Below are 144,179 nucleotides of genomic sequence, written 5' to 3'. Positions count from 1 at the left end.
AATAAATAAATAAAATAAATAAATTTAGAAATAATAATAAAAATTAAAAACATTAAAAAAAAGAAAAAGAAAGAGTTGAGGAACTGGGGTAACAAGGAGCAGTCAAGTAGGGCTTAGAATACTATTATGAGGTCTTTGGCTTTTGCTCTGCCTGACATGGGTAGCCATTTCAGGAAGATACAGAGGAATGAGATACTTCATAAACTGCCGACGGCTATGCAAATTGCTACAACTATTCTGATCTGATTTAGGTTTTAAAAGGATCATTCTGTTTTTTCTTCCTTCCTCCTCTTCCTGAACAACTCAGTCCAAAAGCCACGAGGTAGCACAAAGCAGGGTAGACAACCATGCCAGCAGAGAAGAGGGATGGGGCCATGGTGACCCAGGATGGGAGTGAGAGCCCATGTGGGGTGAAGAGGTCATCCACATAGAAAGCCTGCTCGGCACAGGGTATCCAAGACCAAGCAGGTTATGGAGGGCTGGTCTGACTGGGGATATTGGAGCCCGAGCAGGATGAGGCGGTGAGGAGGACCACCAGCCACATGGGTGAAGCAATATGAAGAATCAAAGTCTGAGGGTCTGTAGGAGGCACCTCTACAGAGGGGTGGTCCACTGTGAGGAACCAGAGCCCATGCTGGGTGAGTAGAGCATCTGGGTGTGGAAGGCACATAGTACAGCCCGGAAAGTGCTATTACAGCCCAAGTTGGGAGAGGAGGGTGGCCATGCAAGGGAGTGGCTGGTGGTACAGATGGAAAAGTGGTTACAAATAGTGAAATGTATTAGAGATAACTGTAGTCATGTTTCTCATGGTTCCAAAAGGGAGTTATGAAAGGGAGAAAATTAGAATAAACCCTGTGGTGTTGGAAGCCAGTTGGTAAAAACCCTTGGTTTCCAATATACATAGTTATAAAAATAAAGGCACACCTCATTTTACTGTGTCTTGGGATGGTTAGCATTTCTTAGCAATAAAGTATTTTTAATCATTACATACAGTGCTTTTTTTAGACACAATGCTATTGGACATTTAATAGACTGCAGTATAGTGTAAACCTAACTTTTAAATGTACTGGGAAACCAAAAAAATTCATGTGACTCACTTTCTTGCAATATTCACTTTACTGCGGTAGTCTGGAACTAAACCTGCAATATCTCTGAGGTATGCCTATAATCTAAATGTGGATTTGCGTGTGTATACACACACACACACACACACACACACACACACACACACCCTAACTCTGCCAACTGAGAGTGCTGGGAACAGTGACACTCCAATAGCAATGAGCACTCCTAGGCCCCAGATCATGTCTTCTAAATATTATATTTCATTATAAGGAACTAGGGCTCTTTGGATAAATGACTGATTCCAAAGTTGGTACAGGGAATGTATAAGATGAATCTAAAATATCTTCTTCTACTAGAAAGCACAGAAGGATTAAAAGAATGACATGACATGTTAAAAGGACACAGAAGCTACCTTGAAGGGGTTCTCACTAACCGAATATGGGCCATTTGAGCATTACAATGAGTAATAATAGGAACCAATTATAACTCATTCATAAAGTAGAAAATTATAGGTCCATACAGATATAAATATATGAATAAACGGAAAGTTTGATGATAAATGAGATACTGACACAGTTTAAATTACTCCCCCCTGCAAAATTCTTATTAATTACAAACGGAAAAAGAGTGCACACTTCCAGTGGCTGGTATCATGTATCACCTGAGAGCACACAGCACCATTTCTACGACATCCTCGACCAAGATGTATAATCTGAATCTAATCACGAGGAACCATCAGCCACTCCAAATCAGGGGACATTCCAGAAAATCACTGCCCGTAATCTTCAAGCGTGTCAACACTATATGAGTCAAAGAGAAATTTTTTACACTGAAGGAACCTAAAAAAGACCTGACAACTAAACACAACATTTGATTCTGCACAGAATCCTTTTGCTATAAAGAACATTATTAGGATACTTGACAAAACCTGAATGAGGTCTGAGGACTGGATGGTAGTAATATATTAACTCTAGTGGTGGTGTTATGGTTACCTAGGAGTGTCCTTGTTTGTAGGAAATACTTGCTAAGGTACTAGGGGAAATTGGGGCATAAGGACAGCAACATTCTCTCAAATGATTCAGGAAAATAAATGTTCTTTGCACTGCTCTTAAACTTTTCTGAGTTTGTAATTGTTTCAAAATTTAAAAATTAATAAAAATAAGAATTCAAACCAAGGATTCAAACAAATACTTATACACAAATGTTCACACAGCACTACTTACAATAGCCAAAAGCTGGAAACAAACCAAATGCCATCAATAGAAAAATGGGTAAATAAATGTGGTATATACAAACAGTGGGATATTATTCAGCCATAAAAAGGAATGAAGTACTGACAGATGCTACAATGTGGATGAACCTTGTAAACATTAGGATAAGTGAAAGAAACAGTCACTAAAGGTCACATATTATATGATGTCACTTATATGAAATATCCAGAATAAGTAAATCCATAAAAAAAAAAAAAAAACAGAAAGCAGTTGATGGTTTCCAGGGGGTGAAGGGAATGGGGAATAGAGAGTGACTGCTTAATTGGTATGGGGTTTTCTTTTGGGATGGTAAAAATGTTTTGGAACTTAATAGAGGTGGCAGTTACAGAATACTGTGAATGTACTAAATAGTACTGAATTATACACATAAAAATGATTATGTTAATTTCATCCCAATTAAAAATATATATACATCAGTAAGCCTCTCATTCTTGAAAAAAAAAAAGGGGGCAGACAATTCCTGCTGCTATATGGAAAGAATTCGGTAGAGTGGGTATAAGTGTAGAATTCAGTTAGAACTCTACTGCACAAAGCCAGTTCAAGCTCCTGGTTTATTGGACCAGGGTGGTAGCAACGGAGGTGGTAAGAAGTAGTTGGATTCTGAATGTATTTTGATGGCAGAGCCACAGGAATTCGTTAGGGATCGTATGTGAGGTGTGAAAAAGAGAATGGAATCACTAATAACTCCACGAATTTTGGACTTAGCAACTGCAGGAATATTGTTGCCTTCAATAGTACGGAAAGGCTGAAGCACAGGCTGAATAATTCGTTTAGTTTGGGTCAGGTTGAGTTTAAGATGATTATAAGATAACTGAGTAGAGATTTGAATAGACCTTTGGGTATACAAGTCTAGAATTTGAGAAAGAAATTTGGGCGGCAGATCAAAGATTTGAAAGTTGTTAGTGAAGTGAGATACAAAACTGTTATGCAGGATGAGAACATCAGTGAAGTGAATATAGATGCAGAAAAAAAGAGGGACATGGACTGAGCCCTGGGACATGTCCACATTAAGTAGCATGACAGATGTTCCCAAAAAGGTACTGAAGAATATTAACCAGTGAGGAGGAGTATTAACCAGTGGAAAACCATGAGAGTATCTGCCCTGGAAGCTACACGAAGAAAAGATATCCAGGAGGAATGTGTGATAATTTCTGTAAAATCCTGTTGATATCTCACATAAGAAGACAGATTTTTGGAGCTACATTATTAAATGCAAACCCACTTAAGGTTGTTATTTTTTATGAAATTACCACTTTATCGTTTTGAAATGTCCTTTATTTTTGATAAGACTCCTTGTCTTGAAATACACTGTCTGATATTAATACAGCCACAACAGCTCTTTTATAATAAGTGTTTGCACAGCATAACTTTTTAAATCCTTTTACTTTCACTCTATCAGTGTCCTTGTATTTAGAGTGAGTCTCTTATCAACAACACATATTTGGATCTTGTTTTATTACTCAGACTAACAGAATCTGACAAAGGAGTATTTATTCCTTTTGCACTTACTGTAATTACTGATATAGTTTGTTTTAAGTCTACTACCTTGCTATTTGTGCTCTAATTGTTCCTTTGTTCAAGAGTGTCTGCCTTCTTTTAGATTAAACACAAATTTTATTTTTTCATTTTATTTTTTCTTCTTAGCTATATATTTCTGTATTTTGTTCAATGGTTTCTCTTGATATTACATGCATACTTAACTTTTTCAGTTTACCATGAATTATTATTTTGTTACTTCATGTACAAGAACCTTACAAACTATAATTTCACTAACCCCTCCTGCCCTTTGTGCTACTTCTATCATATATTTTACTTTTTGGTATGTTATAAAGTATATAAACAGTCAATAGAAAATATTCAAAATATTATAAAATTACGGCTTATGATATTTTTCATTCATTCCTATAGGTCTATGCTTCAATTTGGGAATATTTCTCTATTAGCTTGAATTTGTTTTTTTCCTGTCTCATTTCTTATAGTATTAGATCATCTGGCAAAAAATTCTCTCAGCTTATGTTCATCTGAAAACATCTTTATGTTAGCTTCATTTTGAAGATTACTTTTGCTGGGTATAGAATTCTAGGTAGTCATATTTTTTACCAAGTAATCTAAAGATGTCATGTCATTGTGTTCTGACTTCTACTGTTTTTGACAAGTCAATCTCATTCTCGTACCTCTGAATATAATGTGTCTTTTCTCCTCTGGCTGATTTTAAGATTTTCTCTTTTTCTTTGCTTTTCAGCAATTTGACTATGATGTGCCAGTGTGTAGCTTTCCTTGTACTTACCCAGACTGGAGTTTGATGAGCTTCTTGAATCTGTGGGTTGACATTTATCATCAATTTTAGAACATTTTCAACCATTCTCTCTCTAAATGGTTATCCTGTGTCATTCTCTCTCTCTTCTCCCTCAAGTATTAGACCATCTTTTATTATCCCTCATGTCTCCAATGCTATTTTTTTTTCCAATCCTTTTTCACCCTCTGTTTCAGTTTAGATCATTTCTATTTATCTACAAGTTTATTGGTCCTTTCTTTTGCTGTGTCCAATCTGCCATTAAGCCCATTCAACGAATTTCTAACTTCAGATATTGTATTTTTCAATCCTAGAATGTCAATTTGCTTCTTTAATAGCATTTTCATTATTCTTTTAAAATTCTCCAGCTTTTCACTGAGTTTCCCAACTTTTCCTGTATATTCCTTAAAATAATTAGAATTGCTGAAGTCTTTAATCTGCTCATTCCAACATCTAGGTCATCTATGGGTCAGTTTCTTTGAACTATCCTTCCTGTTGGTTATTTTCTCATGATTGTTTGCATGTTTCATACTGTGTTTACTGTATGTCAGATACTCTGATTAAAGAACAGTAGACATTGGAGTAAGTAGTATTTTCCCCCAGGGAGAGGACATACCCTTTTCTTCTGGCAACTAGGGTGGGTGACTAATTACTATGATCCAATCAGGAACTGCACCAGGTTGAGGCTGGGCTGCCCCATCAGTTAGTTTTGGTCACTTCTTGATTTCAAAAGGCTTGAAGGCAAGATCTGCTCTGTGTATACTGATCTCTCTGCTTTCCAGCTCCACCTTCAGCTTACCCTATCTCCTTGTACTCAGCAAAATTCTAGGGCGATTATGGAAGGATAAACAGGAATGAATTTGAGGCTGCTCCACATTCCAATCTATCACCAGATGGTTTCAAGTTCTGCTGGTATCTCTTTACCCTAGGAAATCTTTCTTCCTATGGCAGACCTAATAATTGTCCTAACCATGTTCAGACAGGACAATTTGCCCCTGGGATGAAACTGGCTACCAGTCTTTGCTCACTTAGGAAAGGCTTGCCCTTCTCTGGAATGTAGTTCCTTTATATTTCTGTTTTTCCATAGCACTATACTAGCTTTAAAATATATGTAGATTTTATGGTTATTCATTTTATTAGGGCAGGAGTGATGGTCTGTCATGAACTTTTTCATCCCAGCTAGAAGATAAATTTTTGACCCATATCTTTTCTTTTTTCTTTTTAAGATGCTTGTGGGGTTTCTTTTGTTTTTGTTTTTTATTTTTGGCTACATCAGTCTTCGTTGCTGTGCGCAGGCTTTCTTTAGTTGCGGTGAGCAGGGGCTACTCTTTGTTGCAATGCACGGGCTTCTCATTGCGGTGGCTTCTCTTGTGGACCACAGGCTCTAGGCGTGTTGGCTTCTGTAGTTGTGGCTCGCGGGCGCTAGAGCACAGGCTCAGTAGTTGTGGCGCACAGGCTTAGTTGCTCCGCGGCATGTGGGATCTTCCCGGACCAGGGCTTGAACCTGTGTCCCCTGCATTGGCAGGCGGATTCTTAACCACTGCGCCACCAGAGAAGCACCCATATCTTCTTATTTAACTCTTTTCCCTTTCTCTTCCAATTTCCTTCCCCAAACCCAGGAATCAAGGGGGTTTTTATACACCTCCTCCTTTCGAATTACAAATAACTAGCTAAGTATTAATCACAATTATTGGCATTTACTATATATTTTGAGGGTCCTCTATGACCTAAATCCCTGGTTTAGCAATTAATATGTCAAAATGTAGGGAGACTTGTGCCAAAAGAATTTGTTAAATTCCTTTTCAACTAGATAGATAGGCTTACAAGGGAATTATCTTGGCTGTAAAGACCTATTTTGAATGTCAAAAGCTGACATTATTTCTGTACAGGTAAAAACCCTAATTCTTCTCTCTACCGCCACCCACAAGAGGGATGTTCCTAACCAATTAGGGCCAAGTTCATGGACTTGAGAAAGCAATATAGACTAGATTATGTATTTTTTAATTATTAGTTCTGCACTAGAACCTTATCTAGGGTAGTAACAATGAGGATTTTTTTTAAAAGCAGAGCAAATACAAAAGCTTGCTTTTGTGGCAGAATTTTTTAGGAGAGTGAAAACTCACTTTATTTCCTCTTTTTTTAAATTAATTTTTGTTTATAGTTGCACTTAGTTGAATAATGTCCCCCCCCAAAATTCATGTCCATCAGGAAGCTCAGAATGTGACCTTTTTAAGAAAGAGATTCTTTCTAGATGTAACCAAGTTAAGATGAAGTCATACTGGATTAGGGTGAGCTCTAAACCCAGTGACTAGTATAGATTTGAAGATACTCAGAGATGCAGAGGAGAACATAGGGAAGAAAGCTATGTAAAGAAGGCAGAGATTGGAGTGATGCACATACAAGCCAAGGGACGCCAGCTAAGTTCCGGAAGCCCCAGAAGCTAGAAGAGAGACATGGAACGGATTCTCCCTCAGCGGCCCCAGAAGGCACTAACCCTGCCAACACCTTGATTTTGGTCTTCTGGCCTCTAGAACTGTAAGAGAATACATTACTGTTGTTTTAAGCCACCTAGTTTTTCATAATTTGTTAAGGTAGCCCCAGGAAACTAATACAGTATTTAATTCTCTCCTTTAACACAACCCAATGGAAGAAAAGCAAGAAAATTTGTCTCTGTTCTTTTCTTTTTCTCTCTGATATTGATAATGACTTACAGTATGGAGAAAAGATTTTTTGTTTGTGTATTTATCACATGTATCTGTAAAGAATAATTTCTAACTGTGAACACATAAATAATAAAAAGTCAAAGGTGATACCAAAGTGTTTTGGCTGAAAGAATGGTAACAACAAGAAAATGTTCCAGGGACTTTCCTGGTGGCTCAGTGGTTAAGAATCTGCCTGCCAATGCAGGGGACACGGGTTCAAGTCCTGGTCCGAGAAGATCCCACATGCCGTGGAGCAGCTAAGCCCCTGCGCCACAACTACTGAGCCTGCGCTCTAGAGCCCACAAGCCACAACTACTGAAGCCCGTGCACCTAGAGCCCGTGCTCCGCAACAAGAGAAGCCACCACAATGAGAAGCCCGCGCACCACAACAAAGAGTAGCCCCTGCTTGCCGCAACTGGAGAAAGCCCGCACACAGCAACAAAGACCCAACGTAGTCAAAAAAAAAAAAAGAGAGAGAAAAAGAAAAAAGTAAATGTTCCAAAATATTAGGTAAAGGAGATTGGTTTGACAGGGAGATTAGCAGGTTGGTGAATGCATCAAACTTGAGAGAGCAACGTGAAGTGAAGAAACTGTGCGTGTAGTTAGAAGTAATATGAATCTAAATTACTACTAATTACAATGATACCATTTATTAAGAACTGTACAGCACTCTGCTAATTGCTTGACATTATCTAATAAAAACAACCCTATGCAATAGACATTATGATCCCAACATTCAAATGAGAAAAACTGAAGCTCTGAAAGTTTAACACTATGCATGTCACACAGGCAAGTGGCAAAACAAACATTTGAATTCCAAGTCCATAGAATCGAAAAATCTCTGCTCCAAGTTCTAGTCCAAAGCTTCTATGCTCCACTATTTCATTTCAAGGGGAGAATAAAGAAATCTAGAGCATTGGTTTAGATGGAAATTTAGGATTCCTCTAATTTTGTTTGGAGAAAATTATAAATGACTTATATGATTCTTCCCTAATTCTTTCCTGAAGCAATATTTGACTTGATACTTGCTTTTTAACTTCTAGTTCTCTTACAGAAATAGGAAACTTTACTTATTATGAAGCATACCCAGAGCGCTTGGTGGGCACATTCTTACCGATAGAGAAGTGAAGCTTCTTTGGGCAAGTTAAGTGAGTAATGATAAAGTGATAAAATCAAACATTTATACTCATATCTTTTCATCAGAGAAAAATTTTTGTGAGAAAAAACTGCAATACTACAAGGCAAGGAAAGACTAATTAAAACTCTTAGTTGTGAAGCAGCAATTTTTGAAAACACATTATTTTGGAAATCAGATATTCTCACTAGCAGATTTTCTTATTTGGCCTGAAAAGAAGAAAAAAAAAAAGTGGAGCTAGAAGAAGAGCTTATTTGGATTCCTTTAAAAACTCTTGTCTTTTTCAAAGGAGAAATGCCCATTAAAGTTGTACAAATGACAAAGTGCAATTATATTTCCTTCCACTGAGTGTGAGGCCCCCTTAAGTCTGCTGAGGATTTCCCCCAGATGGCTATCATCCCTGATGGTACATCACAAGTATTGCCAGTTCACTGATTCAGAGCCTCAATCGACCAGACATTGAAATCTGCCACCATCCAGCTCTGACAAAGGGAGATAAATAGCCGAGTGTAGTCAGTAAGCTGATGATTCCGTTGCCAACATTTCCTCATTTCTTGAGTGGTATCACAGCACATTTAACAGGAGAGATGGCTGGAAACGGATCCCCAAGGCACTCACTGAGAATGAGCCCTCCAGACCAGCATTTCCACTGCCAAGTGTTATATGATGTCCAATTATCTCTGGCACTTTCTCCAGAGGTGCTATTGCTGTGACGCTTAGGCAATTAAGCAATTGCTAGTGGCACGAAGTCCTACCATTCTTTTTGTGTTTAAATAGGTGACAGAACTGATTGTCTGAGGTCATGGGTAAGGTCAGTACTCACCGATCACTCCACAAACACTCAATGGTGTTTGTGATGAAGTCAAGTAAGGAGCAAACTGAAGAAGTCTCTGTTTGTCTAACGCTTTGCTTACACTTTGAGACAGATTTCTAATGTAACTCTTCTCCCCAGAAGCACAGAATGACAAATATAGCCCCAGACAATGAAAATGGTGGTGAATCTACAGTTAGCTAAAAATAAATAAATAAATAAATAAAATAGATAATATCAAGGCCCCTTTTTTGTTGGTTTTTGGTATTCGCCATTTGGATCATTTGAAGCTGCTAATCAAAACTTTATTTCATTTGTTGAATTCTTATCTGCTCATTTGACTTTTATTGCCACTGAAGTAAAAGAGGTTTCAACAATAGTCCACAGTTGGTCTGCTTTCCAGTTATTTATATTTCTAAGAGTTCACTTCACTGTAAGAGCAGAGAGTGGCCATGTAAAGTGATAAGTCAAAATGTATGGCTTGTCATGAGCGGATTATTACTTCCTATTAAATGAATTTTAATGTGTCCATGAGTTAGTTAACAACTGTAAGTGAAAGGTTTCAGATTAAAAAGTGCACATTTAAAAAGACAATATCTTCCTATGACTATAGCACCACTCATTTTTGTTGGGTTTTATTTAGAATAAAATTTCCTCCATATTGGTCATTCAGGTACTTTCAGCCACATGAGACAAAGCACAACTCAGAATGGCATGAACAATAAGGACATTTATCACAATGATTAAAGTCTAGAGACCTTTCACAGAGTTGGTTAACTCAGCAGCTTGACGATACTGTCAAACACCCAGTCTTTTCTTTGCTAGGGTAACCACCTTGCCCTGATGTGACTGGCACATTCCTGGTTTTGGGATTTCAAGTCCAAAGTCATGGAAACGCCCTTGGTCCGGACAACTGGATGACTGGTCACCTATTAAGCCTTCCATGCTTAGAGTGTTAGCTTCAGCCCTCAGGCTGTGCTCTTGTTGCTAAAAATGACTCCATCAGCTCAGGTTCTCCTCACTCAAACACCTTCAGAGACAGAACTGGTTATTACTCCTTCTGTGCCTCCATATCAGAGCAAATAAACTGTCCTAGAACCTGCCAACAGACTTCCCCAACATCCCATCAGTCAGGACTGTATGACACCCCCTTTCCCCAACCAGTCACTGGTGAAGGAAATGGAATTGGCATGACAGGCTTAACCTAATCTAGATTCAGCCACTTGGGGCTGGGAAGTCGTCCTCCCTAAGCGCAGTCATGAGGAGACCAAGGAAGAAAGGTACCGGGTGCTGATGGATTGGGTAGTGTCTGTGTAGCAGACATTGTTGGAGGCCTGTGGGTTTTATTTTGTAATGTATGCTTGCTTCCCTGCTCCTATAGATTCCTTGGGGAAAAGGGGATCTCTTCCCCATCCACATTTTAGGATGTTGGGGGAGGGAAGCAGTGGGACCTTCCCAGGTGATGGAGATTCCTCCTCTCCTCTCTGCACTGTGATTGAAAGCCACAGCAATACAAGCTAGATTTCCATGACTTCAGACAAGTGGTGCTAGTATTTCCAGAGTTTCTACCCTCCAGGAAACTCCGACTCCAGCTGTGCAGACCTGAGATTCTTTACAAATAAAAACCCGTTTGTTTCCTTACATTGCACCTATCTACCATCAAGGGCTGGAAATGTCACCCTTAACATGGTGTCTGAGGAGGAGGAGCAATGTGGGTGGGGGTGGAATAGGGGTCTTTCACATGATCTAGTGTTCATTTGGGAAGCTACCTTGCTGTTTGTATCACAGAAAGCTAGTCAATAAAAGGCTGACTAGTAGAACCACCAATTTATGTATAAAATATCCCTCAATTGGAAAGAATGTTCTGCCTTCTGTTCCAGAGCCAACAAGACTCATTTCAGATTCATTTTCTATTTTTTTTTCCTCAGAGTGTCAATAGCCAAAACATTGGATTTAAGCTTCAATGCTCTTTAGCTGCAGCATTTCAAAGATAGACTGAAGTAACTTCTAAGTTACAGGTTAAAAAAAAAAAATCTAACCAAAGGTGTCAAACATTAAAGTAAGCCCTTTTTTCTGCCTAAACTGGTAGGTATCTTTGTGAGACTTATAAATGACTGAAGTAACACCTTCAATATTTTCAATGAGCTGAAAAGCAATGACCCTGTTAGGTGCTCTTTCAGAATGTCTGTGCTGAGGATTTTTATATGCACTTACGCTCCTCCACAGAGGTCCTTATAAGCCACATCTGCCAGATCACATCAACCACTGTGGATGTCCTCTGAAAATACAAATATTTGTAAAATATTCTCAGAGTGGGTGGGCACACAGTTCGCTGATAGTTTAGAATAATTAAAGGGGCTCCATGTGCAAATGTCAAAATAGAAAAAATGTAGCAGAAAATGGGGCGAAGTGACAATACAAATGGCCAGACCTCCCTATTATCACTCGCTGTACATCTCACCAGACAGCTGATTCCCCACTCTGTATGGGTTCCAGCATCCAGTGATTTATTGGGTAATTCAGCATTTGCCAGTATGTCTTGTGCTAATTAAATGCATCGCACTCTATTCAGAAATGTCACAATTGATTTGTCTTCTGCAAGCACTGACTTTATTTCAATCTTCTGAAAAAGATTTTATGAGGCCCAGATAACTTATCCTGGCACATTCATTTCCCAGGGTGGCTTCCACATGTGAGGGCAGTAAGAGAGGAAACCCTCAGTGAACATTCGATACAAATGCCTTTGCAGACATCTTATTTATCTGTTACGTGCCATATATCTGAGAAACGGCCTAGGTATAGCAAAATTACAAACCGCCCCATTAGCCTATAAAAGCATTTAAACATGACAGAAGTTAATGTAAAATGATACTGGCAGATCTCATTGGATGATATTAGATCAATCCAAAAACATGTACTTTGAAAGTGTGTTATTTATTACGAGGTGTTTACTTATTCACAAATTGATTTTGACTGAATTCAGCTATTAACTAACTTGCATACAAGAGGAAATCACATAATGTCATTTCAGGGGCAGGGAGAGGAGAGGAGAAAAATGCAGCATAGTGAAGTTTTTAGGAGACAACGCATCTCACACTCCTGTAGAATAACAAAGGTCACAGTGGACTACTAGCCGTTGTTTAATGCCGGGTAGGTTTCCCCCACGGCACTCCCCGCTCTGAACCCACCTACGCACTCCACGTTCAGTGTCTTCATTAAGGGTGAGCCACAGGAAAAATATCCAACTTAGTCCAGGGGAAATAAAAGTGCAGCACCAAATAGCCACTGCTCATGAATTGATCACCTATGCCACAGAGAGAGAAAGAAGACCATATATGTCCTATCGGAAAAGAGCAATCACTGCATCTACATGTCAGGAAAAGATGACTTAAAGAAGAGACACAATGAAATCTTCAACAGGGAAATTTAGAGGGCATTGTTTTCTGGAAATTAGTAACTCACTAGCTTGTATTTTCCATTTTTCTCCTTGTTTATATTAACATTTGGGTCTGGGTCCCTGACTGAATAGTAATAATATCAGTTTTCAGAGTCTACTTGGTCTTCTAGTCAAGACATAATTTTCCTTTCAAACTAAATGTAATGTTAATCATAAGGGCAGAGCTCTTTGTGTGGTTTAAGTTCAAGCTCTTTATGGGGTCCTATTGAAATGGCCACTGCTCTATCTATTTTAGGGAAAGTGAAAGTCTATATGAGACTAATTAATTTATTCAGTGGTCTTTAGAATCAGCTATTTTACCCTGTTTCTAAAGTAGTGCAATCAATGGCTTCCCTGGTGGTGCAGTGGTTAAGAATCCGCCTGCCAATGCAGGGGACACAGGTTCGAGCCCTGGTCCAGGAAGATCCCACATGCCGCGGAGCAACTAAGCCCATGCGCCACAACTACTGAGCCTGCGCTCTAGAGCCTGCAAGCCACAACTACTGAGCCCATGTGCCACAATTACTGAAGCCTCTGTGCCTAGAGCCTGTGCTCCGCAACAAGAGAAGCCACCACAATGAGAAGCCTGCACACCGCAACAAAGAGTAGCCCCCGCTCGCCGCAACTAGAGAAAGCCTGCACACAGCAACAAAGACCCAACGCAGCCAAAAATCAATCAATCAATCAATCAATCAATCAATCAATCAATCTCCATGGGATTCAGTTTGTGAATAGCTGAAGTAAATCGGCAAATGAATACAGAAAGTTCTTCAGCAAAAACACAAAAGGAATGTATAAGGTAACAGCGTACCAACTAATTTCTTATGCCTTTAAACTTTACAATATACTATTATTTTCTCTGAATAGGAAACTGAGATGCAAATTAGCTGTGACCCTACTTAGAAGTATACAAAGAGCTGTAAAATGGCAGAACTGAAACTCAAAAACAGCCTTCTATCTGCAAGTTGAAACTGTGTTGTAGGGCACTATATAAACAAAATCAAAACATTATCAGGAAAGATGGATTAACCCAATTCTAGATCATTTGGTTCCATAGCCTATCTTCTTAAACACAGAAGTATAATAGTTGCCATGGCATGCTGTCCAGATCTCCCCTTCAGAGTGGAGACCCTCATTCCCTGGCTGCCTGAAATCTCAGTGACTGAGTTCTTAGCTCAGCCCCTCTCCAGGAGCCATTAGTCCAAGGTCACATGTCCTTCCAGATGGCAGCCAATACCATCTGACTGGGAGGAGTATAAAATCTTAACCCCTTGCCTCAAGGTAAGATGACTCTGAAGACCATCTCAGTTTTAGAAGTCCCTGTGGGAATCACTCAGGTCTCTGTCATAACTGCATTGTATTGATAATCTGACTTTCCCATTGTTCCAATTTGACTTCTCTCACTCCCTTACAGGTATGGCTCTTAACAAAACTTTTGCAATCTCATCTCCATCTCAGAGTCTGTTTACTAGGGAATGTGACCTCTGACAATAAACATCAGATTGATCCCAAAAGTCATAAAGAATTTCACATTTTGAGCACGTAAGAACTAACTATGGAGATATAGGTTTTCTGAAGATCATTTTTTACCAATTCTTACTCCCTATTTTGGTCACATAGAGTTCACACTTATTTTATTTGTTCTAAAATTAGGTGCAATCATTACCTGAGTTGGAGGTTCACAGGAAATAAAACAACTCATATGGATTGTAAGAGACTGACAGTTTAGACATACGTTTTAGGGCATTACTCATAAAAAAAAAGCATGAAAACTGAAAGTGGTTTTAATCAGCTTATAAATGTTATAAAATGTGAACTGAATAAATATTTTTGTTTGTTTGCTTTTACTCAGGACACCATAATAAGTGTTTTCTTGAAGTTTGGGGGAAATATGCAAATAAACATGAGAAAGTATCAAATTAAATTATCCAAGACAGAAAACAAAAGTAGGTTCTTAAAAAAATTAATGATCTGCAAATAACAAATTTGTAAAAAGTGATTGAGAGGTAATTATCTAAATAAGTTCTAAAAAAGCATTTGTGAAAATTCAGTACCCATTCATGACAACAAAGAAACACTTTAAAAGTAAGAATAGAAGGGACTTCTCTGATCTGATAAAGAATGTCTCCCAAAAATCCATATTTAATTGTGAAATATTCAAAGCTTTCCCCAAATTGAGAAAAAGACAAGGTGGCCTGTTAATAATACTATTGAAAATCATATAGTTTTAGCCAGTGTAATAAGACAAGAAAAAAATAAAGCCTCAGGGCTTCCCTGTTGGTGCAGTGGTTAAGAATCCGCCTGCCAATGCAGGGGACATGGGTTCGAGCCCTGGTCCAGAAAGATCCCACATGCTGCAGAGCAACAAAGCCCGTGCATCACAACTACTGAGCCTGTGCTCTAGAGCCCGCAAGCCACAACTACTGAAGCCCGCGTGCCTAGAGTCCATGCTCCACAACAAGAGAAGCCACCTCAATGAGAAGCCCGTGCACCACAATGAAGAGTAGCACCCACTCGCTGCAACTAGAGAAAGCCCGCACTCAGCAATGAAGACCCAATGCAGCAATAAATAAACAAATAACGAAATTTATAAAAAATAAAAATAAAATAAAGCCTAAGAATTAGAAAGCAAGAAATAATTGTTTGTTATTTGAAGCTGATATCTTCACATACAAAGTGCAAATGAAGATAAAACTATTAGAATTAATAAGTAAGTTTAGCAAGATAATTGGTTCCAAGGTCAGTATATAAAAGTCAATTGTGTTTCTAAAGACCAGCAACAAATAAAATATCGAATTTAAAAAATTATACCACTTACAATACCACTAGCAAACATAAGTTGGAGATGAACCTAAGAAAGGCTATGCGAGATTTCTACTTGCATAGACTACAAGACATCATAGGAAGAAATCTAACAAGATTTAAATAGATGGATACATATGTTATATTTATGAATTATAAAATCAATATTATAAAGATGTCATTAATAAAGATAGACATATATCTGCCCTATGATCCAGCAATCCCACTCTTATTTACTCAAAAGAAATGAAACCAAATATCCACAAAAAGATATTCAATAATGTTCATACCAACTTTATTCATAAGAGTCAAAAACTGGAAATAACGCAAATGCACATTAATGGATATTTAATGGCTATGGATATCCAGACTGGATTAACAAGTTGTGGCATGCTTATATGTTGGAATACTGCTTAGCAATAAAAAGAGAACAGACCACTGACAGACACAACAATGTGAATGCATTTCAAAAACATTATGATAACTGGAGAAACAGACACAAGAGAGTACATATTGCATATTGCTATTTATATAAAACTCTAGAACACGCAAAACAAATTTGTAGTGGTAGAAAGCAGATGAGTTTTTGCCTGAGGCTGGGGTAAAGAAGAGACAGACTAGAAAGAGACGCTGAGAACTTTTTGGTGTGATTGAAATATTCTTTAACTTGATTGTTAGGGTGATTACACAGTTATATATATACATTTCAAAACTCAAATTGTACACTTAAAATGGGTGCAATAAATTTCAAAAGTCAAGATTTAAAAAAGAAAATCACTAGCTACGAGGATAAACAGAATGAAAACTCATTCTAAATAAACTCAGTGTATTCATAAGATATATAGCAATGTGCTATCTCCAGGAACAAAGAGATCCTGGAAATTTTAGATGGATATTTTAAACTCCCTATCAGGATTACAGCAAAAAAAGGGATGACACACTCAAATTAGATAATTTAAGAAAAGCTTAATTTAAATTTTATTTTTTATTAAATAAAATAATTTATTGAAAAGACATGGGCAGAGTATAGGAAAACTACAAGAGAAAGTGCAGTAACCCAGAAGGTTATCACCTTAAGAACTAAAGGGACAAGGAACGGAGTGGTTATCAGTATATAAGAGACAATCCTAGGCAGAGTTAGGCTTTGATAGGACCTTCAGGAAGGAGGTCTCCAGCTAGAAACAACCTGCAGGGAAGGGCGAGGGGGAACAAATACCCAGACTCACCATCATCCTTCCCTCTGTCTCCTGCTAGGGGCCCCTGTGCTGAACACACCTGGAAGCCAGAAGGCAAGGATGCTCAGTAATGTTGTTTGTATGAATCAGTCTCTTGGATATAAAGCAGAGTGGAAAAGACTGAAGTATAAATGTGGAGAGGCAAGTGGAATATAGCATAACTTCCAACTCCCCCAATCCTCTCACTGCCCCCCACTTTTTATTTGGTAGGTCAACAGTGGGCCCAGGAATCTGAATTTTAAAAATCTGTACAGGTAATCCTGATGACCAGTAAGTGATTGGATCACCGCACAAAACTACCTCTCTGCGCTGATCATCAACAGGTAAAATTTTTAATATGGACACAAACACAAATTTTATGAGATGCTATTTGTAATTACTTTTTAATACTTATATGTAGGTTCCATTCACATAAGAATGTAAAAAAGCATTGAATATTTATAATACATGATTTCTAGGAGTCTAAGGAAGCCAATACCGCAGGCAAAAGGTACTTCAGTGACTATTAGAAAACTAAGTATTGCCCCTATGACACCTGGAACAGTGGAATTGGGCTTCCTCCTCTCTGGGAGTTAAGGAACTTACTACTTTAGTCTTTACCCTTGAAGATTCCCAGAGAGGAGCCCTGACGGTCACAAGAAATCAGCAAGGTCAAGGAACCCAACTGTTTAACAAATGACAGTCATCAGTCACGGGCAGGGGCATCTTCCCATAAAGGGAGCAGCTGTTGGGTTGAAGGGATCGGTTAATCTCAGTGATACTTTATCTTATTTTTGCAGAAGGAAGAGGGGGGGGGGGTCTAGGAATAAATAAGAGAATAAACAACTCACTTCCCAGAGTTGTTCAATTGCTCCCTTCTTTATTTGGAGCCTTGTCATAGAAGGAGAGAATTGAAGGAGGAGGAGAGAAAGGTACTTGCTCTCAGGTGCTAGGCTAAAAAGCTCAAGACTTTTCCCTAGTGGCGAGTCACAGGGCCTGCACTAGGACTCTCCAGATTAATTCCAGTGACAAAATAGAGTAAGATGAGAAAAATTTAGCAAACTTCAACATCAACACAGACACAGTCACACTTTCACAGATGTATTTTTTTTTTGTAGTACAAAAAGCTGTGTTTTTAGTTTTAAAGTACTTAAAAGAAAATTATAACATAAATTCTGTAAAGAATGCACTTTGAATGTATTTTTATCCTGAAATCACATAATAACCGTATGATGCATACCTCATATGAGAAGACAGTTACTAATGCTTCTACAATGCTTCCTTTCTCATTTAAATACCACAGTAAGTAGGTGCATAATGTTTTTGTATAGGAATAGTACATAAATATGTTCATCCCCAAAATGACACAAAATGTAAGCATGATTTTGGGTAAAATGACATTTAAATGTTTCTAATTTTTCCCACAATAAGACATCAATTCCACTTTTTTTTTTTTTAGAAGAGTGGGTGTTATTAATTCCACCCTCTAATTCCTCTTTGTTCTCTAGATCAGTATTTGACACAGTTCTACTAAAAAGGATCTGTTTCTATAGTCAAGGGCTGCAAGACAAAGAGGGCAGCTATGGAAGTTTCTGAGATCAAGGAACCTAAATATGGGACCATAATTAACTGACATAGACAGATGCATGGGTCAGCTTCTACGAGGTCAGTATAGAGAAAGCAATTTCTGTCATGTGACCATAAAGGATATTTCCATGAAGTCATCTCTAGAACTCAGGTGGGGAATGAAAGTAATCATTTCCCTGTGGATGTTCCCCTCTGATTCAGTGTAGACCTGCCCTTAACATTTGTTAAGACAGAAGGTTAAGATGACAAATACAGACACATATTTGTTGAAACATTTACATGTTAAAAACAGGCTAAAAACTGAAAAACATATGTTCTACCACCTTAACAAATATAACTTCATAATGACAGAATAGAAAAATGTATATAAAGCTGTGGCTTTTATAACACTGCAAATCAGTAAAACGGCAAGTGACTAAATTTAATTATTTTTTGTATAAGTCAGGATATTTTGTTGATGCACCAGTAAGTCATAAGATAAAGACATATAACTCATAAATTATAAATAATTTCATGAAGTTTATTTTTCATATTTTCCTTTCCACAAAATCAATAATTATGTTGTTATAATGAAGATACATACATAATTTTTATTCAATTGTCAGTAACCACCTAAAGAAGTATTTACAGTAGTGATTTTAAGTGACAAATTGACTATATTTTCATCCAAAATGTAAATTAATGTATATGTACAAAATCCCCAACCATTTTATATACTTTTTAAAAGATATTTTTCTATAATAGAGTTATTAAAGGGATAATACAAATTACATTTAATGTTTATCAAAATTTTTATTTGATCAATTTCAGGTGCTTCATATAACTAAAATTTTTAAGCAAAATTAAACATTCGTTTATGTTTTGAAAATTTAATTAAATATCATCAAATATACTTATAGAAAGAAAACTATTTGTAATTCTAGGGTTCAATGTTCATCTAATTGTCGATGTAAAGCACTGATACCGTGCGTCACACACCTAGACCTACATAGTGACAAATTTAAGAGTGGTATGAACTATTTAATGCCACAAAATGTTCCTCTGACAACTCCTGCAGCTATTGTCAATACTGCAAAACTGTGAGCACTTCCATAACCACGGATTGGAAAAGGAAGGGGAAAACTGAAACCAAGCAGGACCCTGTGGGGCTCCTGGGCACGGAAGTCTTTCAAACAGTTGCTCATCAGGGAAGGGAGGGGACGCAGGGACAAGGGGGCAGCAGCCAAGAAACAACAGTGCAGCCTTGGGGCAGGGTCCTGATTCCACCTCAAGGGACACACATCACAATATCTTTAAGCTCTTCTGCAGAACTAAAACCCGCACCAAATGGAAGATGTTCCAGAGAGAAGGTCACAGTTTGATAACCTCAAAGCTCATCAGATCACCACCTGAGGCCAGATTAAAGGAGTGCAGGCCCTGCACCACCCTGATCCTTCAGCAACCTGCCCTTGAACCACTGCTATAAAACTCATCACTCCCGGGTTGGGACACAGTTTTCCTCCCGGGTTGGGACACAGTTATCCTCCCGGGTTGGGACACAGTTTTTCAGGGCACGAGTCCACTGTGGCCCCCTTTGCCTGGCAAAGCAATAAAGCTGTTCTTTTCTACTTCACCCCAAACTCTGTCTCCAAGATGTGATTCAGCACCGGAGCACAGAGGCCGAGTTTTTGGCATCAAAACTGGACTGTAGGGCTTCCCTGGTGGCGCAGTGGTTGAGAATCTGCCTGCCAATGCAGGGGGCACGGGTTCAAGCCCTGGTCTGGGAAGATCCCACATGCCGCAGAGCAACTAGGCCCGTGAGCCACAACTACTGAGCCTGCGCGTCTGGAGCCTGTGCTCCGCAACAAGAGAGGCCGCGACAGTGAGAGACCCGCGCACCGCGATGAAGAGTGGCCCCCGCTTGCCACAACTAGAGAAAGCCCTCGCACAGAAACGAAGACCCAACACAGCCAAAAATAAATAATAAATAAATAAATAAAATTAAAAAAAAAAAAAGATTTATTGTAAGGTGTACTCAATACACACACACACACACGCACGCGCACACACACGCACACACATCGCAACGATGTGAGGTGATAGATGTGTAATTAACTTATTGTGGTAAGCATTTCACAATGTATACATTTTTTTTTTTTTAAATAAACAACCCTAAGTTAAATTTATTTATTTATTTATGTATTTATGACTGTGTTGAGTCTTCGTTTCTGTGCGAGGGCTTTGTCCAGTTGCGGCAAGCGGGGGCCACTCTTCATCGCGGTGCGCGGGCCCCTCATTATTGCGGCCTCTCTTGTTGCGGAGCACAGGCTCCAGACGCGCAGGCTCAGTAATTGTGGCTCACAGGCCTAGCTGCTCCGCGGCATGTGGGATCTTCCCAGACCAGGGCTCGAACCCGTGTCCCCTGCATTGGCAGGCAGACTCTCAACCACTGCGCCACCAGGGAAGCCCCAATGTATACATTTTTAAATCATCACATTGTGCATCTTAAAAAAATCACATTGTACATCCTAAATATATATACTTTTTATCTGTCAATCATACCTCAATAAAGCTAGAAAAACAAAACTCCTGGCCAAATTGGGCCAGGCTTGAAACCACTGTGACCCATCCTATGAGACTTTTACCAAATTATACAAAATAATTTGTTCTACAACAACAAACATGTATGTTACAGATGCAATGCTTATAGGTGCTACTCGGGAAATAACTCCCAGTCCCAACCGAAAAACGCAATTCAAGCAAACCTTGAGGCTTGAATTCTGAGATCAGTGTTCTCTTCTCTAATTCAACAGATCTCTTCTATGTATCACACACACACACACACACTCTCACTTTTTTCTGGAATTAATTATATATACATGTAAATTTATAAATTGTATATATATAATTAATTCCAGAGGGAAAAAAAAAACAGTGGATGTTTTCAGTCATTTGGTATATTTGAGTTTTCAAGGGTATTACCCAGAGGCTATTACTTCTCTCAGTCACTGCCCCTAAAATTCAGGAAGGTTCCTATCAGGTGGGCAATAATGCCCAGCTTATGACCCCATATTCCAAACAGCTCAACAGAGCAAATATAAGATATGTTTGAATTTCAACTACCCTACAGTTCAGCTTACATAGTAGAATGCACTATTAATATGATTTATTATTTAGGCAAAAATTTAAGTTAAAAAATATGTTTTTGGACTGTTACCAAGTTCTGCTTATATTTCCAGACGTGGGGGAAAATTCCTTTTCTAATTTATTTTAAAACTTCTTTATTCAAGGCTGACCAAGATTTAGCTTAGGTTAAATTTCACTTAGAGTTGATGAAAATGGCGCTTCTCCTACAGCTCAGGACTGAGTTGTGCCTATTGTTTCTCCTCTACCTGTGGGAAGATCTTGAGTCATACCCTAATGAGCATTCTACACAATCAAGAGGCTTTTATCTAGGTTTTACACATCAACAAAAGCAGGGAGTGAATAATAACCAGCCCCCAAAATGAAATATTTAGTAATGCTAGGCGCCAAGCATACTGCTAAAATGCCCTCCTTATTTATTTCCCAGAACCACACTGCAGAGCCTATGAGTATTGCTATTATCACCTCTATTTCACAAGTGAAGAGAAGACCAGAGTAGTTAACTCAACTGCCCAAGGTCACACAGCAAGTAAGTGGCTTAACCAAGACTCCAGTCCATGTCTGCTAGATTTCACAGCTCAATCTTCCCATCTTTCCCCCTACCCCATTTTTTTTTTCTTTTTTTTTCTTTTTTGCTTGCTGGACATACCTGAGCCTCCCATTTTCTGTTCAAAGTTTCCCTCCATTAACTCCATTTCTATTTCAACTCTTTATCCATTCAAATTTTTTTTTTGTAATTTTTAATTTGACTACAATGTTTAAACCTATATGTTAAAACTAATATAGCTTCATCTCTGATATAGATTGCTTTAAAAAAATAAAAAGGATAATGAACACTTTCTACATCCTAACATTTTCAGCGTACATCAATGGAAATTAACAAGGAATTTAAACAGAGGTATAAACATATTTCTCCACAGAGAAGAACTCATAACAATAGTTCATATCCTAAGAGGGCCAAGGAATGACTTGAAAGATTAATGGAATTAACTTTAAAAAGCGATGAAATTTTCATAAAGTGGAGATTCTCATTAGGTATAAAACAAACTTAAATATGATTTAATGAATTATTAGAAGTGAAACTTCAGGGCTATCTAAAACTGCCCTTAGTCCAAAGAATCCTTTGCAAATAAATAGAAAAGTACATTGAAAGAAAAAAAATCTTTCTGAGGAGTAGAAGGGTCCAAGACCACAGTAAACTAATTTTACTAAATTTTTGATCCATTTTTTGACGTGTATATTACTTTCTGCAGTGTGACCCAACCAGTGGTTTAACCCAGACCAAATGGTTGACCTTTACTTGAAAAGTAAATAATCATCTACAAAAGTTCTTGATTCAGAGATGACTCACTGGTGTCCACTGTCCAAGAGCACTTCCTATATGGACGGACAACTACTTCATGATTATTAACCTCTGCTATGGGCTCAGTTGACTTGGAGACTGAGCAAATGATTAATGAGTGAAGAATGTTTTTTCCTCTGCTACTTATAGTGTCTGCACCAAGAGAGAATGCTATGGCAACCAGAATATAGAGAAGTGATGGAAGGATGTTGCCGAGTGATGACAAAAGCATTTTGCAGGAAGTACTGAAGCTATGGTAAAATGAATATGAAACAGAAATGAAGTCTTGGGAAGGAAAAAATAAATAGAGAATAAAGGAGAGGGAAAACTCAAGAAAGCTGGACCTTTAGGAGGAAGACTAAAACTTTACAGACATGAGACAAAATGAGAAAAATTTCTGGGTAACATGGAGTAAATAATAGCAATAGAATCTACAACTCAAAGAGTTTTTAGGCCATCAACTAAACTTAGGTGATTTTTCAATCACATTCGAGCAGGTGTGATTCGTTAATCACAAATGTCTTAAACCATCACCATCACCTTCCAGAAGCATCTAGTAAATGTCAATCATGCATGACCAGGGAGGTCCTGTTTGGGTTTTTTTGCAAGAAAATTTCACATTCTTAGTTTTTACCTAGTATGTCACTTTGGTGCACATTAAGTGCACAATGGTTTGTTAGTTGTTGGGTTAGGCTGGCAAACAGGATCATGTATAAGAATACAGAATAGGAAAAATATTAGAAATGGTCCAAAATATGTCACTGAGTAGTTATTCAAATGAATGCACCTTGGCCACATGAATTTAGGCCATATATAATCAAGATGGCATCAAGCAGTCACTGAGTTTAAGGTGAAAGGGTGAGTTCAGTTCTCATCTCTGGGAGGCCTGAAGAGAGAAGGAGGATATTCAAGAACATTTCTAGTGACAAATGAAAGACACAGCTCAGTGTCTGGGAGAGGGGGACCAAGGAGGAAGGAGGGGCTCTAGGCAGAGCCTCAGCCAGCTTAAGTAGGTGTGGGAATGACTGACCCCCTGTGTATGCCTGTGCCTGAGATAAGTGAAAGCCATGCATGGGCCGAGGTATAGAAAGATATCAGGGAAGATGGAGGTAAGACTGAGACGACTGCAAAAATGCACATTGAGGAGAAAGAATGCTTTGGCATGGTAGGTTAGAATAGTCTGGAATGTGGTGCTCTTCTTCCTTGCTGACAATCTTATTTTCTTTTGCATCGAAATCCCAGTGCGGGGGCAGGTCGGAGGTGGGGGGAAACATTTGAACATAAAAGTCAGCATGGTTAGAACTACGTAAGACTAGCCCAATCCACATGGCATTTGGAAAATCCGAACAGAAAAGAACAGCAACCAATGTTAACCAATGAGGGCATTTGGTTGAAGCCAAAAGAATTTAATATTAGTTTCACCCCTTCCTCTTATATGACCACTCAGGGCAAGTCACTGACAACTTTTCCTTCAGGGCCCCTATGTACAGCATAGGACAGCATGCACCTAACAGCAGAGAAATTAATCAACCAATCAAGCCTCTGAATCCACCTAAACTCTCATCAACAGCTTAAGTATCCTCCCTGATATCACTGTTTGAAGATTGTTGTAGGAGCTCACAGAGGGCCGTGGCACTCAAACCCACAGTGGTCTTTCTGGTATCAGAACACAGTTGATTAGGTAATGTCTGCAAAGATAAGGGCCCGATTCCTAAGGTCCAGACTGATCCTTATGTATAGTTCATTCCCTACAGCAGAATCTCAGCAGAACTGAAGGAGGGAGGGAATAGGCTCTCCAGCTGGGCTGATGTCCAGTAATTGGTCTCTAAGAAGCAACAATTACTTTTCAGATGTCCTCTCAATGAAGCCTAAATACATGCTGCACTCTCAAAATGTCCCAACTATTCGTTATCTGCAAATCCATTACTTGCAAAGAGCTTCTAGCTTTTGGCCTAAAACACTGAGATTCACCTCCTTCCTGCTGAATATCTCAAAAGGCAGGAAAAGGACAATGGAGCAGAATGTGACTAACCCATCCGTCAGGCCACTTCTGTGACTATTTCTGCGGACCCTTTGTCCCCTCTCAGTCAGTATTAACTATACAGTCCAATTAAACCTAGCGCTGGTTGTCCACAGGGATTCCTTTCATACAGAAATGCAATTCGCTCCCAGATTCTCAGCATTACCTAATGGCCTGCATAAAAGCAGTTGGATGGTCTCTGGCCGGTTCCCGGGGGACAAATTGATCACCATGGCAATAATCAGAAGCTCTCACCCTATAGAGGGGCAAGGTAATATCCACAGCGCCATGGAGGAAGCATATCTGATTATCTCAGAAGGGCTGCCTCCTTGGAGTAGGCTGCTACCGCCGATTAAACTGCACACACACACACACACACACACACGGCTAGTGCCAGAATGTGGAAGCAGGCATATGGCTGGAAACTGAGTGGGGGAAACACGCCAACTTCTGACGCAGCCCAGCTGCCTCTGCTCAGGTGGTCTGGGTCAGCTCTCTGTGAATAGGACCCGCTCAGCCCCAGTAAATAGCACTGATGGATACTTGCAGAAATACAACTGGACTGAATCCGGAAACCACTTCACCAGCAATACAGTACGAGGAGAAAAATTCAGGAAACATGATCCCATGACAACGTTTGAGAAAGTAATGTGAGCCTGCACCAAAACCCTATGATAATTATAAACTGTTTGATTTTACAATTCTTTTGGAGCGCCTACAACTATTAAAGGAGGAACTAGATCTAATTTCGATATTTTTTTCTGCTATATTGCTTTCAGCTAGATTTGCATCTTCTGTTGGAGACATCCTCTGAAAAGAATGTCATTAAAATACAGACGAGAGATGTGTAAAAGAAAATACATACTTGTATTGTGTAACCTCTATAGTAACAAATGCCCAGTGGGCCAAACAAGACCAAAAATCTAGTTTCCTACACTGTGTGAAGTTGGCATGTTCGCACTGCACAAAGCTAGGGTGAAATTGATCCAGGGAGAAGTTAATGTACGCATTCTCATTACTACCTATTGTAAAGGCACATACATACTTTTCCTTATTACTCTGTGCATTCGAAGGCCTTCGAAGCATGCATTCACAACCCTTACTTTCCTTCAGTGTTGAGAACAATCTAGGGACAGTTCACTGTATATGATCAAGGGAGGGAAATATCTTCTAAGCCCTCGTGCAAAGTTCCCACCCTTGTAAGGTCACAGGCTGACATCTAGCCCCATATGACAGGAAAGATGTGGGCTAGTAGTCAGACTGCTTCTCAGGGGCGCTGCCTGCAGTCACTTCTGGGTAGAAAGATGGGCCCTTACAGGACTTTAATGAGCTTGCTGAAAATCGCACTGAACCCAAACACAGAATGACTTCACAATTAGAAGTTGGGATTGTCTAGTCTCTTACTTTTCTGTCACATTTTTGTACTGGGTGTTAATAGGTCCTTCAAACTCTTTCTAACTAACCCCTTAAATAGTCTGCAATTAAAGAATTTCAATGATGCTATACCACATAGGATAAATCATATTTCAGATCTGTGAAAACTCATCTTTTCTTTTTCAAGAAACCACTATCTTGTGTTAAACTAATTTGTGTTAAAATAAATGTGGATTTGACATGGCATTTTGTACAAAGTTTCTTTAAACTGCTGCCATTTAAAGTAAATAGCAGCCTCTTCTTTGCTGTGATAGTAGTAAAGATTTAACTTATTAATCTCTGAGTCTCTTTCCTCAATCAGTGAAGAAGTTGAGATTTGTGTGTCTTAACCCATGGATTCGTGGTGACGATTATATACTTGGCATGTAATATTTTCTCAAAAAATAAGTTACCCATCTCTCCCATTTATGAACCATCTTTTTGTCAAGACTTTATGTTATGGGACTTCCCTGGTGGTCCAGGGGCTAAGACTCTGCTCTTCCAATGCACGGGGCATGGGTTCGATCCCTGGTCGGGGAACTAAGATTTCCACATGCCATGTGGCGTGGCCAAAAAACAAAAAGCCCTTATGTTAAATATCCTTAAATAATAAAGTTCCACTTTCATTCTATTTGCTATTTCATGAAAACAAAATGCAAAAAAGAGTAGATTTTAAATCCTCAGACCCATAATTTAGTGAATCTTTGGGAAATTCATTAGAGGGAGTGAGGCAGAACATTCCCATCTGTAAACCTCATCACAGATATCTCTCTCTTCCACACCAACTAAATGTCCTTTCTCACTTCAAATGTCTTCATTCTTCTATTGTCCTCAAACCAGGGTGTGCAAAGACATCCTGAAACAAGATGTCACCAAAACCAAGAGAAGCTGGGAGCCACGGGTGCATTTCATTTGAAGAGGTCTGCCGTTACTTAGGGGAGTATAAACTTTGGAGTGAGGCAGAGCTGGGTTCAAATCCCAGTTCTACCATATTTGGCTGTTTGATCGCCGGCAAGGTGTCCAAACTTGCTAAGTCTCAGTTTTCTCAATTGTGCTATGGGTGATATCCATCACCTCTAAGTGTTATCAAAGACCCAGGTGGATTTGCAGTGTAGCTAGTGAAGCTTAACTTCCAGGACTGCTCACTTGCACGAGTGTCTTCAAGGCCCTCTACCTAATACTGTATTTCTACTTTTTATTCCTTTTCTTAAACAGAGCTTCTCAACGTGTGTAAACATCAGGCGTCGCAAATCCTGGACCTACCCTTGCATGATGATTAAACAGGAAAATAAACTTAAGGCATTGGTCCATAGCAACTGTCCAACAAATGGCATTATTTTCATCAGACTCACAGGCCAAATGATTAGATCTGGTATTAAGCTGATGCAGAGAAGGCTACCACCTAATGGTATTGCTTACGGATTACACAAAGTTTAACTCTAATAACCTAAAAGGGAAAAGAATTTGAAAAAGAACAGATATACGTATATGTATAACTGAATCACTTTGCTGTACATCTGAAACTAACACAGCACTGTTAATCAACTGGACTCCAATATAAAATAAAAATTAAAAAAAAAAGAATCAATAAATTTTAAAGAACATTCACTGATTCAAGAGTCATTTACCACACATTTACTGTGTACCAGGCTTTGGTACAATAAAAGCAAATAAAAAATAAAGCTAAAAAAAAAAAAGTTTAACTCATCCTAAAATATGCCACACCAAGCTTGGTGAGATGCTGGAACCAAGCTCTAGCAACACATTTGGATTCAACATTAATATTAAATGTGTAACCGTACTTGGGTACATTAGGAAGTAAGGCTTCAAGTTAATTCATCACAGGATAGGTCAACTTCAATGTTGAAGAAGCAAATGTAGAAGCCTCGAGCAAATGATGCCCAGGGTTCTAGGGGGGGGGGCTCGTAGTGCAGACTGTGGGGACCTGATGTTTTGGAGCCTCACTCATTTTGCAGCAAGCATGACTTCTTCATCAGGCTTCTGCCTTTTTGACAAGCTACCCCACCCAGGTGATTCTGAAGTCCAGTTAGTTTGACAACACTTGCTTACTGATTAAACATGAAATAAACAACTGATTAGATACTTTTCAGGATTCCGTATATGTTCCTGCCTGGCTCAGAAGAAAACCAATTTTCTACCGACAGTATGGCCCTTCTCTTCCACAGCAAGAGGCGGGTGGTTTGTACATTTTCTCTCTTGATGGGTTTACCACAATTGCCGATAAAGAGCGTGCCATTCAGACATATATTGCGATTCCAGCAGGATCAGGGATCTCTTTATATACTTGGGGATAAGACGGTTTAATGTTAGCTGAAATACAGATCTACTGCCCAGAGGAATAGAATCCTCCTGAAGATGGTGGATTAACAGCCACAAAAGCCTGAAACAAAGTTTCTAGTGGAAGGACAGAACGCTTGCTCTCTGGCTTTGTCCTGTTTCAACCTTGTTATCAATAACAGATGGAAACCTAAGAAGTATGCTTACAAATATGCAGGTAGTGCAAAATAAGGAAGGAATAAATGCCTGGAAAAGGATAATGATCAAGCTACAAAGCAATCCAAACAGGCTGGAATTAGAACCAAAAGCAAATACGACCATGGAATTGATGCAAGCATGAGTGAAAAGAAAACCAGGACTGTCTCAGGAAGGTATTATTGATACAAGTTTTGTTTGAGTCCACAGTAAAATGCTGTGAGTTTAATGCTGTTGCTGCTACTCTTATATGTGCATATATTTCCACTTTTTGGAAGAAAATAGTTCTACTCTAGTCTGTGCTGGTCAAACTATGTTTTTTGGAACAGATTCATTTCTGGGCATAACACTTTAAGAGGAGAAATCCTCAAATTACCAGGCAGCCGAAAGGGGATTGCTCGGATGTGAGGAGTCTAGAAACTAATGTATACTCCATATGACAGCTTGAGGAGTAAAAAAGGCTTGTCTTTCTTCAAATAATGGATCACCTGTAGACTTACTCTGTTACTGCTGGGCAAAATCACGGCTATGTGATGGCTGTACGAAGGCATGTTAAGTTAACTACAGGAATATACAATGAAACAGTTAAATATCTCCCCAAAATGCAATGGAGAATCCAGTATGGAAGTGAGCTCCCCGTTGTGAAGGTAATCAAGCACAGAGTAAACAGTGACCCAGCCAGAATTACTACAGAATGCTTTCTCTCGCTTGATATTGTTCAGAGAGGAGAGTGGATAAATCCGAGATGCTTTCGGCTCCATAGAGAAGTTTCTATTATTTGCTTTATCTTAGCTAGCTCAGAGTTTGGGCTGCAAGTTGAAGCTGGAGAAGGAGCAGAAAAAAACAAAACCCAAAAAGGGCACATAGACATTCAGTCAATATGTCTGGAGCACATACCAAGTGCCATACCCTGTTCCCAGCAATGGGGATACAGAAGGAAAAAAAAAATCCCAACCCCAATCCCTGCCCTCATAGAGCTTATATTCTATTACGAGACATCTATGAGAGGTGGCTTGGTGATTTCCCCCTGCTGTGAGAACACAGAATAAAGTAAAAAGGACTGTGGGGAGTGAAAGGGAAGCATGACTGTGCCAGAGGGCATTACTTGAATGAATACTTCTCAGTCTAAATAAATCCCAAGATTCCTTATCAATGAAATCTATCCCATATTAAGATTTCATTGGCTTCTCTGAAGCACCGCAGTCTATTCATTCAAAAAGGGCATATTTGCTGCCCCTACTCCCCTTTTAAAGATCCCCAAATGACCATCTGACTCTATCAATATTGACTTCTTCAGAGGAGGTCACCACCTACCAGATGTTACATCCATTATGTCAAATGAGTTCCCCCTGACATATTGATTATTTCATTTTGCTTGTCTTTCAGCCAGAACCTCCTTTCTAATTAATGTATTCTTGGTTCCATCAGTGTGTACGTCTTTGATGTTCCCAAGACTATACTGTCTACCTGAATCACCAGCTGCCTAACTCCTGTAAGCTGCTGTTTATCTCTGGCTTAGTGATCTTCTTGAACCTTGACTCTGTTTGCCTTGCTTTAGGAGAACTCTGAACACATTTGCAAATCCCAATTCCAAGAGTGCTTCAGTTTACACATGTATCTTCTAAGGTAGAGTCTCTCTTCATGACCCACAGGCATTGTTGGCAGTGAATGAATTTAGCTCTCAGAGTCTCACATAACCAGGGTAAGCCTCTACTTTCTCTCTGCTTTTATCGCTGGTTTCTGCTCAATTCTGCTCACCTTCAGGAATACAGATGTTGGGATCTGGAGGTCAACTGTGAGGGTGTTTGAGTTAATCTCAGCGAACCATGATGCATTGATCTCCAGTCTCCTAGTGCACTCATATTTCTCTCCCTGGAATTAGATGCTCAGCTATCTGCCAGGGGACCTCTTCCCAGACAGTCTCTGATTTGAACTATCTGAGGGCTCCTCATCAAGCTGCTATGGGAGAGTAACAACCCACATAGCTCATGCTATGGGCTCCACTCCTGGGGAACAATGCTGCATCCTTGCCAAGCAATCAGACCAATACCTCAATCATAGAAGATGAATGCCTCTTTGCTTATATCCTTGAAGGGGGAAAAATAGCTAATGTGATTCTCTCCTTCCTAAAGGCTTCTGTGCAGTAAGTGGCTGGGATTAAATTATATAATCACATCATCTATCTGTTCAAAAGCCTGTCACTCTTTTGCTGCATTTGCCAACTTGTCCCTTTAGCAGAGGGGCTCGATACTGAGAGCAGTGGAAAAGGGAGCATTATGATGCCGAGTAATATAATTCTAAATACCATCAAGGCCATAAAACGGGAAGTAAGTGATAAATAATTTACATTTATCAGAATGACTGAATCTTATTACAAGTTCAGCAATATGATATCCTCCCAGACAGCACAGACGTGGAATGGAGAAAGAGATCAGAATTTCAATAGTTGGCCAGGGTCGCACTGAATTCTTGTTTAAAGCCCTACGAACCTGGTGTGAACCTGATTGATCTTTTTTTCACTAGTCCCTAGAAAAGAGGGTGCTAGTTTTTTTTGTTTGTTTGTTTTTTTAATAAATTTATTTATTTTTGGCTGCTTTGGGTCTTCGTTGCTGCGTGCGGGCTTTCTCTAGTTGCAGCGAGCGGGGGCTACTCTTCGTTGCGGTGCGCAGGCTTCTCATTGCGGTGGCTTCTCTTGTTGCAGAGCACGGGCTCTAGGTGCGCGGGCTTCAGTAGTTGTGGCTCAAGGGTTTAGTTGCTCCGTGGCGTGTGCGATCTTCCTGGACCAGGGCTCGAACCCGTGTTCCCTGCCTTGGCAGGCAGATTCGGGTGCTAGTCTTATAACAAGGAAGTAAGCAAGTCGAAAAAAGAAATCCAATTCAACAAGATGATTTGGGGGCTTCCCTGGTGGCACAGTGGTTAAGAATCCGCCTGCCAATGCAGGAGACACGGGTTCGAGCCCTGGTCTGGGAAGATCCCACATGCCGCGGAGCAACTAAGCCCGTGCGCCACAACTACTGAGCCCACGTGCCACAACTACTGAACCCCAATCGCCTAGAGCCCGTGCTCCGCAACAAGAGAAGCCACCACAACGAGAAGCCCGTGCACCGCAACGAAGAGGAGCCCCCGCTCGCCACAACTAGAGAAAAGCCCATGTGCAGCCAAAAATAAATAAAATTAAATTAAAAAAACAAAAACAAGATGATTTGGGAAAGATAAGAAACTATGGCAGTAAGTAAAAAGGCTAAGATGCCATAGTTGTTTCCATTCTTTTCTTCATTCCAAGTTTACCTTTATTCTTAATTCATTTCTTCATTCATTCATTCACTTTCTTAAATGCCTAGAGTGTGTAAGATACTGTATTAAGAATTGTGGAAGAGGCAACAATGAAGAATAGATATGCTTCTCACCTTCAAGTAGTTTACACTCAAATACAACACACTGGAATAAACCCTGGGAAGCAGAACTCCACCTGTATAAAGAAAAAGTGAGCATATGTCCGAGCTAAACACTAATACATTATCTTTTTCTTCATCCTTCTATCTTGATGGTATCTGCCTAATTCAGAGCTGCTCCCCCTTGAAAAGTTTTCTCCTGGGACCAGGTCCCTGGTTTGAAAAGCAAAAGTTCAAATCCACTTTCATTTCCTAAACAGGATACTCAGAGCAAAGTCATTTCTCAAATGATCAATTAAACTTTGTTTAACACATTTTTTCTGACAGAAAAAAACACTGATCAGGGAGGCCTATGTCTCTGAAAACACACTAATCTCTACACACCCGACCGCAACTCAAGACTACCTTTTTTTTTGGTGGGATATATCTCATGTATGAGCACAGTTATTTTTAGTAAATACCTGATGGTGCGCTTGATTAAAAATACCAATCCCTGGAAGTATAAATTGATATAGCCACTATGGAGAACAGTATGGAGGTTCCTCAAAAAACTAAAAATAGAACTACCATGCGACCCAGCAATCCCACTACTGGGCATATACCCTGAGAAAACCAGAATTCAAAAAGAGTCGTGTACCACAATGTTCACTACAGTTCTATTTACAATAACCAGGACATGGAAGCAACCCAAGTGTCCATTGACAGATGAATGCATAAAGAAGATGTGGCACATATATACAATGGAATATTACTCAGCCATAAAAGGAAATGAAATTGAGTTATTTGTAGTGAGGTGGATAGACCTAGAGACTGTCATACAGAGTGAAGTAAGTCAGAAAGAGAAAAACAAATACTGTATGCTAACACATATATATGGAATCTAAAAAAAAAAAAGGTCTGAAGAACCTAGGGGCAGGACAGGAATAAAGATTCAGACGTAGAGAATGGACTTGAGGCAATGGGGAGGGGGAAGTGTAAGCTGGGACGAAGTGAGAGAGTGGCATGGACACATATACACTACCAAATGTAAAATAGATAGCTAGTGGGAAGCAGCCGCATAGCACAGGGAGATCAGCTCGGTGCTTTATGACCCCCTAGGGGGTGGGATAGGGAGGGTGGGAGGGAGATGCAAGAGAGAAGAGATATGGGGATATATGTATATGTATAGCTGATTCACTTTGTTATACAGCAGAAACTAACACACCAGTTTAAAGCAATTATACTCCAATAAACATGTTCAAAAAAAAAAAAAAAACAAAACACCAATCCCTTTCCACCTTTTCTGCTTGGAGTAATAGTAGCCATTCAGCTGTATGAATCTCCTCCTCACCTGGCATCTGGCTGTCTTTTCTTTTAGGGAAGGCTCCCAGACTTTATTTTCTGGTCCAAAAGAGTTTATTAAATAAATTAACACTAACATCAGAATACATTTTTTTACAACCCTTCTCCAAATCCCTGCTGCTGCAAGCTACACTTGAGAGACGACCAAGGTGGGAAAACCAAGGGACACAGCGGCAGCCTCTAGCCACCAAATTTCAGTGACAGTGAGCAGAGGTCCTGGGTTAGTCCCCTCTTCCAGTCACCACAGTGGCTTACGAATGTATTGTCTTCTCCTCCATACACATCCCAACCCGTTCTCTCCGTAGCCCTGTTTCAGCAGAACCTCCATGTTGAATTAGCGAGTGGATTAGCAAATTCTCAAAACTGTGCGAAATGCATCAAGCTCTTTTGTGCCTCTGAATCTGTTCCTGCGCTGCTCTCTCTGCCTGGCGTGGCCTTTCCTTCCCCAGCCCTCTTGTGCCTCCAGAATACAAATCTATCCTTTAAATCCAGCTCCCCAGGATCCACTCTACAGCCTCTCCAACCGCCTAGGAATTAACTCTTCCCTCCTGTTGATTTTCGATTGTTGCTAAAGCAAATTACCATAAATGGAGTGACTTACGACAACCCAAACTTATTATCTTACCGTTCTGGAGGTCAGAAGTCCTAAAAATCAAGGTGTCAGCAGGACTGTATTCCTTCTGGAGGCCGTCGGGGAGAATTCGTTTCCTTGCTTTTTCCATCTTCTAGAGGCTGCCTGCACTTCCCGGTTCGTGGCCCCTCCCCCAAACGCTCTGCTCTCTGCTTCCCTCACAGCTCCCTCCCTTCGCCAACTCTCAACACTCCTGATTCTTATTAGGACCTTTCTGATTACATGCGGCCCACCTGGATAATCCAGGCTGCTCTCCCCAGCTCAAGATCCTTAATTTTTTTTTTTAATTGAAGTATAGTTGATTTATAATGTTGTGCCTGGGAGTGTGGCATTAGCAGATGCAAACTAGTAAGTATAGGATGGATAAACAACAAGGTCCTACTGTCTAGCACAGGGTACTACATTCCATATTCTGTGATAAACCATAATGGAAAAGATCCTTAATTTAATCATATCTACAAAGACTCTTTTGCATGTAAGTAACGTATTCACATGTTCTGGGGATTAGGACATAGATATTTTTGGGGGGCAGTTATTCTGCTTACAGCCCCTCCTTTTGAAGCCCCAGTCTGCTCTTCCAAATGTCCACATTAGCTGCATTATATTCCAGTGCATTTTGTTTATAAAAGTCACCCTAACAGTCTTCCAGAAGGTACTTTGGGTCTTTAAGTTGTTTCTCCAGTGCCTAGAATTTTGCTTATTACTTAGCAGTCAATAAATCGAATTGAATGTTTGTGGAAAAGAAACTCAGGGGGGGAAAAAAAGTAAGGATAATTTAACTGTAAGGCTATTATTTGACAAAAAAATATAATAAACGAATTTTTGCATCAGCAAGGATGACAAAGCAAATGGTTGGAAAAACACAATCAATTCAGCATTCTGGCATAAGGTCTCATAGGTAATCACAGAACAACAAAACCGAACAGGTGTAGATCAGGGGCTGGCAAACTACAGCTCATGGCCACCTGTTTTGTAAATAAAGTTTTATTGGAACGCAGCTGTGTCCATTTGACACACTGGCTGACATATTGCTTTTGTGAGTCAATGGCAGCTGTTGAGCAGTTGCTACAGAGACTATATGCCCTACAAGCCTAAAATATTTAGTGTTTGGCCCTTTATATAAAATGTTTGCTGACTTCTGATCTAGAGAATGAGAGAGATTGAATTAGAATTTTGTTCCAGGCAGGTTGGAGTAAGCATTTTGAAAGCCAGATTCACCTATTCAACTACCATGGCAGTTGAATGCCCAACTATTTAGCTAGGCTCTCTTACCGATTAGATTAGAAGGCTGACATACTAATCCAGTCATGAAATTATAAAGCTGGTCAGTTGATATATTTTGAATATGTTAATGATAGCCGAGGTAAGACAGTAGTGTCTCCAATTTCCTACCCAGTGATCAAACTTCAAATTTCCTAACTCCATCCTTATAAATGTGGATCAAATCGTCTTACCAATGCTTCACAATGGCACCCTTAGAAAATTATTTCAACATTTAAGATGCATCGTTTCTACCTCCTACTTGCCTCTTTTGAATGCATGTATAGGCAATAGGCAGAAATAGCCATCCAATTCTCTTTGATAAAAATCAACCTGTTTGTAAGAGAAAACAGAATGAGGATGAGAAGAAAAGTCAGGAAGCTAAAAAAAATTTCTTTTTCTAAAATATTACCTTTTAACAAAGATGGCTTTGTAGTTTTAAACAAACAAGCAAACAAATAAGCAAGTCACTGTTTGTGGTATTTGCATGAAGTTAGAACTTTTCATATATTTGGTCTGAGAGAAAATATTTATTGGTCATTTTTGCCATATCACTTTAAATACCCCTTTAATTTAAAAAAAATTAAGATTGAACGTCAGTAACCACTATTATAAAACTACTAACATTTAATCTAGTTTCTCATTCTCAGGAATTGAATTTAAGAGCCTTGAGTCATAATTCCAGTTCTGCCATTAACTTGCCCTGTGAACTACAAGGCACATACATTTCCATGGCCTCAATTTCCCCACATGTAAAATCATTACAACAATATATTTCTCACCTAATTCATGGCACTGCTGTTATGATAAAATGAGGTAATGTTGGTGAATTTGTACAAACTCTATACAAATGAAAGATATTATTATTATCTGATTATTGCCTTAACATCTTCCCAAATTGTCTCTGGTATTAAAAATGTTATGGTCATAAACATCTATAACAGTGCTCCTTAGTTGACAATGAAATATTTCTCCTTGTGAATTTCATAGTTTAGATTTTATTTTGATGTAATAAAACGAGCATAATTAACTTTTATTGTGTGCATTGTTTGTGGGAACGTTTTAACACGTTAAGTATAGCCATTTATCTCAGCATCACACAAGGATTACCAAATTGAGAAGTGCTTTCTTTAAAAATGGGGTGATTTCATTTGGAGATTTGAGTTTGGTTTTATTGCTGAGATTAATAAAATGTTGTTTAAAATGAAACTGTTTTCTTTCCAGTACTTCATATTTTTGCTTGGTTAAAGAAACAGCAGTAATATGATTATATGTCAGTAATTAAATATCTTTGCAGAACAGTATCTTAATAGCATATATTTAGAACACAGCTATACCAAAAACATTCAATTACATAGATACAGCTTTAATATTTAACAGCTTGTTTCTTAACTACCATCCTTCTGGTAAGCTGATATTGACCATGTATAAAGGAAAGCAAGCAGCTTAGTGTCAAATTAAGGGAAGTGGAATATATTATAATGGTAGCTTTTATGTTTTGCTATTCTCACATTCAGCCAAGTATAATGTTTTTATTTAATACGTTTAACTATCGATTCATCTCTCTTATTTGTAGCAACAGGGGCCTTCAATTTTCTCTAAACACAATGAAGGTTTATCCAGGGACCAAAGTAGGAAAAAAAAAGTCATTTAACTTAAGCATCATGGTGAAACAAACATGTGTAAGAGAAAGAATAGGCATTTCCAATAAAATTCCCGGAAAACAACATGCTGAAACCACTGGAAAGGCATCTCAGGAAGTAGAGAAGAAAGCTACCTGATACTCTTCCTTAAAGATGGGAATAGCAAAGAAGCCAGGCTCCTGTTAGGAACCTCTGTGTTTCCCTTTTACCTAATGTTAAATGTGAATCTGTAAATAAATGGAACTGTCCCTAATTTATTAATGGTGTACTTTGTTTTAGAAAAGAACCTAGCGTTCTCCCTAACTTTTGACTTTGATTCCAGTTTCACGACTCCTTACTGTAAGTCAGGGCTCAGTTCTTTCTACTAAAAACTAAGGAACTAGGCATGGACTCTAATAGGTAGAGTGATCTTCAACAATCCCAGAGGGTAGGGACGTGGCTCAGACTAGTTCCAGGTCCCCATAGCGATAATGACCAGGATGGTTCGGGGGGCAAGATGTCCATCAAACACTGACTCACGTCTCTGGTTGGGTAGAAGAAGCCAGTCTGCCAGTAGACACAACTGAGTCTGAAGTTAAACCACAGGGGTTAAAGTTTGGTGCCACCACTTACTCCCTGTGTGACCCAGGGCAAGTCGCTAACTGTCCAAATCGCAGTCTCTTAGCTGTGCAATGAGAGCTACTAATGGTACCTACTTCCTGGAAATGTCAGAACGTTTAAGCCAGGTATGCAATTAGTGCTCAGTAAATATTAGAAGAACAAAGGTGAAACAGTGCTAGAGAAAAATCAAGCAAAGGGGAAACAGTATGTGGAAAGAGAGTACCTATCTGGATTAGAGCAAGTCTTCGGTGGGGAAGGCAGGGAGAGGGGGACATAGAGACAGGTGACTTTTACAGTAGTTGTAAGGAAGAGCAAAGGAGACACCTCACCAGCAGGCTCTGGCTCCTTCACGTCGACTACAGTTCCTGGGGTTACCCGGAAATCAGAAGGTTTTGACCTAAGTGCCTTGTACTTCCTCTTGACCTTTGAGCCTTAAAATATTGTGCACTGCTGCTGGCCTTTTGAACTTAATTACGATGGCAGTAACAATGGGCGTAAATCTGGAGCAGACCACACATCCTTTGCATGTGAACCACTGGACGCAGTCCTCATTACTCTGGTTATTAGTGAGCACTTGATAACTATTTGTTGAAGAGCCGATCTTCCTGATAGTCTTTATGCCCAAAGCTCAGCTTCTCTGTACACAGGTGCTGAACTGAATCTCAGGGACAGAGTTTTGGGTGAAGTAGAAAAGGATAGCTTTACTACTTTGCCAGGCAAAAGGGGGACACAGCGGCTCCTGCCTCGAAAAACTATATGCGTCCCAACTTGGGGAGGGTAGTGAGGAGTTTTATAGAAATGATTCAAAGAGGGCGTGATCAGCTCATGGACATTTTTCTGACTGGTTGGCGGTGAGGTAAGTAGGAGTTGGCATCATCAACCTTCAGGTTCCAACTGGTCTGGGGTCTACATGCTTGTGGGCAGCATATCATCATTAACTTCTCCCACCTGGAGGGGGTTTCAGTCTCTGCAAAACAGCTCAAAGATGTTGTCGTGTGTATCCCTTGCTGGGGAACCAGGACCCTGCCCCAAGGCTGCACTATTGTTTCTCTTGACTGTTTCTCCCTGGTCTCGCATCCCCTCCCTTCCCTAATTAACAACCGCTTGAATCTGCCCCGTTGGAACCCAGGGAAGGTCATGGAGGCTGAATGAAGGTTATTTCCTATAATCAAAGAAATGGGGGACACAGAAAGGCTTTGTGCCCAGGAGCCCCACAGGGCCCTGCTCGCTATCAGTCCTGTCGCTGTTCCGCACTGTTATCTGTAGAGCCTCAAGTACCTTGTACGGAGGTGGCGGTGGTCGGAGGGTTGGCTGGCATTCTTTCTAGCAAAAGTGAGGGCGCTGAGCTCCCCCCGACTCCGTGCGAGGTCTGCTTTGTGAAGGCAGCAGCTCGTCAGAGGGAAAACGGGCAGCGCCAACGAGAACTGCTTCGCTCTGTCCTGCTCTATTCTCCATGCAAGATCATAATCAATATCCTTTAGCGGTGAATGGCCTATCGATGGCTGAAACGGGGAGACAAAAATACTTTCTTTCTGATTCATCTCTCAAGTACTCCAGCGGAGGGGATTCTGATAAAGAACAGCAGTAAACATTGTCACTGCTCTCCTCCAGTCTGTCAGGAAGGGAATGAAAATGCTGCCACAGAAGCAATATTTCTATGAAATCCTCCCTGATTATTTCCACCAGGGTCTGCCCAGCTCCAAAGCCACACTATTTAAAAAGAAAGAAGAGAGGGCATTGCTATGAATAATGGGAACACGTAGAGGGAAAAGCACGGGAGGATAAGGCAGAGAGATAGCATTAAAATGCCTTTTCATATTCGACACAGAAGAAACCTTATCTTCCAACAACGACAAAAAGTCGGATGAATATGTAAGCTGCTAATACTTCGCTACATCTGAGATTCCATCTTGGAGTGAAAAGGAATGATTTCATTGTGGCGTCCTGAAAAGAAACGTACAGAGAATGAAGAGGAAGTGTCTCCATTTAAAGACTGGACAGTGTTGATGATATCACATTCTGAGAAGTTGTCTCCTGACACCAGCTATAATAGCATCTCAGATTTCTACAGGGTTTCACACAAATAGAAAAGGTGGGAGCGGATTGTAGCGGAAGACCCCCCTTTTTTTTTTTTGGTGTTTTTTTTACCTCTGGTTTAAAAACAATGGAAAGAGTGAGGAAGTTCTCTCCATCACAGACAAAGCCGAGGGCTGTTTTTAAGTTAGAAGTTACTTCAAAGTCATTAGAGTCAAAGGACTTTGAGGGAAGAGAGAGATCACTGAAGACTTTGCAACTATTGCATAACAGCGAATCAGCTATCAACCCAGCAGAAATGAACAAGCTGAAGAGCGCTTCATTCATTTTGAAATAACTGAAATCAAACTCACTGGAAATAATTAAGAGAAAACAGTTGGCTCCACAAAGAAAAACCAGGGCACTGAAATAGGACTGTGAAGCAATATCTTGCACTTATACCTTCAAATCACCCCAGCCCAGGTTTCTCACTACTGACATTTGGGGCCTGACAATTCTTTGTTGTGGAGTCTGCCCTGTGCCCTGTGGGAGGTTTAGCTGCATCCCTGGCCTCTACCCAGTAAATGCCAGTAGGAACCCCCTTCCCAGTGTCTCCAGACATTCGCCAGGGCAAGGGAGGGAGGCAAGGCAAATCACTCCAGTAGAGAACCACAGCCTTAAACCCAGTCTTTTTTTTTCATTGACCCGTAGTCTGCTGTCCACTCAGATACCCCGGAAGACTCATCTGACATCATCACCAACTTCTCACACATCACAGGCCTCACTTAAAAATGTGCTAACCTATCCTATCCTTAGCACACCACCCTTTATTTCCCTTTAGAGGGTCCTTGAGCAGACCACTTTGCTTTCTTAGGCACTGGGCTGACAACTCCACCAAACCGTTTTAAGGCCTCTAAAGGCACTTGTTGCAAAGTTGGTGAGTCCTGGGTTCAAATCCTGCCTCTGCCACTTGGAAGCTGTGAGAACTTCAGGCAAGTCATTTTCTTTTCTGAGGCTTGGCACTCTCTCTCCCACTCTCTCTCTCCATATATATATGCATATATACTCAGAATAAAATTAAATTTACCCTATAGCAATGTTGTTGATTAAATGACATTATATGCAAAGCCCCCATCAGTATCTGGATGTACTTATTTTATGATAGCTTACAAAGTTGGAAATACATTGCTTAAACATAAAGAAACAATTTGAGGGACTTCCCTGGTGGTCCAGTGGTTAAGACTCCGTGCTCCCAATGCAGGGGGCCGGGGTTCAATCCCTGGTCAGGGAACTAAGATCCCACATGCCGCAACTAAGAGCCCGCATGCCACAACTAAGAGCCCACATGCCGCAACTAAGACCCAGCGCAGCCAAACAAAAAAAAATAAAAGAAACAATTTGAGGGTAACAACAGGAGGCCAGTTGGAGCTGAAATAGTATTTGATCAATTAGCACAAGAATGAACATCAGCAGTCTTGGAAATGAATGAGTGGTCAGAATGATAGGCAGAAACTCAGGTGCGTAGAGGTCACGTGGGCATTTGCAAGCAGCTTAATGATTATGATGGTCAGGGCCAGGAAATATCAAATTATGGTGTACAAAGATGGAAATGAAAAGAGCTGGTGTTGAGAGAAAACACTACGTGTGCCTAAAATAGACACAAATGAACCAAGGGATAGATTGGTGATCAATACTTTCTTTTTTTTTTTGCTTCCTGTGTTTCACTAGCCAACTATTTTCATCTCATTGATTTTCTAGCTAATTTGGAAGCTGTCACCTATTTGTAAAAGAATTCCCTATTTCCTTTAGATTTTTACCTGCTCAATGTTTCTCTGATTCATCACGTCAAAATCAAAACATATTATTAATGAAATATGACATTTCTATAGCACCTACTTTTCAAATACATGCAAAAAAAAGTGCCTGAAAATGTCTTACTTGCCTATAAAGTCATTCTAGACTATATTTTTAAAGGGAAGGTAAGTTTTAAAAACCCAACTAGTTTAAAGAATTAGATTTCAAAAAATTAAAACAAAATGCATTACACTGTAAAACTCATTCGTAGAGTGGATTTCTTTATGTCCTGAATAGTACACTAACAATAATTAGGTAAGTTTGAAGATAAATGCATTCACAATCTTCCCTTTAAATCCAATATTAGTATAAAATTTCATTGTTGCTTAATTAGAAGCTGAGCTGGTAGCCAATATATCATTTTATGTAACAATAGTCATGAGAGAAATTATTGTATAGGATCAAAATAATAAAGCAGTAGCTGACAACTGCATTTTTCTGTCAGATGCATTCCTAATAGCTCTATACAATCACTATTAGACCAAGCCCCAGCTAGAAGTGTCAGGAAAATTAAAGCAGACAGGCACCTCTTTAAAGCACTTGGTACAATTTAGTTTGACTTAATAGGGTCTGTTTCAGGGAGTCTGAATAGAAATATAAGCAGTTCCACCAAAATTTTCAGATTTTATTTGTGTTAGAATCGTCAGTTGCTTTTGACCATGTTGATCATGGGGTCCTTTAATTTGACTTGCACATAAGATTGGGTTCCTACCAGGTATTATCTTGTTTCTCTACACACTTTAATGTTTCTCCACTTTCATTTCAGTTTAAACAAATGCACATCTGGCAATAACCCACCAAATAACAAGGTTCCTCAAGTCATTATTCTGTGGACATCTTTTCAGGCATGTTTTTTCAGTTACTATGTATGTCTCTCTCTGTATCCATTTTTAGGTGTCATGTATGTTATCTCTGTTATATCCAGTTTTATCACTGTATTTTCAAACAACTGCAAAAGAAATCTTGTCTCTATAAAAATTACAAATGGAGACAACTTATTTTCCATCTTAATAGAAAAGAAATCCTATAAATTTTACTATCAAATGCTGCCTCTGTTTTATATGTTTAGAACAAAGATGAATTTCACTTTTATTGCATTGTCTATTCCATTTTTGCAAACAGTTTAGGATGCATATCCCGACTGTGAAACTTTCCATAGCAACAAGATATAAGAAAGCATACGGCTTTCTTTTGCATTTTCTAGGCTAAATGCCTGTGAGCTACTTTGATTTTGGTCTTTGAAACGCATTCCTGCAAACATTCACAGATAGGACAAACCCCAAAATTTATTGTGTGTGCCTCTAAATCAACTGAGTCAATTATTTTTATTTTCAAACTATATTTTAATTATGACTAGTGTTAGGGACTGAATTTCAAGGAATTAAAATTATTTTACTAGGTATTCACATGAGATAAGAGACTATTTTCTTTGTATATAATCTGGGAGATAGAAAAATGAAACATGATTAAGGAAGCTCATCTCTCTCTCCCTCTCTCTCAATCTCTCTCTCAATCTCCCTCTCCATCCCCATGGGCGCACACGCGCACACGCACACACGCGCACACACACACACACACACACACACACACCCCTACATGACCCCCAGGATCTGAATCATGCTGGGATTTGGTGGGTGAAGGAGGGAGTGCGATAGAGTGTGTGTATGTCAGGGAACATAATGGCCATTGTTGATGGTGTTTAAATTTGGGGGAAAGTTCACAGTTCTAAAATCTCAGATCTCAGGACTTCCCTGGCAATCTAGTGGTTAAGACTTTGCCTTCCAATGCAGGGAGTGCAGGTTCGATCCCTGGTCAGGGAGCTAAGATCCCACATGCCTCGTGGTCAAAAACCAAAACATAAAACAGAAGCAATATTGTAATAAATTTAATAAAGACTTTAAAAATGGTCCACATCAAAAAAAAAAAGAAATCTTAAGAAAAAATAAATAAAATCTTAGACCTCACTGTTGTTTTGTTGTTTTCCCTCCCTCACTAGACATTTTATCTTCTATGAGCTGAGAAGCCTCGTCAACTGCAGTAAGGGTTTAATGACTTATTAAGCATTTTCTAAAGCCTGAAAAGTCACCCATCTACTAGCAGTAGACTCCTGGGTCCAACACTGTGGCCAAGAAATCCAGATTCAACATTCACACAACTTGGTGTTCTTTTGCAGAATAGTTCTCGCAAAGCAGTGCCTGGAAAATGATATTTTAAAAACGAGTAATTGCATGATCAAGGAAATGGGGAAGAGTAAGCCCTAATTTTCAATATTTGTGAGTAAAGGGAATTTGTGTTATTCAAATGTAAGGAGCTAATAATATCTCTAGAGGGTGATGCTTGAGAAATCTGGCACCAAAGTGCTCTGTTTGCAGAAATGCATAACTCACACAATCCACGTTTATACAGTTCTTGTTTAGCAAAGGTACCTGTTACATATTTATTGATGTTTTCTTACCTTGTGTTGTTGATGCTGTTTTGTTTTTATATGAAGAACTCCCAAAGCACAAGGTTCTGTTTCATGTTTCTCGTGAAATATCTATTTATTTAAACATGAAAGTCTGTTAAGAAATAAAGAACATGGAAACACACACAATAGAGAAGAAAAATTTACTCTGAATTAAAATATGCATGTTCTCAACTTAGTTTTAATTGTTCGTATTAAAAACTGAATGGATACAAAAATTTAATTAACAATATGTGCATAAGGTACAGTGAATTACAATAACATTGACCACCACGTGCCCACCACCCAAGATAAGGAATAGAATGTTTTTGGCACCTTTGAGGGCCTCTATGCATCACTCCATGATGTCATACTGCTCCTCCCTAGAGGAAACCACTACCCTGAATTTTGGTTTATCCTTACCTTGCTTTGGCACATATGTTGATATTCTCAAACAGCGGGTGGTTTAGTCGCAAATGTTCTGAGTTGATATTAATGGAATCACTGTCTGAATTCTTCTGCAACTTGATTTTTTCACTCAATATTATTTTCTGAAATGCATCCAACTTGATGTGTGCAGTGATATTTTATTCTTTTCCACTGATATATAGTACAGTTACATTATTTTAAAAACCACATGAGATGGAAAATTGGCCATAAAAAGAAAAATGCATCTTCAGTATTTGTTGTTTGAGAGAACTTCTAGCTTTCTTTCCATTTCAGCCTTTGACTCAACTTTATACTTCCCCTGGAGAAAAAGAATGATATATTATTTATTAGTGCACACGGAGAAGTTAGAGATTATTTTGCTCAATTCTCTCACTTTTTGTATGAAGTGCCTGAACCCTAGGTAGATGAAGGGACCCTTGCAAGATTACAGAACACTTAGGTCTTTGGGCATCTAACCTCAGCCTATATTTCATATGTCCTCAAAAGAAAAATGAACTTACCCTCTGCCATTCTCTTGTACCTTCTCTTTTCTTCAGGAATAATTCATCAAGATACTGAAAGAGGGGTTGTGTCTAGACTCATTTCAAAGTGACTATAGGTCCTGATTTTCAGAAAAAATTTGACGATTTTTCTACACTTGGCTAATATTCACCGTGTGGGAACTGGTAGGAAGCAAAGCCTACTTGATACCATAGGAGCCCCAAATACCAAATACTCACTTTCACCACTTCCCTTGCAGCCAGGCATTGCTACATAGGTGTCCTTGATCTGTCAATACCTAAACTCTTGACTTTGAATTGGGAGCAAATGACTTAAATCCTTTGTTTTCAATGGCAACAACATCTAATTTTCAGAAGTAATAATGGCAGACTAGAGCTACATATACACAAAGGTAAGAGAAACATGAGTTAATACTGCAAAAATTTCCTCAGCTGCCATGTACAACTACAGCAAGTTCCACATTAATTCATGGGTATCTTTAGGGCCACAAATTAGAACAAGAAGAGAAGCAGGAAAAAGGATGTTCAGCATTGCTAAGAAATGTTATTTCCCGATGCAACACTATATTGCCCTGATAGTATGTGAGAAGGCTTGGACATGTTAATTTCTCTCTTCTTGTACCTAAGGTCTTTGGTTGCTGGAATTGTCCCTGTGCTCTGAAGCAGTGTCTGTCTCTCATGTTGGCAGGGATGCCACCCACAAACATTCATCAGGAATAGCTGCCTTTTGTTTCAAGGATGTAGAGCAAGAGATGTGAAGTGCTTGCCCGGGGCCTGAACAGTGTTAGTGTCAAGAATGGATGTCAAGAAAAGACACTAACAGCATTAGCATCAAGAATGGATAGAACGGATGTTAAGAAAAGATGCTCAACATCACTAATTATTAGAGAAATGAAAACCAAAACTACAATGAGGGGCTTCCCTGGCAGTGCAGTGGTTAAGAATCTGCCTGCCAATGCAGGGGACATGGGTTTGAGGCCTGGTCCGGGAAGATCCCACATGCTGTGGAGTAACTAAGCCTGTGCGCCACAACTACTGAGCCTGCGCTCTAGAGCCTGCGAGCCACACTACTGAGCCCACGTGCCACAATTACTGAAGCCTGTGTGCCTAGAGCCCGTGCTCTGCAACAAGAGAAGCCACTGCTGTGAGAAGCCCGCGCACCACAACGATGTGTAGCCCCCGCTCACAGCAACTAGAGAAAGCCCAAGCGCAGCAACGAAGACCCAACACAGCCAAAATTAAATAAATAAAATAAATAAATTTATTTTTAAAAAAACTACAATGAGGTACTACCTCACACCGATTAGAATGGCCTTCATCAAAAAATCTACAGACAATAAATGCTGGAGAGGGTGTGGAGAAAAGGGAACCCTCCTACACTGTTGATGGGAATGTAAATTGGTGTAGCCACTATGGAAACCAGTATGGAGTTTCCTTAAAAAACTAAAAATAGAGCTACCATATGATCCATCAATCCCATTCCTGGGCATATACCTGGAGAAAATCATAATTCGAAAAGATACATGCACCCCAATGTTCATTGCAGCACTATTTACAATAGCCAGGACATGGAAGCAACCTAAATGCCCATTGACAGAGGAATGGATAAAGAAGATGTGGTACATGTATACAATGGAATATTACTCAGCTGTAAAAAAGAACAAAATAATGCCATTTGCAGCAACATGGCTGGACCTAGAGATTGTCATACTGAGTGAAGTCAGACAGATAAAGACAAATATCACATGATATCACTTATATGTGGAATCTAAAAAAATGGTACAAATGAACTTATTTAAAAAACAGAAATAGAGTCACAGATGTAGAAAAAAAAAACTTATGGTTACCAGGGTCGGGGGGAAGGGAGGAGCAATAAATTGGGAGATTGGGATTGATATACACACACTACTATATATAAAATAGATAACTAATAAGGACCTACTGTATAGCATAGGGAACTCTACTCAATACTATGTAATGACCTATATGGGAAAAGAATCTAAAAGAGTGGATATATGTGTATGTATAACTGATTCACTTTGCTGTACAGCAGAAACTAACACAACGTTGTAAATCAACTAGACTCCAATAAAAATTATTTCAAAAAAAGAAAAAAAAAGAACGATGTTTACAGTTATGGGTCCTGCACTGCCAGCCCTGAGCACCAGACCCCACACGTCAGGGATGCCTGGATGATCTTTAACGTGTGTGTGTGTGTGTGTGCAGGAAGTGGGACCCTCTAAAGGGCAGGACCTGGTGCAGGGGTTGCTCTGGCTTGGATCATAGGCAGCACTATTCATGACAGTGTTGAGAGGATGGCAGCTGCTATATAAAAGGCCATTTGCCTAAGAAGCAGAGTGACCATGACATTCTTCCCAGACTGGTTCTGTGGTCCTGCTCATTGCTTAGTCTCCCTTTGCTCCTTATTTATGGGCTTGTCCCCCACCTTCCTGACAATCCTTGTTGTTGGATATCCATTCATACACGTGGACACTTTACTACCTAAATCCACCAGGGTTTTGCACAGGTTCTGTAACATCTCAATATTCCATTGATGCGACAGGCACTTTTGAATTCGCTAGATCACAAAATCCAAGTGACTGAAGGTTAGATCAGCTAGATCAGCTAGAAAGTTTCTCTTTCCTTTTCCTTTCAGGTAAATAGATGTGGAGAAAGAAAATCTCCCTGGAATTTTTCTGTGTTTCCATATCCTTTTAAGACTCTTCAGAGGATTTTGATATGTAGCCATTTGTCTAGTTAATTGCCCTGATTTGAAAGAGTACTATATTTTCTTATCTTCCCAGGTGGACCAAATATAATAGTTACATCTCTTGAGTAGGTCCCTAGGCTAAGTCGAAGGTGTCTTGAAGACAGGAGTGCTAGCTCCCTAGATATTTGCATTTCAAAGAGGAATGGCCCCTAAGAGGCACATGAAAAGATGCTCAACATCATTAATTATTAGAGAAATGCAAATCAAAACTACAATGAGGTACCAGCTCACACCAGTCAGAATCACCATATTAAAAAGTCTGCAAATAACAAATGCTGGAGAGGGAGTGGAGAAAAGGGAACCTTCCTACACTGTTGATGGTAATTTAAGTTGGTGCAGCCACTGTGGAAAACAGTATGGAGGTTCCTCAAAAAACTAAAAATAGAATTACCATATGATCCAGCAATCCCACTCCTGGGCATATATCCAGACAAAGCTACAATTCAAAAAGATACACACACCCCTATGTTCATAGCAGCACTATTTACAATAACCAAGACATGGAAGCAACCTAAATGTCCATCGACAGATGAATGGATAAAGAAGATGTGGTACATATATACAATGGACTATTACTCAGCCATAAAAAGGAACGAAATAATGCCATTTGTAGCAACATGATGCAACTACTAATTATACTAAGTAAGTCAGAAAGAGAAAGACAAATACCATATGACATCACTTATATGTGGAATCTAAAATATGACACAAATGAACCTATCTATGAAACAGAAACAGAATCATGGACATAGAGCACAGACTGGTGGTTGCCAAAGGGGAGGGGAGTGGAGGAGGGGTGGAGTGGGAGTTTGGGGTCAGCAGATGTAAGCATTTATATAGAGAATGGATAAACAACAAGGTCCTACTGTATAGCACAGAGAACTATATTCAATATCCTATGATAAACCATAATGGGAAAGAATATACAAAAAAATAATGTATACATGTGTATAACTGAGTCACTTTGCTGTACAGCAGTAATTAACACAACATTGTAAATCAACTATACTTCAATTAAAAAAAAAAAAAAGGAATGGCCCCTGGAACTTAGAGAGTTCTCAAGGTCACAAAAGCAGGGACACCCAGGCTATCAGGCTTCTGGAGAGATTTATTTCCATAGTGGGACGAGGGACCTGACACTCATCACATCACCTCAGAGGTAAGACTGTTCCAAGAGGGTTGGATGAACTTACTATTTACTATGAGGTATTTAATATGAAATCTCTCCCTGATCCAGAATACCAGCGTGCATATTCAGGATAAATTTAATAACAATGAATATTAACAACCATGAGATATAGGCAGGGTTGGTCAAGTGCGTTTTCAGACCCCTACATGAAAATAACAAGGAGTGGGGTTGGTGGTGAAGGGCAAGAGGAGTGGGAGTCGTGATTTATTTATTTTGGCCATGCCCTGCAGCTTGTGGGATCTTAGTTCCCCAACCAGGGATTGAACCCAGGCCCTCGGCAGTGAAAGCGCTGCGTCCTAACCACTGGACTGCCAGGGAATTCCGCGCATCATGATTTTTAATCAGGAACATTCTTGAACCTTATCCCAAATCAACTGAATCAGAATCTCTCGGTATGGGACCCTAAAATCTGCATTTCAATCAATACCCACCCTCCTGCCCAGTGATTCCTTTGCCTCCAAAATGCAAAAGAGACTAGATTAAGAAAACGTTTATATGAAGACAATGGCTCTCAACCTGAGATCTAGGACACTTGGAATTCCCTGGGTCCCTTTCTGCAAGTCCATGAGGTCAACACTCTTCTGATAAAAATACTCTGATGCTATTTGACTTTTTCTCTCTTATTCTCTTACAGGCTTACAGGGGAGCTTTTCAGAGACCACATGCTGTGTGATGACTTCGCTGCTCTGGCAGCTCACGGAAAGTGTATTAGGCACTCTTGTGTCCTAAAAAAATTCCCAGTGTTAATTTCTAATATGATAAATGTTGAGAGAGATAACCAACACAAATAGAGGCACTTTAGAATCCTCAATAAGGTTTAAGAATGTAAAGGAATCCAAGACAAATAAAGGTTTAACAACCACACTTCTAAGCTGTGTAGGACCTAGAGGTCCATCCTATCCAGAAGGCATTTGCACTCTGAGATTAGTTTAACCCAGTGAGCCTTTAATTCGTAAATATACTGGGGAAACACTTTGTAGATTAGAACTGTTTAATGCCAGTGGGGTACAGGCATACTGCATTTTATTGCACTTCACAGATATTACATTTTTTACAAATTGAAAGTTTGTGGGAACCCTAAAAGTCTATCAGTGTCATTTTTCCAACAGTATTATTATTTTTTTAACATCTTTATTAGAGTATAACTGCTTTACAATGGTGTGTTAGTTTCTGCTTTATAACAAAGTGAATCAGCTATACATATACATATATCCCCATATCCCCTCCCTCTTGCGTCTCCCTCCCACCATCCATATCCCACCCCTCTAGGTGGTCACAAAGCACCGAGCTGATCTCCCTGTGCCATGCAGCTGCTTCCCACTAGCTATCTATTTTACATTTGGTAGTGTATATATGTCCATGCCACTCTCTCACTTGTCCCAGCTTATCCTTCCCCCTCCCCATGTCCTCAAGTCCATTCTCGGTGTCTGTGTCTTTATTCCTCTCCTGCCCCTAGGTTCATCAGAACCTTTTCTTTTTTAGACTCCATATATATGAGTTAGCATATGGTATTTGTTTTTCTCTTTCTGACTTACTTCACTCTGTATAACAGACTCTAGGTCCATCCACCTCACTAAAAATAACTCAATTTCATTTCTTTTTATGGCTGAGTAATATTCCATTGGGATTAATCTCCAAAATATACAAGCAGCTCATGCAGCTCAATATCAAAAAAACAAAAAAACCAATCCAAAAATGGGCAGAAGACCTAAACAGACATTTCTCCAAAGAAGATATACAGATTGCCAACAAACACATGAAAAGATGCTCAACATCACTAATCATTAGAGAAATGTAAATCAAAACTACAATGAGGTATCACCTCACACTGGTCAGAACAGTATTATTTTTTAACTGAGGTAAGTACATTGTTTTTTTTAGACATAATGCTATTGCATACTTAATAGACAACAGTATAGTGTAAACATAACTTTTATATGCACTAGGAAACTAAGAAATTCATGTGACCTGCTTATTGCAATATTGACTTTATTGTGACAGTCTGGAACCAAACCCACAATATCCCCAGTGTCTGCCTGTGCTCTGTCACCCCTTCACTTTCTATCGTCGAACAAAAGGATTAAAAACTCCGTACTCCTTTTCTGAAAGGTCACTATTTGCCTGGATTAGACTGAATGTTCACCAAAACTCACTGCGGTCAGTTTCAATGTGTTTGGTAATTTTTAACAACAATCAACCACTAATAACTTCTGTTTAACTCCACGTTAAGCAGAAAACCTTTATATTTCAATCCTTATTAGACCACCTTTCCAAAATGCAGCAATTTCCTTCCTTAGAAGGTAAACAAAATATTCTTTAGCTTGTTCTTATTAATCCAGGATCTCTCAGTGTTTTAGGACACGTGTTTAGAACTCCAGTTCTTTTTTTTTGGCCACACCGCAAGGCTTGTGGGATCTTAGTTCCCTGACCAGGGATTGAACCCACGCCCTGGCAGTGAAAGCATCTAACCACTGGACCTAACTGGACCATCAGGGAGTTCCCAGAACTCCAATTCTTATGCTGGAACATAACTGTAGAAGGCATAGATGAGTTGGTGGTGTACCGGAATGGAGCCATGGTTTTGGTCGGCTACGTTTTTCTAAATTCAATAGCTTGCTCTCTTATAATCTTCCCCTAAAAGCAACTTGAATTAGAATAATACCAACTTGATCTACTTTGTATTTTTCTATTATAGAATACTTTCACATCATTATAATCCATAAAGCTTACTATATGCTCAGAATATATTCCCATCTACAGAGGGGTAAAGCGAGAATCAGTGGAGTTCATTAAAGCTTTTAGTTAGCTGAGTCCGGTATATTTTAAAATTTAAATTTAGTTTTTAAAAACTACGTTTTAAAAATTAAGCTCTTTCTCTAATCTACTTTTATTTGTAACATTTGAAATTTCTGAGCAATATTTTAAAAAAATATCATACTAAACGCTAAGGAAATACAAACAAATATACTCTTCCATTGATTTAGGACAGATACTAAGATTCTAATGTGTATCTTTTTCTCTAATTCTGTTTGTTTTTAACTCGTTTTGCTTTTGGTTTGCTTTTGAAGGACAATACCTTTCTCCCCAAATTCTCAAGTAATGTTCAAGAAAAGTACTATCTGATGGTGAATGTACCTTTCTTCAGTAAATTATTACAGGATTATTCTCTTTATAAGACAGTGCATGCTGCTTACTTTTCAAAAGATATTATACATCCTACAGTAGTTTAAACTGAAAAGCATTTATGCTTCTATTAATGTTTCTCTTTCCAACTCCTCTCCAAGTTAACTTACAGAAGAAAAAAATTACTGACACCATCTCAAGCAAGGTTCCGATTCACGAGGTAACACTAATCCCTTAGGTAAAGAGTTCGAGTGTTCTCCAGACAGATGGGGGAATAAACATGGATCCTAAGTGAACAATGTCTCTGTTACTACAGGAGAGATATGTGACTTCCTTCGCACAGCCTCTCCATCTTAACACCAAATAATGAGAGAAACCGTTCCAAACAAAAGCAAGCCATTTCACCTACATGTAGACTTGGACAGTTAAGCTTTGAAATGGCAACTTGATTCCTAGACACTACCACATTCGCCCTATACACCACCATACTCACCGTATACACTACCACAGTGCCCCTTACACTTGCCAGTGTGCGGCAAGGAAAATATATTACATACCTCAGTTTTCTAGGTAACAGCAATGATTGCTGCTCCTACAGAGTCTGAGCTGGTGAGAGTTCTATGCTCAAAGGAAGGATCCTTGATATCACAGATTCCTTTATCCACATGAACGGAAATGGTCAACGTTTGGCACGGGGAAACCAGATGAAGCCTTTCTTTGTGGCTATACATTCCACCCACTCCCATGTCTTGGATGTGCTGCTGCAGAGGGCTTTGAAAATCTGTGATGATGTAAAGGACATGTAAATGATTTGTCTGAATAGACTTAACACCAGAACTGGTCATCTATTAAAGTAAACTGGATAAGAAAACCCACTACTTATAGGCAGAGAAGACAGCAATTCACACAGTGTGATTTTAGAAGTATTGAAAGACTCTAATTCCAAAACACTTACCCAAGGTGCCACGATGGTATCTGAAATTTACACCATCAGAAAAATCACTACTTTGGGTTAAGGAAGTGTATCTCTAAGTGTGCTCTCTACGGAGCATTAATAGGTGTTATAGTAAGAAAAAAATATACACATAGACTTATATGTTCATTAATATTCATAAATGTGGGTAAATCTCAGGTTTAAATAAATAGCTGTCTTTACTGTCTAACTTACCCATGCTTGGAGAAACCACATAGTGTTCTGAATCTCCAATAATGGGACATAAATAAGTAGTATTTTCCAAACTTGATTGACCATGGGACACGTTTTTTTTTACAGTGTATCTTATTAGACTGCTTTTTTGTCTCCGATTAGAAAATGCAACTTTCCCAGATGACCCCTAATAGCATGCAAATGTCCTAACTAGATGGACAACTTATGAAGACATATCGTTCATGAATATTTGAGCCTGGATTTTTTTCTTCTATCAAAATAATTAGCTGCAGAGAACAGAAACTTGCAGTGACAAGAGATTTACATCTTGGTGTGACTGAAAAAGAACGGGTGATACCTAGAGGGTGCTGGAAGCAGGGGAGGGGTACTGGTGGGCAGGTAAACTCAGGTGCAGAGCTACCCAGTAAGAATTACTCCAAATCCCAGAGAGAGCAAAGAACGCATAATGTGGAGTTCAGAGAGCATGAGAGAGAATCACTAAACAGACTAAAATAGAAGTGAACAGGGAAAACAGTGGACGGCATTAAAGGCAATTTCAGTTCATGGGAATCTTTTGCCTAAGACTACCCTTACCAGGAAAGAAAAACTTCACTATTTCTTATTTCCAGAGGCAGCCAGCTATTAGAGCTCTCCCTGCCTGTAAGCCCTCCGAATGTAATCCTTTCTGTCTTCATCTATAAATGAGTATAATTACAGTGTGCAAAAGAGTGGAGACCTTCAGGAATACAAAGTTAATGCCTAACATTCAATACACTTTGACTTCTCCAAGGCTCTGAAGTTTAACACCACCCATATTTGAACTCCCCACTTCTACGGAAAATGGGTTAACTTACTATTTTAAAACCATTCCTCAAAACCACACAATTTTAGATTCTGTATTTAGAATTTGCTCTTATAACAAGAGTCGAAGATTCACCTCCTAGGGGAAGCACCTATCTTCATTCCCCGTGGGATATTAGTTTCTACTGTAAAGTGAAGTTCTGGTCAAGACTCTGAATTTATATGTGAGCACCATTCTAATTTTAAATTTCTCAAATATTTGAAACGATGAGGGATTCGCTTGAGCCTAAAAGCAACTTTTCTACATTGCCTCTCATTATAACTGAAGATAGTTCAAAAGGCAGTGGTGATGGAGGTTTCATTTGGGAAATGAGCATATCACGTTAGCATTATATTCAACAAACACATGATATCTGTTGGGACTGTTACTTTGAACTGGATCCTTTTCCTGCTGAAGGAAAACTGTGTTTTGCCATAGCAAGAGTTTATTATTTCTTCCACCTACCTAATGTCACGTTTTCCACCTTAACACTCACAGTCAATGAAATATTTTTATGTGAGCTTTCTACTGCCTGTCAAAAGGTGCCATCTGCCTGTTATATGATGTGCTAAGATATTTGTACCTTATCAACTGTTAATTATCATAACAGCCTGCAACTTTTTTTTTTTTTTAATTCAGTGCAGTTCTGGGTGTCTCGGCTTAGGTTAAAAGTGCCAGCTGACAGAACTACTCTCCTTTTACACTTACTACAGGTTCTCTGGATGCTGACAGAAACATTTTTTTTATGCTGATAAGTCAGGCTGTCCTGTTATCTAAAAGAGGAAAGAAGGCAGGCAAAAAAGTTAGGGAAATGAACATTTCCATGACTTCACCCAGGCCAGAAAGAAAGTAATAGTCCCATTTCTGAGGGGTCTAAGTGATATCTTATTCCCACACAATTTATTTTAAAATATTGAATTTGCTTGATGTTAAAAAAAAAAGTATGTTGTTTTCTATTACTATAATAAATGATGTGACAAAACGTAGCTTGTCCTTTTATATAAGTCCCTGATTAATCTCAAATCCTGTCTTTTCCACTTTTATTCCTCTTTGCCTATCTCCCACTGATTAGAATAATCCAATAAGGTTGGTTTAGGACCACAAATCTCTGCAAAACCACAGGCACTGCTAGGGCTGGTGCACCTACAAGGTCACGTGTGATCAGTGAAGAGCCAGACTAGGGTTTCATGCAATTTGTGGGCAAGAAACAACTCCAGAACAAGGCAAAGGAGTTCTATGCAACCTTTGAGGAATTTTACGGCACAGAGGGATTTTTTGGTTCTCAAAAGCACTTGGCTGCTTTTACACAAAGCATGACATAAACAACTGTCTTAGGGCAGGCACACAGAAACCACCAACATCTCCATTCTGAAAGCTTTGCCAGTGGCATCACTGGAACATGGTTTCCAGAGCACACAATCGAAGGCACATAGAAATGTACCAACATGTTACAAAATAAGACAACCAACATTACTTTCAGGCCATTGATACCAAAATACTGCTCCAATCAAAATAAAGAAACAAGTTCATTAACATCATTGCCTTTTTTTTTTTTAAACAAAAAGCAAAGCCAGCACTTGCCTCCAGGGTCTTCTCTTCCCCATTCCCACTCCATCCCTGACAAAGTCACAAACTTTCTCATATCTCATATCACCATTGGGTCCGAATCCCTGGTTACCAGGTTTCTTTCTGTTGAACGACCTAGGTTAGGATGTTCCGTTGGGAGAGCCCAAGCCGTATGAAGATGGAGCAACGACCCTCCGTGCTCTTCCCCAGGTGCCGTGGTATCAGCTGGGTTCCAGTGTGACCTGCGGTGAATCAGAAGTCTCTCCTGGCGCCCCTCCAGCCTCAGGCTCTCCAGAGCTCCCCCTGCCCTAATTCTGGCAGGCGAGCCGATGAAGTCAGAATTGCTCTTATCAACTTCTTATTCTCCCTGCACAACTTCCTCACCCCACACCACACCTACACAAAGGGAGTCTTTGTGAGAAGGACCATGTACGCATTCACCAGGAAAAGCTTGGGGTCTCTGATTTAAACAGCAGTGGAGTAAGCCAGTACCCATCACCCTCATCCCAAATCCCCCAAGTACAAAGCAGTCCTTCTTGCAAATACCTGTTTTGTGACTCCGCTGGGCCTCTGTATGCTCAGGCTCTGAACGTTATAGAATGTTGAGTGTTAATGTTAAAATAGTCTTCTCAATATGTAACTACTGTGGACATTATTCCTCGGGGAATTATAATTCTTGTAAGACTAAGTCAAGCTCATTAATCGGTTATGGAATTTAGCAGACTAAAGTGTTTAAATCTGCTGTTGAGGGCATTTTTAAAGTCACGTCTGCGTTATTTTCCTTGTCTGTGAGAAGTAAGTACCATCATTAGCTAACTTTAAAAACAAGGAAAATTTGGGCAAAACTGTGTTAAGAAATATGGCATTTGCTGTCACTTTGCGACTCTGATTTTTAACAGTAATATTTTTCCTACTCTTTGGGATCCTACATCCAGGAGATGGTGACGGTGGGTGTGCCTGAAATACTGGGTGTCTCCAAGGATAGACAGGGAATAATGAACATAAAGTTCAGGAGAGTGGCTGTCCTGCGATGGGGGTGAGAGGTAAAGAGACCAAAGAAGAGGGTGCGAGGGGCATCTATGGTATCGGTAATGCTGGGTGGTGGGTTCACAGATGTTTATTTTATTACTAGGCTTTTTACCTTCCATAATATTTATTGAATATATTCTTCTGTGTCAATTAAAACTACCATGTGCCTGATATTCAAATAAGACTGCCTGTTAATGCTTCCACACAACTATGCACCTTATGTTAAAAAAGATAGTTCTTTATTAAAATGACCATACCATCCTCACATCCTATTACCACCTAAACACCAGAATAATGAAATGCTTTATTTTAGGGAACGTTAAGAAAAAAGAATGCCAGCTTCTAAAATAGAAGTTTTCCAATTACATCTGTTACTATTAACACATATTCTAACCTTAATCTCGCACACATGCCGTGATTATGGAGTGCTTTCTGACTCACTTTGCTTCTCTCAAGTTAAAACCTTCCTCGGGGACTTCAAACTCTTGGAGTTAAAAGCCCTTTTGAGTTTGGATCTTTCTCAGCAGTCGGTGATTTTTTTAAAAATCCCAGTGAATGTCCTTTGCCTCCCTCCAAAAGGAGAGCGGTGGATACCAGGTTGTTTTTAAGATCTTCTTCTGGCTCTAAACATCTCTGATTCTGTGACAGTCAAGGAGTGTTCGCTTTCTTTTCCAGCTTCTCTGCTCTCAAAGTATCGCTTCCTTCCCCATACAATCGAAGAAAAAGAAGACTGCTTGGAATTAGGAATTAACTTTACTCTCTGACTTCTCACTTCTTTACTCTCCAGTGTGACTAACCGGCAGAAGACCCCCTACGTCCTCCCGCCCCGTACACTCTCCCCTACAAACATGCACACACACACACACAGTATACACAGAGCCTGGACCCACAGACTCTCCAGCTCACATTTAATACTGCTTCTACTGATCTGCGCCCCATACTCATTCCCCTGTCTGAATAATAACAACTAACATACCTTGATCCATTTGCTATGTCTTGTGCTAAGAAGCTGACTTGGATTACCGGGTAATGAGTTCTTAGCCTTTGGGTTTTGGAGTCAGAGAGCCCTAGATTTGAATCTCAGCTTAGCCCTTTATTAGCTATGACACCTTGAGCAAAAAGACGTCACATCTCTGAGCCTCAGTTTCCACATCTGCAAAATGGGGATTATGCAAACAAAAATCTTACAGATGTTTACAAAGCGCTGCTAGAATAGAGACTGGCACACAGATTGTGGATAAATGACAGTTATTTCTATAACTATTATTCGCCTTCCTGCCAGTGCTGCTACACTGGCCATTATTTCCAGGTTCTTCCTCCTCGGCATCTCGCCCAAGGCTCTGATAACTTGATTTTCCTGCCTCCCGCCTGGGTTTTGAATCCCTTCTCCTGACCCTTTGGTTCCTGGGCTTCTGTCTGGTGCTCCTCACATGGGTGGTCTCTTAGAGTACTGCACCCTGAGGCCCACCTACCTTCTTATCTGAAAACACACTATTTACTTCATTCTATTTACTGTTTCTTCTTTTCCCCCATTTTCCCAGTTCCACTGAGATATAACTGACATACAGCACAGGAGACGTTTAAGGTGTACAGTGTAATGATTTGACTTACGTACATCATGAAAGGATGATCACAGAAAGTTTAGTGATCACGCATCATCTCACATAGATACAAAATTTAAAGAAATTTAAAAAATAGTTATTCCTTGTAAATAACTCTTAGGATTTACTCTCTGGACGATGTTCACATATAACATACAGCAGTGTTAATTACGTTAATCATGTTGTACATTGCACCCCTAGTACTTATTTATTTTATAGCTGGAAGTCTGTGCCTCTCGACCCCCTCCACCTAATTCCTCCCCACGCTCCCACCTCTGGTAACCCCAAGTCTGATCTCTTTTTCTGAGTTTGTTTGTTCTTGAAGTCTAACTGACCTACACCACTACTTCTCTACACTTCAACCATAAGTACCTCTCCTGTCTAGCAAACCTCCCAGTCTTATTCTGAAGACTCCAGGTAAGACACCTTCATATAGGGTACCACTTAATCCACATACAAACCCTAGGAAGACACAAGGTCTCTGCCACCTTCAACACATAAACTCTATCTCTGATCCTAAAACAGCCTCTTCAACTCCCATCTTCTCCCAGTGGGATGGGGCACAAATCAAATCTGCTAATTCACATGGCCTTTCTTAGCTGCAAGAGAGGCAGTGAAGTCTAATCTTTTAAAAAAATTTTTATTTATTTATTTGTTTGTTTGTTTATTTATTTATTTTTGGCTGCATTGGCTCTTTGTTGCTGCACGCGGGCTTTCTCTAGTTGCAGCGAGCGGGGGCTACTCTTTGTTATGGTACATGGGCTTCTCATTGCGGTGGCTTCTCTTGTTGCAGAGCACAGGCTCTAGGCACGTGGGCTTCAGTAGTTGTGACGTGCGGGCTCAGTAGTTGTGGCACATGGGCTTAGTTGCTCCGCGACACGAGGGATCTTCCCGGACCAGGGCTCGAACCCGTGTCCCCTGCATTGGCAGGCGAATTCTTAACCACTGCGCTACCAGGGAAGCCCAGTGAAGTGTAATCTTTAATTGGGTGGCCATAAACCCTGCTAAATTATTAGCATGAAAGAAAAGGAGAATGGATCTTAAGAACAACCAGCAATCTGCCCAAGGAAGGTAATCGTGTTTTCATTTTATATGAGGACACCGTGGCTCAGGGAAATGAAGAGGTCCCAGGAATTGAAATCAGGTTTATCAGACTCTAGAGCTACCGCTGAAGGTACTGTTTGGTTCTACCTGGTTCCCAGTGTTCACAGAGAATGGAGCTGCCTCCAGCACATTCTGTCTGGAGATTCGTTCCAACAGAAGGCCCTGATTTCCCCTCCTTATTCTAGCTAGAAGATGGAAGCAAACTCTTCTCTTCAGTTATGTTAGCCACAACATGATTTTTATATACCCTAGTATATTGTTACTTCTCTTAACAATATTTACTAAGCAAGACACAATTTTGCCAAGTACTCACAGGAAAGAGTTCTTTAGCGCAAGGTTGCACAGGCTGTGTTCCTTACATAGCACAAAATATTTAAAATCAGTATTTAAACAAGGTTTCTGGAAAGCAATTTTAACTATCTCTGTGGCAAAAAACTACACACACAGACACACAAAATTTTAAAAGATCCTGAAATAAAAACACAGAAATTATTCATATTACTTAAAGGGGAAAAAAAATGTCGAGTTATTTGAATTATACATTCAAGTCATCCTTTTAATGTTTGCTTCAAACCCACATTGTTCTGTTTTTCAATACTGAGAAAACTACCATTTGGTGTTCTTCACAGACACACATGCCTGGACTTAGAGTTAATGAAGAGCTTCCGTGCTGAGTTTTTTTTTTTTTTTTGGTTGGGGGGAGTGGGGTTTAATATCATTCTGTTTCTCTCAAGGCTGTATTTAATATTAGAGATCAATAATCACATTATCATGTGCTGATAGATGCCTCTAACACAAATAATTCTCTCAAGGATTTGGAAACTGTCATGGAAGGCATTTCACATGAGTTATTAACGGCTGGCTAAAGGAGGGTGGTTTTCAATTTGCATATGGCATCATCTCATCCTCTTACCAGGATAAATACTACATTAATCAGGGTGGGCTCTCTGCTTAACAAATAATCCCATCTCAGTGGGTTAAGACATCAAAAGGACACTTTTCACTCACATTTCCTCATAGTTAAGGGTGGTAGGAGGGCTCCGCTTTACATGGCCATTCAGATACAGCCCCCTTCTCGCCTGGGGCTCCACTCTCCAGGTTCCAGAAATTCTCTCCATCCTGCCCATGAGTGGAGAAAGAGCGGAGGCTGTTGAGTAGGTGGGAGTTTTTTGAGAGGCCAGTTCTAGAAGGCATACCACATCCTATTGGCTGGCACTCAGTGGCAGGACCACATCTAACTGCAAGGGAGCTTGGGAAATGTAGTGATGTGTCCAATAGGCAGAAGATTAGAAGGAAATGGGTTTAGTGAGCACCTAACCACCAAACATCACTGAGTCTGTGTCACAAATACCAAAAGAAATTGCTAGGCCAGGAAAAAGAAAAAAAAAAAACAACCTCCCTCCCACCAAAAAAAACAAAAAACCTAAAGAAACCCCCAGGCTGTTCACTTTAAAAGTTTTTTTTCTTTTTAATTAATGATGATACAATTAAAAATTATGACCTTTTCTTTATACTAGCAAATCTAGTGAGAGGAACAGGTGTTCTAAATTCAAGTCAACTTTTATAAGTTATTTACAAACAGCTGTCTGAAATCAAGTCTTTTTTTATTGTGGTAAAATATTCACAACATAAAATTTACCATTTGAACCATTTTTAAGTGTACAGTTCAGCGGCATTAAGTAGTTGCTCGCATTGTTGAGCAACTACTACCACTATCCATCTCCACAGTTTTTACATCTTCCCAAGTTGAAACTCCGTACCCATTGAACACTAACTCCCCATTCCCCTTCCCTCACCCCTGGTAACCACTATTCTACTTCCTGTCTCTATGAATTACACTAGTCTAGGCGCCTCATATAAGTGAAATCATACAGTATTTGTCCTTTTCTGTCCAGCTTACTTCACTTAGCATAATGTCTTCAGGTTCATCCAAGTTGTAGGACTGTCAGAATTTCATTCCTTTTCAAAGTTGAATGATATTCTATTGTACGTATAGACCATATTTTGTTTATCCACTCATCAGTGAATATGTGGATTGTTTCCACCTTTTGGCTATTGTGAATAAGACTGCTATGAACATAGGTGTACAAATATCTGTCCGTTCTTTTGCTTTCACTTCTTCTGGATCTATACCCAGAAGTGGAGTTGCTGCATTATTTGCTAACACTATTTTTTGAGGAACTGCTCTACTGTTTTCCACAGGGGCTGTAAAGTCATAATAGTTTCTGAAGACAAATTTGTGACTGGCTTCTACAAATGGTTGTAATGACTCCTTTGTAAAGGAACAGTCCCTATTAAAAAGTTCCCTGGATTGGGGGGGGTGGTTTATGTGTTTTCAATTTAGCTCTTTAAGAACTAGAATATTTTAATTTCACTTTTCCTTTTGCCACTAAGTAATAAAATACATTGAACAGTTAGTTGTATTCTCTGGGAGGTATAAAGAATAGGAATTTGATACCAAAATGTGTGTTGAAAGCTCTGTCCTATCTCTAATGTGACACTGGTATCTAATAGATTTCCCAGAAATGATGGGACTAGTCTATCACAACATGACTAAAAATTAATCTGAGAAAAATCTCTGTAGCACTGTAAATTTTAACTTCCAATTAACAGTTAAAACCTGACTGCAACACCATTTAAGACTTGATATCAACTGAGCTCTTCCCCTGCTGCCCCCTCTGACAATCACCTGGATAACTTTATATTTTGTCTTCTCCAGATTTTTTTCTATAGTTCATTTCGGCATAAGTATTTAAAAAATTAACTAGGGTGATGAAAACCTGAGTGCCTTCCAGGAGTTTAACCTGAACAGCAAGGGGTACTGGACGTTTGGATTTGATTTTATTCTCTCTGCCAATTTAGTGTTTCTGAGTACAGGTACTGTCAAAATTCAAAGATACTATGAAAATGAAAAGCAGGTACTGTGGAAATGAGAGTGCATTTGAACTAAACCCTTAACAGGGAGATTGATTTGGAAATCTTTGGTTCCTTAATAATATGATTTTTAACTCAATTATTTCATCACAGACAGATGATGGTACGGTAATATTCTAGGTTTCAAAAAATATCTGCAAGTTAAGCTTTTCCAGGAAGAAAGGCTGGAAAATGACACTGGGTACAAGGTTTGTTGGCAGATTATGATATTTGACGGCAGGACATCATAAAAGACGTCTCTTACCCCTTCTTGTCTGCCTATTATCAGGGCTAGTAGATTTCGGGGCCAGTTCTGAAGCATGTTTATTTTAATTTTTTTTTTTTTTTTTTTTTTTTTAAGATTTTGGCCTCACTGCCCAGCATGTGGGAATCTCAGTTCCCCGACCAGGGATCAAACCTGTGCCGCCTGCATTGGAAGTGCGGAGTCTTAACCACTGGACCGCCAGGGAAGTCCCTATTTTAATTATTTTTAAATAGGATAGCATTTGGTGCTTAACCAACAGGAGTGCTTACATCACGTATGATGTGAAATGGAATTATAGTCTATACTCAAATGCCATACACTATCAAGGTTTTTCAATGTTGTACCTTGAATTTGCATGGATTTCTCTCCCTGTGTTTGAACACACGTATTCACAATAGTTTGATAAAGTTCCTGAAATAAAACTCCTACCTATTAATTTGACGTTTCCTTGAAGCAACTTCTTTCAAAGAGAAATAAAATCTAGAGTAGTTTCTCTTTGACACTATCTTTTTAAGGTGTAAAGCCCTAGGAAGAAGAGCCTGCATGTGAAATCCATCACAAATCTTGCACAATGGGTGTAATGTGGACAGTGGAGAATTTAGTAACTTCCATAAAGGAAAACTGAAGTCATTTTTTAACATGAATCTTGTGTATAATTTCATGTCTGGCAGCATGGACTAGTAAAATACATAACATTGTAAATAATGGACTTTTAGGCCTCACCTTAACAACCATCGTCAGTTACACATTTATACGGCTTCAGGGTTGCCGTACAGGCAATCAAAGTGGCAGGCAGCACTGAAATCACTTTAGAAGCTTCCCTTGACCCATCTATTCATTATACAATCTCAGTATGAGCCCCAGTCATTCTTAGGAATATTCAACTGTCCCAATACTCATGCCCCTGGAGTTCTTAACCTGTACATTTATTCTTGTCTCTCCCACTCCTGGGCACTATTTTTATCCCCTTCCCTGTTCTTAGGATTAAAGCAGCCATCATCTTTAAGGACCACTGCTTTCCCAGTATTTTCTCCCTGCCTATCCCTTACCAACCAACTTCTCATACTTTTACCCTCCTTGTAAAACAAAAACAACCCCCCCACCCCTTATTTCCTTTTCTCCTCTTTTTCTCACTTAAATATATTAATGTATTTCCTGGCATCCTATGGAAGTTCCCTGCTCTCTGCTAGGAGGGCAGGTGCTATGACATCACCAAACTGGGTTCTAACCCCGGCCTTGTACAAGGCACTTCTCTGTTTTCTTATCTGTAATCAGAGGAGAAATTGATCCTAACACATATAGATAGTTCTAAAAATTAAGATAACAGAGGCAGGCATCTAGAGCAGCAGAGGAGGCCTCAGGAAACATCTTCTATTATTTTTATTACTCTTCTTAAATGACTTCCTTTCAAATGACACCTGGAGGTTCTTCCCATCTGAGTACTCAACTTCTTTTTCTCAGAATTCAGGATAAAATTAATTAAATACACTTAAACACTTAAATTCTGTCCTGCGGCAACGGTTCCTAGCACTGGGTTTCCTAGGCTGACTCACAGGTATTCAAATAGGCTATTTGTCTCATGAAGTGCTGGGGCCAGTGCTTATAGTAGAGACTCTAATTTTAAAGATGAGAAGCCTCAGGCCCAAGAATATGAAACAATGAAGCAATAAACTGACGCCAAACATTGTGAATTTACTAAAGACCACCTAATTGTACACTTTAATATGTATAAAATGGTAAATGTTATGTGTATTTTAGTGCCACCGAATTGCCAGTGCACACCCTCTGACTTGTTATCCCCGAAGGAAACTAAAATAGCTACTAAAGCCTCCACGCTGCAGGCTTTTCCGTGGAGAACTGAGATCTGGGGAAAATGCAGCGGCTTCCTTTCTGCCTGGGGGGATCCAGCCCCTAGTCCTTCTGACTCAGCCGCACTAGAAAGAGAAGAGAAACCTCTCCTTCCAGGATATTTGGCGGCTGCCTACAACAGACCTGCGCCCAGGAAGTGGGTTCTCAGCCCAGCCGCTGAGCGCATCCTGAGGCTACACGCCTTCTGCCCGCTCAAGGGTAGGGCCAGGCCGCCGGAGCCTGGAGCTCAGACAGCCCGGAGGCGGGCGGGGCAGGGGCAGTGGCAGGGGCTGGGGCCCGCTGGGCGTGGCCTAGGGCCGAAGGCGGGGCCTGGCAGGAACCTGCTGGGCGTGGCCGAGTCTAGAGGGATCCGACTGGCGCCTGGCGGGCGCGGCCGAAGGAAGGGGTGGGGCGTGGCCTAAGGAAGGGGTGGGGCGTGGCCGGGGCCCTTGGGATGCGGCCCTGGGGCCCGAGGGCGGGGAGAACACTAGACCGAAAGGTGAAGTGGGCGGAGACTGGGGGGACGTCAAAGGCCCAGTTCCTGCGGAGGGTCCCCGGGGAGAAGGCGGCGCGCAACGAGTGGAGGGAAGGCGCCCGGGAGCCGGAGCGGGCGCGGGAGCTGTGGGCCCGGTAGGAAGAATGGGGTCGCTGCCGAGCTGGGCGCGTTAACTCCTGCAGGGACCCCGGCGGAGGTCCGCCCTGGGAAGGAGTTTTAAAGCAGTCCCTAAGGCTTTGGCTTGTTGCTGCCTTTCTCCTGGCGCTCGGGGGGAGCTGCAAAGACGGGGATCGTGAGGCTGCGAGGCCTGGGAGGCTGGCCTGGGCTTGCAGCTGGCTGGTTGCCCCGAAGTTTAAAGTCCTGCAAAGGCTGGCTTGAAGCCCGAGGCTCAGAGTCCGGCGCGGAGCGAGGCCCGAGGGCCCCGCGTGGCTCGAGCTCAGGGTTGCTCGACAGAAATGCTCCGGGGTCGTCGTTGGGCCGCTGTGCTGGGATGACGCGGGGCGGGGGAGGGGGGCATCTACTCCACGCTTGTTCTCCTCTAATAAGCTTTGAAATCATACCTCTAAGCCTTGGGCCTCAGCTTTCCCCTTGATTTTACCGTCATGGTCCTTCTATCGTAAAGATATTCCAAATACACTTGGGTGCGGATATGATCATGGTATTTACAGCCACGATGTGACATTTGTGAAGACACCTCAGGTGCAGTGACACCTGGGGCGGGGGGTGCGTTTAGAGAACTAACTCCTTGGGTGGACACACGAGTCTATTCGTCCTTAAATCACCTCTCCAGTGGAGGAAACTGACAAGCATTGACTCCTTTCCTAAAGGACCATCACATTCACTGTCATATAGCATGAACGTCAGTAAGAAAAGAGCCCTAAGACTTAGGACTTGGCCGGTTACATTTTATTTTACATGGGCAGTAGGGGTGTGCAGCAGTTATCCTGAAGGTCTGATGTAATTCCAGAAATAACCAACCCCCCCCAAAAAAAGAAACAGTGCACAGGGCAAAGAGAAAGTGATCAGACAACTTGCTGACTGTTGATAACAAGATAGCAACTTAATTTTAAAGAGGATAATTTGAACAAAGAACTCAGAGTGCTACTTTGTGAAATCCTGTATTCATTCGTGGAGACTAGATGTTGCTTTATTGTTATAAAAGTGACTAAAATGTATGCAATGTAGATTTTTTGAATAGAATAGCAAAATACGTTTTATTTCCATTCCTTGATCTTAAATCATAATAGAAAGGTCCAAGCCTATATTTTTTGACAGTTAGTAAAAGCTAATCACCAGGGGTCTTCTCTGAGCTCTGTACATGCTAATACTAACTTAAGACAATTTGCAGTGTGCATAGTTAAATTTTGACCCAGACAGGAGCAAAGAACAACAGATCATTTAGAGTCTTGAATAGTCTATGCCAGTGTACTTGCTGCCTTCTCTGTCGGGGCTTGGCCCTGAGATCCCTGGGATTATAGTAGGTAGAAGACCCCTATGTAAGGCTTGCAGAGGTTGCTCTCAGAATTAAGCCTGAAGACAAAATAATGAACTACAGAGAATGGGAGGAGCTACTGAAAATAGAATGGAAAATATCCATTCTTGCTTCCATATGCTTTAAAGTGTTACTATCTGAGGAATCTTTCATCCTTCTCAAACGTCTTAAATACCCCAGTGAACCACACAGTAACATTGCAGAGAAGTCCTTAAGCTGTGTTCTGCTCTATGAACTTCACTGTTAATAGGAGAACCTGAGATGGTTGTTGAATATGTTTTTCATATGCCAAACATGACCTCGTTCTTCTGTACTCAGTGGTTCATGTTTTTCTAAAAAAAAGTTTCATTTAAAAAAGCCTTCTCATTCATAGACGTCCCCCCCTCACTTAAATAAAAAAAGGAAGAAGAAAAATAAAATATCTGCTCCCACCTAGTCACCTGGCTCCCACCTCTGTCCCCTTCCAATGAGGCATGGCCATGTGACTTTCTCTGGTCAATGAAATTTAAGTGGAGTGACCTGTGTCACTTCCAGGTGGAAGCTTTAAAAGCCAATGAGAGGTGCGCCCCACTCTCTTTCCCTCTGCCAGGGTGACCACCAATTTTCTAGACAGTGGTGTTCTGTTGGCCTGGGTCCTGGAATGAAGACAATCAGAAGAGCCCCCATCACTCTGTGTTAGACATATAGTGTAAGCCAGAAATCAGCCTCTGTTGTGTTTAGACCCCAGGATTTGGGGACTTGTTTGTTAAAGCAGCATAACCTAGCCTATCCTGACTAAGACACTCAGGTAGGGTCTGAGCCACGCGTCTCCAAGAATTACTGGTCTCCTTGGGGGCCTAAAAGAGGGAGGATGATATAAGAAGTGTGCCGTTGTGACCACTGTCCCTCTTACTGTGTGGACTTGTTTCCAGAATGCTCCAGAACATCATGGTTTTAATCAAAGGTGGAAAAAATGGCATTTAGATGTTTAATTATATTCTGTAAGGGCAGCCAGTATTAAAGTGTAAAGTACTTAAAGGTTCAATGTCCATAAGGGATAGGAATTAAGGCTCTCATTTTCATTTCAAAAAACACTGTCTGTCTGTCTGTCTACCTATCTATCTACCTATATTTAAAATTTTCCAACTTCCCTGGTGGTGCAGTGGTTAAGAATCTGCCTGCCAATGCAGGGGACACGGGCTCGAGCCCTGGTCCCGGGAGATCCCACATGCTGTGGAGCAACTAAGCTTGTGCACCACAACTACTGAGCCTGCGCTCTAGAGCCCGCAAGCCACAACTACTGAGCCCATGTGCCACAACTACTGAAGCCCGCATGACTAGAGCCTGTGCTCTGCAACAAGAGAAGCCACCACAATGAGAAGCCTGTGCACCACAACAAAGAGTAGCCCCTGCTCGTCGCAACTAGAGAAAGCCTGCGCACAGCAATGAAGACCCAATGCAGCCAAAAATAAATAAAATTTTAAAAATAAAACAAAATTTTCAGCATCCTTCCAAGTTTTCCAATATAAAGGAAAGTTTATGGATTCATTGTTAAGACACACAATTCTTTCCAAATGTAGTTGTATCAGTGGATGCATTTCAGAAATTATTTTGTCATCAAGGGACACTTGAAATGAATCATCCAAACCTACCATTGACTAATATCTAATTTTTTTTTGAAAGCAGCTTCAAAGAGTACTTTAAATATGATTTCTTGGCTTTCTTATTTTGGATCTAAGAGGATCAGACCTAGGTTTTGCTCTCCACATCCTGGAAGCAATGTGTTCCCTCTTTTCCTCTGACTTAAACAGAAGTGAAGCAGGAGCATTTTGCTTAGGGCAGAGCCATGCTGCATTCTTAGGGCTGTTGGCTATAAATCCACTCTCCCTAGAGGTTTACAATCAAAGTTCTCCCCCTCTCTTACTCAGACGAGTGATATGATGATGATAAATTGCTTGGACATGACTGCCCCGAGCTCTGGTGTGATGAATTATGTTGTTCAGGGCACAACCAAAGATTCTCCATTGTCTGTCGACAACATTGAATGTTGGCAGTTTTCATAAGTAGCTTTCTGCCAATTTTGGTCTCTGCTTTGCATATTAAATTCTCTGTTTTCACAGGTCATGGTTCTTAGTTCTTAATCATCTCTGTCTTCCCCTGAATTCACTTAGCTAATCAACCTTTTGTTTTTTCCTGTTCCTAGTCACTAAAAGGCTGAGCTATTCTCACAGTTGTGTTCAGTAAACATTGAGTCTTTCTTCATGGAAACTGTTAAAATAATAATTATTAGTCCTTTCCACTAAATCCAGAGTAATAATAGCTTATCTTGCAATGGCTTAATTGGGTAATTATTTAGTGTTTGAAAAGCACTTTGAAGAGACTATTGGTAAATATTATGAATTTAATGCTCTGTTGTATAATTGAAAGTCCACTGCAACCACAAAATCCTTAGTATTATTGTGTACCAACAAAGGTGTGTTTCTTAATATTGCTTACTATTTTCAAAACTGTATATTATTGATTTTTGAAATATTTAAAGTATTTTCATACACTCTCAAAGTTATCAGGTTTATACTGTCACATTTCTAGGTCTTATGTACTACATTCCTTATGTCTCTGAAAAATTAGATGTCATTAGTCTTGGACTCTAATAAAAGTTTGGAGGAAATATGAAGTGGATTCCCCAGTTCAGGGGTATTTCACATCATACAGCTGCCACATCTGTTGTGTGTGGTATCTGCTACCTTTTCAGCAAGCTTTCCTATTAAGCCCTGACAAATCACTGCAATAATGATTTATTTACTCTGAGTCCATACACTGAGCTGTCACCTCATTGGCATCAACATTTGTCAAAAAGGATTAGATTATATTCCATATGCCCAGCCAGACCCTTCGACAGATTTTCTACTCACTTTATAGACCCAGAGCCCCCTGGTTTAATTAAAGGCCACTTCCGTGGCTTGGACTACACAAACTTTATTACTGACTGTATTAGTTTGCTAGGGCTGCATAACGAAATATCACAGGCTGGGTGACTTAAACAACAGAAATTGATTTTTTTCATCATTCTGGAGGCTAGAAGTCCAAGATCAAGGTGTTGGTAGATTTGGTTTCTTTTGAAGCCTCTCTTTTTGGCTTGCTGATGACCTCCTTCTCCCTGTATCCTCATGTGGTCTTCTCTCTGTGTCCTAACCTTTTCTTATAACTACACAAAATAGTCATGTTAGATTAGGACCTACCCTAACAAACCCATTTTAATATAATTATCTCTTTAAAGACCCTATCTCCAAATACTGTCACATTCTGAGATACTGAGGGTTAGGACATCAACATAAGAATGTTTGGAGGGGGTACAATTCAGCCCGTCATACTAGCCTACAATAATAATGGCCTCTAGAAACTATCATTTTGGGAGGTTTTTTTTTTTAATCAAATTTGAGCAATCAAGTGATAACTACAAATCTTTTGGAAGGTCTACTCAGTTCAGGAACTTCTTCTTAACATTACTTGGAGGAGAGCTTTATGCTTATGACTTATAAGATTGAACTAATTAGATTAAAATCAAAGCAACATTATTAAATGAATTCAATTGGGTTGGCCAAAAAGTTCATTTGGGTTTTGCTATGTTATTGACAAGCCCAAACGAACTTTTTGGCCAACCCAAATATATGGTTTATTAAGCTGTTAACCATAAAATGCACGTAAGCAAGTATATCTTGCTGTCTGAACTATATCATCCAAATATTTGTGATGACAACTCACAAATGTTTCTTACCTAAAATATCCTCTCTGAATCAAAAAAGTGCCATGACTAGTGTGCATACTTATGCCATCAAAAAGGGCAACAGGATATAAAATACACTCTGGTCCTATCGCACATCTTCTCCCGAGAGGGTGATATCTTGTGCTCCCGCTGTTCGACGTGTTCTGAATTCCTGCCTCCATATTATCAACTGAAAATGTCTATGAAAGCCAAAGAGTCTCTGAAGAAAGATGATGAGCCCAAGAGGAAGACAGATAAGCTCTTAAATCTGAAGAAATATCGGGAATGTGAAAGCCTCAAAGACCTCAGTGGGACCTGCCCATATCTATCATGCAGACTAGAATTGATTCTGGAAAACTTTACAATATTCAGCTTTGGAATAGAATCGTAGTCTTTTTTTTTTAACATCTTTATTGGAATATAGTTGCTTTACAATGATGTGTTAGTTTCTGCTGTATAACAAAGTGAATCAGCTATATGCATACATATATCCCCATATCCCTTCCCTCTTGAGTCTCCCTCCCCCCCTCCCTATCCCACCTCTCTAGGCGGTCACAAAGCACTGAGCTGATCTCCCTGTGCTATGCAGCTGCTTCCCATATCCACCTCAATACAAATAACTCAATTTTGTTTCTTTTCATGGCTGAATAATATTCCATTGTATATATGTGCCACATCTTCTTTATCCATTCATCTGTCGATGGACACTTGGGTTGCTTCCATGTCCTGGCTATTGTAAATAGAGCTGCAATGAACATTGTGGTACATGACTCTTTTTGAATTATGGTTTTCTCAGGGTATATGCCCAGTAGTGGGATTGCTGGGTCGTATGGTAGTTCTATTTTTAGTTTTTTAAGGAACCTCCATACTGTTCTCCATAGTGGCTGTATCAATTTCCATTCCCACCAACAGTGCAAGAGGGTTCCCTTTTCTCCACACCCTCTCCAGCATTTGTTGTTTGTAGATTCTTTGATGATGGCCATTCTGACTGGTGTGAGGTGATACCTCATTATAGTTTTGACTTGCATTTCTCTAATGATTAGTGATGTTGAGTATCCTTTCATGTGTTTGTTGGCAATCTGTATATCTTCTTTGGAGAAATGTCTATTTAGGTCTTCTGCCCAGTTTTGGATTGGGTTGTTGTTTGTTTTTTTTTTTAACATCTTTATTGGAGTATAATTGCTTTACAATGGTGTGTTAGTTTCTGCTTTATAACAAAGTGAACCAGTTATACATATACATATGTTCCTGTATCTCTTCCCTCTTGCATCTCCCTCCCTCCCACCCTCCCTATCCCACCCCTCTAGGTGGTCACAAACCACCGAGCTGATCTCCATGTGCTATGCGGCTGCTTCCCACTAGCTATCTATTTTACGTTTGCTAGTGTATATATGTCCATGCCACTCTCTCACTTTGTCACAGCTTACCCTTCTGCATGAGCTGCTTGTATATTTTGGAGATTAATCCTTTGTCAGTTGCTTCATTTGCAAATATTTTCTCCCATTCTGAGGGTTGTCTTTTCATCTTGTTTATGGTTTCCTTTGCTGTGCAAAAGCTTTTAAGTTTCATTAGGTCCCATTTGTTTATTTTTGTTTTTATTTCCATTTCTCTAGGAGGTGGGTCAAAAAGGATCTTGCAGTGATTTATGTCATAGAGTGTTCTGCCTATGTTTTCCTCTAAGAGTTTTATAGTGTCTGGCCTTACATTTAGGTCTCTAATCCATTTTGAGTTTATTTTTGTATATGGCATTAGGGAGTGTTCTAATTTCATTCTTTTACATGTAGCTGTCCAGTTTTCCTAGCACCACTTATTGAAGAGGCTGTCTTTTCTCCATTGTATACTCTTGCCTCCTTTATCAAAGATAAGGTGACCATGTGTCCATGGGTTTATCTCTGGGCTTTCTATCCTGTTCCATTGATCTATATTTCTGTTTTTGTGCCAGTACATACTGTCTTGCTTACTGTAGCTTTGAAGTACAGTCTGAAGTAGCCTTTTTTTAAAATTATTTTTTAAAATGTCTTTTGCAGTAAACTGAGAGCCAGAAATCCTTAGAGGATTGTTACATGGGTTTATAAGAGTATGTTCATAATATATGGGATAATTGGCTGATGGCTTGGAATGAGCTGCGAAACATTTTTCCCTTCAAAAACTGTTTTTAGTTGGAATTATTGTGGAAGCCGGGTGATGGATACATAGGGGTTCACTATACTACTCTCGACATTTGTGAACATTTTTTAAATGTCCATATTAAAAAATTTAAATAAAAGAATTGATTTTTACAAAAAGAACTGAATTATATATATAGACAAATATAATTATGTAATATAATCATATAAATATATATAAAATTCATTTCTTCTTTATATATATAATTATATATATACTTCTGTGATGCAAAATTTGATACCATCAAATTTTCAGGGACAGATGAAATTTGAATAATAAGCAAATAAATTTGCATGCATATGTAAGAGAATTCACATGTAAGTAGGATGTGGTTTTTCACTCCCAGTCACTCCACAGAAAAGTATTGTTGAAACCTTTCTCCGGGAAAGGCTACAAGGGTGTCTTTGCTAGTTTTAACCTAGGTTATTTGACACGATTTTATTTATTGCTCTCTGGTCTGTGGCACGTCTATCATTTCATGAGTCAGTGCTTTTCTGCGAGTTATAGAGTTTCCCAGGCTGCGGTTTCTCCAAGTTCAGTCTTTATTTATTTATTTATTTTATTTATTTATTTTTGGCTGTGTTGGGTCTTCATTGCTGGGTGTGGGCTTTCTCTAGTTGTGCCGAGCAGGGGCTACTCTTCGCTGCAGTGCATGGGCTTCTCATTGCGGTGGCTTCTCTTGTTGTGGAGCACGGGCTCTAGGTGAGTGGGCTTCAGTAGTTGTGGCTTGCAGGCTCTAGAGCACAGGCTCAGTAGTTGTGGCGTATGGGCTTAGTTGCTCCGCGGCATGTGGGATCTTCCCAGACCAGGGCTCGAACCCGTGTCCCCTGCATCGGCAGGCAGATTCTTAACCACTGTGCCACCAGGGAAGTCCCCAGTCTTTAACTTTAGAGACTTTCCATTTGCCACTGCACAAATCCATTTAACACAGGAATTCCAGAAGAGGCCACTGGCTTCCAAAGCAAATCTAAGGCCTTACATTAATTCTCCTTTGCTTCTGTGTTGCTTTGAACTTGCCCCCTTATCATCCAGAAAAGAACAAATTCCAAGGGTTCCTCTTTCTCCTGTGGAACTAAATATTTGGGAGCAGCTGAGTGCATAAGTAGCAAAGATTCTGCTGTTTTAAATAAGACTGAGACTTTGACCTTACAGCTATATTTGACCTGTTAGGTGTCCAGGGAGAGAGAAGGTTCTAGCAAATCCAGTTGCAGTGCTCCTTTTTGACTTTCTTCATTCCTCCCAGGCATTGCCTTTTCACTTTTTGTCTATCAGGGTATTTTGGTAGATAAATTAAAATATTTCAGGCTAAGAGATGCAAGTTTAAAATGGTCTCTGTGAAGATTCTACATAGTTCTATATATTCTTGTCTATTGAATATCATTTGGTTGTTAGATTTAAGATATGTAGAAGAATATATATAGTTTCTAGCATTAGGGATACTTCATGGGCCTTTGCTATTACTTATTCTTGCTACAGTGAGGTCAAAAACCATTAGTTTCTAAATTCCTTTGCTTTCTGATAGACCAAATCAGAACTGCAAAAGATTTTTTTTTAATGTGGAGTTTTCATAATGCATTATGTAGGGATACTGTGTTTTTTTGTGAACCTGTTTCCACTTATTTATTTTTATTTTTGTGTTAGTAATACCTTGGCTAAAATAAGTTTTCATTAGTTATTCCTATATAATGTGATGATTTTACAACATTGGCACTAAAGGAGAGTTTATTTATATTTTGTTTCTCTAAAAAGAATGATGTATTAAACTTTAGAGTTTTATTCTATAAAAATTTGAAAGCTTACTAAGTAGTTGTACTATGTCTGACCACACTGTCTCAATCCATATTCTTTTACACCATATAATATCATATTTATATTTTTAAATCAACATCCTTTAAAATAATGTCAACAATTACAGGGTCAGTAAAAAGGTCTGAGAGTTAAAATTGGATAATAGCTTTCTTTGCCTAATTAGAAGTCAAGATTATATTTCTGATGAGTTGGGGGATGTTACCCCCAGAACAGGAGTTCGTTCCTTAATAGGCCAGAAAAAATAAATTGTTACAAGACATTGCAGAGATGTTAAATGCCTTTTAGTTTTCATAAACTCAGTGTAATAGTCATGAGAGTGAATGAATAAATTTATCATTCATTAGTATTCCTCAAATTTGTCCAATTTGATTCATTCTCGCATCATCTTTAAGAGTGTTTGCTATGCCTATGTACTACCTTCACTACTAATTACTTAACATTTTTTTTTAAACCAACCCACTGTTTTCCTTCAGCCTCATCTTAAGCAAAAATATCCATGAAATCACAGGCTTGCAATGTTTATTACTTTTTTTCTAAGACACGTTCAAATAAATAAATACTTGTTTAAAACATTTTTAAATGCCCATATATCACCTAAAATCAGTGTGAACACCAGTGGACTGTATTATCACACCTTCTGAAAACACTGACCAAAAAAAAGCAGATTGACTTTTTCTACTTATCTCACTGCCCACTAAAAAAATAAAATAGTTCTTGGTTGTAAAGCTGGCACAGAGTCATTTTCAGAATAGTTTCTGTACTTGTACTGTGATGATTAGGAACTGTGAAAACACTAGAAAATGTATATACATATGTATGTGTCTGTATCTAAGTACACGTGTACATAGGTACTGGATCATTTCAGCTGTTATTTAGGAAAGAGCCAAGAGTTTTCAGTTGCTTAGACAATCAGCATCATGTATTTGAGGGCTAAGCACCACCATTATTTTATACTAGTGCCTCTATTTTACTTTTAGTCATAAGCAGTATAAAGGGTGATCACAGAAAAGTAATAATCCGGGTAGTGAAATATTTTTCATTCATCTGCTAGTAATAATTTGAAGTTAATAGTAAATACTGTAAGGGACTTCCCTGCTGGTCCAGTGGTTAAAACTCCACGCTCCCAATGCAGGAGGCCGGGGTTCGATCCCTGGTCAGGGAACTAGATCCCACATGCACGCCGCAACTAGGAGCCTGCATGCCGCAACAAAAGATCCTGCGTGCCGCAACTAAGACCCGGCCGCAGCCAAATAAATAAATAAATAAATATTTTAAAAAGATAGTAAATACTGTAATGTGGTTTGTTAAGGATGGTTTACCTTGATGGGAGATCAGAATAGAATTAGAAAGATATCAATAGTTTTTACATTCCTTGTATAGCAATGTTGTGCCTGATTTTCTACTATGCGTATATCCCCATTTGTTTAACGTCTAAACTCCTGGGGAGTGGCTGCAAAACCGGTTTAGAGGTCATTTGACGCCTCTTCCCACAGAATCAGAGAAGTTGTATCTGGAAAGAACGTTAGAAATCACCCTGCTTATTAATTCCTTTGTTTTATTAATGAGAAAACAGGCCCACAGACTAAGTGATTTACCGAAAGACACACTCTGAGCATATCAACTTTTTTTTTGGTAAAGGTTAAGTAGCTGGTAAACTTGTAGCTTTTCCTCCTTTTGGGGAAATAGTGATATTTTCATAAAGTAGGATGTTCTCCCATCTGTGTGCATTCTTCCATTTTTAAAACACAGTAACTTAACATTAATTTTTAGTGGCACTTAAGGTATTTTATAGCTTCTAGCTTTTTTTTTTAATTGAAGTCTAGCTGATTTACAACGTCGTGTTAATTTCTGCTGTACAGCAAAGTGACTCAGTTATACAGATAGATACATTCTTTTTCATATTCTTTTCCATGATGGTGTATCCCAGGATATTGAATACAGTTCCCTGTGCTGTACCGTAGGACCTTGCTGTTTATCCATCCTATAGATACTAGTTTGCATCTGCTAATCCCAAACTCCCAATCCTTCCCCCCGCCGCACCACTTCCCCCTTGGCAACCACAAGTCCGTTCTCTATGTCTGTGAGTCTGTTTCTGCTTCGTAGAAATGTTCATTTTTGTCATATTTTAGATTCCACATATAAGTGATATATAGCTTCTAACTTTTGTTTGTATCAAATAGAAGATTAACCTATTGCATATTATCAGGAATGATATCTGTTGCCTTCAGTACTTTTGAACAAGAGAGGGAAACTGATATTTTTTTAAGCAGCGTCAAGGTACATTTTCCATAATAAATAAAACTTCTGTTCTTATGGTTAGTGCTCTTGGATTCAAACCTCCCTGAGTTCTTGATTTTTAATCTATGTCTAATAACAACAAAATAATAGAAAACTGATCATCGGATGTAATAAAAGTTTTGATATGACTTCATAATGAAAAATGTATGAAATGAGTTACTGTGAAGAACAGGGCCAAGAAGTGAGAGTTTAGTTTCATGTGATGCCCAAGCAAGAACTCGCGGAAGACTAAGGTAGCAAGGGCCATAGAATTTACTTATGAAATTAAAAATCACTTCTAAAGGAGGGACAGCTAATTTTGTTTATGTAATAATTTTCTCTTGCTCCACAGCTTGTTGGTAAAAGCATCTTTGAGCACTTAGAAAGCACATCTGTATCCGCACTGTGTTCCAATTAAAAAAGTGTTATCAGTTCTTTTTGGAAACTGAGCCACGGCGTAGTTCTGAGATCTCCCAGGCACACATAATTCGAGAAAGGGAAAATTAGTGACCATTCCCCGCTGAATGCTGTGATTTGCCATCACCAAGAAGGCAGGCAAAGTCTTAATCATACAAGAGACCTTTGCCAGTTGGTAATTCCTCTGCTGTTAATGCTACCGGAGAGTCCATATTCCAAATCTGCTCCCTGCGGCTTCAGACCTACAGCAGCTCTGAAGCCTGTGCCTCCTCTCCAGCCACGTTAATTGACTCCTCATCCATAAACGTTTCTAGAACGCCCGCCACGGGCCAGTCACGGTGCTAAATGCTGGCCGTGACGCGGTTCTCACTTAACACTGAGCAGAGAGGAGGCTTCCTTGAGAGAGAGGATAATCCGTCTGCAATGCTCCTGTGGTGTCTCCAGAGAGTATCAGAGGATTAGAGGGCTCTCCAGTGGTCACACTGCCTGGCCAGGCTCTGCAGCACGTGCCATTTGTCACTGACACAACATACTCACTTTACACCACGGCTTCAAACCAAGGAGAGTGTCGGGGGCTGGGCGGTGCTCTTCTGAGCCTTGATCTGATGCTTGGAGACAGCGTCTCCGCTCATTCCTCTCTCAGCGATAAAGACCAAGGTGTAGCTTCCGTGCTCTGCTCAGATCCGAGCAGAGGAGAGGTTTCCTGCCCACAACCTCTTTTTGCTTCATCCCTGTGTGGGACTCTGGCTGTGTCCCCTACTAGGGTCTTTGGTGGCCTTCCTTCTTCCCAGAGTTAGTGACTACAAAGATGCCAGGCAGACTCTCATGAATGCTGATAACCTGGACTCCATTCCTGCCATACAGTCTTTGTTTGGCCCTTTATGAACTGGCAAACATTTTCTTTTCAGGAGCACCTTGTCTGCTTGGTGTCACAGCTGTGTAACGCCAGCTACTTCAAAATTTAGCATAAGAGTATTAATTGCGTTTTACCTACATGTTGCATATAATTTGTCGTAAACCTGACTAAATTATAAACTCCTTAAAGACAGGGACCACGTCTGCTTTTCCTTTCTACACCACAGAGAGGGAACTGACCTCCTTTATTACTGTTGTATGAGTCCTGAACAAATAAAAAGAAAAACAAACCACAAGAAAACCTTACATCTTGTGAGAGGACGTCTCTTCAATGAAGAGTCGCAAGGCAAACGCTACTGCACGATGCACTGACCTTTTGAGAAGTGAAATGTTTTATCGCTGAGCATGACTTTTTTTAAAAAATATTTTTTAAGCTTTCATATTACAACAACATGGTTCCATCACAATCTTATATGGTAATGCAGTGACAATGAGATGATTTCTCTGGAGAATCTATGCTAATACTATTAGAATGCTCTTACAATGTCAAAATGATTGCGGTGGAAGCATGTGGGGACTGTGCGTATGTGATTATGATATTCTAGTGATGGGTGATTACCATAGGAAACTACTAATGCAACTCTGCAGGGACTTGCCTTATGAAGCCATTATAACGTGAGATTATAATGACACATAACTTGGATGCACATTAATGATGTGAAAACTAAAAGCTAATCTGAATGCAAGTAGTGTTTCCATTAATTTGTAATTAAACACTGAAAGCAATGCTTGTTTAAATTTAAGACAGAGACATACAATCCAGAAATGAAAATGGTGGGAAAGAAGGCATGCTTAGGAACGGTTAGAACCATTTACAACTCTGCCCTTTGGTACTTACTTGGGGTGAAAGCTCACCTCAAAGTGGCCTCCCCAGACTTTCTCCCCCTCTGCTGGTCCCCTAAAGTAACCAAAAACTGCATCAGGACACAAGAACCCTGGACCCAACTCCCATTTCTATCACTGCCATCACTTAGCATTTTAAGCCTTCTTGTTTCATTTTTGAAGTGGGCATGATAGTATATTACCTCCCTCAAAACAAGAGACTAAAGCAATTTTTCTTCCATTTAAAGTAATGTTTTAAAATATATGACAAAATTATCTATGTTCAAAATCCAACAAAACAGATAAGCACAGAGGAGAAAAAGAAAAAACAACTAAAAAAAAATTCTACCCCTCGAAATGGCCTCTATTAGCATCCCTGGGTATTTTCTTTTTTTCAGACTATTTCCTATGCATAGGGTATACATTTTTTTCCATTAAACCTTTGTATTATACAGTAATAAGTACTATATTATACAGTAATAAGTAAAATCTACTTATTAATTCTCCCCCTCCCTCCAAGTTGCAAGATCTATTTCTTTTTTTTTTTTAACATCTTTTAGTTTTATTTTTAAACAGCTTTTAGTTTTACTGATTATTGCTATTGTTTCCTTCATTCTTTTTCATTTATTTCTGATCTGATCTTTATGATTTCTTTCCTTCTGCTAACTTTGGGGGTTTTTTGTTCTTCTTTCTCTAATTGCTTCAGGTGTAAGGTTAGGTTGTTTATTTGAGATTTTTCTTGTTTCTTGAGGTAGGATTGTACTGCTGTAAACTTCCCTCTTAGAACTGCTTTTGCTGCATCCCATAGGTTTTGGGTCATCATGTTTTCATTGTCATTTGTTTCTAGGTATTTTTTGATTTCCTCTTTGATTTCTTCAGTGATCTATTGGTTATTTAGTAGTGTATTGTTTAGCCTCCACATGTTTGTATTTTTTACAGTTTTTTCCCTGTAATTGATATCTAGTCTTACAGTGTTGTGGTCGGAAAAGATACTTGATATGATTTCAATTTTCTTAAATTTACCAAGGCTTGATTTGTGACCCAAGATATGATCTATCCTGGAGAATGTTCCATGAGCACTTGAGAAGAAAGTTTATTCTGTTTTTTTTTGAATTGAATGTCCTATAAATATCAATTGAGTCCATCTTGTTTAATGTATCTTTTAAAGCTTGTGTTTCCTTATTTATTCTCATTTTGGATGATCCGTGCATTGGTGAAAGTGGGGTGTTTAAGTCCCCTACTATGATTATGTTACTGTCGATTTCCCCTTTTATGGCTGTTAGCATTTGCCTTATGTACTGAGGTGCTCGTATGTTGGGTGCATAGATATTTACAGTTGTTATATCTTCTTCTTGGATTGATCCCTTGATCATTATGTAGTGTCCTTCTTTGTCTCTTGTGATAGTCTTTATTTTAAAGTCTAATTTTGTCTCATATGAGATTTGCTACTTCAGCTTTCTTTTGATTTCCATTTGCATGGAATATCTTTTTCCATCCCCTCACTTTCAGTCTGTGTGTGTCCCTAGGTCTGAAGTGAGTTGCTTGTAGACAGTATATATATGGTTCTTATTTTTGTATCCATTCAGCCAGTCTATATGTCTTTTGGTTGGAGCATTTAATCCATTTACATTTAAGGTAATTATTGATATGTATGTTCCTATTACCATTTTCTTGTTTTGCATTTGTTATTGTAGGTCTTTTCCTTCTCTCGTGTTTCCTGCCTAGAGAAGTTCCTTTAGCATTTGTTGTAAAGCTGGTTTGGTGGTGCTGAATTCTCTTAGCTTTTGCTTGTCTGTAAAGGTTTTAATTTCTCTGTCAAATCTGAACGAGATCCTTGCGGGGTAGAGTAATCTTGGTTGTAGGTTTTTCCCTTTCATCACTTTAAATATGTCCTGCCACTCCCTCTGGCTTGCAGAATTTCTGCTGAAAGATCAGCTGTTAACCTTATGGGGATTCCCTTGTATGTTATTTGTTGTTTTTCCCTTGCTGCTTTTAATATTTTTTCTTTGTATGTAATTTTTTTAATAGTATTTTTAAATTTATTCATTTATTTTTGGCTGTGTTGGGTCTTTGCTGCTGCGCACGGGCTTTCTCTAGTTACAGTGAGCGGGGGCTACTCTTCGTTGTGGTGCGCAGGCTTCTCATTGCGGTGGCTTCTCTTGTTGCGGAGCAGGAGCTCTAGGTGCGTGGGCTTCAGTAGTTGTGGCTCACGGGCTCCAGAGTGCAGGCTCAGTAGCTGTGGTGCACGGGCCTAGTTGCTCCACAGCATGTAGGATCTTCCCAGACCAGGGCTGGAACCCACATTCCCTGCATTGGCAGGTGGATTCTCAACCACTGCACCACCAGCGAAGCCCCTGTATTTAATTTTTGACAGTTTGATTAATATGTGTCGTGGCGTGTTTCTCCTTGGATTTAACCTGTATGGGACTCTCTGTGCTTCCTGGACTTGATTGACTATTTCCTTTCCCATATTAGGGAAGTTTTCAACTATAATCTCTTCAAATATGTTCTCAGACCCTGTCTTTTTCTCTTCTTCTTCTGGGACCCCTATAATTCGAATATTGGTGCATCTATTGTTGTCCCAGAGGTCTCTGAGACTGTCCTCAATTCTTTTCATTTTTTTTTCTTTATTCTGCTCTGTGGTAATAATTTCCACTATTTTATCTTCCAGGTCACTTATCCATTCTTCTGCCTCAGTTATTCTGCTATTGATTCCTTCTAGAGAATTTTTAATTTCATTCATTGTGTTGTTCATCATTGTTTGTTTGCTCTTTAGTTCTTCTAGGTCCTTGTTAAACGTTTCTTGTATTTTCTCCATTCTATTTTCAAGATTTTGGATCATCTTTACTATCATTACTCTGAATTCTTTTTCAGTTAGGCTGCCTACTTCCTCCTCATTTGTTTGGTCTGGTGGGTTTTTACTTTGCTCCTTCATCTGCTGCATATTTCTCTGTCTTCCCATTTTGCTTAACTTAATGTGTTTGGGGTCTCCTTTTTGCAGCCTGCAGGTTCATAGTTCCCTTTGTTGTTGGTGTCAGCTCCCAGTGGCTAAGGTTGGTTCAGTGGGTTGTGTAGGCTTCCTGATGGAGGGGACTAGTGCCTGTGTTCTGGTGAGTGGGGCTGGATCTTGTCTTTCTGGTGGGCAGAGCTGAGTCCAGTGGTGTGTTTTGGGCTGTCTGTGAACTTAGTATGATTTTAGGCAGCCTCTCTGCTAATGGGTAGGGTTGTGTTCCTGTCTTGCTAGTTGTTTGGCGTGGGGCCTCCAGCACTGGAGCTTGCTGGCCACGGGGTGGAACTGGGTCTTAGTGTTGAGAAGGGGATCTCTGGGAGAGCTCTCGCTGATTGATACTACAGGGGGCCAGGAGGTCTCTGGTGGTACAGTGTCCTGAACTTGGCTCTCCCACCTCAGAGGCTCAGGCTTGACACCAGGCCAGAACACCAAGACCCTGTCAACCACATGGCCAAATGGCTGAGAAGAAAAGGGAGAAAAAAAGAAAGAAAAAATAATAATAAATAAATAAATAATAAAAATAAAATAAAATAGTTAAAATAGAAAATATTAAAATAAAAAAATTAAGAATTTTTTAAAAAATGGAGCAACCAAACCAATAAACAAATCCACCAATGATAACAAGTGCTAAAAACGAAACTAAGATAAACATATAAATCAGAAACAAATCAGTCGCATACAGCAAACCCCAAGTCTACAGTTGCTCCCAAAGTCCATCTCCTCAATTTTGGGATGATTCGTTGTCTATTCAGGTATTCCAGAGATGCAGGTACCTCAAGTTGATTGTGGAGATTTAATCCGCTGCTCCTGAGGCTGCTGGGAGAGATTTCCCTTTCTCTTCTTTGTTCGTACAGCTCCCGGGGTTCAGCTTTGGATGTGGCCCCGCCTCTGCGTGTAGGTCGCCTGAGGGCGTCTGTTCTTCGCTCAGACAGGACGGGGTTAAAGGAGCAGCTGCTTCGGGGGCTCTGGCTCACTCAGGCGGGGGGAGGGAGCGGTACGGAGGAGGCGGGGCGAGCCTGCAGCATCAGAGGCGTCGTGACGTTGCAGCAGCCTGAGGCGCGCCGTGCGTTCTCCTGGGGAAGTTGTCCCTGGATCACGGGACCCTGGCCGTGGCGGGCTGCACCGGCTCCCGGGAGGGGTGGTGTGGAGAGTGACCTGTGCTCGCTCACAGGCTTCTTGGTGGCGGCAGCAGCAGCCTTAGTGTCTCAGGCCCGTCTCTGGGGTCCGCGCTGATAACTGCGGCTCGCGCCCGTCTCTGCAGCTCCTTTAGGCGGCGCTCTGAATCCCCTCTCCTCGCGCACCCAGAAACAATGGTTTCTTGCCTCTTACGCAGCTCCAGACTTTTTCCCGGACTCCCTCCCGGGTAGCCGTGGCGTACTAGCCCCTTCAGGCTGTGTTCACGCTGCCAACCCCAGTCCTCTCCCTGCGATCCGACCGAAGCCCGAGCCTCAGCTCCCAACCCCGCCCGCCCCGGCGGGTGAGCAGACAAGCCTCTAGGGCTGGTGAGTGCTGGTCGGCACCGATCCTCTGTGTGGGGATCTCTCCGCTTTGCCCTCCACACCCCTGTTGCTGTGCTCTCCTCCACGGCTCCGAAGCTTCCCCCCTCCGCCACCCGCAGTCTCCGCCCGCGAAGGGGCTCCTAGTGTGTGGAAACCTTTCCTCCTTCACGGCTCCCTCCCACTGGTGCGCGTCCCGTCCCTATTCTTTTGTCTGTTTTTTCTTTTTTCTTTTGCTCTACCCAGGTACGTGGGGAGTTTCTTGCCTTTTGGGAAGTCTGAGGTCTTCTGCCAGCGTTCAGTGGGTGTTCTGTAGGAGTTGTTCCACATGTAGATGCATTTCTGATGTATTTGTGGGGAGGAAGGTGATCTCCACGTCTTACCCCTCCGCCATCTTGAAGATCCCCTCTGCAAGATCTATTTCTTATCCAAGAGAATCCAGTTGATAAGTTTTTGTTTTTTAAAGGTCAGCTCAAGTTGGATGATTTTACATGTCACCCAGGAAACTATATTTTGTTATTAGGGAATAGTATTTGGCAGGGTTTGTGCTCTGCATATTTTACAGGATGGTTCTACAGTGTTAGCAACACTACAAATGCTTCATTAACACTTATGTCTGTTTAGTAACGAGTAGTGCATTTGATAAGTCATAGAGTGCTAGTTTGTTCTTGATTAATAATTACTATATGGCTTAGGTCAACATAAAGACAGATTATGGAAAACTAGGAAAATTTAGGAGCTGCTGAACTTGTTAGATAAACCCCTGCATTAGCTTGTTCGGATGGCATAAGGACATGCAATAGCTAATATACACTCCCTCCTAGTATTGACTCGAAGTGCTTATTACTCTTTGGTTTAAATATAATTAAGATGAGTTTTTTGTTATTAAGTATTTAGTTCACACTTAGAGATTCTGTATGCTCTGTCATTATTTTTATGACCACTTCTTGTGACAACCAATTTAGGTAGATACATTTAAATTACTCCAGTGTTTGTTTTTTTTTTTCCAGTCCTTTTTTTAATATTTAGGAAAAGGGAAGCAGAGTGCACTTAAATGGCTTGCTTCATGCCATCCAGTCTACAGTGGAGTTGGGATTAGATTTTCTGGTCCTGGATAATTGTAGCTTCTTCCTTAGGCCAATGAGTAATGTTCCCTCTGAATAGTGTTCCCATATAAATGGACACCAGGATAACTTAATGTGGTGTTTATAGCAAATATCTACATGGTTAAATAAAGTGAGCATTGGACTAACAAGTTGGGAGACTGCATTGTGGTCTAGGTTATCTGGCCTTCAAAAAATAAGGATTCAGTTTTTGCATCTAAAAATGAAGTCTTTGTATTAAGTGAGCTCTGTAGTCCCTTCCAGCCCAAAACGCATATATGTGGAACCTAGAAAAATGGTACAGATGAACCGGTTTGCAGGGCAGAAATTGAGACACAGACGTAGAGAACAAACGTATGGACACCAAGGGGGGAAAGCGGTGGGGTGGTGGTGTGGTGAGTGTGATGAATTGGGAGATTGGGATTGACATGTATACACTGATGTGTATAAAACTGATGACTAATAAGTACCTGCTGTATAAAAAAATAAAATAAAATTCAAACAAAAATTATACATATACATATATCCACTCTTTTTTAGATTCTTTTCCCATATAGGCCATTACAGAGTATTGAGTAGAGTTCCCTGTGCTATACAGTAGGTCTTTATTTTCCTAAAAAAAAAAAAAAATCTGCAAACAAATAGTATTTAACATTAATTGAAACTTTCATATTTTAATTACAAATATTACACATTTTAATATTTAATATTAATAAAAATATTTATTTTACCTGCTTCAAAACCATTAATCTCAATTCAAAACCATACCTTATTTAGATGTATCTAATAATTTGACATGTTCCAGCAGACTTGTAATTTGAGTTAAAATGTTTTTTTTATTTAGGAAATTGATGAAAATTATTAAAGTTGCAGATATAAATCTAATCCAAAGAAGAGATTAAAATTATAGTGCTTTGGTATACCCATACTTGTTAAAGTACAGTTAGAACTACAGTGAAAGGAAACTTCTGCTTTCATAATTGTACAAGTACATAGATAAATACTGTGTTGAATAGTATTTCAAATATACGACTTTCTGTGAATTGTTACGAAGCAAGTTATAGCAGTGACTGAAGTACCAAATTAAAATATAATGCTAGACAACTTTTCTAAATCTTTTAGGGTACCTTATTTTTGTGAGGAAAATAAATAAGCATTACATTCCCTTTATATTTAAATACATATATATGACTAGGGACTAGTTAATTAAAAATTTGTTAGTTGGCTGTAGGGAATTTTCCTAATTTTGTGAGGCTTGTTATCTTGAGAATTTAGAATTCCTTTAGAGCATTTTTTTTCTGCCATCTCAAAGACTGGGAGAGAGTGATTATTGTTCTATGACACATGTATTTATTACAGACTTGCCCTTGGTCCCTCTGTAAGAAATCAGTTTTCAGGAGTAGAAATAAGCTGTTTGTTACTTTATTTTTAGTACATCAAATCCCCGTCTTTCCCCAAAAGAGGTTTCTGTGTCAGGTGCCACAGTCTCTTAGGACGAGGCAAAATTTGTTACCTTGCCTTCTTTCCTAGACCCATCAGTAAAAATTATCTCTAAAGCAATTTTTCTCAAACTTGAGGAGCCACAAATTCTCAACAAAAATGTTTGATTTTGTGTTTTCATTTTTATGATAATCTAAACAATTGTAAGCATAGTCTGGACCATTATAAGCATCTTACAACCAAATATTGCCATAAGATTTCATTATTTGTGTCCCCATTTGTTTTTCAGACATCAATGATAAGAAATTATTACCTAAAACCAAGACAGCATCTATCTTTTTTTCTGATTTTTTTTCCCCCAAACTGGGATCTCTGTTTCCCTGGGAGCCACGCCTGTGTTTTGCAGGATGTCAGGAGGTGGCAAGATTGAGACAGTGGTGCCATAGTCTGGTTAAAGTGGTTTGGGCCCTTTAATTTCCTTCCTAAGAAGTGGATTTGGTTTATAAAGTAGATCATGTATGATAACTGCATGTCTGTTTCTTTTTCAGAGTCTCACTTTAGAATCTATACCACTATCCTAGGTATAGAACCAAGAGTCAGGAGTTACTGTTTTCTAGTCTTCTTTTTTCCTAGCTCTTGCTGTTTGTACTGTGTCTTTAACATAATCAACCTCCTTAAGACTGGTACCCACTCATCTCTCTGTTGCTGAGGGAGGGACACGGATACAGGGAAGGCAGCTGTGAGACAACTCGGCCAAGCTTCTGGTAAACCAGCCAATGAAAGCTAAGAGATTACATATCATGATACATTGGGATTCTCATCCTGTGTTCCTTTGCAAGAAAAGGGTGATGTCTATTTTCTTTGGTGCGCATTTTAGGTGTTCATTAATAAGTGCAGGTTGACTATATGGGAAAAGCATCTAAAAAAGAGTGGATACATGTATAGGTATAACCAACTCACTTTGCTGTACAGCAGAAACTAACACAACATGGTAAATCTACTCCAATACATAAATAAATAAATAAAAAAGAAAAAAAAAAGTACTGGTTGAATCTCAAAGGAGAAACCTCAGAGATCTTATACTATTTTTAAAGGCCTCCCAAGGGATGCTTACAGAGCCTAGGACAGTGTATTCTGCCTTCAGTGAAAAGGGAAGATAGCTCATCATCCTTGTCTGAATAAACCCCATTTCCTCATTGGTGAAATGGGAACAATAATAGTAATAGCAGATTTCATCTAAAAGTATGTCCTATGGTCCAGTCTTCTAGTTGGGTACTTTTCGGTGACTCACATTCACTGGTCCCTTGCTTATTTCACCAGGACATTAGGAGATTTAATTAAAGTGTAGAGAGCATCCTGAGTGAGCTCTTCAGAGAAACATACGACGTTATTATTGTAGATCACACTTTTGATATTCCATAATCTCTTGAAAGTAATGAAACCAGCAATATAGAAAGCTGGGGCTTCAATGCAGTTAAGAGTTTTATGAAGACACATTCATACCATGTGATTTTCATAGTGGTCATCATTGTGGGGTTTGAGAGTTCAATTACTGTGAACTTTCTAACTGTTCTAAGTATTTTGATTTAATTTTTCCCATCAATAAGTAACACGTTTGAGAGGTCAACGAGTATTCAAGTCATGCTCTGTTCAGTCAACATTTAAGACTTTCCAATTGTGTTTTCAAACTGTGATTGGGAAAAGTACTTTACACAGCTATCGTTTTAACACTTCTGTAAGTTAGAGGGGAAAAAAAAGAGAATGCTCATCCCGGATTCCTTTCCCCTGAAACGTACGCCTGCTCTCAAAATCCCTGAGGCACAAGGAAAATTCGCTTTTGTTTCCTAACTCATCCTAGCCTCCAGTCCCCAGCATGCAGCCTATACGCACACTGCCCATTTACTTATCATCCTAATACAGGTCTCATCCTTTGGGACCAGCCCATGCGTCAGTATTTCCTACTACAGACCTGCCATGCAGTCCAGGCAAGAGCCTCTAAAGAGTTCTTACAAACCCCAAAACACTGCTCATTGCTCATGCCACCCGAATGCCTCCTTGCTAAAATCCTCTTAATGTTCTGCAGCATTGCCTAAATGTCACCTCCTCCAGGAAGCCCTCCCAGCCCCTCCAGTACTGATGAATGTTGTCCAGACGATACTCCCCAGAGCACTTGCTTTGTACTTCTTTTCTAACATTTACTGCACTCTGCTTTATATCATAGCTGTCCCACCAATACACAGAAAATATCAGTTTGACATTGGAAGCTCACCCTATGTCAGGCACTTGTGTTGGAACGCTTCAGCTTCCTAAGGCAGGAGTGCTCCTTTTTCATCTTTGTTTACCATAGTATCCTCCTCCAAAGGAGATCAGCAGATCCTCAGCAAACGTTTGTAACATCAAATTGAAACGTACTCAGGTGAAATCTGTGGATGCCTGGAAAGCAGGCTCCTTTATGTTGCCTTCCTATGCTCTGAGAATTCAAGGACCAAGTTATCCCCTCAAACCTACAAATCAAAGTTACTTTTCTTAATATTTCGAAAAGAATAACAATAGCTGGTCACAAGCCGAGAAAGAGGCCACAATGCCAATGAGAACATCAGATTGTTTCCGGCTGAAATTACGTTCCATCAGTGTGGAATTGAAGGGTGGATAGAACTCAAGCTGTTCATTGGTTGAACAGACACTTTTTGAGCATCTGCTTCTTGCCCATAACCAATATAGCTCAGAGGTGGTACCTACTTCTGCGTGTGTGGGAAGGAGTTATCAAAGCGAAAGTAGTTATATGTATAACTCCTCTTCCTCAAGCATGGGTGGCATTTCTCATATAGGCATCCGGGTAGAAAACAGATCATGTTTTGGAAGTCTCTAGAACAAGACAAGGAGGGCTACAATCAGGTGAAGAGTCCTCTGGCTCTCCGTGACCTTTTTCTGCAGGAAAAATGGCAGGTCTACCATTTTTTACACCAAACAGGCTAAATGTGACAATCTAAAAGCACGTACATGGTACTGATTCTTTTTAAGCTTAGCTAATTCAGCTAAGCAGGATAGTGAAAGTCAAGACTTTTCTAAGACAGTCTACTGTGTGGTCTTCAAAATAAATAACCTGAGATGATTTTGTGGGAAATGCCTTTAGATAGATAGCTACTCGTGCAGTAGAAAGGCTTTCTGGGATTCCAGGAAAATTATTTTGAAATTAAACTCTCTTAAAAAGAAATTAGGGGGGATGGTCTATACGTTTAAAAAATTAGCTGTAAGAGTCATTATCCAGTTTTACTCCTTATAAAGGAATGGTTACTGCTATGAATCACCTGCAGTAATTTTAGTAAGTATTTTTAGTTTCCGGATTTATATTTGGTGTCTACCAATTCAGGTAGGAACTTCCTTGAAGATGAAGTCACTTGACATTGTTTCTATGTGCTCAAGAGTCTTGCTCTTATTTCGTAAGGGAAAGTTTTTTTTATTAAAAAAGAGCATATGTATTCCCACGTAGTACTGTGTTGGGTGCAGAAGGATAAGCTACAATGGCATGTTTGCTATCTTCTGAGAGTTTAGAGTGCAAAGATACAGGAAAGTTGAAAAAACAAACATGGCCTCAAAATCCATAACCCCAAAACTTTTGGGAAAACAGTTTTCCATGCTTTTAAATAAGTTTTAGTGGTTTTGATTTAGGGAAGTAATGTGATGTGCCATAAATGGGACATGCTATGATCTTAGAATTATTAACTGTTAGATGCATATTAATAAATATTCCAGGAAAAAAATTTTTAGCCCTTTTCTAACAACCATGAACCTGTTCTTCTTTTCTGGTCCTGATTCTACTTCCGTTTATAATTTCCTTGCTTTGGCTTTAATATTTGTTTTCTTTATGTGTCTTTTGTGTAAGTTACCTCAAATCCTTCGTGGAATAGGGATGGATTAAAACAAGCAAGCATATAGCTCTTAATTAAGTACTGCTATGTGCCAGGCACTGCCAGGGGCTGAGGACTGAGAGCCAGGACATGGGCTCTGCCCTCAAGGAGCTCAAAGTCTGATGGACAGACATTAACACAAGATGTGAGTTGCAAGGGTAGACTCAGAACTATGAGAGCACCTAGAGTGGGCATCTTATCCAGAATGCTTGAGCAACAAGGAGGAACATCATGAAAACCTTTCAGTTAGAAATGATGCCAAGGAACTTCCCTGGTGGTCCAGTGGTAAAGAATCCTCCTTCCAGGGGCTTCCCTGGTGGCGCAGTGGTTGAGAATCTGCCTGCTAATGCGGGGGACATGGGTTCGAGCCCTGGTCTGGGAAGAGCCCACATGCCGCGGAGCAACTGGGCCCGTGAGCCACAATTACTGAGCCTGCGCGTCTGGAGCCTGTGCTCCTCAACAAGAGAGGCCACGATAGTGAGAGGCCCGCGCACCGCGATGAAGAGTGGCCCCCTCTTGCCGCAACTGGAGAAAGCCCTTGCGCAGAAACGAAGACCCAACACAGCCAAAAATAAATAAAAATTAAAAAAAAAAAGAATCCTCCTTCCAATGCAGGGGACGCGGGTTCGACCCCTGGTCAGGAAACTAAACTCCCACACGCTGCGGGGCAACTAAGCCCGCGCACCACAACTACTGAGCTCGCGCGCCTCAAGTAGAGCCTGTGTGCCCAAACTACAGAGCCCACGTGCCCTGGAGCCTGCGTGCCACAACTAGAGAACACCTGCATGCCACAACTAGAGAGAAGCCCGTGCGCCGCAACGAAAGATCCCGCATACCTCAACAAAGGTCCCACATGCCGCAAATAAGACCCGAGGCAGCCAAAAATAAATTTAAAAATTTAAAAAATACTTAAAAAAAAAAGATTGTCATTTTCAGCATTTCAAGGTCCTTTAAAAAAAAAGAAAGAAAGAAAGAAATGATGCCAAAGCCCCATCCTGAAGGCCTAGTACAAGTTAGCCAGGATAGGAAAAGGGTTGAGGAGGCGGAGTGGGAGTAGGTGGGATTTGTTAGCTCAGAAAAAAAGAGGCAGAAACACATTCAGAGACCTTGAGACAGGTGCAAGCATGTTGAGTATCTCCCATAGGCTCTACCTGCCAAGCACAGGATCTTACACTTAGGGGATGCTTAAGAAATACTTATGGAATCTATGATAACTGGCTTTTTTTAAAAGGATGGAGAAGCTGGATGTGAAAGGGTTAATTTGTGGAGGTTTCTGCAGAGAGGTGGATGGAGCTATAGGAGAAGGTACCTGAAGTGCATTGTGACAAGGGGGGAGGGGCGGGAAAGGAGAATGTACTTAGGACCAAGTCAGGTGCCCTCAGGACCACACAAGCTTGAAAATAGAGAAAGCTTATAAGGAAATGACACTGAGTTGAGAATTTAGCCACAAAATCAGTGGGGGAGAAAACAACACAAACTTTAGAGTCTGTAGGAAGATCTTGAGTTGAAGAGGCTGGCATTTTTGAGTAACTGAAAGGCCGGGGAGGAGAGGGGTCAGGGAGAAAGGGTAGAGTGGAGTGAAATGATGGGAGAAGGAACCAGATCATGCCATGCTTTATAGCTTATGCCAAGTATTTTGGACTGTATCCCAAGGGCAATGGGAAACTTCTAGGGGATTTTGAAGGAGGGACAGAAATGATCAAATCTATGTTTTATCAGGATCCCTAGTCTATGGAGAACAAGTTGGAGGGGGACCCAGTGGATAGATAACTATGTTTATTTCATCTTTTTGTTTTTCTGCTAACCTGTCAAAGGCTGTCAACCTTCCTTGAAAAAAGATTATTTTATGGTTTTGCCCTTATATGGTTTATCTTTACTTAAAATTTATATCATTTGATCCCTCTTTTTCACTTATAAATAAATGACCCGTTCTTCATAATTTCTGACATATCCTATGAAATGACTCATTGACTACCCCCCCATCTGCATCCCTAACCACACATAGGAGTGTATTACATAGTGGGATTGTGGTCCTTGAGTGGCTTGACTGTGATAACATTTATTCAGGCTGCTGAAGCTTTTCCAAAATTCTCGTTGGGCTCCAGGGCTTCAACGAGAGTCAAGTTCAATCCATGAAGGGCTCGGTCAAAGAGCTTGAATGTAATCAAAGCGAACCATAGCCACTGCAACGGCATGTAATTTGATCAGAAGTATTTGCACATGAACAATATCAAATCTCAGGCTTGACTGGCAATTAGCAATTCTGTGATAATAAAGAAGAATCTGAAATAGCTCTTGAGTTAATAAATCTTTGTGTGTCTTAGCTGAGGATTCAAAATCTATATTCTATGAAATAATGCCATTTGCAGCAACATGGATGGACCTAGAGATTATCATACTAAGTGAAGTAAGTCAGAGAAAGACAAATACCATATGATATCACTTATACGTGGAATCTAAAATATGACACAAATGAACAAATGAACTTACCTACAAAACAAACAGACTCACAGACGTAGAGACTTGTGGTTGCCAAGAGGGAGGGGGGAGGGGGGAAGGGGGAGGGTTGGATTGGGAGTTTAGGATCAGCAAATGCAAACTATTATATATAGAATGGATAAACAACAAGGTCCTACTGTATAGCACTGGGAACTATATTCAATATCCTGTAATAAACCATAATGGAAAAAATATGAAAAAGAATATACATATATATGTATAACTGAATCACTTTGCTGTACACCAGGAACTAATACAACATTGTAAATCAACTATACTTCAATAAAAATAAATAAATAAATAAACCAAAATCTGTACTCTATTATTTTACAGGTGACAACAGTATAGGCATACAATAGGATAGGTTTACACTGGTAAGATGGACCTTTTCTCATTTTACTCCCTTTTAATGATATAAATGAAAGAGATATACATTAAAAAACTGGAACATAACATTAAATTGTAATGAAGAAAAAAATTATCTATCTTTACTGTCTATTGCCCAAGATACACAATACATTTTAAGTTCTACTCATATGTAGCCATATACATTCACCATAAATTTACAGTTTTGTATTTTCTTTCACATGTTATGAGCATTTTCTTCTATCCCTAAATATTTTTTGAAACTATAACTTGAATGTTTGCATAATGTTCCATCATAGAGGGAAACATTCCTATATTATTGGATATTTTGGTCACTATTCTAAATAATGCCAAAAAGAAAACTTTGGGCATAAATATTTTTTACAGGTATCTAAATATTTCCTGAAGACAGATCCCCAGCAGCACTATAACATTTAAAAACTCTAGCTACATATTGCTAAACTGCTTTTCAGAAAAGTTGGGCAAGTTGGCACTTTGCTAGGGTTATGTATAGGAGAGCCATATGTCACCATGTTCACTATGCTATCACTCATCTCTCACAAGCCAGACAGTGAATGAGCCATCTGTGTTTTAACCATCTCCCAACTCATACTTTCTACTGGATCCCCAAAAATGTGCCCACTTCCGCTAACTTTTAGGACTCACTTGCCATTTAGAATGGAAAGCTTTTTTTTTTTTTAATTTGAAGCTAGATTTCTATCTATGACAAATTCCAAATGGTTAGTTGTGTTTCAAGTGTAAGTTAGGTTCCTTAAATGTGGTATACATTTTAAGTACTTTTATTATTAAGCATTGTTCACACAAAAATTGAAATCAACTCCCCTCTCTGCCACCATGTTTTGGAGCTTATCTGGCAGCAGCAATTCCAAATAAGTATTTTATTTGATATTTGGACAGCTATTTGAAATTTGGACAGTTTTCCATTATGTTGTATCCACTGGCAATTATTTTTAAAAAATACATCATGCTTGAGGTTTAGTTTGTAGGCTTGAGAATTTTATGTATGTGGCCACTTCTGTCTTCATTTCTCACTAAGAAGGCATAATTTAAACCAGACTGTCACATTTGTTTGTATATAAAGGAAAAAGTAATTATGTGTGGGATAATCCATTGGGATTTGGAGTATAGTTGTACATATTATATGCCCTTTCCACTTGCAAACTTCAACAAAAAGGGGGGGGGGGATTTTAATCTTATTGGAATGATAGAGTTATAGTAAATTTTCCCTTATTCATTTTAGGATAAAACTTTTTGCTCTTTCACTCATTAGGGCATAAACAAATGACTCTATTTAGTTCAGTCCAGTTTCACAGGTGCAAACCAAATGCTAGATACTATGTAAGTATAGGGGATAAAAGAGAGATTTCCCCCTTTCCCCTCTTATACACACACACAAACACACACACACACACACACACATACACACAGAGCACCTAATCAAATGGAGACAAATCCCTTAATAGATCAATTCAGTACAATGTGACATTTGCTGGGATATACTTTTAAATTTCACTCTATGATATACTCACTATGAGTGCCCATCCCCACCATTAAGAGGTTTAGAGAAACCAAATCTACGCACTAATGAACTGACCATTCAAAAACTAGTTCCCATTTAAGCATTCCTGTTTCCTGTTTTCCTGAGTATCTTTTTCTTCAACTCTGCTGACTGCTGTAAATAGTCATCAATATCAAGGGATATGATGCAAATAGACTGCAAAGTAAAATTGAAAATTAAAAAAAAAAAGATGCAGTTTGTTATGATTGAGAAAAGTGATATTGGAGAAGTGCTATAATATATACAAACCCAAAATAAGGATGTGACAGAATTAGACTTTTAACAACCCAAGAGGAGAAATTAACATGGATAGTATCAGGATTAGTGCTTCAAAAGAGAATACGCAGCATAAAACTGGTTAATAGAGGACCTTGGTAAAAAAAAAATGATAAAGTCTTCAGAAATATTTTGGCAAAAATAACCTTTTTCATCACTGGGGTGCAAAAGTCAAGTAAAGGATGTCATATCACCTAATTTCATCCGAAAAATTATACATTCAATTAATTTTTAAAAATCCAACCTTTAATTTATTTTTTGTTCCAACAATTACGGCCTACTGATAATTCTGACTTATTTTATAATATTTTATTTTTCTAATTTGAAATTTTAATCAAGTCCTTTAAATATGACTTATTATTCAGCTTTGGTCTCTGTACATCGTGATTACCCATTGCTGTGCAACAAACCATCCCCCCAAACCACAGGTTTCAGATTACAGCCATTTTATTATCTCCCATAATCATAATCCTGTGGGTTGGCCAGACTCTGCCAGGTTAGCTGTAGCTGGGCCTGCAGTCATGTGGGATCTTGGCTGGGTTCAAATGTTCAAGATGACTGACTTGTCTGGTACCTTCCCAGGCACGGCCACAAGGCTGAGCTCAGTGGGGTGACTCAGGAGCCTCTCCCACTATCCATGTCGTCTTAGGGTCTCTCCTTCTCCACATGAGAGGGTAGCCAGACTTCTTACATTGCAGCTCAAGGTTCCCCAAAGCACAAAAGCAGAAGCTACTTCCAAAAACTTGGGTCCCCAACTGACATAAGCATCACTACTGCCACATTCTATTGGTTAAAGCCAGTCACAGGCTAGCTCGGTCTGGAAAGAGGCTGCCCCAGGACAGGAATATTGGAAAGCACAGTTCACTGAAAGCCAGCTATGGAGACCAGCTAATGCACTGTTTGAAGTCCCTTCATTTAAAAAGGCATTTCCAGTACCAGTTCTCCGTAGATAATGAGGACCTCCTGTAGCTGTAATCACTTCAGTGGGTCATTTCCAAAAGCCCAATGAGTTGTGATGTCAATTGAAACAGTCAATCCGCTTCTAAAGATCATGGGCGTCAAGTGAAGGAATCCCTTTCTAAGCAAATTAAAGCCTCAGTTTGATTCATCAACTCCAACCCCTTTTTGTTAGTTTTTTTTTTAGAGAACAAGTTTAGGTTCATTTGCCTAAGGATACTCAGCAAATATTTGGAAAAGAATTCAAAGTTTGGCAAATAATAATAATTCAGGACATTTGTCTGGGGCTTTATAATTTAGGTAATGCTTTTAGGTACCATCTTATCTGCTTTTCGTTTCAAATCTAAAGCAGTAGATCAGGCAGATCTACTGCAGTTTTCAAGTGAGGAAATCAACTCAACTCACTGTAAGCTTTAAAATTTTCCACAATTACACAGGTAGGAAACATTGGAGCCAGAACTTCAAGTTCAGGGTTCTTTCAAACCATCCGTCCCTCCGAGCCTCTTGGAGAGTTCTCTTTTAAGCTTAGAAGTAGCTAAAATTCATCCATCCATTCATTCATTCATTCATTCTCTCTCTCTCTGTCTCCCTTTCCATGTATGTAAGTATTCACATGTATATAAAATGTACATTTTTTTTTTTTTGGCTGCGTGGTTTGCAGGATCTTACTTCCCTGACCAGGGACTGAACCTGGGCCCACAGCAGTGAAAGTGCCAAGTCCTAACCTCTGGACCACCAGGGAACTCCCTAAAATATACATTTTAAAAACCATTCTTAAAGTACAGCCTTTATTCATAGTTAATAATGAAATTGATATTTAATGAATGAAATTCATTCTGTCTCTCTTATTATGTGTATGTGTATGTATATATGCATATCTGTATAAAATACACATTTTAAAAACTGTTCTTAAAGTACAACCTTCATTGATAATGATTTCTAGAAAGTCAATACTATCCATTTCAAGTTAAAGGCTATCACAGAAGCATGGATGTCATCCAGAAGTCATCTGGTCAACCCCTTCATTTCACAGATGGGAAAACAGCCTCAGAGTGTTAAGTTATTTGCCCAAAGTCACACAGCTGTTTAGAGGAAGAGCCAAGAGCTTTGACTCTGACTGGACCATTCTTCCAACTAAACCAAGCCACCTCAAGAATAGCCTCCCAAATGAAACTGTGTGAAGAATATAGATATTTTGTGGATAGGACATTAATTTGATTTGCCAAGAATTAAAATTAGCACAAAATTTAAGATTCTTAATGACTAAATACAGTTAAGGACCAGCTGTGCAATTTGCTCAAAATATTGTTGTATCCAGGAGACAACCTATTGCTAGGAATCCATGGAAGAAAAAAGAAAGAAAGAAAGAAAGAAAGAAAGAAAGAAAAAACGCCCTCTATAATAAGCTAAGAACTAACTTCACCTCAGAGAGTTCTTCACGAAGAAAAAGAAGTTTTAATTATTGCATCCAGTAACTTGGTGTATGTTTCTCTTCCAGGACTGTATGTTAGCAAAATCAAAAAGTCTCTTCAAACATTCTCAAAGCACTGAGTATGGAACCTTCTTCTGAGAATAAGAAGGGCTAAGATGAGCTAAGATCTTAGCTTTTCAAATGAAGAAAAACACGAAGGTGCGTTCAGTTCTGCAGACAGCAGCATTTTGCCAACATTGCACAACTATTACTTACGTTACTACGATAAGTAGTAAGCAATATTGTATTCTGACCTCCATAGAAAGAAATGTTGTTTTTTCCCTCTCTTTCTCCCCTACACCCACATCCTTCCTCTCTCCCTTTCTTTTACGGAGGAGAAAATATTTACCGTTTGTTGACTAAACAGGTAACAGATTCAAGAAGCCAGCAGTACGATTTACCAGAGTTACAGTGTGTGTGACTTGAAGGGTTGACTAGTTAGCACACGTTTGACTGAATTAAAGAGTCAACGAAGGCACAAGCTCCATCCCCTTCGGTCAAGAGCCCGACGTAATTTCTGAGTTTAATAATCACTTGAATGACTTGACCTAGCGGTTTAGATGAACCGTTCTCATCAAGGAGCACAGGATGGGGAAGAGCAGAGCTGAGCCAGAGGAGGGGGGCATCTTTCCCAAGCACACCTGCCTGTGACCGCATTTTTCTAGGAATGTCACTTCCTGTGTACATCTCTGCCACCATCTTCATATTTGTTGTCTGAGATTTGGAAATATCCCGAGTTTGTCTCTCTTACTTCCTTAGTCAAATAGAAAACAAAAAACAAAAAACAAAAAACTTGGGGATGAAACCCACCATTTTCCTCTGAATTCCAGACACAAGTTGCTCATTTGTATCTCTGAGGAGTTTTGTTTTATTTATGTCACAGTTTGAAGAGCTTGCTGGGTCCCCTTATTGTTCTGTGTACTGAGGTGGTCGATTTCTTTCTCCTTACTCAGACATGGCTATTGATCTTTGGACAGTGTTTAATATGAAAAGTTATAAATCTCCACGCAGTAGGACCACTTAGCCATAAATATTTGGGCAAGTGGACATGTGGGGACATGTGCGAGGAGAAATTCCTTGTGTCACTGTTTTTTAGCCACCGGACCGATGCTGTTGGAGAGAAGGCATGTCAAAGGCTTGAACCTGCACATGACGGAAGTATTCAAACAAGCTTTCAAAAGTATTATGCGGTGTTTAAAATATTTTAGTCACAAATCAAATGTCAGCTTTAAGTGCAGCGTTTATGGAGTACTGCTGTTCCGTATGATGTAACCCATAAAAAAATAGAAGTGCCCACACATTTCCATGAGATGGCACTTTTTTCTAAGGAGCCCATTTATTTGGGGGATACTACTTTTATAGCACCAGCAAGGCCAGTGAGAAACTTCCATCTGTTGTACTTCTTTCTGCTTCTGCTGTCTCACCATCTCCACTGGCATCAAGCTCAGACTAAGCCACCACTGGATTTTGTCCAGATTCCAGCAACACCCCGCTGGTCTCTGTAGGCACACTGGCCCCGCTTCTGTCCATTCTCCACACAGTTGCCAGGTTATTCAGATCATATCTTCTCCTGCATAAAACTCTGAAATGCTTTCCCATTTTTTAATCCATTAGGGTTTGATTAGGGAAAGGAAACAACTATAAGTGAAATGGACCGAGGGATTTATTACAGAGCTTAGAACTTACACAGTTGTTGAACAAGTGAACTGAAAATCAATTCATCAAACGTCAACTTGCCAATTTCACCATTGCTTCTAAAATTATAAATCGTGTATCTCCAATCTGGTCTAGGACCTGGTGCAGCAGATGTAGGGGCAGGAAGAGGGCTTATGTCTATGAAATTGGACAGTATATTGCTGTTAAAGAAATTCCATACATTCATATGTAAAATATTCAGAGGTCCAGAAGTCCTACTCTCTGAAATATGAAATATAATTGAAATGGCTCTTCACCCTAGGTAGACAGAAAAAATCTTAAGAGTAATGGCGAGGGTGAAACAGCTGTGGCACAATTTCAGTGAAATGAAACTAAAATTGCTCCCAAACTACCTACTCACCACCCAACTCCAGTAATTTAGCCAATTTGCTATACATTTTATAAAAGTTCATTTATGCATATGTTTTCAAAGAAGACCAATCCTACATATTGCCTCTGCTTTCCAGCTCAGTGGTACAGTACTGCTGTTCTCTGATTCTGTTCCTCTTCTTTTTTTTTTTTTCTTTAAATTTCTATGTCCTATTTTTTTTTTAAATTCTATACCCATTGGAATTGGAAGAGTTGTTTCCTCTGATCAGGCTGTCATAGTAATTGCAGATTGTCCTCAGTCTCTCTGACTGCTCAGATTTCATACCTGAAGTACAACAAAGCTTGTGGCCAATGTGTTTATAGCTCTGCCTAACCCTTTTCCCACTACCTTCTGTGCAGGCGTATGCAGTGTGGAAGCTTGCCACGGATGCTCTGTAAAATGCCTGAAGCCTCCTTTTTGCATGGGTTGGGGGGGCGTCACTCCTGTTTGCACAGTTGTGCACTGCAGCTTTTACTGCCCATTTACCGTCCTCTGTATTCTGCGTACTCTCGCTATGGAGGAGGGCCATTAATAGTCCCTTGCCTGCCGACTGAGAAGAGAACAAGTTCCAGGGTGAATATAGACCCAAAAGGGCTCCCTCACTGCAGAGGAACTAGGAAATCTACCTGCATATTTTAATCCGCTAAAAGATACATTCTAGCATAGAGTGGTGTTGGCTATAGTTTGTTCTTCTTTTATCTTTTAAGTGTGGGTTACATTGTATGTGATCACAGGAAGCACCCGACTAGTTCCGCCTGAGAGTGTTAGAGGAATTTCCCAGAGGAGATGACATTTCCTAGGTGATGTTTTTTTTCACGAAGACTTGCAGCTTGTGAGCTTGAAACTTACCAACATTGCTCTTTCAAATCTATATCAATTAAATATGCAGTGTGGCACTTTTCTAGTCAAAGTGATAGTGTTTTGTCAGTTTATCCAAGTTTCTGGCCCCTGGTGATTCTCCAGGAACACATCGGTGAGACCATCAACCATAAGGAGGGAAAGAACCAATGAACCCATATGGGATATTGAGTCTCTTATTAATGGTACTTTGATTTCATCAACTGAAGGAACTAGCTACAGTAACAAGGAATAAGGCATCGAACACTGAGTTCCTAGACGTCATCAATGGAAAATATTGCCCTCTGTAGCGACTGGCAGCTACAGAGTGATTCTCTAAATAGATAACGATCTTCTTCCGCTATGGCCGCCACGTGAAATACTTAGCTTTTGGAAGCCTGGCTTGCAGACAAGAACCCTCAAACAACACTTAATGGCCATGCTAGCCACAAGTCCTAAAGCTCTCTGTCAAACAGTCTAAGTCAATCATTTATGCATTGCACGCTAGTATATATCAAACACCTGCATTCCAGATCATTGTAGTGGCTTGATGTAAAGTGGCCCCATAACTCAGTATTCCCCCTTCTCCACCCGTGATTTATTTTCACCTTGTCTTATGTATGCGCTACACCTATTACAGACTTGTCCTATACCCATCGCTTCTCTAATCAACCACTTCCTCTAGAAAGAAATAACCCAGGACATATATAATAGTTTCCAGAACGAGCATAACAAAGCTACTATTTTCTTGAAGGTGTGTGCTGGGTGCCAGGCACTTTTACAGGTCTTTTTACCTGTGCTATGTAATTTAATTCTTACGGCAGCCTATGAAATGTGCATTGTTGTTCTAATTTACAGATGGGAAAACTGATCCTCAGAAGACCATCAAAGGGATGTGCCTCCCCCATCAAAGGGGGAAAATGGTTTCAGAATGTCTTTTAAAGGAACAATGTGAAAGAACAAATATTTAATGAAATATCTAAAAGAGGTAAATTCATAGGGACAGAAAGTAAATTGGTCGTTACCAGAGCCTTGGGGAAAGAGAGAATGGAGAATCATTGCTTAATGTTTACAGAGTTTCTGTCTGGAGTGATGAAAAAAGTTTTGGAAACAGATACTGGTGATGGTTGCATAACATTGTGAATGTAATTAATGCCACTGAATTGTACATTTAAAAATTGTTAAAATGGCAAATTGTATGCTATATATATCTTACCACAATTAAAAAGAGAGGAGAGGAGGGGGAAAAAAAAAAAAGGAACAATGTGAGAGCTTTGAAAGACACTGTTTTACTCAGTTCCCAGCAGATTGTTTTCCACCGTCCGTCTGGGTGTGTCTGGTTGGTACTTCAGTGGGACACTGTCTCTGGCCGTGGTTATGCCCTTGACTATGTACCTTCAGGATCGTCTTTTTTCTTTCCAAGCGAAATTCCTTCATTTAGGAAATGAAAAGCCTTGGAATCAGGTCCTTGCTGTCGCTGGTAGAAACTTGGTGCACACTTAACTTGTGTCACAAATGAAAGTAAACAGAGGATAAACAGAGAGGTATTTGCTCTTTTGAGAGACAACAGACTTCAGTTTCAGTAACTCACAGTCGCTCATTACGCCTAAGAATTTTTGCTTTTCAGTATTTTTGAAGCGTATTTCTGAGGTGTGCCCTAGGCGAAATAAAACATCTAGAATGGAGAGGTTTGTTTGTTTTTGTTTTTTCACTATTAAACCTAGATGTACTCCCTCCAGCTGTTTTTTGGGGAATAATCTGTGAAATCGTCATAGTCAGAGATTTTGTCGTATTTCTCCTTATATATCCAATTTCTACATGGTGGACCTTCAACAGAAATTTGTTCACGTGGATAGTCAATGAGTCATGGAATGATTAGTAGCTTCAGTATATTTAATTTAGCTGAAAAATGGCAAATGAAACAGTTCTGATACATGGCTGCTTTTGAGACAAGTTATTGATTATGAAGAGTTTTTTTTTTAATGGAGATTATTTTTGAATTATCCAAGGCAGCATAGCTATGACTAATGAGGTAAAATTAAGCAAAAGAAAAATGTGAACTGAATATCAAGAAATACTTCCAGTAGATGAGTTTGGGATTAAATCAGGCAGAGGAGTCCCAGTGGAAGTGGTTGGGGGACATTTAACGCCATGCATGTCACTTAGAGCTGCAGTGAACTTAAGCAATTTACAAGCATCAGACTCTGACTTTGGCAGGATGATAAGTGAGGTCGTATCTCTAGTCTCATTGATTCTCTCTCTTATACTGGTATACGTTCACAGCCTCACATCCCCTATGGACAGAATTTATGTGTGTGTTAAATTTTCTGATTCCACTTTTCTTTTTTCCAGAAAACACTCTTTTTTAGAGCATCTCCTGGTCCCATCAGAAATGTCTTCCTTAAGTGGGAAAGTCCAAACTGTTCTGGGCCTTGTGGAGCCAAGCAAACTGGGCCGCACCCTGACCCACGAGCATTTGACAATGACTTTTGACTGCTCGTACTACCCACCGCCTCCGTGCCATGAAGTGATCTCCAATGAACCTATTACAATGAAAAATTTATTTTGGATCCAGAAAAACCCTTATTCCCATAGAGAGAATCTGCAGTTGAATCAGGAGACGGAAGCCGTCAAGGAAGAGTTGTTGGATTTTAAAGCCAAAGGTGGAGGAGCTTTGGTGGAAAATACAACCACGGGGATCAGCCGAGATGTGCAGACCTTGAAGCGGCTTGCAGAGGAGACTGGTGTCCACATCATATCCGGAGCTGGGTTTTATGTGGATGCAACTCACTCTTCAGAGACCAGAGCCATGTCAGTGGAGCAGGTAAAAAGCCCTAATTTCTTGGACAATATTTGCGTGTAAAATCAGAATCATCAGAACTTCAGAACGTGGATTATCCCTACGTGTCATCTACATTTGGAAATGTCACTGGCTCAGAGGCATGCTGTAGAAATTTGCTAGCTAGCAAAGGCATCTGTCAATGGGACCTAAATTAGGAACATTTCATTTCATAAAGAAAAAGCATCCAGGAAGGAGATCTTAATGCACTGGTCACCGGAAAACCCAATGGGTTAATACTTAGATTCATGTATATCATGGCGCGCGGTAGCGGTGGCACAGTCTGTGTGTAAACCTCAGTTTTCCATTAGAAGCTTCAGTTATGCTACCTCAGTTTTCTTTCTGGATTTTATGATAACCAGCAATAAAAATTCACTGTCGGGTGAAACCTGGCAGGCAGAGACTTGGCACAGTTGCGAGTATGTTTCCTTCTCCTTTTACAAACCAGGAGGGGTAGAAGAAAATCCATTTTCCTGTTTTTGTCATAATATGATCTTAAGCAAGAATGGGCAGGAGGAAAAGTAAATCTTTCAGGGACAAAAAGAAAGGATAAGCCACAAAGCTTTTCTGTATGTGTGTGTGCTCTCCTTCTATACATACATATAATATACATTTAGATGTATGTTTACACATATATGTATATATTTATATGTATCTTCCATTGCCTGTTTCATAGGCATAGAATGTCAGCTGCAGTCTTTGCAAAGAGTCAGTTAATCTTTAAAATACTTAATATTTCAAAATTTTATCCGCATTTTTTTTTCCAGTCAGGCCTTTCCCTTTTTATGCATTTATATTATTTGAAGACTATCCTGGTATCAGGGATTACACATTGTTCTAACAACTCAATATGAGCCCCCAAATACCATCTTAGTATTGCGTGCTGTGAATTTGCTTTGCTGTATAGGATAAAGGACAGAATGAATAAGAGAAAATTAAAGAATTACTTGCTACAGTTGACACAGATTCAGAGGCAGTCTTTTTACATTCTGGATGCCCCTTAGGTTAAAATACAGATTTTTATCTCAATGAACGAATGTACAATGAATGTACTCTCATTAAGTCACTTTTTCCTCTGCAGCCTCCTAAAGCCATGAATTTCTTGGTAAATAATCACAGCAAGTTACTATGGACTCTTTGATTTAGAGTAACTTGTTTTTTTGATTTTTAAAAAAATTTTTATTTTATATTGGAGTAGAGTTGATTAACAATATTGTGTTAGTTTCAGGTGTACAACAAAGTGATTCAGTTATACATATACATTTATCGATTCTTTTTCAAATTCTTTTACAGTAACTTGTTGAATTTGAGATTTGGTCAGTAAAATGCCTTTCTCATTGACCAATACTAACTGAATGAATGTTGGATACATTTTTAAAAGAATGAGTGACTGAATGACGAAATTCATTCACATACTGTGGTGACTCTATTTTGATAAAATCCAGTCTATCAATTTTCATTCTCTTCCTTAGCTTACTGATGTCCTTGTTAATGAAATTCTCCATGGAGCTGATGGAACCAGTATCAAGTGTGGCGTTATTGGGGAAATTGGTTGCTCCTGGCCTCTGACTGAGAGTGAAAGAAAGGTTCTACAGGCAACAGCTCATGCTCAGGTTAAGCTTGGCTGTCCTGTTATTATTCACCCTGGAAGGAATCGAAGTGCACCATTTCAGATTATCCGAGTGCTGCAAGAAGCTGGAGCAGACATCTCCAAAACAGTTATGTCACACCTTGATAGGTAAGCAGACCATCTACCAATTAGTGCGAACCATCACAAGGTTCATGAATGATCAAATAAATAAAATCATCAGATCAGTAAAGCACTAGAAAAAAACTACTAACTACTTGGAAGATAGTATATATAAAGTTTTACCATAGACGTTAATAAAAATCACCAATGCCATTTTTGAGTCCCTACCCTGTGTCAGTATCCTAGGTATTTTGCATAAGGCATTTCTTTTAATTTACTTAATCCTTCATAATGCTTCACAGTTGGTGTCACCAGTTTGTCTCAGGGTATGATGTCACAGTTGGTGCCAATTCCACATGCTCAGTATTTGCCAGTAGTTAAGAGTGATAAATTTATCTGCAAATATAAAGGGAAGGGGAATTGAATGGCTTTCACCCTGAGAATAAACACACACATAGAAATGTTGAGGTGTGTTGTTGTGACTGGTGGTTTGAATCACCTTAATTTTGGAAAATGCACGGCTAAAAAAATAATAGTAATGCGTATATTATTTGTTTGGCGGTATTATGTCTCAGTTTCCTATGGCTTCTGTAACAAATTATAAGAAACTGGGAGGCCTCAAACAATAGAAATGTATTCATTCTCTGACAGCTCTGGAGGCCAGAAGTCTGAAATCAAGGTGTTGGCAGGGCTGCGCTTCCTCCAAGGGTCTACAGGAGGAGCGTTCCTTGCCTCTTCCAGTGGCTGGTTGTTCCAGGCTTTCCTTGGCTTGTAGCCTAACTTCAATTTCTGCTGTCTTCACATGGCCTCCTCCTGCCTGTCTGTGTCTCCTCTTTTGCTTCTTATGAGGACACTTGCCATTAGATTTAATGCCCACCCAGATCATCCAGAATGATCTCATCTCAAGATCCTTAACGTGATTATGTCTGCAAAGACCCTTTTTCCAAATAGGGTCACTTTCAGAGATTCAGAGGGCTGAAACATGGACATGTCTTTCTGAGGTCCACCACTCAACCCCCTCATATTGTATTAGACCTGTAGGGCTCAGCAAAATAACTGACTATGTAAACAGACGTTGGCTGCAGTTATTTGTATGAAGAAGCCTAACCATGCTGCCAAGGCTAGACATCGGCCTTTACATTGAATTGATGAAAGAATTAACACAGTACCGATGAGACTAATAATACGTTACAATTACTTCTATCTTGCAAAGTGGAATACAGCCATATTAGCAGACTGATAAATCCTGACCATCAGACCTGACAGTCTGCTATTTAATAAACTAATGCTCCTACAGAACGTATTGGTAAAATGCTTCATCTTAATAAAAATACTGTAAAATCCTGTGCAGAGAAAAAATAAAACATATTATAATTGTGGCAGAACAGAGAAGCCAGTGTTAACGGGGAACCTGAGGGACGTCAAGGTAAAGGCAGTTGTCCTGGCAGCTGGGGTGCTATTGAGATCAATACTTGGCTATCTTCAGGAATCTTCTGGTTGTACTGATAAAACGGAGGGATGTTTCTGGATACTGGTCACAGAGGTAGTGCATCGCAGTGTGAAGAATAGAATCTTTGGACCCAGAGACATGTGCTTTTAAATCTTGCCTCTACCATTTGCTATGCAATCTTGGGTAGCTTCTTTTGAATTTAAAATAATGTATTTGATAATATACTTTTGTATGATATGGAATATATGTAGCACCTTTATAATCAATAAGGATGATTTTTGATTCTTTTTAAACAGTGTGAAGTATATCAGGCATACGAAAGAGTATAGATAATATATATTTTAAAAATTTAAAAATATTTATTAAGTTCTTGAAAACATTGCATTCTGCTGTTATTATATAAATCCTCTCTATATACCCCTTAGACTACAGTTGTTAATCACGGTGTTCAAATATTCTATATTTCTACTGATTTTTTGACTGCTTGATCTATTGGTCACTATGAGAAGTATGTTAAAATCTCTCATGGTGGATTTTTAGTTTCTGATTGTACATATTTCAGTTTTTGCTTCATATATCTTGAAGCTATGTTATCACATGCATACATATTATTATATCTTCCTGATGAATTGAAACTTATATCAACATATATGGAGCTGCTTTATCTCGCAATGTAAGTACTAGTGTGTTTTTTTATTTTTATTTTTTATAAATTTATTTATTCTATTTATTTTTGGCTGTGTTGGGTCTTCGTTGCTGCACGCGAGCTTTCTCTAGTTGAGGTGAGCGGGGGCTACTCTTCGTTGCGGTGCACGGGCTTCTCATCGTGGTGGCTTCTCTTCTTGCAGGGCACGGACTCTAGGCATGTGGGCTCAGTAGTTGTGGCACGTGGGCTCAGTAGTTGTGGCACGCAGGCTCATTAGTTGTGGCTCGCAGGCTCTAGAGCGCAGGCTCAGTAGCTGTGGTGCACGGGCTTAGTTGCTCTGTGGCATGTGGGATCTTCCCGGATCAGGGATCGAACCCGTGTCCCCTGCATTGGCAGGTGCATTCTTAACCACTGAGCCAGCAGGGAAGCCCAGTACTAGTGTTTTAAAAGCTGTTTTAGCTGATGTTAATGTGACTGTACCAATCTTTTTGTGTTTGTCTTTATAATTTACATGTGTCTTGTATAAAAAGCATATGGTTGGGTTTGGAGTTTTACCCATTCTCTTTTTTTATATGCTAAATTCAGTTTATTTACATTGACTATGTTTACTGATATGCTTATTTCATTTTTTTGTCATAGTTATCGTTAAAATTTCTTGATTTCTTTTTTTAAATTTTATTTATTTCTTTATTTTTGGCTGTGTTGGGTCTTCGTTTCTGTGCGAGGGCTTTCTCTAGTTGCGGCAAGCGGGGGCCACTCTTCATCGCGGTGTGCGGGCCTCTCACTATCGCGGCCTCTCTTGTTGTGGAGCACAGGCTCCAGACGTGCAGGCTCAGCAATTGTGGCTCACGGGCCCAGTTGCTCCGCGGCATGTGGGATCTTCCCAGACCAGGGCTCGAACCCGTGTCCCCTGCATTGGCAGGCAGATTCTCAACCACTGCGCCACCAGGGAAGCCCTCTTGATTTCTTTTTATTGTTTTTTTTTCACCTCCATATTCTATTTTTCCTCTTTACTTCTTTGGAAGGTATGTGTACAATTTATATCCTATTAGTAGTTGTAGTAGAAAATTTAACATGTATATTTAACACATCAAATTTAAACATTTTAAAATACAGTAAACATTTTTACCTTCTTTCCTTCCTAGTAATACAAGAACTTTAGAAACCTCAATTACTCACCATCTAAGTCATAGGCTATATTTTCCAGGATGTGGGGTCTACCTGATTTTTTTTGTTTTTGGCCACACCGCACGGCTTGTGGGATCCTAGTTCCCCGACCGGGGACTGAACCCAGGCCCTTGGCAGTGAAAGCGTGGAGTCCTAACCACTGGACCGCCAGGGAATTCCCTACTTGATTTTTTTAAATCCCAGTGATTAGACATTATTTTATTATTAAAAAACATGGTTAATGTAGATTTAGATTAACTTTTTTGCTTTTTTGCTTTGCTTATCATTTTCTCTCACATCTCAGATCTTTATCCTTAAATTATCACTTACTTCCTGAGGTACATCATTTGAAGTTCCTTTACTGAGGGTCTGTTTTGGTAATAAATGCTTAGATTTCATGTGTCTGCATTTATTCCTTCATTCATAAGAGATCATTTAATATAATAGATAATTTATAATAGTGACTTAGAATAGATAATTCTATTTAAAAGTTATTCTTTCCAAGCCCTTTCCATTTTTATCTGACATGTATTATTGCTGTTATATCAACTCAAAGTAATTGTGCTTCCTTTGAAGTAACCTGTCTTTTTTTTTCTGATGACTTTTAGCATCTTTGTCTCTGGTATTCTGTATTTTCCCTATGATCTATCTCAGTGTGAATTTCTTTTTTATTTTGTATGCTTGGAATTCCTCAGTAGAAGGGTATTTTTCATTGTTTCTGGAAAACCTCAGCCATTGTCTCTTCAAATATTGCTTCATCCATATTTCCAGATTATTCACATTGTAAACTATAAGTTGATCTAGGTAGGATCTTAATACCTGCACTTCATACTTCCATCCATTTGCATCTTTGAGCTGTAATTTCTTCAGTTCCATCTTCCTATTTACTCCTTCTCTCTCCAGTGGAATCAATCTGCTGCTTAGTCTATCAATTTGGTTTATAATATTAAGAACTATAGTTTTTATTTTTTCTTCTGTAAGTTCTATTTGGTTACTTTTCAAATCTCCTTGGTTAATTTTGATAATTTCTTTTTCCTTCAACATGCTTTCAGCTTCATCTTTTAAAAAAAAATTAAGCATACAATGTTAACCTTGTACTTAATAAATCTAATTCCCACTGTCTTTTCATTCTGAGCATATAGTTTGTTGGTTCTTCTGGCCCTCATTCATTATTTCCTTGTAAAATATTACTGTGATCTTAGATTCCTTGGAAATTATTACAAATCCTGGGTTGGGGGGTTTTTTCCTGGCCTTTTGTTTGTTTGCTATGTTTGTTTCTTATAGGCAGTCAGGGGGCATTACCAACCTGAGACTACTTTAAATTTTTAAAAATTAAAAGACAATTTTTACTGTGGTAAAATACACATAACATAAAATTTACCATCTTAACCATTTTGAAGTGTCAAGTTTGGTTGTGTTCAGTACATTCACATTGTTGGGCAACTGATATCTAGAACTCTCTTCATTTGCACAACTGAAACTCTATAGCCATGGAATATCAACTCCCCAACTCCCCACCGCTGGCCCACGGCAACCGCCATTCGATTGTCTGTCTCTACGAATGTGACTACAGGTACCTCATACAAGTGGAATCATACCGTATTTATCTTTTTGTGACTGTTTAAGCATTTGAGGGTTTTAGAACCACACAGGTGCTGTGAATTCTGGCCCCTAAACTCAGTAAGTGCAGGTTTGTGGTTATAGATTCTCATGGAAGACTTTTTTCCCAACTGCCTCCCCTCCACCAGAAGACAAGACTGAGGAAGACATATAATCTCCAAAGACTCCTTCTGTGGGCCAGATTTGCACTGAGTCCAGCCACATGGGTGTTGTTTTTGGGTGAGAGGAGTACTCCCTTCATGTGCTGGCAGAGGCTATGTCTCTGATTTATTTCTATTCAGCCCCAGTTCTTTCTCACTTCGTCCTTTAAAACCCCCCAGGCATCAAAAAAACAAACAACCCAATTACAAAATGGGCAGAAGACCTGCAATTACAAAATGGGCAGAAGACCTGAATAGACATTTTTCCAAAGAAGACATACAGATAGTCATGAAAAGATGCTCAGTATCGTTAATCATCAGGAAAATGCAAGTTAAAACCACAATGAGATATCACCTCACACCTGTCAGAATGGCCACCATCAAAAAGAACACAAATAACAAATGTTGGTAAGGATGTGGAGAAAAGGGAACCGTTGTGCACTGTTGGTGGGAGTGTAAGTTGGTTCAGTCATGTGGAAAACAGTATGGAGGTTTCTCAAAAAACTAAAAATAGAACTAGAATATGACCCAGCAATTTCACTCCTAGATATAGATCCAAAAAAGCCAAAAACACTGATACAAAAAGATACATGCACTGCAATGTCCACAGCAGCAGCATTTACAATTGCCAAGATACGGAAGCAACCTAAGTGCCCATCAACAGATAAATGGATAAAGAAGATGTGATGTCTATAAACAATGGAATACTACTCAACCGTAAAAAAGAATGAAATTTTGCCATTTGCAACAACATGGATAGATTTGGAGGGTATTATGCTAATGAAATAGACAGAGAAAGACAAATACTGTATGATATCACTTACATGTGGAACCTAAAAAATACAACAAACTAGTGAATATAACAAAAGAGGAAACAGACTCACAGATATAGAGAACAAACTAGTGGTTACCAGTGAGGAGAGGGAGCGGGGAGGGGCAAGATAGCAGAAGGGGCTTAAGAGGTACAAACTACTATGTATAAAATAAATAAGCCACAAGGATATATTGTACAACACAGGGAATATAGTCAATATTTTATAATAACTAAAAATGGAATATAAGCTTTAAAAATTGTGAATCATTATGTTGTATACCAGAAACTTACATAATATTGTACATCAATTATACCTCACTAAAAAAAAAACAGGCAAACGGCAGCTCTAGGTCACCCCTTACTCCTTATTTTCTCTGCTCTCTCTTTTGTTTCTGCCCCCTGAACAAGTCCTTTACTTTCCTACCAGCTTAGCCAGGCATTTAAAAATATGATATTTTGTCCCCTTTCATTTTTTTTTCTTTTTTTAGCAATTGTTTTTTTTTTTAATATTTTATTTATTTATTTATGGCTGTGTTGTTTCTTCGTTTCTGTGCGAGGGCTTTCTCTAGTTGTGGCAAGCGGGGTCCACTCTTCATCGCGGTGCACGGGCCTCTCACTGTCGCGGCCTCTCTTGTTGCGGAGCACAGGCTCCAGACGCGCAGGCTCAGTAGTTGTGGTGCACGGGTTCCAGTTGCGGCATGTGGGATCCTCCCAGACCAGGGCTTGAACCCGTGTCCCCTGCATTGGCAGGCGGATTCTTAACCACTGCGCCACCAGGGAAGCCCCCCTTTCATTTTATTCATTATTTTACATGTACTATGTTGGCAAGGTATCCTGTGAACGTTTAGCCTGCCCTACTGCTTGAACTGGCTCATGCTAATTCTTAAAGAAGAATCTTTCTAACTCTATTTGTTTACACTTAGACATGTAGGTAAGTGAGAAAATGAGGCCTGGCATTAATAGAACATAACCTTTCATTGAAAATTGTGAAATAAACGTTAACTTCTACAACAGTAGGACTTCCTTGTTCATAAAATCAAACTCTACGTGTGTGTGTGTGTATGTATATATATACATATATATATGTTTACTCCTTCCTCATAAAATCAAACAACATGTATAGGTACATAAAATGTATATATACATAAGTATATGTATTTTCTTTTAAACAGTAAAGCTACAGTATCTGAGATTCATTGGCTGCCATTTCAATGCTTCCTTTTAAAATGGCCCAGGATGGAATGGAGAGCTTGACCTGACATCAGACAAACTCAGAGCATCCTAGAAAATCCTGAGACCAATTCTAGAACAGCCACCCATTCTGTCCCTATATTATGGATTATTCAGGGTTCCAGGCCTGAGATACTATACCTAGAAGTATGAACATTTCAGAGGACAGGCAACTAGGGAAAATGGCCTTAGAAAAAGGAGTGCATTTGGAAAAACAAACCAAATAAAGTAACAGAAAAAAAAATTCAGGGAGGCAGAGGCAGGCAACGTTAGCTTTTTGGTGTGAGTGTTCACAGCAAGACAGTTGCCAGGCTGGCGTTTGACTAGGTCAGCCTTTCACAGACTCTCTGAGGTCTGCTGGGCTGCACACACAATCTGACCTGTACTGAAAGGGCAAGGACTTCAGCTTCTATAATGGGGACAAATCACAAAAGAACATGTATTTCATGCAACAGAATGCACATACAACGCACAAAAAGAAGAGCATCCTGAAAACAAGGCCTCCAGGAAAACAACAACAGGAATTTTTAGGCTTGAAAGAGAAGGTTCTGAACCCACAGGCTGCTGTGACTGTGGGTAGCAAGGTAAGATGCTGGCTCTGTCCTGCAGCTCTTTTTAGGACACTGGGCTTTCTAGCCGGACTGCCACTCAGCCTTGACTACCTGTAAAACTGTTCATTCATCCCCCTAAAGGTAGGATTTCTATCATTTGAGAATACGAAATAAAATATCTCCAGGTGTCCACAATCCATTGATGCAATTAAATTTTTAAAAAGTTTTTCTAATCTTTTTTTTTTTTAATTTAATTATTTGGTTGCACTGGGTCTTAGTTGTGGCAGGTGGGTTCCTTAGTTGCGCCTCCAGGGCTCCTTAGTTGCGGCACGCGGGCTCCTTAGTTGTGGCATGTGGACTCTCAGTTGCGGCGTGCACGTGGGGTCTGGTTCCCTGACCAGGGATTGAACCCAGGCCCCCTGCATTGGGAGCATGGAGTCTTATCCACGGCGCCACCAGGGAAGTACCAACAACTAAATATTTTTAAAGATATACAAATCTTCACTAGCATTCATAATAAGGCATTTTACCTTAACATACATGCACACACACATAAAACAACAACAACGAAACTGCTCTATGCCTATCCAAAAGAAGCAGTTGAGACCCTGAGAGGGAAGAGTTAACGAATGGCCAGCACCTTAGGACACCTCTGCACTACACTGTTGTCATGTGACCACTTGTGACCTGCTTCAGGTCATTTGCCTGGAGAGAACAGCCTGACAAGATAAATCTGCTTCTGTGTCTGGGCCCCTCCCCTAACCATCTGTTCTCTTTAAGAAATACAGGCCTGTGGAAGTGCCTGTGGACCGCGGTGGATGTAACCCTAGGGAACATTGTAGGGGGCTGCCCTTGACAGTTATAGCCGCCCAAAGTCAACATTTGTCGAAAAAGAACACCAGCACTTACGTGTTCCTGTTTGGGCTTTTAATCCACAAAGGCTTTATGCCTTTTAATCACGTATTAAAACTTGACTACCTGTTAAAACCCTAGCCACATTTCCAGGTGGCAGATAACCACAGCACTGCCTCTGTCCCTGGTTTGATACAGCGTATACGGGATTGAAGAAGATAACCCATGGAGAGTCTTTTTGCCATCCGCCTCCAAGGAATTTTCTCTGCAATGTACTATAGAGTAGCTGCAGGTATTTTTATGACAGCAAAATTCTGCCATCACCAAGGAAAGTTGGGTAGAGCAACATGGCTGGAAGGTATTTGGGTACTAACTATTTACTGATCAAACTCGGAGTCACTGGGAGGGCCAAAGACAGGTGCTATGCCTCAATCTTTCTTCTACTTACCAATTTAACAAACCAAAGGGCTTTAATGGAAATCCAGGGCCTAGAGTTTGATTAGAGGCACAATGATAATTAAGTGCAGGAACATAGCACATCTCTCTCTTTGAAAATTTCTCCCTGTGGAAGGTAGAGGAATTTGACCCAAGGGTTTCTGAAAGAGGAGAAGGCAGATTGCAGTGGATGGGCTCTTTACCCCTGATTATTCAGGCCAAATTCGCCCACCTCCTTAAAGGACACAATTTAGATACATTTTTTTTCATGCTCTTAATTAGATAAAGTAAGTGAGTGGAAAATCACTTCATTTATTCATTCATTCAACAAATATTTGTTAAGTGCCTAATTACCATATACCTGACACTAGGATGTAGCAGGGAACAAGACCCATTTTCTGCCTTCAACATGATTACTTCATTATAATTATGGTGACTTAACCTTAAGGGTGTCTTTGTAAAGGCATCAAAAAATAATCATCTGGTATCCTTTGAACTGTACAGTTTTAATTCCTGTGAATACTAGTGAATTAATGTGAAACCAACCAAAAACAATTCCAAGCAAAAGTTTGGCAAACTTAAAACTGACCAAAATATTTTTATATATTTAAATGGCATGGAAGTACTTTAAAAAGAAAGAAAAGAACAACTGGAATGTTTTGCACATGAAATGGTTTATAACACTTAGACTCCTCTGCATACAATGCTGTATTTCTTAACAGTTTATTGTTAGGATTGTGTGTATGCATGCATTACGTGCAAAATGCACACTATGTGGTGAGAGGAATGAGTGTGCCTTGTAGAGTACGTACTTTGTACATGTTATATACAGTAAAGACAACTGACTTAGTCATATCAGCTCAGATCCAACTATGGAGTGAGAAATTGAAGACATTAATTCAGGCAACAAAGTAGGGGCCTGATAAGCACATGAGAATTTTTCAGAGAAAATGTTTACTAATAACACTGCCCTTTTCTCATTTCCTAATATCCACTGACATTTCTTCTGTTACCCGTATGGCATGAGACAGGAAAATATAAGAAAAACTAGATGTTTTTAAACATACAATCATGGCTACTGGTGTAGAATTAGGTATGACTGTAGCTAAATTTTACATAAAAATCTACACTGCAACCCACAGAATGGGAGAAAATAGTTGCAAATGAATCGACAGACAAGGGATTAATTTACAAAATATACAAACAGCTCATGATCAATATCAAAAAAACAACCCAATCAAATATCAAAAAAACCCAATCAAAAAATGGGCAAAAGATCTAAACAGACATTTCTTCAAAGAAGACATACAGATGGCCAAGAGGCACATGAAAAGATGCTCAACATCACTAATTATTAGAGAAATGCAAATCAAAACTACAATGAGGTATCACCTCACAATGGTCAGAATGGCCATCATCAAAAAAGTTACAAACAATAAATGCTGGAGAGGGTGTGGAGAAAAGGGAACCCTCTTGCACTGTTGGTGGGAATGGAAATTGATACAACCGTTATGCAGAACAGTATGGAGGTTCCTTAAAAAACTAAAAATAGAGCTACCATATGATCCAGCAATCCCACTTTTGGGCATATATCCAGAGGAAATCATAATTCGAAAAGATACATGCACCCCAATGTTCAATGCAGCACTATTCACAATAGCCAGGACGTGGAAGCAACCTAAATGCCCATCGACAGAAGAATGGATAAAGAAGATGTGGTACATATATACAATGGAATATTACTCAGCCATAAAAAGAATGACATAATGCCATTTGTAGCAACATGGATGGACCTAGAGACTGTCATACTGAGTGAAGTAAGTCAGACAGAGAAAGACAAATACCATATGATATCACTTATATGTGGAATCTAAAAAAATGGTACAAATGAACTTATTTACAAAACAGAAATAGAGTCACAAATGTGAAAAACAAACTTGTGGTTATGGGGGAATGGGGAGAGGGATAAATTGGGAGATTGGGATTGACATATACACACTACTATATATAAAATAGATAACTAATAAGGACCTACTGTATAGCACAGGGAACTCTACTCAATGCTGTATAATGACCTATATGGGAAAAGAATCTAAAAAAGAGTGGATATATGTATATGTATAACTGATTCACTTTGCTGTGCTGCAGAAACTAACACAACATTGTAAATCAATTATACTCCAATAAAAAAAATTTTTTTTAAAGTCTACATCGGTTTGTAGAGAGCACTCAGTGACATAGAAACACAAACCTTGAACACATTTCAGTGTGATGTCGTGTGGTGACATTGGCCACAGCTATTCTTTCATGAATGCAGTGCCTATTCTATGTCTGCCTGGGACAATGGAGAAAGAGGGAGTGCTGGGGTCACAGCGTCTGATTCTATTTCTGACACCAGCACTTACTTGCTAAGTGACCGTCAGCAAGTCATTTAAGCCTCCAGTCTTTTGCTCATCTGTCAAAAGGCATTAAGAAAAATTATTTTTTAAACCTTAATGTGTTAGGCAAATTTCCCTGATTATCGTTTATCATGGTTTGCCTTTCATTGCAAAACTTATTTAAAAAGAAATAGAAAATCCAGGCAAATATTGGACAAACTGAAATGGAGCAAAACTACTTAATATACCTAAAAGTGCCGAATAAAATGCAATTAAGTTATGCTGGTAATTGGTATGTGTTGAGTATCCTAAATCGCACTCGTTAACAAAGACACCTGGGCGAATCAGCCCAATGTCAAGAGCAAACGAAGGCACTGGTCCTGGATTCTCTCTGATACATTATACCCACCAAAAGCTTCCACAAGTAATTTTTTTCTTCTAAAGACATTTTTCACGACTCTGACACCATTCCCATGAAATGTGACATTATAACAAATAGGATTGCCATGTCTATGAGATTTATCTTCACTCTCCTCAATACCATCATTCCTTGAACTGTGTATCGCTTACATGAAAAACGCAACCTCTTTTGTGCTCTGTGGTAGCTGGAAAGTTCATATGGTAAAAAGCTCTTCCTAGGGTGGATAAACTGTGAAATCCATTTTAAAATGAGGTTTTAATTACATTTCGCAATTCAGAGCCAACTTCTGGTTTTGGTGTAATTTAAACAAGGGTTTTTTTCTCTTGCAGCCATCTGTTCCTTTTCCTCAAGCCTACACTTATGTCATAATATTGAAAATGTGACGTCATTCCCTCCTATGACATCATTAAACATCTCTGTACGATAAAGACCCAAGAAGAGAGATGAATCACGTGGGAGGAAGATGCCTGTTCAGATATAGATAATGAGAATATGTAAAATAAATACATTGCAATCTGAATTATTTTTCTATTGCTTTTCATTCCCAGTTACTCTCTACAGTTGAAAAGACTGTGCCATAAAAGTAATGCTTTATCACAAAAAAATCCTCTAAAAAAGACAAAAGAATCTTTAAAATACCTACATATATGGGAATAAACTAGTATATTAATGTGAATGCACCATCTGAATTGATGGTTTTGAGTTTGTGTGAAACCAGAGTTCCTGGTAAATATTTAATTGAAGTAATAAATTATACTTTCTAGCCACAGACGATGTTTAGGCCGTATATTAAAAACTTACTTCATTCTATTCAGTTTCTATTTTTGACATTAAAAAATAAATTAATTGAAATTCATCAATTAAGAATTTTTCAGATTTTGTAAGTTGCAACTGCCAGTTAATAGTATAGAAATATACGTGAATAGTGTCTTAAAATTATATTAACATTGGATTTATTAGGTTATAGTAATTTATATATTAACTTCTTTTAAACATTGTATTAGAAATATTTAAAAAATTATTTTAGGTTGTTACATCAACAATTCTAGGTGCATTTAAAAATTCTTTTAAGTAGTTGCTGAAGAACTCTCATAAAATTATAAAGAATCCCACATGACACTATCTGTACAAATACTCACTGGTTTTAAATTAAGAAATGCAGTGAAGAGGGAGACAGGATTTTTTTGGAGCTCTTTTGTGGTAAACAATTTTTATAATAATCAGTCATTACAATTAAACATTGTTTTAAATAAATCAGTTATATATAAGCATCTCCTTATTATCGTATTTTTAAGTTAAAAAAATTTTTTTTAATTACTTGGTCAAGTTCATAAGTTTTGGCACTGAAGATAATTCTGTGCTTCTGTATGTGTCAGGCCCTGAGCTAGTCCAGTCTCAAAATACAGCAACACTCACAGTGCTTACCCTTCAGGCCCTGGAATTCACAGACTGGAGTAGCTGATGAATTCCAACAAAGTCCCTGCACAGTATAATGGGAAGTGCACTAGCCTAGGAGTTCCTGGAATTCCTGGGTTCTTGATCACTGAAAAGACCCAGGCTTTAGTTTCCTCATTTCTGCAATCATGTTAATATGCAGCATCAGTATTTCACCAGTTCATTATGAGTTTCAGAACCTGCCCTTTCCATGCTCGTGGTAGCATTTAATGATGCCAACATCTAATGAACTGCCCGTGGCAGGCCCTTGATTCTCCTTCTACACTTCTGTCACTATGGGGACCGTGTCCCATCGCTTACTCTTCCTTCTTGCCCTATTCTGGTCAATGACAGTATTATTCGCCCAGATGTTAGTCTAAAGTCCCCTCCCCTCTGCACCCCCATGTTAAAACCTGTCTACCACACTGAGACCTCCAAATACAGCCCCTCTGGTCCATTCCTCTGTTGTTCACTTAATTCAGGTCCTCATTGTCACCTGAACTACTGTAACTGTCTCCAAACAGGAACCACGCCCTTAGCTTTGCTCCCTAATCTAGCCTCCAAATTGCCATCATTTGGGTCTTTGCAAACACAAATCTGATTACATTCCCCCACCCTGATTTACGATCCTTCAGTGGTTCTGTGTCACCTTCAGCACAAAATCCAAATATCTTGGTCATCTGGTCCCCACCCACTCTCCATCTCATCTCCCACCCTCTCTAGTGCATAGGCAGAATCTGGGCTAAAGCCACACTGACCATGACTTTGAGTAACCTGTGCTGAGTGTTCTTACATGCTTCTCACACAACATAGTCCGTCTGGTGGAAATACCCTGTTCTCTGATCTACTAGGCAGAGTCTTTCTTCAATATACCACTCATCAGAGATTTTCTTCTCTATGAAGCTTTTCCTGGATGAGCCAAGCAGTGTCTGATATCTCCTTCTTTTTGTCAACCCAGTTCCTAGTAGTACTTTCTTAGACTTGGTAAGGTCTGAAAAGCCATTATTTGTTTCCATGTCTCTTTTCCCTAATAGACACTGATCTTCTTGAAGGATGAGACCCTGTATTATTTGTCTTTTTTTCCCCAGCTCATACTTCATAGTAAGTAGATGATCAACAATTTCTTATTAGATGGATGGGTGGGTGGGTGGGTGGATGGATGGATGGATAGATGCGTCTCCCCTCATGCACTTTAGCTCTGATAAATTACAGCCTTATCTTCTAGAAATGACAAGCTCTTTTACCTCTCAATAGGTGTTCTTCTGGATTATCCATCCCTCACCGGACACTTAAACCCCACCAACCTACATCTGAATAGTTTTCTTCAAGACTCAACTCAAAGGAGTCGCCTCTTTCATTATTCTTTCATAATACTTTGTATGTATTTGTACTATAAAAAGCTTTCAACACATTTAATTGTAATTATTAATTTAAATATCTATCTCCTTCCCTAGACTTTCAGTTCTTTGAGACAGCAGCTTAAATTTCTTATTCATAGGAGTATTCCCAGCACAAACGCTAGCACGAGGTAGGCGATAGCACAAGACAGTAAATGTTTGCTGAATTAATTCATGAAGGTGTGCTTGAACGTATGAGATGAAATCATGTATTTGCGAGTATTTTGAAACTGTAAAAACCCAAGACAAATGTTAGGTAATGTCATCATCTTGATTACACCACGTGTTATATCCTTTCCTCTGCTTCTTAGTTCTTGCTTCCCAGAGAGCGCACAGATCCTTGTCTAAATTATCTCTTCACACAGACTTCCTTGTTCCCACTCAGGCTGCATTTTGACATTAAACTACACCCCTCAGCTCTTGGATCAGATCTAGACTATAAAGAGGTTTGAAAAACAGAATCAACTGTCTTGCGTTTTAGTACTGGCCTTAAAACATGTATGTACGTGATAACCATATTCTGAAAATGAAGAGAGCCAAATGGCATCAGAGAACCATTTTCTTAGTTAATAGCAATATATTTGTCATAAATATAAGCCTGTTCCTTACATAGAGAGAATCTGTTTACTGGTGGAAGAGCAAAAGTGTCAAACATGCAACAGAAGAAATGATATAATATGAATAACAAGAACAAATACTTGATTCAAACATCTCATCTTCCTCTTGGGAAATCTCAGGATATTTTACAAATGACATTGCAATCAACTTCATTCACCTGGAAGAAGGGACTTTCTCCAGCGTGAAATGCAGTAGCTCTTCTGCATCTCACAGTCACCTCACGGACTATTTAGGGCAAGAGGTGAAAGATATATACCTTAAAGGCTGGGGAAGACTGGAATAAGAAAGAATATAATTATTCATGGATATAGAATACGGAATGAGGAAAACTGGCTGCGGTTGACACCTTCACGCTTATAAGAAGTGCTGTGAGATCACTGAGGGGCAGGACCTTCGTTTAATCCTCTTCTGACAGACGTCAAGCAGAGTACATTTTCCCCTGGTGCCATTTTGACATCTGGGGTCAATCCTTTCTCCAAGTGAAAAAAAGTCACATGCATAAATGCAACTTCAGTAGCACCTTGACAGTCCCTGGAAGTCATCCAGCTGAATGTCAGTTTAATGTAGTTAAGTCACCTTGTTAGACATTCACGGCGCAAGGTGAGATGCTTTTGTGATGTGGTGTATTTCTCCATAGGTAAGTGCTGACGTAAGGAATGGAGCAGCTGAGGCGGGTGAATGCAGTCATCACAAAAGCGGCAGCAGGGTCTAAGAACATGGCTTCTGAAGATGAACGCATTTGCATTTACTCACCAACTCCTCATTTGGGAAGTTGAGACTTACAAGCTTTTCTGAGACTTAGTTTCCTCATCTATAAAATGGGGATGATCGTACTTTTCTCATGTAGTTTTTGTAAGGATTAAATGAGATAGGGCCGTCTTTATTGCCTGAGGATTATTAAGTGTTTTATTTTCTTGCTTCACCTACTTCTCCATCCTACCGCCTCATTAATATCTAATACCAAACTCATTTTATTTTCAGGGCTGTCTTCTGAAAAGTATGTCTGATCATTGAGCTACTTTTTCCCATGGATTTTACACTATGTTTCCTCCTTCAATAGGGAGAATTTAAGTGCACTCATTTCTTAGTTGCCTTCACACTAATGTTCAGTTATCTAGGGTGTGTCACATCATCAAATGTCACTAATAATAATAATATGTATGTATGTACATACATATGTATATGTATGTGTGTGTGTGTATATATGTATATTTATCCTGGCTTTTTTTTTTTTTTTTAATCCTGGCTTTTTAATGACAGCAAATTTGTCTGCCTCCTTTTTAAACTGCATTCTCCTGATGGTCAAAATATCAGCTTAATTGCTTCTTTTCTGAAATCTTCTCGCCTACATATGACTGTGAAATTTTTAAGAGTGTTTTACAGAGGGACCATTTCCCTCAAAGACACACTCCTTTCTACGTGCTGTTCTACAGGGTAAGAATTCCCAGGGATTACATTTGAAACTTACATGTGTAGATGCATCTTATTGAACATGTTCGTCTTCCTCTAGAAAGTGATCTCTGCCTACGGTGCCCTTCTTCAGATAACATTTCCAGTACAGGCAGGATTTATATATAATTGACATCTGGAGATCTGGATGCCTACGTTCCCCATCCCTCTCTGAGATGAGGTTTCTGGAAGACCACATCCAGGAAGATCACTCAGGGCCTCGTGGGCCACTGTAAGGCCCTGGCTTTTTCTTGGAGGGAAATGGGGAGCTATTGGCGGGTTGTGAGCGGAGGAGAGACCTGATCTGACTTAGGTGTGTAGATAGATTTTGGTTGCTGTATTGGAATAGACTGTAACAGAGCAAAGGTAGAGAAGTAGGGAGAGTACTTGGGAATCTATTGCAGGGATCCTGCAAGAGAAGATGGTGTTTTGGACCAGGAGGGTAGCAGGGGAGGTGGTGACATATTTGGATTCTGGTCCTATTTTGAAAGTCAAACCAAAAGTCTATCTTGATGGGCTAGATGTAGAGTGATTCAGAGGAAGAAAGAGGAGAAAGCTCCAAGATTTTTGGCCTGAGCACTGGATGGATGGAGTTGCCTCAACTTAGTTGGAGCAGCTGGTTTGGGGCAGGACATGAGGGGTTTAGTTCAAGGCATGTTAAGCTTGCATTGCCTATCAGACATCCAAGTAGAGATGGCAAGCAGACAATTAGGCGTGCAAGTCTGAACTTCAGGAGAGAGGACCTCATTATAGAAGACCCTTAACATATGCCATATGCTTAGTATTTGTAAGAGGCTTAGAGCAACATCAGGCTCCTAGTAAGAAAGTAAGCAATGGTCACAATTAATATAGTTCCTTCTCCTCCTCTGACCATATCATTAGAAATATCCAGAATAACTGTAATGGTCAAATCCTGTCTATTATATGTCGTTATGCTTTGAGCTACTGATTGAAGACCTCCACAAAGTAATCCTTTCTTACTTTTTTGGATAACTTCCATTTTTCAAGTGCAATTTTTGAGGGTACTGCGGGGAGGGAACTACATTTCAGAATAAAAATTAAAAAACACGATGTGCACACAAAGTCAATGTAATTCTGGAAAATGTCCTTTGAGGATAAAATATGTAGCAGTGGGACTTCCCTAGTAGTGCAGTGGTTAAGAATCACCTGCCAATGCAGGGGACACAGGTTCGATCCCTGGTCTGGGAAGATCCCACATGCCATGAAGCAACTAAGCCCATGCACCACAACTACTGAGCCTGCGCTCTAGAGCCCATGAGCCACAACTACTGAGCCCACGTGCTGCAACTACTGAAGCCTGCGCGCCCTAGAGCCCGTGCTCCGCAACAAGAGAAGCCACCGCAATGAGAAGCCTGTGCACCTCAATGAAGAGTAGCTCCCGCTCGCCACAACTAGAGAAAGCCCGTGCGCAGCAACGAAGACCCAACACAGACAAAAATAATAAAAAATTTTAGAAAAGGAAAAAAATACTAAACTTATCTCTTCCCCCTTATGTTATTTTAATTGTGTATATTTCATTTTTAAGCATGGTTCTTTGGGGAAAACAGAATATGTTTACTATAGTAAAACACATATTCTTTTAGCCTAGTAATTTTGGAAGCAAAAATGGTCTCCATGGTAAGAAGATAGAAAAGGAGTGGTATTAATAGAAGGTAGCACAGAGCTAATGTGCATTTTATAGCATAAAGGAAAGATTTTTTTAGCCTCCCTGCCTAAAACAACATCGTGAACTCTAAGTTACGCTAAATTGGTGAAGAGAATAAAAAGGAGCCAGCTACGATATGATGCCTCAGAGTGAAAGTCAAGAGCCAACTTCCCGGCAGCAGCCCAGGACAGCAGAATCCTCTCACACTCGGACACAGAGGCTTAATTGGTCCTCCTAGGGTTTGGAAGAGAGGCTTTGAAAATACTTCTGGCCTCTCAGAAGCAGATTTATAGACATACAATAGTGCTTTAATCCTTGCATCCTGGCATTGCCAAAGTAATAGGATATCAGAATGGATAAAACCCTAATAAGACAAGGATTATCTGACGTTGCAACTTTTCTCCAAGCCCATTTTGGATCCCAAACAATCACTTCCTTCCTCTAGGTCCTTAACTCCCTTCACACAATGTTTAATGAGGTATATTTTTTCCTTCACATTTTCTCCATATTGCCTCCTGGTAGGATTTTTTTCTTTCTTTCTTTCCTATTTCTCTCTGTGCTTGAATCTCTATGATGGCATTTTGGGGGTTAATTTTAGGCATCCTTTTTACTTGTTAGAGTCTCAACTTCTTGAGATAATCTACTCTTGTTTCAGACTCGACTCTTCTGTCTGGAGCCTGCACTCATCCTATACTTTTCTCCTTTTCCCATTCATTTACATAGTCTTACAAAGAGTGATATTTTTACTATCATCTCTAGTGAGAAGATAGCCATAAAATTATCATAAAATAATAAATTCTGTTTAAAAAATAAACACACCAGAACATAAATATCTGTAGGCGTATTGCCCCTCCTTTTTTAAAAAAAATTGCAATGATATTCACATATGCTTTGGAATTAATTTTAGAACAACTTTATGATCTTCACAAGAAAATCGCCCTGTTACCTTACCTTGGCTTCCTGTTTTATCCAGATCAGTATTACTCACCTAATTCTCCAGTCCTGATGCCAAATTTCCTCTGATAGTTTCCACAGTTCACAGCAGTCCCACTAAGGATTTTCAAAGGAATACGGAGCATGTCCTGAAGACAATTCTGAAAAAGAATTACAAAATTGGTTTGGAGATGGCAGCATAATTAAAATGTCTATAGTTCCCAAGTCCTTGAGATGGGAACACTCCCTTTTGGATGGGAATTTTCCCTAATTTCTGGTAACAAATTGAACTATTTTATAATCACATCATAAAAGCCAACTCAAAAGTTCTTTTACTTGATTTCAACTACATTCCAGTACATAGTGTGCTTAAAACTTTGAATCTGTATACGTGAAAAACATGCTCTTGTTTTTTTGTTTGTTTTTGGCCACACCACGTGGCATGTGGGATCTTAGTTCCCCGACCAGGGATCAAATTGGTGTCCCTGCATTTAGAAGCTTGGAGTCTTAACCCCTGGGCCACCAGGGAAGTACCTGGAAAATATGCTCTTAAGAGTAACAATATGTCTGTCTTATTGTCTCTAGGACTCTCCTTGACAAGAGGGAACTACTGGAGTTTGCTCAACTTGGCTGTTACTTGGAATATGATCTCTTTGGAAGTGAACTTTTTCATTATCAATTCAACCCGGATATTGACATGCCCAATGATAATAAAAGAATTAAAAGGTAAACATGATGAAATCTCTCATGGTATTTCCTTTTACCATCTCTTTTGGATTTTCTTATCTGGGTGGGTATTAGCAAAGATTCAGAAAACAGTAAGCAGGCGGAACCAGGGGCTTGCAGAGAAAAATATATCGATGCTGTTTCAGGAAGGCAAATCTCTATATATTATTTTGAGGAGAAAATGAATCAGCCTAAGTAGGCAAAAGCTTCGCAAAGCCTTAGAAGTTCAGTGCAGATGGGCAGCTGATAAGAAATACAGACAATACTCAATCTCTGCTCTGACAATAAAAGAACAAAAGACATTTCCCTCTTTTTATTCTTAACGAAGTAAGCTGTTTCTTTCTCAGGTTGACCACACCTGAGGTCCTAACCTCCTATAATGAATTTTTGAAATGCTTTACTAAAAATATTCACTAAAGAGGTGACTGCAACTTACAGGTTATAAGTATAATGTCTAAAGGTCAAACATTATGTAAAATCCAACCTCTCAAAATTGTCCAATATTTTGGGGGTGAAAGCAAATAACTGTACAAGTCATTCTCAGCAACCAAGTGGAAAACTTCGGGAGTCAAGGCTGGATGCTACCTGGTTTGTCTTGGTTACATGGTGATATGAAGACTGAATGCACCAAGTTAGGGAATCTGGGAGGAGAAATAGATTTGGGATTGACAGGATGACTTTATCTTGGGAATATAGTGTTTCTATCTGGTGGGGCCCTGGGATAAGGGCTCAGGATGCTCAGGACAGAGACTTGGACATAAATCGAGACATTGTTGGCTTACATGTGACAGTTGGAAGCACGGGAATGACTGAGATCACTCAGAGAAGAGAATGAGGACAGAGCCCTGGTGACCACCAACATTTACGGGATGAACTCAGGAACAGACCCTCAGAGACAGGTTGAGAAATTTTCAAAGCGTTAAGAATATCAGGGAAATGCATTGTTATGAAAGTTGTTGGAGAAGAATACTTAAAGCAGAAGGGCTTGAACACTTGTAATAGGTGGCAGATATCAAGTGAGATAAAGACTGAAAAGTATCCATTGGATTTCACAATCAGGAAGTTGTGTTTTGTTTTGTTTTTTTTTAATTTTATTTTTGGCTATGTTGGGTCTTTGTTGCTGCACACGGGCTTTCTCTAGTTGCGGCGAGCGGGGGCTGCTCTTCATTGCGGTGCGCGGGCTTCTCATCGCGGTGGCTTCTCTTGTTGCGGAGCTCGGGCTCTAGGCACGCGGACTCAGTAGTTGTGGCTCCCGGGCTCTAGAGCACAGGCTCAGTAGTTGTGGCGCACGGCCTTAGTTGCTTGGTGGCATGTGGGATCTTCCCGGACCAGGGCTTGAACCCGTGTCCCCTGCATTGGCAGATGGATTCTTAACCACTGCGCCACCAGGGAAGCCCAGGAAGTTTTTATTTCAGTCAATAAGTGCAGTCTTGGCAGAAAAGCCTTGAGGAACAAGTAGAAGGTGACGAAGAGGACAGAGGCTACTCTTTCAAGAAGCTTGATAGTAAAGGGAAGCAGGGCTGGAGGGCTGGAGCTAGAAGTGCAGACAAGACCAAAGGAAGGTTTTGTGAGGAGACAGAGAGAATGAATCCAGGGAAGTCGTGCCTGATCTACAGGGTTATTATAGAATTTATATGAAATAAATATGCAGTTTTTAGCTGAGTGTCTGGGGTAGACTATGGAAGTGGTCAGTCAATGTTAACCTAAAAAAAATCTGGACAGGTAAGAGATACAGATGAAGGCTCCTAAGGAGACAAAGAGATGGAATCTGGGCAGCAGATAGGAAGTTGGTTGAAAGGAAGTATACTTTCTCCATGGAAATGAGTGCAGGTGAGGCAGGTAATGGAGTGAGTGGGGAACAGTGTTTTGGTGAGAGGAACAGGAAACTGAGGACAGATGGTCCCGTGTGATCTCTAGGGCGCCTGTGAAGGAGACATGGTCATCTCCTGAGAAGGAAGGAATGGATTCAGGGCAGGACCTTGTAGAGGAGGATGAAGGCTGAGAGTGGATGGTGAATGAATGAGAGAGACACTGTTGTGTGGAAGACCCAGTGGAGGCCAGACATCATGACTGCATGACTGTCTATCGGCACCAATGTGCATGATTTGGTGAGTAGTTTCCTAAAAAATGTTTTGTGTTTTGGTAGTAGGACCAAAGAATTTTGTGAGTAGAAGTAGAAGATGGAGACAGAGAGCCTGAGGGTTGGGATTATGTCCGAAAAACGTGGTTGATACTGGGGGCACCACGGAGGGGTTGAGATGAGGGTCAGGAGGTCCAAGCTGGAGGGAAGAAAAGTGTAGAGAGAGAGATGGAGAGATGTCCAGGAATAACATAGCAGGGGCAAATCCCTGGATGCTTGAAGCAAGTGGGTGAATACAGATAGTGGAAGAAGGTGAGTGAAAAAGTAGAAGGATGGAACTCTTGGTCAGAGTGGGAAAAGGAAGGTTGAGTGGAACTGGTTCTCCATGATGACAAGGAGCAGAACAGGGTCCTGACTGTAGAAAACTGGTTGGAATGGGAGTAAGCCAAACTGGAGCAGAGAAGTGATGTCCAGAAACTGTGAGGCTCAAGTAGCAGGAGTTGAACACATGTACATTGGGTTTGAGGGGGAGGTCTTGAGCCAGTGGCCACAGCTGAGACAGCCTTAGGGTCTTTCCCCCAGGAAGTCAATCTTTACATGTACGCCTGCTACTGTCCCTGTGTACTGGCACACCTCCTTGATGAGCTTATTAACAGTAAAATAGGCTTCAAGTTTAATATCATCAGAGAGAGTTGATTGATGTTACAGTAGTTTTGTATATAAATATAGAGACACTCAGCTCTACATGAGCAAACTGCTTTGACTGTTCTGACCAGAATCGCTAGGGCATTTTTTTTTTTTTTTCTACTACTCAAACCAGTTCTTTGATAAACAGATTTATTGGTTTGTTTGTTTGTTTTGTTTTATGATTTTCATTTCCTTGCCCAGGAGTACCATTCAATACAGGCAAACAGGTTTCCTAAGAGCCCTACTAGCTTGGACCATACTCAGAGGTGAATATTCTCTGGAATTTAAAATGGGGTGCTGTGTAGACCTTTCTCATCTTTCATGACCTCAAAACCATGATTTCCTGATGAATGCCCTCAACACACGTTTTACAATTCATCTTGGAAATAGGAAGTTTGCTCCCAGGACCTACTTTGTTTCTCTAAGCCCGTTTATGGCAGTGAGCTGTATCTTCTCCACCCCTGTGCTTTCCATGACACTCCTAGACCTGGAATAAAAGAGGGAATCTGCAGAGGGAGGTCTATGGAGATATGAGCTTTCATTGAGCTAAATGTAAACATTCTAGATGTATGGAAATACATCAAAAAGTATATATACATGTGCGTGTGTGTTTGTGTATATCAATGTATCTGTGTATGTATGCATCCTTAATCTCTGTAAATTAAAGCCATGCATTAAGTCCCTGGACTCAAGTACAGCTCATGGTAATTACTAAATGAATTTTGGGTTGTGTGTGTATCCCCTTGTACCTACCTCCTGGGCACCTGATTTTCGTTATTCATCAGCAGTCCTTCTCTGAGTGAGCCTCAGTAAAGCTTTGAAGTGCAAGAACAGAGAAGCACGTTTCTGCCTACCTCTGGTTTTCAGCACCAGAAATTCTGTGTCTAACACCTGTTTTCAATCTTCTGCTCCATTTCTCAATCTTATTATATCTCTGCCTTTTCACACTTTGTAGTCTCTCTCTAATATTTGTTTGCAAAACACTAACTCATTTGTATTTCTATAATTACTGTGATTTTTTGTCTTCTCATCTGTAGTGGTTCCTTCCTTCTGGCGGTCTCTCTCTAAATACTGTTCTTCTACACAATGGCGCAGCATGTGAGACGATCTCTTATTTTAGGAGTGACAAGGCAGTTTTCTTGATAGTCAGGATATAATTATGTTTCTAGAGCCAGAACATTCTTTCTCATGAGATAACTAGTCTCCAGATTCTTGACTTAATGAGCTCTAAGGGTTCCCATTTTGAAATGAGTATCTTTCCTCACTACTGCACCATTCAGTGACCTTGTGCTTCAGGATATGACACAGGCCTCTTACAGGAATTTGTTTACACAAATGTGCCTCTGCAGTAATAAGATATCTCTTTTTCTCAGACAAGGAAAAGAGACAAAAATGTTGAGAAAGGCTCAGAAAATATACCGGGGAAAGTGTACCCTAAAATTTCCTGTAAGGTGATACTCCTTTTCAGTTGCGGATCAAGGTTTGTCACACTAAGTTTCAGCACCGTGCATGCATCTGTCAAATCTTTCTCTTTTTTCATAAACGATCATATAACTGCCTTAAATAATTCCCTTAAAGAGAATTCGTTCCAAAAGTAACTTCCTATCAGGACTTTTGGACATTATACAAATTGTAAAGAGGCAGATAATGCCCTACCCCTATATAAGGGTAGGTAGGGATATAGGGAATTCAGAGGTAGGGGATTAAGAGGTATAAACTATTATGTATGAAATAAGCTACAAGGATATATTGTACGACATAGGGAATATAGCCAATATTTTATAATAACTATAAATGGAGTATAACCTTTAAAACTTGTGAATCACTATACTGTACATCTGTAACATATACTATTGTACATCAACTATACTTCAATAAAAATAAAGGGGCTTCCCTGGTGGTGCAGTGATTGAGAATCTGCCTGCCAATGCAGGGGACACGGGTTCGAGCCCTGGTCTGGGAAGATCCCACATGCCGCGGAGCAACTAAGCCCGTGCGCCACAACTACTGAGCCTGCGCGTCTGGAGCCTGTGCTCCGCAACAGGAGAGGCCGCGACGGTGGGAGGCCCGCGCACCGCGATGAAGAGTGGCCCCCACTTGCCGCAACTAGAGAAAGCCCTCGCACAGAAACGAAGACCCAACACAGCCATAAATAAATAAATAAACAAAAACAAACAAACAAACAAAAAACACCAAAAAAAATATAAAGAAAGAAAGAAGCAAATAATGATGGTGGCACAGCTAGCATTCTAAGTACTCTTAAGACACACCTGAGGTACATGTGAGGTGAATGCAGATCTCTAGACAAAACACCCAGGATGGCTCTTTTCTGACATTCCTTTGGCCTGCAAACACCAGATCTAATCTTTAAGCATAATTTCTTTTAAAATGTGTGTTCTCAGAGGGCAAGGCTTTGTGCTCGAGTTTTTTGATGTGGTGGCCCACAGTTTGCTTGCCGTAGTAGTTATTAAGTATGACTCATGCACTAGAATGCCGAGAAATGCTATTGAAACCAAAAAGATACCTTTCAGATAATTAGCCCTTGGCGGAAGGCGCTGCCCATCCATCTAGATCCATTTGGAAATCTAGGGATCGACAAGACAAGACAGAAAATGCCAGAGGACGGCCACGGTCTCCAAGCTGCACCTCCTGCCATCAGAGACCCATGGAAGTCACGGCAGACACTGCCCAGGGTCCAGACCTGTGCAGATGCTGGCTGTCAGGAGGTGACCGGCTCACATTACAGATGACAGCACTTAACAAAGCCAAGAGGATTAGATGTTTAGACAATAGGCGGGAAGCCATTCTGCAGTCAACTGACTATAAATTTAAAGGAACAGCTCATTATTTAGAGCAATCTTAATGAAATGGAAGGAAGAAAGAGTAAATTTTTATTGGCCAATTTAATCCAATGCTCCCAGACTACTACTAAGTCAGAATTCCCATCGGCTTCAAAAGCACTAGTGCAGAGGGACCGTAACTGACCTTTTAAAAATGACTAGCGTCTAAAATATGACACAAATGAACCTATCTACGAAACGGAAACAGACTCACAGACAGAGAGAACAGACTTGTGGTTGCCAAGGGGGTGCAGGGTCGGGGAGGGAAGGATTGGGAGTTTGGGGTGAGCAGATGCAAACTATTATGTATAGGATGGATAAACAACAAGGTCCTACCGTATAGCACAGGGAACTATATTCAATACCCTGTGATAAACCATAATGGAAAAGAATATGAAAAAGAATATATATATGTATAATGGGGTCACTTTGCTGTACAGCAGAAATTAACACAACATTGTAAACCAACTAGACTTCAATAAAATTAATTTTAAAAAATAACTATCAAGCTCATCATATGCCCTTCATTTTCAAACCAACTGATTTTACTCTCAGAATGTTTTACTTGTACAAAGATTCCTTTTGTTTCCCTATTTTAATCACAAACAGTCATTGATTTTATTTGCTAGGAGAAAAAGGAGAGACAGAGAGAATGAAATCTGAAAAATGGGTCGACTAAGCGAGGCATTTTAGAATGGAGAGCTGGGTACAATTCCAGAATAAAGTTATTTAATAAAATGCTAAAGTGGCCATTTATTCAAACTGGCACATCCTATTAGAAGCTGTCTTTAATGCAGGATTGCCAGGCATCGTCATAAATATCACAAGCTACGGATTTCTGTGTGCAGGGAATAAGGATCATGTTCCTACTAGGACGCGGTAATATCTTCATCATCACCACACAATATTTATTAAGGGTCTCCCAGGACACGTGCCGCAAGGGAAGACGGTATCTTTATGATAACACAATAGGTTTATGAGTAAAAAGTTTAAAGCACCCTGAAAATTGTAAACGTGAGACCGATGCCATATAATGAGTTAACATTTTTTCACAGGGTACGTCTTCTGGTGGATGAGGGCTATGAAGATAGAATTCTGATGGCACATGACATACATACGAAGCATCGGCTGACGAAATACGGAGGTCACGGCTATTCTCATATACTTACCAACATTGTTCCTAAAATGTTGTTTAGAGGTATAACTGAGGCTGCACTTGATAAGATATTGATAGAGAACCCCAAGCAATGGCTAACTTTCAAATAGGATGGTTGTTCTGAATTCATACCTTGAGTATAAAGCTTGCAGGGAACAGACAGTGATTTCAAACCCACTGTGACATATTAATCAGAGCTACATTGGACTAATGACAGAGCATTTCTTTTTATGAGAATTAGAAGACTTTTGCCTTCTCAGAAACTGGCTATTACATCTGTACCTTTAGGGAGTTACTGAGCCTAATTAAGCCCTATTGTTTTTCCTTAACAAAATAAAGACAAAAGTACCCATATCCAAACAATGATTTACAGTCTACGTCCCCTTAGTGGAGTTTTGCTTCCTTTTGTTTTGTTTTCTTAATCTATCACCAGCACTCCATGAAAAAATTTAAAGTGTTTCTAGTTAAATTACCCCTTTCTGGAGCAATCTAATGTTTCTTGTAATATTGATGATTCTACTAATTATCCTGCTGTTCTTTAATTAATGCTTAATGAATAATATGACACTTCAAAATAGCTTCTGTGGCAAGGGAAGTTAAATTTTGAGACTTTTTTTTCAAAGGATACTGTAATATAATTACCAATTCACAATGGTAAAAATATTGTGGAAGGTTAATTATATGCTGTTCACCTATCTATATATACTGATAATAAATCAGTTTTGTTGCCTGTGGCTTTCTGGTATCCAGGTTTCCTATAAATTTTGCTGTGTTAGAAAAATTGGTACAAGGGGACATGAACACGTAACATAGTAGTCAAGTATAAAAATTCAGTCATAAAAGTCAAAATATATTACATAATATAGTTTAATGAATCATTACATTTATAATAACAAAGGCCACAATTTAATTAATTAATAATATAGAATGCAAAAAAAAAAAAAAGAGAAGTGTTTGCCTTATAAATATTCCCTTTATTTCCTTTATCTTTTATTTGTCTTTCCTTGGGCCTGAACAGAGAAAATAATGCTTACTTATCCGAAGAAAATGTCAGATCTATAAGAAATGACAGTCTGATTCTAGAGCCAACCCTTTAAAAGATACCCAGCCCTGATGTTTTGTGTAAATAAAGCCTTTTAAAAACTCTTAGTTGATGTGTTCTGCTGTTTATAAACTAATCTTTTGGTTGAATCCTTTACTATGACTTGTTACCTAAAAAGAAAAAATCTCCAAACCCTTAACGGCTAATTCCTCTTTGATTAATACATATTGTTAAATGGAAATAAAATCCACTGCAATTCCTTTATGAGTTATCTTACATATTAGAAAGGCCAAATAGAATTAGTCATTGTTCTTGATCAATGGGCTTACATGTTTTTAATCATATAAATCATGAGAGTTACTCAGACCAAGGCATTTAAACCAAGCAAACAGCACATTCAGATGGGAACACCAGGCATAACTCTTGGAAAGTTGAGGTTGGCTAAATAAAAGATATTTCTGTGGATCAATGATGATCAAGCTTTCTGTGTATTAGAACAGAAAGTATCCAAGAGGAATGAGCTAAACAGAACAAACTAATTCCTTTAAATGAAAAAATGCAAATGTCCTTCGCCAGTAAAACAGGCAGATTTTTCAATCTCTGTTTTTGAAATCTACTTCTCAAAGAGTCTTCAAAGGCACCTGAGAGTGGAACAGATTTTTCATTGTAATAGTGGAAGTTGTCTGATAGTTAGGATGTATCAACATGCATTTTAAATCTTTTTCTTAGACTAAAGAGATGGCTTTTGGCAGTGTACTTTAACCAGAGAGGAAGGATTTGCACTACTCTCAAAATCTACTTTACTGTCAGCTTCAGTCCACCTGAGAAAAAAGAAAAAAATTGCTCATTCAAATGCATATAATTCATAAACACTGCAAAGGACAGCTACTTCGTCTCTGCAGTCCTAACAGTAACAGTTGGCCACAGAATGCAGTGAAAGTATTGATTGGCATATGGTAACAAAGAAGCCACAGACCTAATTTACAGACACAAGATTTCTGGGGCATTTTAACCTAATAAAATTTAATTTTCTGGATAACTCTTAGAAGTCGTCTAAATTATTTTGCTACTCCATATATTTCTGTCTTCCAAAATATATTTCAATCCAAAATAAGTCAAATAACTTATGCACGATTGTGTGTGCCTACACGTACATTTCTTTAAATTAAATTTTTGGGGCTATACAGCCATTGTGCCTACGGTCTGAAGCCATATATATATTTCATCTAACATATATATATGTACACATACATATATATATGTAGCAGGTATTTGTATAAAATATATACACTTTCTTGTCGTATTGGTTATATGTGAAATCGTTCATTTTGAAATAACCTCAGGCCAAGACTTGTAGTAACTATTTGAAGGCCTTACTTAGTGTCCCCTTGGTGACGCATGCACCAGTGCAAATTAAACCTATATGCATTGGCTTATGAATAATCTTTTGTTCCAAAGAAGGCAAAAGCCTCAGTCTGATTTAACACCAAAGAATAAATTTCTCTGACTTTCCAAGTAAACCTAAATGCATTCAATTGACAAACTGGACACAGGGGGATTCTCTAAATACCATACGTAATTACACATTTACACACTTAGAGAGTAATCCTATGATACAAGTTCAATCTCTACTTTTAAAGACTTATCACCCGAAAAGAGAGGAAAGAAGATTCCTAAGAAAAAGAATGTGAAACATGATCATAGGCTTGGGAATTCCCTCAAATCCAGAAAATTCCAGGTTAAGGCTTAAAGTTGAATCATTCCCAGGTCTAGCTCTAAAGTTAACAGGAGTACAAGGCAAACAATTTCTTTGGGGACAAGCAGGATTATGTCAATGAGACCTCCTCCTGCAGGGTAAAAATCATTCTTCCCCACACTATGAATGGACCCCGAGTAGCCTAATAAGCAGGTAAACTCACAAGAACCAAAGCTGACGTATGGATAAAAGCAGCGAGATCACAGTACACCAAAGGATCATATATATTGAAGAAATAATTCAGTGTCTTAGATTTTTCTATAAAAATTTGTGATCTATACAGGACTTCATTCACACAGACACTAACAATTAAGGAGTATTTGCTTTGGCGGTAGTGGATCAACATCTGCTTATCTTGCTTTTAATATTTTTTTTTTTTTACATAATGTTTCTGAGTATACAGATGTGAGTCAGGTAGCATTTGAATTCCCCCACATACACACAGCTGAGGTGCCCTGCGTCTGGCATCCCCTGGGGTCCTCGATTCACTGACGTTAGCCATACGAATCCAGTGTCCAAACTCAGAGTAATAAGCTTAGTTTTTGCATGATCAGTCAGCATAGATAATAAATCCAGAAAATGTGCTGTATTTGTTGTTGTTTCCTCCGTGGGCTTTCCCACCATCTAATTTGATGTAGACTTCGTCTCCTGGCTCCAAATGAAGAACCACACTATTGCTCGCATAGTCGTAATTCTGATCAGCGTCTTGGGCGATCGCGCTAGCACGCACCTGCGTGAAACAGACAAGAATTAGAATTTGTAAGAGAGAATTCTCAGGCTTTCTTTTCTTTTCTTTTTTTTTTTTTTTTTGCCATTCACACAGCATCATAAGCTGACTGGCTTGCCATGGCACTGAATTTAGCACAACCAAGTCCACCTTGGCCTTGGGGCTTTATGAGGATATCTTTGTAACAGTTTCGACTATGTTATTGGAAAGGAGAAAATAGTGCTTTCGTGAAGGTGATTCTAAGTCTTTGTTTTTCTTTTTACTATGCGTTGTAAACAATGCATACCACTCTATTCTCTTCCTAAATCATGCCTTTTTCTAATTCCTTGTAACTCTGTGCCCAATCACTTCTTGAAATGGTCATTTTTTGCATTTTAATTTAAGCCAAGCAGCAATATCCTAACCAGCTGTTTGAGTACAGAAGTTCAATCCAAACTTCTGTTGGTCCCCATGATTATTAGAAAATTGAGATCCACGGTACGTACAGGCTCAGAGAAATCCCACTCCTGTAACTCTACTATACAGGAAGAAAAGAAAAAAAAAAAAACCTTTTGATTTTGGGCTTTCAAAATCTAATTCAAGGAAAAGCCCCTGGTACCTGAAGCTTAACTCATTGAAACATCTTTGGTTTAAAAGTCTTCAGAGTTCTTTTTTCTATTTGTGCCTTTTTATCACTTAATTGTGATGTGTGTACGTAAATAAGCTATTTAATTTCAACACATCTAAAAGTTATAGAAGGAACTACATTTCTATAAATTTGAAGTCTCTAAAATTTCTAATTTTTTTTGAATGATCTCATTGGATACCCTTTTATATTGAGGTGATTCTAAATGTGTGGTTTGCTTTGAGGATGGAGATTTGCTTCTAATCCTATCAGGTTGAGCCTGTGATCTCATTAGTGAGCTGACAGACATTTGCAAACAGTCCAGTTGCCCATCATATCAAGTAATATGGACATTCTGTCACATCCTCAACTCCAATTAGGCTTCATATCCGTTTAGCTGTATTTTGATTCTGACTTGGAAAAAAATTTTTCAATAGGCAGACTTGTACTTGATTTATTTCAGTAAAACATCTACTTTGTGGCTTGTTTCTGTTCCACTGTAATGATATTTCTCCGAATAACGCAGCAAGTGATTTAGTGGTTTTGTAAACCTGCACTATGTAATAATGCATGACTTGGGGTGCAATATGTGGGATTTTATCACTTGGCAAAATGAGAGAAATGAGACATAAGTCAAGAATTTCCATGCCTTTCTTTCAAAATTTAAATGATTGGTTTTCAAATTAAATTTTCATGTGGTATGTTCTCACATTAATGCTGAAATGTTAAAAAAGGAGAAGACTCTTCGACACTGCTGAACTTGTAAAGTAATTTGAGTAGTATTTTAAAAATTTATTTCTGGATATCATATAGCAAAAGGAGAAAAGGGCTTAAAAGATTCAGAATTGCTTAACATTGTGCTGACACTAATAAAATGAAAGCAAAATATAATTATGCTCACAAGCACTGACTTAAATGTATACACCAATTTAGTGAGGTGATCTGTTTTGACCATTAAGTAATAATACAATTTAATGTCATAATATTTCCTAGGAATTAATCACTAGTTTATAGGAGTTGCATGCTTTGATTCATTAATTTCATCTAGTCATTAGTTCCCAGGGAAAAAAAATCTACAGGGAGAATAGTACTCTTAGGACCTGATTTTTTTTTAATGTGTGGATTTTTAATGGGTGAGAAAAATTAAAATATAAAATACTAATTAGCTATGTTAGTAACATATTAATTAATTATCAATCTATGATATACTTCTCACCTATGATTAATAACCAGGCACACATTTTTATTTAGTGCTTTAGGTATTTAGTATTAAGTTCTATGGGTATTATGTTTTAACATTGTTTTCTACATGAGGGCATTTGGGAATTTGGGAACTGGGATTCATTAAAATCACTTGATTTATATATATATATATATAATGCAATTTTTATTCCATGGGATATAACCACAAGCCCACAAAATTGTTACCATTTTTATTCAGTAGGTGTTACCACAAAAACCTGCAAATGCATTATTATGATCCCACAGACTGGAAGGTTACCCTTATGGTTTTCACTTCCTTTGTTGGATAAAGCCAGTGTGATTGCTTTTTAATGAAAGTGATTCTCTAAGATTTTAACCATAAGACTCTCCCAATTAAATACCTGCCATACTCCAGTGTACTTTGCATGATTTTACTATGTCTGCTCACCTGATCATACTCTAAAGGTATAATGGGACTTGAAATTTCAAGCTGTAGTATCCAGCCCAGTAACTTCCAACAATTCTTCCTTTAAGCCATCACACTATTGAGGAAAGTAATGCATCCACCCTGGAGGCTATTTTCAGGTTCCTAAATGTACACAGATTTCAGCATTTTCTCTGACGATATGATGCATCCTTTCCTTAGCCCGATATACCCATTTCTACCTAAATGTACTCTAATATCTTTCCATCTTATAAGTTAACTATTTAGATTCTGCTGATCTTTAGTGCACGTTTCACAGCCCCTAAAAAGATAATTCATTTGACATTTTATTAATCTTGCTACTAAATGAATAACAGCCCACAAACTGTCTTGTTTCCAATATATCTCATGTTCACTGGTGCCATAACTAATAAATTCTTAGAGTAAAAACTAGTCTTTAATTATTTTATAGTTCTAACCTTAAGCCAGTTTTAGTTTTTATTAGAGTGGCTTATTAGAGTGGTATTATAGTGATTGGATTCAAATAGCAATATTTTTTATTCAGGTTTCCTGCTAAATGTATACAAACATTTAAAAAAATATTTCCAGTCTCTATGGAAAGTTATTTGAGTCCAACTTTTGCCTTTAATATGCACTGTCATGGGCTTTTTAGACATGGTAAGATTAAATTTAGGTTGATGGTTTTATGGGGAATATGAGAACCGTGGTCCTTTTAGTGCTGTGTTTGTGAGGATGTAATAGGTTATGCTGCCTTAGCATTATCTTATTAGGAAGGGTTTATCATTAGAGACAATATTTATGGTAACATTTGCTAATTTAATTAATTGCTACTGATGCTCTCATAATTTCATTTTCATTGTACTTCTGTGGAATCATAAACAAAAGGTTAAGTGGCGCATCAGGTTAATTTACTGGCCTTTGATGTTTCCATCTGTGATCCTGCATTCAAACACAAAGCATAAATAAAATGGTTCTCATATGGTTATGGTCCACAGGCATTCCTCTATCCTAGAGTGAACTGCATTTTTAGTTTAATTTTTTTGTGCTTCTCAAATCCACTTAATCCATAGAACATTACGCTGACATGGATCTCTGAGTTTCTGTTTTATGAAAACAAATTAGGTCAGCTCAGAGGGGGGAACGGCCTGCCATCTAAGAAGTGATCAGACAAGAGCAAAACTGAAAATCAAGGATAAACTCTTTCTTTAACATTAATTTTAAAAGGATTTTTAAAGATTTCTCATTTGCAACGCCTGCAGACCAGACTTTACAAAACAGTTCTATTCTAGATATAGAATTCCTTAACAGTAATATTGTAAAAACCATTTTGCAAAACAGTCCGTGCTGAACTCGAAAATATATTGTTTGCTACTATATTTGTTTTTCTGAATAACTTGTTGCTCCCCTTTTGTAGAAGTAGCAGCTTAATAATGCCAATGAAAAGCATTATACATCTTAAGGTCAGCTGTTGTGCCTTTTTTTTTTTTCCTCCTTCCCCCCACCCCATCCTCATAGAATGTGCATGCTAGGATGGTACAAAGAATGAAATAATTTAAAAAACAAAATGCACGTAGAACACATATATGGAATTGTTTTCTTGGAATCTTTACCTGGGCCTCAGCATCAACATTTAAACTAATTTAAATGTACTGTTCCCTAGCTTTTCATGCAGTTGCAATTTCCAGATACTTAAAGAAGTGTGTTTTGATACACTGATAAAACTTGAATCTTATTCTATTTGAATTAATCCCTCTAAAAACAATCTCTCCAGCCTGATAGTATTTGCCAGACCTAACCTTTGAGTCAGAAGACAGCCAATTTGTAAATAAATGGGTGTCTCATCACTGCCTGCTGAGAGGCTGTTCACAAGTCATTTTGTTAGGGTGACACAATAGCTCTATTTTGGTACAATGTGTCATGGCCTTTTTAGCCATTTACCTATAACTATCCCACTGCTCTGTGAATAATTTTTATTTATCTTAATATTAGTTTCGTGCATAATAACTAATAATAAACAACCCTGTCAGTGCCTCCTGGTGGCCATTTTTCCTCTTTTTGTTCTATGCGACCTTAGGGTCCCTTAAGCTATTTACTTCTGAATTCCTTTAGAAGTGAGGGGTGGTAGGAAGGGGGAGGGACAGGATATTTTGTCCTTCGTCTTATACGTTTAGGGTATTTGTCTTTAACTTTGGAAGAATTCTGACACTGTGAATTAGGACTTTGGAATAAATTCTGCTTTAATGTTGCTTAATAGAAACCTGGGTTATAGCTAGAAAGGTCTGAATTCAAGGGAGAAGTGACCTGAAGCCGGAGAGCCCTTGTAAAATCACAACTGGCCACGGCAGGGTAGGGGGGCCACTCCCTGGACCACCCAATAAGCAAAGTTGAAGCCCAAGCATTCAACCCAGACTGCAGGCTGCAAGGTCTCCCCCAGCGGCTGCTGATTCAGCGCTTGCAGAGGGTCTGATTACACTTTGAGGTAATTACAAAAATTATTCTCCTCCCCCGATGAAGAGATGGGACACGCTTTGGTTTTGCAATGACCGCGAATTTCTCAAGCAAACGGGGAAGTGGCCCCAAGCATAACACTGCAGACCAGTAGCCCTTGTGGCAGCGCCGATCGTCTCGGCTCAGGAGAGCAGGTCCTCTGGCCGAGGGCTGATCTGAGGCTATTCCACAGTCAAGGCCAAGGCCACTGCCGCCTGTGAGCAAAAGGCTGGGTTGGAAAGACCCTCACGCAGGCGCCCTGGGGCTCGCTGGCAGTGAGGCCCAGAGCCCCAGGGCTGGGCTCCTCCGCCCGGCCTCCCGACCACCTGCCCGTGCGCCCTCCTCCTCCAGCCAGTGGAGTTTGGGTTCTGTGTCTGCGAGCGTGCTTTATGGCACAAACCCAGAGTCTCAACTTTTCCTTTTGTTAGCAGCACTCATTACCTCTCCCCCTTCTTCAGCTGAAATCTAAAGCAGAGTTTTTGCATCTCGAATCTGACTATCTGTGAGTTCCCCGGGTCTGGGACGCCGCAGGGACCTTGCGACCGCCGGCCCCGTGGTTCTGCCTCGGCCTTGGACGCGCCCGGCTCGGACTCACTCCTTCGCGCCCCTTCTTTCTCCCTTGGGCCCCGGTCTTTCTCCCCCGGGTTTGTCACCCTGGCACGCCCACTCCTGGCTCCCCCAGCCCTCCCGTCCCCGCCAGGACCTGACAGTGACCCCGCACGGCTGAGGACCCCGCAGCCGGGGGGTCGCTCGCTGCTCCGGGACTCCCCGCGGTGCACAAACTGTCCCGGGGACCGAATCCCGGCTTCCACCCCTCGAGGGTCGCGCGCACCAAGTGCAGGTCCTGGGCTCGGGAACCACCCTCTCCAGGCCGCCGGGCGCTCTTTGGCGTGCGACCCCAGCCTTCCCGGAGTGGAACGGCGTTGCCCCTGGCTCTAGGCTCCCGGGAGCGCGGCTGCCGCGCCCTTCCTCCGCGGGCTCCCACCCCCATGCCCGGGGTCTCCTCCCTCTCGCCGGCACCTTCCCGCGCTCCCTCCCCGCCCTCCCCGCCGCCCGCCCGCGCTCACCTGGTTGTTTTTGCAGAGATCGGCCCACATGCTGGTGCCATCCCCTCCGCGCATCAGGACGTGGTAGGTGAAGAAGTAGATGCCCGGGATGGAGCAGGTGAACTTGCCCGTGGTGGGATCGTAGTGGTTACCGAGGTTGGTGACCACGTCGTCGAACTTGAGCACCTCGTAGCCTTCGTGCTGCCGCTTGAGGCCGGCGTAGAAGGCGATCTTGGGCACCGTGCTGTAGGTGGCGGCGCTGATGGCCCCGGCCGCGTTCAGGCCGGGCGCCCCGGGAGGGCCCGGCAGGCCTTGGCGGCCGGGCTCGCCCTTCTCGCCCGGGGGGCCCGCGGGGCCCGGCGGCCCGGGCTCACCGGGGGGCCCCCGCGGGCCCGCCTTCCCGGGCCGGCCTGCCTCGCCTTTGGGGCCCTGGATGAAGGTGGGCAGGGACTGCATGAGGCCGCGGTCGGGCGTGGCGGCCGTGCTGGGCGCCTTGGTGCCCCCGTACGGGTCGCAGACCATGCGGCAGGTGCCCAGCATCTCGTAGTGCGCCGACGTGCCGGCCGAGCTCACCAGCACCGGGATGAGGATGACCAGCAGAAGTACCATCACCACCCCCAGCGCCCCGGCGGCGACCAGGCGCCTCCTGCTGCCCACCAGCCGGCTCAGCGCGGGGCGATCCTCTTGTCTGCTTTTGGACAAAATTTTGAAGGTTGGGCGGGGACCTCGTCAGAGCCGAAAACAACCCCTCTGCGAACCCCAAGTCCCCTGGGCGGGCGCGCGCCGGCCGCTCCTCGCCCGCTCTCGCTGCCCCCAGCCGAGGCTGCGGCTGGGGAGGGAGCTCGGACGCCCGGCGACTTGAGCGCAAGTCCCCGAGCAGGGGGCGGGGTGCTCGGGGCGCCCCCTCGCCGCCCGCGAGCCCCTTCGCACCTGTGGCTGCCGCCGGCGCCGGCGCGGCCCCCGGGAGGGCAGGGAGCCGCCGCCGCCTCTCGCGCTCGCCGGGGCCGCTCACACTTTTCTGCCGCCGCCGCCGCCGCCGCCGCCGCCGCCGCCGCCGCCGCCAGCGATTGACTTTGCCGGGTTCGCCGACTGCGCCAGTTCGCACCAACTTTCCGTCTGAAGTTGCCTTTTTCTGCCTCCTCTTCTTTCGCTCGCTGGGATCGCCCTCCTCCTGCCTTGTTTTTTGTTTTTGTTTTTGTTTTTTCTTCTTCTTCTTCTTCTCCTCCTTGGCAACCACCAGAACTCTAATAGACGCGCATCCCCAAAACCCCGCGCCGGGCGCGCGAGCTCAGGCCAGGCGCCCCCCGGGGGCGTGGAAAGGCGGCGCTGGGCACCGGCGGCTCGGGGAGGCCCCGGGCTGGAGCGCAGGGGCTGGCGAGCAGCGGCGAGCGCCTCACCGCCGGGAGCAGAGCGCGAGAGAGGCCGAACGCAGAATTCTGCCTGGGTACCACCTGCCAGGAGAAGAGGAGGCTGACAAACGCGCGCCGGAGCAATTTATAGGCACCCAAGGCGCAGAGGAAGGGGAGCCGCTTTGGCATCTCACTGCGGCATCTGCTCTGCTCATCCCACTCAAAGGGAGTTTGGCATGACTCTGACAATGTGGGATTTTTCCCCCCCTCGGCCTCTCTTTTCTTCCCCCCCCCCCCCTCTCTGCACATGGATGAACAGTGAGATTCTGAATACTCCCTTGCTGAGCCCAGCCGATGGCGGCGCTCTCGCTGGACAGATGGGGGTGGGGAGTGAGACAGGCGTGCTGTAGCCTTCAGCACTCCAGAGTCACACCTAAGTCCCCTGTTTCCCCACTGCCTGCAGCCCCAGTTGGAGGGTGCAGTTGAAGGTTGAAAGGAGGGTGGCTGGGTCGACAGTACTTCTCTAAGGGCTCACCCACAATCAGCGCTTCAGGTGTTTTTTTCAAAATGCCACTTTTAACATAAGGAGAGCCCTCTAGAATTTTCCAGATGGTAGATGCGATTTTTTTTTTTTTTAACCTTATGGTTTTCCTCACCAGCCTTCCAAAATGAAATAAGATGTTTCCCAGAGAACAGTAAGGTGTGTTGAAGAGACAAAGACCGTTTCTCTATGATTTTAAATGAACATGCCCACCGCATAAGAGGGGGGGAGGGGTGGTTCTTTTTACTAACGCTGCAAATGGTGAGTGTATACATACGAACTCTTATTTACAGGCTTACAGTTCTAGCAACCTTTCAGGAGATTCAGCCATTGACCTAAGTTGCATTTACTTAAAGGTACTACATGCACGAGAAATAAGCACTTGTCAAGATGCCTTCAAAAGTCTTCAGATAAAGCAAGCAGCTTTCACAAAAGTACTGAGCAAGATCTTTTCGTAAGATATAGAAAGAGTCCTGTAAGTTTCAGAGCACATCTCCTGCATGTGTCTTGGGGGAGGGGGGACATAAGCAAAATATGAGAAAGAAGGGCTCCCATTTGCCGTGGCGAACAGGAGAAGGAACAGCCTGGATTTATAACATTAATGGAAAGCCCCCGGAGTAGCTATTAGGCAAGTTATCCCACCAACAAATATATAAGACACACAAGAACGGCTTTAAATAAACAAATAGAATTGATTCGTAAATCATACTTTTGCATTCAGGAGCAACGGATGTCAGTCAAATGTGGGTGACATTTGCTTGTCAATACGGGGATGATGGCTGGGAAGACGGCGACTTATTACACCAGGGCGAGAATTGAAATGAGAAGCAGAAACAAATAAGACTACACAGCAAGCAAACAGTAACATCCCCGGCGCCGATCAGGGGCCTGCGGTCTGGTCTGTGGGCTCCACAGCACGGACGGACATCTCCTCCTCTCTGCCTTCTGCCTACCCCTTATCCCATCCCACCAGTTCAGTTCTTTCTTTCCTCCTTCTCTGTTTCAGAACAAAATAAGGTCAAATGAGGAGGCAGAAGGAAACAAAGATTCATTGATTCTTCTAAGAGAAATGTCAGCAGCTCGTCAGGTCTTTCCTGGGAGAATCACCACTGAGGCGTCGGGCTGTGAGGCACAGCCCAGCCCTGGGCTCCCCGCTCTCCATTCTGCCTCTCTCTGGATGCTGACACAGGCCCTGCTCCTGCTCCTGGGACACAGTCCTTCTCACTTCTCACACCTTTAACTTTTCTTCGAGGGGGGTGCTTTTATAAACATGTGTCTTTACCTTGGGCAAAACTACACATATATTTCACACTATTTTTGTTCACATGAGCTGCATCATTTTCATATGTTTAAGCAGCAAACACATAATAAGTTCACTCCTGGCTACAACACCTATTTTCCTAAAATCTCTTCTGGGTTGCTTCTCAAAGTCACCTTTCTTTAGGGGGGGTACAAAACGGTGACACATGGTGTCAGCAGTGGAGGGTAATATATTAATGAAACTGGCTCTTCCCTGATACAACAAATAATCAAATGTTGTAAGACTTCTCTGTTGCTAAGGAGAGTTGAGTGGGGATAAAAGAAAAGGTTTTTTAAAGGTAGTATTGTATAAATAAATTCTCATCAAAAACCTCAAGATACACGGACGAAGCCTCAGCTCATAGAGGAACCCATCAAGGCTGAAATAGTAGAGTTAGAATGGACCCTGGAAAGCAAGTCTCTACCTGCTCGCTTGGCAGATGGTGAGACTGAGACCCATAAGCCTCGAGTAGAATCAGGGTCATTCCATGCGCTTGCTGGTACACCTTCCTCTACACCACGGTATCAGTACACCGCAGACCAGCCCAACCCAAGACCTGCGGTACTGTTCCTAGTAATTCAGGCTTTCCTCCTTCTACTTTCTCTAATGCCAAAGCAGAGCTTGATTTTTCCAAGTGAGGGCTCTAACATCTCAAAGTTCTGCTGAGATTTGGACTGGTGCTCAATCGTCATCCTTCATAATGAGGACACCATCCCCCATGTCACATGGCTGACCCTAGTCTTTCCAGCGAGTGTACACACCTCGACAGTGCACGGACATTTGGCTTTTTAGTGCAGGAAGTTTACATGATCGGTCTCCTTCCTTTCCTCTAGAAATGTCCCGCCAAGCGTTGTACTTTGGGAGAAACTTCTTCTGTTCCCCCAAGATTTTCAGGGGTGCCTGGGCTGTAGATGAACTCATGACTGGTTCCTGCCACTTTTCACTGCTTGAATTTCCCAGAAGGTTCTTTGGAAAGTTACTCACGCTTCAGCCCTTATTCTGACAGTTAGAATAAACCATCTGATATGGCATATTACTCATCATCTTTATATGTATATAATAATAGAAAATGTGTCAATTAAAAAAA

At 40.0% G+C, this 144,179-nt stretch overlaps 2 protein-coding genes across 2 annotated transcripts; one reads left to right on the top strand and one right to left on the bottom strand.

Annotated features, from left to right (window-relative positions):
- Window positions 1-64,751: 64,751 nt before the first annotated feature.
- Window positions 64,752-131,326, top strand: PTER (phosphotriesterase related). Its single transcript, XM_036843195.1, has 5 exons — window positions 64,752-64,860; window positions 101,726-102,197; window positions 103,685-103,950; window positions 123,689-123,829; window positions 130,492-131,326. Exons 2-5 carry the CDS (start codon window positions 101,766-101,768, stop codon window positions 130,700-130,702), a joined length of 1,050 nt encoding a protein of 349 aa, XP_036699090.1. The 5' UTR covers window positions 64,752-64,860; window positions 101,726-101,765; the 3' UTR covers window positions 130,703-131,326.
- Window positions 131,327-131,892: 566 nt separating this feature from the next.
- Window positions 131,893-140,823, bottom strand: C1QL3 (complement C1q like 3). The gene is made up of 2 exons (XM_036843199.1): window positions 139,924-140,823; window positions 131,893-134,120 (listed from the first exon to the last, which is right to left on the bottom strand). Exons 1-2 carry the CDS (start codon window positions 140,509-140,511, stop codon window positions 133,941-133,943), a joined length of 768 nt encoding a protein of 255 aa, XP_036699094.1. The 5' UTR covers window positions 140,512-140,823; the 3' UTR covers window positions 131,893-133,940.
- Window positions 140,824-144,179: the final 3,356 nt, after the last annotated feature.

The sequence above is a fragment of the Balaenoptera musculus genome, chromosome 2 (assembly GCF_009873245.2).
Source record: "Balaenoptera musculus isolate JJ_BM4_2016_0621 chromosome 2, mBalMus1.pri.v3, whole genome shotgun sequence".
In the NCBI taxonomy this organism is placed as follows: Eukaryota; Metazoa; Chordata; class Mammalia; order Artiodactyla; family Balaenopteridae; genus Balaenoptera; species Balaenoptera musculus.
The sequence above is the reverse complement of the archived record's forward strand: the minus strand, read 5'-3'. Positions and strand labels throughout refer to the sequence as shown.

Excerpts from the sequence above, each read along its gene's own strand:
- PTER (XM_036843195.1), top strand. The coding sequence starts at position 101,766 with ATGTCTTCCTTAAGTGGGAAAGTCCAAACTGTTCTGGGCCTTGTGGAG. Across the intron at positions 103,951-123,688 it reads GTTATGTCACACCTTGATAG|GACTCTCCTTGACAAGAGGG; the intron begins GTAAGCAGACCA and ends TATTGTCTCTAG. Across the intron at positions 123,830-130,491 it reads GATAATAAAAGAATTAAAAG|GGTACGTCTTCTGGTGGATG; the intron begins GTAAACATGATG and ends ATTTTTTCACAG.
- C1QL3 (XM_036843199.1), bottom strand. The coding sequence starts at position 140,511 with ATGGTACTTCTGCTGGTCATCCTCATCCCGGTGCTGGTGAGCTCGGCC. Across the intron at positions 134,121-139,923 it reads ATCTCTGCAAAAACAACCAG|GTGCGTGCTAGCGCGATCGC; the intron begins GTGAGCGCGGGC and ends TGTTTCACGCAG.